The sequence below is a fragment of the Euphorbia lathyris genome, chromosome 2 (genome assembly GCF_963576675.1).
Source record: "Euphorbia lathyris chromosome 2, ddEupLath1.1, whole genome shotgun sequence".
Taxonomy (NCBI): domain Eukaryota; kingdom Viridiplantae; phylum Streptophyta; class Magnoliopsida; order Malpighiales; family Euphorbiaceae; genus Euphorbia; species Euphorbia lathyris.
The window spans coordinates 76,718,736-76,862,914 of record NC_088911.1 but is presented as its reverse complement, the minus strand read 5'-3'; the positions used below and the strand labels follow the sequence as shown (position 1 = coordinate 76,862,914).

Below are 144,179 nucleotides of genomic sequence, written 5' to 3'. Positions count from 1 at the left end.
AATACACAAGAGATGGATAAAGCGAGTGTTAGTTCAATGCTAGGAGTGAGGGAAGTGGAAGATATTGGGTTCTATTTAGGTGCCCATATTGCAGTGGGTAAAAGAAAATGAAAACATTTGGGTTCTTAATGGAACATATTTGGAATAAAATAAACAATTGGAAGGCAAAATTCCTTTTCCGGGCGGGGAAAGAGGTACTTATCAAATCTGTTTTACAATCCATACCAACTTATAGTATGAGTACCTTTCTATTACCGGATCAATTTTGTGATGAGGTGCACAAAATGCTTAACCACTTTTGGTGGAATTCTTCGGGTAGTTTTGCGTCCAATATTCATTGGCTTAGATAGGAAAATTTATGTGTGTCTAAGGGATAAAGAGGTATAGGATTCAAGAATATCAGAGACTTCAGTTTGGCTATGCTAGTAAAGCAAGGTTAGAGGATTAAGAATCCCAATTCATTGGTGTCAAAAATTCCGCAAGCAAGGTATGTCCTTCATCTCTTCATTCCTCAATGCTAACATAGGTCACAATCCATCTTATCTCTAGCGAAGTTTAATGGCTAGCAAGGATCTTCTAAAAAAAGGGCTTCATCATAAAATAGGTAATAAGGGTAAATACAATGATTTGTGGCGATCCCTAGCTGCTTGATGGGTCTTGGCCATATATGATAAGTACTCCTCTCAATTTGACCCCGATATGCATAGTGAGGGATTTGTGATCGGATGCGGGGGAGTGGCAGTGTCAGTTGATACAGACTACATTTGCTGAGTGTGATTAGAAGTTGATTTTCTCAATTCAGTGTCGAAGGCTAGTGGTGAGGATGGCTGGTGATGTCCTCTATACTGAATTCTGTATTACAACTGCTGCTGGTGATCTAAGATGGCAAACAGTAAAAAAGGGACAGGAGTCCGACGAACCCTCTCCGATGCTTAAGTTAGAATGACACTGAGGAGTACGAGAGCAACTTGAAAGCAATGATTAAGAGACAATATGGAATAAGAATAATGTGTACCTGATGCCCTTACTTCAAGGCTATTTATAGGTAATTAATGACTTATATAAAATTTGTATACTTTACACGTGACAACTTTCTATTGGATTCAGACTCCAAGCTTCATAAAGCTCCACATTTGGCGGGAGCTAGGAGCGTGCCTTTGGGACCCGAAATGCTATTGGTCCACATGTTCGCTTAGACAGCTCCTAAAGAAGATTCTTCATAATTGGTCCTTTGCCTCTCCATCAGTTATAGACTCTTAAATTAGGCCCAACCGCCAGCTTCAAGCTGAAGGCATTTACTTTGAGCATTGGGCCCATTTAGTTAATACCATATCAACTGGTATTGGTATTTTGACAAGTCAGGTTCATATACAGTTAGAAGTGGGTATAAGACATCTATAACAACCAACAATATAGTTAATACAACAACCATGGTGAATTGGAATAGAGTCTGGAATCCACCGATCAATCCTAAGGTTAAAAACTATAGGCGACGCCTGTTAACAGCTTGCCTGACTATAATGTCTAATCTGTCATATAGGCATAGAAGTCTTGCTAACATCTGTCCAATTTGTGATCATGTTGGTGAAGATGAAAGTCATGCATTTCTTGAGTGTTTAACAGTTAAGTCTGCTTGGGGATATGTTTGATGATAATCGAATGGAGGCAATTGGAGATGTCAAAGTCGGTTGGGTAATATGTTGTCATCATTTTCTCTAATTAAGTTTCAGAGATAGCAATGCTCATCTGGACGATATTGAGAAATCGAAACGCGGCTGTAAATAAGTGTGTTGCTTCCTATGAGTTTAGGTCAAAACTCTAGAGCATTTATTATATCGAGATAGACGTGCATGGCCATAAATACACGGGCTACTTGAACTACACTCTGAAAATGTTTGTCATGGTACAATGAGATAGAGTTCGAGACAACGAGTCACTCTAGTATACTTTGGATTATATTCACTACGCAAGGATTCAAATGGAAAGATAGCTTTGTCCATGTTCGACCTTATGTTACTGCTCAGGAAAATGATTTTTCAAAATTCAAATGGGGGATTTTTGGGATAGGCCGAAATTTAAATTTATCAAAAGCCTTAAGATTTGCCTTGAAATGGATAAAAGGTAGTGTAAGCATCCCACATTAGAAAATTGTCACTTGTAGTGCAATTTATAAAGTGGGTTCTCATACTTTTGGGTGCCCCCCAAAGGGTACCCCCTTTTGTGAAACGGTGGGGACCTACATACTGCTTGACCATCACACGCGCTCGCCCACTACCGCCGCCGTCTATTCGACCAACCGATCAATCCGAGCCAGCTTGGAGTGTGGACACTATATTTTTTTAAAATTTTTTAAGAAAATTTCTCAACATCTATTTTATTAGCTGGTTTGGCCCACCAGACTTAGTCTCAACTATATACCATTATCCTGATATTGCTCCCATTTTCGCTCCACTTGACCAATATCTGAAACTGTTATTTTTCAGCTATAAGTCATTTTTCATACACTGCATTTTTCCATAAGCTGCCATTTTTCAGGTCAAGATGAAAGTCATGCATTTCTTGAGTGTTTAACAGTTAAGTCTGCTTGGGGATATGTTTTGGTGATAATCAAATGGAGGTAATTGGAGATGTCAAAGTCTGGTTGGGTAATATGTTGCCATCAGTTTCGCCAATTAAGTTTCAGAGATAACAATGCTCATTTAGACGATATGGAGAAATCGAAACGCGAGAGTATGAGAAAAGAAACGGCTACAACCAGCCCAAATAGTCACAGCTGCCGGGCGGGAGTTTGTGGATTGGAAGTCCGTACAAAAGTCTCACTCGAAACCTCCTTGTGTCTTCGATCTCATTTCTGATAAGTGGCAGAAACCTCATTCGGGTTCCTTGTACTGCAATGTGGATGCAGGAACATCTAAAGAATAAGACTATAGTTCGATTAGGTTTTTTCTTCGAGATTCAAATGGGCGATGTTTATATGCTCATCATTCTTCTATTCCAGGATGTACTGAACTAATTATGGCAGAGACAATAACGATTCAGGAAGCACTATCATGGATTAAATTGCCAGGTAGAAGTAATGCGATAGTTCAATCGAATTGTCTTTTGGTTGTTCAAGCCATTATAAATCGTCTCATTATTTATCATATTTGGCCGATGTGGTTCAGGAGTGTGTCAATTTCATCAAAGAGTTAGATAACATGCCAATCTTTTATGTCAAACATTCAACGAATTATGCCTCCCATTACTTAGATAGGACGGTAGTTTTTATGTCTGTTAGTGAAATGTGAGAATGTGCACCTCTTTTTTTTATTGATATATTGGTTTCAAATTTAATTTAACCAAGTTTTATAAAAAAAAAAAAGTAATTATACTAATAAAGGAATATTGATGAATCAAACTATCCGATTGTTTAAAAGAATTCATTTAAAAACACCTAAAATTTGAAGTAATGTTTTATCTTTATCATGAAATTAGTATTGAAAGCATTTGAAAATAATAGGAGTTAAATTACTGTTATTATGATTTTTATATGACTAATAGAAACATACATAGAAAATAGATAAAATTATCCGTTTGAATATGTTTCGTTATTTTTCCCATTGTAAGCAGAGATAGTATTAATTTTATATTATTAGGTAAAAGTATAGATGTGGGTGATGTTTTATGTTGACAAGTAAGTAATATAAAATGGAATTAAATTCTAGAAGACGGCTGCTAATAAATGAGTTCATGCCTTATGCATGTAAAATGGTCAAAAATCCTTGTTCTTGAAGACATCATATTAAGGTCAGGTGTAAAACTTGTTTTCAAAACTAAACTCCTCGTAGAAGCCTCCAGACCTCTTACAATTCAACCTTTTTTCCCTTATAAAAAAAAGCCACAATATTCTCATTCCCCATCTCAAAGATGGGTACTTTGGTTGGTCATGTTGCACCAGGCTTTGCTTTCTTCTTACTTGGTTTTTGGCATCTGTTTAACCACACCAAACTCCATTCTCAGCTACCCAGTTCTTACACTTCATCCCCATGGTTTCCTACCTCAAAATTAAGATACATAGAGCTCATCCTTATCATGATAGGAAGCTCCATTTCAGTATCCATGGAGCTATTTATAGGTCCACGAGGACACCAACCCTTTGACTCAGATGGAAGTATCCCACCAAACCATCTTCACAACTTTGAACATTCATCAATTTCAATGACTTTCTTCCTATATGCAGCTTTTGCAATCGTACTTGATCAAATTAGACCAAAACCCCATAATCAACTTACTCAATTACTAGGAGCAATAGCCTTTGCTCAACAACTCTTTCTCTTCCATCTTCATTCAGCTGATCACATGGGTGTTGAAGGCCAATATCACTTGCTTCTTCAAATAGCCATTCTTGTTTCTTTATCTACTACTATTTTGGGAATTGGGTACCCAAAAAGTTTCATTATCAGCTTTGTTAGGTCATCAAGTATTATGTTCCAAGGTATTTGGCTTATAACTATGGGATATTTTCTTTGGACACCATCTTTAGTACCTAAAGGTTGCTTTATTCACTTAGAAGAAGGGCATCAGGTGGTTAGATGTTCAGGGGAAGAGGATTTGCACAGGGCTAAATCATTAGTTAATATTCAGTTCAGTTGGTTTTTGATTGGTTTCACCATTTTTCTTATGAGCTTCTATTTGGTTATTACCAAATTATATGGCCATGACTATTTTCCTTTGACTAAATTGGATGATCAGGATCAACCAGATGATGTTGAATCACAAAAGTTTGAAAACTCCAGCAGCTTTATCCATATAGGAAAAAGCTTTTCCCCAATGGATATTGAGAGGTAAACTAAAGGAATTAAGGACAAGATCACTCAAAAATTTCCAAGTGTGTATAGATTAATAAATTAAGTTGGTGGAATCCTATTTTTTATTTTTTTTTTGGTTTAATTAAGCATTCAATAATGTTTGCTCAATGAACAATTATGGGATGACAGGAAATTTTTTTTGTGAATTATTAGAGAAAAAGTATCACGGAAGTATTATTTGGATGTGAATTGATGGGTTTTAGCCTATATATATATATAGGGAAGTTTTTTTTTTTCTTTTTCATTTCATCATTTCATTTGTATAATTAAAGTTTTTAGTGTGGATTTATTTTATTTATATGTAGAAAAAATATGTTTGTCAAAGCATATTAAATAGTGTGAAGAAATCTTTGTGACGCCATCCCCCCTTATAACTTCTCAATTTATTTATACTAGTCGAAAACCCGTGCGATGCACGGGATATGAAACTTTTATATAATTTAGATTAATAAATAAATTGACATATTTACTTTTAAATAATTTTATATCATGCTATGAAAAAAATTTATATTATGTATATTTGAAATTAATATATATTTTTTAATGATAATTCAAATTAAATTAATTTTAAAAATAATTGACTACTTTTTTTATAGAATTTTAACTAAAGATGAATGATTTATTTATTTTTACAAAATTCAATGATTTGTACTTTTTAGGAATTTTAATACATTTTCATATTCCAAATATTCTGTGAAACAATAATAATAAAATAGCAGATTAATTAAGAAATATATTAGAATATAATAAAAACCAAAAATTTAATTCAACTATAATTAAAATTAAATATTATATTTACGATACAAAAGAATTACAATATAGGTTAAACAAAAATTGAATTAAACTACAATTAAAATTAAATATTATATCTACGATACAAAAGAATTACAATCTATGTTAAAATGGAAGCAACATCAATATATTATTCTATAAACTATTACAATCAATACTTTTCTAATGTTGCATATGAAGAAGCTTTATCAATTCAATATGTTACATATAAAAAAATAAAATTCGTAAGAATTAGTCACAAATTCATCTTGATGATAATTATTTTGGTTGATGGAATTTTATGATACAATAACCCAATATATCTAATTGAATCAGTTTAAGATGATGATTTCTCCTATTTTCATCTCGTAATATCTCATCAAGACATTCGATCAATTTGTTCTTCATTCTTTCACTATATAGAATATCAGCCATACTCGCAGATATCACTTATTTGACTTCATTAATATTTTCTAATAATTATATATTCTTGAATTTTGTAAGTAAGACGAGAGTGAAAATATTTTTTGCCCATTAATTAAACATTTTATTTTTTCTTAATGAAGTATTAAGTCCATAAATTAATTTTAGTTAAATAGAATTAAATCGCAATTGTAACCACTCAGTACAAAAAAAAATATTTTATAATTAATATGTGAAATTAATTATATTAATTAGAATCATTATGCTCAACATTTGAGAATTTAAAGAGATTCAAATAATAATATTTTCTTAATTAATATTTTTCAATAATTTGTTCTGTGATCATATTTCATTTTCATCTGTTAAAAACTCTTGAAATACTAACAATTTTGTACGAACCATAATATAATAATTATAAATTATATAAGCCAATGTTGCAAAAGCAATTATCTCACTATCCATAATTAATGTACATTTTTAGGATTTTGAGCATCGAAATTTATTTTTATTTACCTTGATTTTGAATTCGTATCTAGCATAATCCATTCAAGAATAAACATCTTATCAAGTGTATTAGACGCTTACAATCTCCTTGTCTAGAAAATTGGGAAAAAATAACTTCTTGATGATAATAATAATAATATAACATAATTTATATTGAAATAAACTTCATTGTAAGTATAATATTCCAATATCTCTTTAATATTTTATTTAATATGTCTCAAACTTCAATGAACAACTATCGTATGAAACTTTATATCTATTTGTACCAAAATGCATAAAAATAAAAAATACAATCCATATCAATTAGCTAAACTCAAACTAAAAAATGAGTGGATTTCAACATGTTCTGAATTAGAAAAATTAATCTAACTTCAATTAAAACTAAAAATTGAGTTCATAAAAAGCCGACAATCTAAATTTTAGTTAGAGTTAACAATCAAAACGATAACACCTAGGAAAATATACTAAAAAAGAATGCAAATATACAAAATCTTTATTTTAGTCATTTTGAAAAATAAATAAATAAAAAAGAAAACATGGATAAGGTAGCGAGAGGTATGGAATCTGGATAACGACAGAAATGGAATTTCATCTCTGAAAGATGACACTATAAACAATTGTTTAATAAAAATAAAACAGCAGCACAATTGAGAAAGCCAAAAATTGAGTTCATGTAAAGCCAAAAATCTAAATTTTAGTTAAGAGTTAGCAATCGAAACGATAACACCTAGCAACATATACTAAAAAAGAATACAAATTTACAAAATCTTTATTTTAGTGATTTTTTTAAAAAAAAAAGACAAATAAAAAAGAAAACATGGATAAGGTAGCGAGAGGTAATGGAACCTGGGTAACGACAGAAATGGAATTTTATCTTTGAAAAATGAAACTATAATAACTATTGTTTAATAAAAAGAAAACAACAACACAATTGAGAACAAAAATAACTACAACATATGAAAAAATCGAATAATTACCTTGAGAAACATAAGAATTTCTTATAATTTTTGACACTTTTGTGTTTTCCTGTTTTAGTTGTTCATGCATTTTCTATTTCTGTCAGATTTCTTCAATTGAAGCTATCGGTTTGGAAAAAAAAGACAAATAAAAAAGAAAACATGGATAAGATAGCGAGAGGTATAGAACCTGGGTAACAACAGAAATGAATCTGAAAGATGAAACTATAACAACTATTGTTTAATAAAAATAAAACAACAATATAATTGATAACAAAATAACTACAACATATGAAAAAAAATCGAATATTTACCTTCAGAAATATAATACTATCTCTCGTGACCAATGAATATAATGGTGAAATACTATCTATCATGCTTTATATAGAAGTTTATTTGTGACTTTTGGATTTCCTTTGCTTTGTGTTTTTTTATCTTCCTGTAACTCTTGCTTTCTTTTATTATTTTAATTAATAGGCTAGTAATTATTTAATATATTATAAATATAAATTTGTTATTTTTAATTAATTAAATATTTATTTTTAATTAATTAAATATTTTTAATCTGATTTTTTACTACGTTGACAACTCATCAAAAAGACCTCTAAAACACTTCTTCTCATTTTTCTCTGCTTCCGTAATTATATATAGTATAGATTCCATTATAACCAATATGGTAGTGATTATGAGGAATTATTCATTACAATTTGAAAACGCAATTATCTGTATATATAGGTTAGATTACTGTTGTTGGCACAAACAGAGAAAATGTAAATTTATCCAACACAGTAACATGGGATGAATCGTGGATAAAGTCGTTCTCTTTAAGACATTCATGGCACTTCCTCTGAATTGTGCAAGCAGTTTGAAATACCCATCGCCTCCAGGATAAAATAGCACAGTAAGAGTACGATTCTGAATTACACAGCTCAGAATCGGTTAATTCACACATAGAGGTGGCAATTTCTGACACGAAAACACGATTACAGAGCCAACCCCACTAACATGACATGATTGACACGAAAATCATTTTTCTAGCATTTGTAACATATAAAACCATATGGAACATAAATATAAGATAACACGATTTTGACACGAAACACGATAATTGCCAGGTCTATTCACACACTCATAAACAATTGCTCAGTTCTAGAAAAAACATTTGCAGAATATGGAAGCAGCTTATGGAAAAATGCAGTGTATGAAAAATGATTTACAGCTAAAAAACAGCAGTTTGAGATACTGGTCAAGTGGAGCAAAAATAGGAGCAATATCACGATAATGGTATATAGTCGAGAATAAGTCTGGTGGACCATACTAGCTAATAAAATAGATGTTGAGAAAGTTTCTCAATTTTTTATAAAAAAAATATAGTGTCCACACACCAAGCCCGCTCAGATCGATCGGTCGAATAGACAGCGATAACGACGGGCGGCAGACGCTTGTGATGGTCAAGCAACATGTAACCCCTGAGTCTCATAAAATGGTGGAGGGGTGGGAGCTAGAGCTCAGGCCTGCTTGCAATTATGAGTCTCATAAGTTGGAACCACCAATAACTGGGTAACTCCTGGACAGTTAATGTCCTCAAGGACTTGGTACGTCCCCACAAGCCGTTGCTACTTTTCCTCATGCAAAACAATGGTTAAAAAAGATAAAGTGGAAGACGTTTGTAAAAAAGCTGGAATTCACAGGTTGTTTTGTGGTGGATAGCAGGGGTCACAGGGGAGGGCTGGCCTTATTATGGTGAGACGAATATCTCATTGGATATTTCTCAGTCATCTCAAAATTTTATTGATTCAAAGATTTCTCTACAACATCTTCCCATAAAGGTTGACATGCTTCTATGGTTACCCGTAATGGAGTCGGTGATGAGAATTTTGGGACCTCCTTCGCTCTTTATATATATTGGAGGAACATGTGTGGTGTTGTGTTGGAGATTTCAACGATATGTTTGCACTGCAGAAAAGCATTGAGGTAATCGCCACCCTAATTAGTTAAAATAGGGGTTCAAAATGGCTATAGAAGACTGCAGTTTCACCAGTATAGCAATGGGTGGTCACCTTTTTACATGGGAAGTGGGTAGATGGATAACAAGGTGGAATGAGGGAAGTCTAGACCGAGTCCTAATTAATTCAAGCTGGAAAGAAATGTTCTCGAATTCAAAACTACGTAATCTGATCACAGTTAGTTATGACCATACAACAGTATTTTTTGAACTTAAAGCATAGATCTGAGCTCCGTTGGTAAAAAATGTTTCAGATTTGAGAATAGTTGGGTCTAAGATGCAAGCTATAATTCAATTGTCAGTAATATCTGGGATAGTAATTGATCCGCCCCAATATCTGTAAAGATCAGTAGTTGTGCCGAGGTTTTGCAAAAATGGAGTTCAACTTTAGAGGGTAACTTCCGTAGAGCTCTGACGGATTTACATAGTAGATTGAACACTTTCCGAGGGAAGATTGATTGACACAGTCAGGAGTAGTTCAAAAAAGCATAAGCAGATTACGTAATGACTCTTCAACAACGTGATGATTTTTGGAAACAACCTTAAAGTTGTTTTTGTTATAGGATGTAGACTCTAATTCGAAATATTTTCATATGCAAGGAAATGAAACAACTCTTTTTTAGAGCTTCGCAATAACAATGGTGAGTTATGTAGTTAGGGTAATGGTCTAGGGTCGATTTTAACACATTATTTTAAGACATTTTCTCTAGCTCCAATAGCCATGCTTCTGATATTCCGCCTCTCATACAATTATGGGTAGCAATTGTTGAAACACCTTTCCACATGATTTTGATTTGACAAAATTATTTAAGTTAATCCCATGATTAAGATAATTAAATTTAAGTGCTTTGATTTAATTGTACTAATGTGTTTGTTCAAGGTTGAGTATATTAATAAATAAGAACAGATATAAAAAGTAAGACAGAATGAAGTCAACATGAGTCACAAAAGCTAAGTAGAACACAACTCAGCATCATAGAAGAAAAGTCTTCTTAAGAACAAACGCTTGAAGACGAAGCTGACCGAAGAAGCTGAGTAGAACATAACTCAGCCTCGTCAAAGATAAAGATCGAAGGCAACGTCAATTAAGTCAAGCTGAGTGTTCATCAGGACAACACCAATGATCCGTTAACTAGAAGACAAAGCCCGACAAAGGTATGCACCAATTCAGAAGCCTCGGAATTACGCCAAGAGACCTTTTCGAGACGCATGGATCAACTGGTGCTTTACAAGAAGACAAACCTGGCACTAAAAGACGAAACCTGACGCTAGAAGATGAAACTGGCAAGCCTGGCGACTGCTAATTTCAGGCGACGGGATTGGCCTGCAAATCTGAATGCTGACCAATGAATGACGCAAGAAGACCATTTGAATTCAACGGATATATCCGAATTCAAATGATTGCAGCTTCAGATTTTACTATAAAAGGACAAGTTCATCACTTGGATCCTTTGCCGAAAAACAAGCAAGCACAGACAGAAAAAGCAAATTTTCACAAGAGTGAAAATCCAAAATAGAAGCTGTCTAAATAGAAAAAGCAAAGTTCTTACACCCAAATCCAATCTCTGTGTAAAATTCTAGAGTGAATTTGTATTCATCTAAAGTGTTCTTCATCTAGAAAGAACAAATTTGTATCAATTGTAAAGGTTGAGAGAGTGAAGCTGAGTACTCGGTTTTAGTACTCAGCGGTAGAGAAAATCTGAGTGTTCGGTTATAGCGCTCAGTAGGATTGAGTAGACGAATAAAGGACGGTACTCTTGCATACTCAATTGCTTTCTAAACGGTTTATGCTCTACCTTTAAAGAGCTCAGTAGTGGATTGAAAAAGCCCGAAAGGATTCTAGGGACTGGACGTAGGCGGTGAGGCCGAACCAGGATAAGACTACTGAGTAATCTCTAACCCTTCTCTTGATATATATATATATATATATATGTATGTGTTGCTTGCTTAAATTACTCAGCATATAATTTGTATAAGCTGACGCTGAGTAATCAAAGTGCTGAGTTGGAAGTTGACCTTAAGCGTCATTTCCCAACTCATAAGTGAAACAGTTCTAGTCAGCCTCTGGCTAAAGCTGTCTTACATCACGCTCAGTCTTGCTGACCAAAACTGAGTGAAGATATCTAAAGAATCAAATTAAGTCAGCATAATAAAGCGAAAAAGTTACATTAGTTCCTAACCCCCCCCCCCCTTGGAACTAATCCTATTACATTACACGGGACCAACAAGTGGTATCAGAGCTCAGTAGCTCACTACTCAAAGATAAAACTATCTTGAGCTGATCCCTATAAATGGCTGAGAACAGCACTCGTTTCCTTCTAGGAAATCAAACAACACAGATACTCCCTGAAGGATTATCTATTATTCGGCCTCCCTTGTTCTTCGGGTCAAATTATACATTTTGGAAGAACATGATGAAAAATTTTATTCAAGCAACAAACATGAGTGCATGGCTTGCAATAGTCCAAGGCCCATTTGTTCCTTACAAAATGGTAAACAACGAGAAAGTTGTTAAAAGTGAAACTGAGTGGTCAGAAGATGACCTTAAGAAATTACAAAATAATGCTTCGGCTATCAATATGCTTCACTGTGCTTTAGATGCTGCAGAGTACAACAAAATTTCAGGTTGTGAGTCATCACAAGAAATCTGGAAGAAGCTAGAGGTGACCTATGAAGGCACAAGCAAGGTCAAGGAGTCCAAGGTGAACCAACACATGAGACTATACGAGCTGTTCGAGATGAATAAAAATGAAGACATCTCTGAGATGAACTCAAGGTTCACCAACATCATAAATGAGCTTAAAAGACTCAGCAAGAACTTCACAGAAGAATAACAAGTGAAGAAAATCTTAAGAAGTCTCCCCAAGAGCTGGCAAGCTAAAAAGACAGTTGTGGAAGAAGCTCAGGACCTGACCACATACAAATATGATGAGCTCATAGGATCTCTGCTGACCCACGAGATCTCCATGAAGAATTTTGAAGCTAAGGAAAAGTCAGAGGACAAGAAGCAAAAATCTCTTATCATGAAAGCTGACTCAACAGAAGCTGACTCATCAGATGATGAGGAGATGTCCATGTTCACAAGAAAGATGAAGAAGTTGCTTAGAAAGAATGACAAGAACAGCAAAAGGCCATTCAGAAGGAGCGATAAATACAAAGCTGAGTCCAGCGACAGCAGACACAAGAAGGACAACTCGAAGCCTGTCACTTGCTTTGAATGCCATCAAACTGGGCACATTAAATCAAGCTATCCCACACTGAAGAAAGAAAAGAAAGGTAGCAGAAAAGCTATGGTGGCAACATGGAGCGATAGTGATAAGTTTACCTCATCAGAAGCTGATGTCACTGAGTCAGCAAACATATGTTTCATGGTTGACGAATCTGCCGACCACTGCCGATCTGAGCAAGCTGACCTCTCAGATGGATCTGACCAAGAGGAACACTCCAATGAGGTAACATCTCTTCTTATACTCAAAAATGAAATGGTTAATGCCCTGAGTGATCTCTATACACTGACCAAAAAGTGTAATAAGAAAATAAGAGCACTCAACAGGCGATGTGATGAGATTGAAGAGGTCAAACTGAGTGACCTCCGACATCTGCTTCAAGACAACACCAGGCAAGATGAAAATCTAAAAATCATGCATCGGTTTGTCTCGGAAGTCCAATCAGACTCTAAGAAGCTTAGAAAGGACATCACATCTATACATAACCAGCTGAGTACATCGGCTAAGAAAAGGTTCTATCCAAAAGCTGAGTATCAAGGTACTGGTCAGCATAGACAGTACACTCAGCAGAACAGTCAGTGTGACTGTTGTGGAAAAAGAGGACACACTATAAATGTGTGTTGGTATGCTCAGCACCATCGTGCTGACCAAAAGAGGAAATACCCTCAAAGGGTAATCTTTTGTGACTATTGTGGTAAAGATGGCCACACCATAAATGTATGCCGTCACAAAATAAAATATGATGCTTCACCTGTTTATGCTAACCAACGAGGACCCAAAAAGAATTGGGTACCTAAAGATGAATAGTTTAAATTGCAGGTGAGCCTGAGGTGCGTGGAGAAGTCAAAGCTATGGTACATTGACAGCGCATGCTCGAGGCATATGACTGGTGATGAAACTCAGTTCATCACACTTGTGCATAAACGTGGTGGAAATGTAAGCTTTGGAGACAATAAAAAGGGTAAGATAGTAGGATCAGGTACTATCGGAGGAAACCCTATTATTGAGTCAGTCTCCTTAGTCAGGGGTCTCAAATATAACCTATTGAGCGTGGCTCAGCTGTGTGACAGCGGTAGAAAGGTTGTATTTGATGCCACTGAGTGTCGGATACTCGAGGGAAAAACAAATGAATTGATTTTAACTGCCCCTCGTGTTGACAACGTTTTCATGTTGAGTTTAGAAAAGAAGTTTTCGAAAAATATATGCTTATTGTCAAAGGAAGATAATTCCTGGCTATGGCATAGGAGACTTGGTCATGTAAGCATGGACCTCCTTGCCAAATTAGCAAGAAAGCAATTAGTTGAGGGATTGTCCAAACTTAGATTTGAGAAAGATCAATTATGCAATGCTTGTCAGCAATGTAAACAAACCAAAAAGTCTTTTCAAAGTAAAAATATCGTCTCAACCAAGCGTCCATTGGAATTACTACACTTGGATCTTTTCGGACCAGTCCAGCCACTCAGCTTGGGTGGTAAGAGATTTTCCTTGTTCATTGTAGATGATTTCTCTCGGTATACTTGGGTCATCTTGTTGAGTAGCAAGGATGAAGCCTTTGAGATGTTTTCAACACTGATTAGAAAACTTGAAAATGACAAAGATTTAAAATTAGCTCACATCCGTAGTGATAATGGCGGAGAATTCAAAAACCAACAGTTTGATGAATTCTGTGAAGTCAGCGGCATTGACCATAATTTTTCTGCTCCTAGAACTCCTCAACAAAATGGGGTAGTTGAGAGGAAGAACAGAACCTTAGTCGAAATAGCTAGGACAATGCCGAGTGAGAATAGGTTTCCAAAGTATTTCTGGAGTGAAGCTGTCAACACAACGTGCTATATACTCAATAGGGCTTTAGTTAGACCTATACTTAAGAAAACCCCCTATGAAATTTGGAAAGGAAGAAAACCCAACATTGGATATTTTCGTGCCTTTGGTTGTAAATGTTTTATACTCAACACAAAAGACAATCTTGCCAAGTTTGACTCTAAAGCTGATGAAGCGATCTTTCTAGGGTACTCAACTAACAATAAAGCATATAGGGTGTTCAATAAATGAACTCGGGTTGTAGAAGAGTATGTACATGTTGAGTTCGATGAAACTGACCCTACAGGAAAATCAACTCAGTCTGCCGAAGATGACCCATGCTCAACTTCCGCTGACCAAAATGGAGCCGCTGAGTCATTACCACACGGGCTGACCAAAGGTAAAAATGAACCTGAAATTACCTTTGCTGACCAATCTAAAACTGCAGAGATTGTTGAAACACCTGCTCCTGAAAACTCAACACTGCCCAAAGAGATCAAAATTCCAAGAGGACATTCAGAGAAGTCCATTCTTGATGCTGCTGAGAACAACCTGATGACAAGAAACCAGCTCAGGAGATATCTCAGTAATGTTGTGTTCGTCTCAGTCCATGAACCAAAGAATTTCACCGAAGCTGAGCATGATGAATTCTGGATCAATGCGATGCAAGAAGTGCGTGATCAATTTAAGAGAAATGAGGTATGGGATTTAGTGCCAAAACCTAGGAATCAAAAGACCATAGGTACTAAATGGGTCTTTCGAAATAAGCTAGATGAACAAGGTAATGTAGTCAGGAACAAAGCCAGACTGGTAGCTTAGGGCTACAGTCAGCAAGAAGGCATTGACTATGGTGAGACCTTTGCACCCGTAGCTAGGTTAGTGGCTATAAGAATATTGTGTGCATATGCTAGCTTCATAAACTTTAAACTATTCCAAATGGATGTCAATAGTGAATTTCTTAATGGAGTTATAAACGAAGAGGTATATGTTAGTCAGCCTCCAGGGTTTGAAGATCCAAAATTTCCAAACCATGTTTATAAACTCAAGAAGGCCATGTACGGCCTGAAACAAGCACCACGTGCTTGGTACGAAAGGTTGACCAGTTTCCTGTTGACCAGGAACTATGTCAGAGGTAAAGCCGACACAACCTTATTCATTAAGAAAAAGGGTAAAGATACCCTGTTGGCACAAATTTACGTAGATGATATTATCTTTGGTGCTGCTAATGAATCTATGTTCAAGGAATTTAGTAAGCAGATGCAAACTAAGTTCGAGATGTCAATGATGGGCGAACTCAACTTCTTCCTTGGACTTCAAATTAAGCAAGGGAAGAATGGCATCTTCATTAGTCAGACCAAGTATGCCAAAGAAATATTAAAGAAATTTGATATGGAAGAATGTAAGCCCATATCTACCCCAATGGGTACTGACACTGTGCTTTGTGCTGATGAGAAAGGTAAGTCAGTAGACAGCAAGTTATATTGAGGTATGATTGGCTCTCTACTTTATCTAACCGCTATTAGGCCAGACATTCAGTACTCAGTATGTTATTGTGCGAGATATCAAGCTGACCCCAGAGAATCTCACTATATAGCTGTCAAAAGAATTTCTAGATATTTGCAGAGCTCAGTTAATGCAGGTTTATAGTATCCAAACACAAATGACTTCACGCTCATTGGATACACTGACGCTGACTATGGACGAGACAAGCTGGAGCGTAAAAGCATCTCAGGAGGATGTCACTTCCTTGGAAGCTGCCTAGTGTCTTGGTTCAGTAAGAAGCAATCGTCAGTAGCCCTGTCAACAACTGAAGCTGAGTACATTGCTGCTGGAAGCTGTGTGGAACAAGTCATATATATGGATTAAGCAACAGCTGGAGGATTATGGAGTACAAACAGAAACAATCGAAGTCAAATGCAACAACAAGAGTGCCATTGACTTATCCAAAAATCCAATCCAACACAGCAGGATGAAGCATGTCAGCATTAGGCATCGCTTCATCAGAGACCATGTACTCAAGGGTGAGATCAAGCTGACCTATGTTCCAATAGATGAACTGCTTGCGGATATCTTTACGAAGCCTTTGGCTTGTGAGCAATTTAACATACTAAGGGAAGCTATCAGTATGTCTAATCCTCTTTCTGTGCTTGTTGAGTGATTATTACATGCTGAGTGATTAGTGCTTAATAAGTAACTATTGTATGATGAGCTAATATAAATAACATAAAATCACCTTATGCTGAGTAGACATACATACTGAGTGATTACTATGAGCTGAGTTACTAAGCATGATAAAATCCCTTCTACGTAAAACTGTGCACTCAGAACTTCAAAATGTTTAGTATTCTAGATGCTGAGTAAAGCCACTTGCACAATAAATGCTAGCACGCGCATTAAGTAGCCACCTAGGATGACATAAGCGTAATAAATAGAAAACACATGCGCCGAATGTGTCATAAATGCCAGAGATAACGGTCGATTGATCAACCCGAGGTGAAACCGCCATTCCGACCTATCAGATTAACTCGAAATGACTATAAATAGTGGACGATTTCCCATTAACTACTCTTTACACTTGAAATCTTTGGCATTCAATTTCTCTCTCTCTCAAAATCCCAAAACTTCTGCACTTCTCTAATTCTTAAGAAAATCATGTCTAGCGATTCCCAGAATCATTTCGGTCAAGATTACGACGATAATCGCTCAGATCTGAACCCTCTGTCTCCTGCTGAGCAGGACTATGAAGAGACTTCCACTGAGTCTCAAGAACAAGGTCAGCATGACTAATCTAAGGTCAGCACTCCCAGCAAAAACCCCAAAGCTAACCAAGCAACTCCGTCAAGAAAGAAGGAGAAAAAGAACAAGCAACCCCAAGAAAGGGTTTTCCTTCCAGTCTATAAAAGCGTAAAGAATTTTAAAGTCTTCCATTCCCGTTGGTTCTCCAAAGGATTCGTAGAAGCTGAGAAACCTTTCTGCGAATGGATCTCTAAAAACGGCTGGACCGAACTCTTCAAACTCCCCGGTACCACTTACCCGCAGTTGGTAAGAGAATTCTACACGAACCTCAGAGTCGCCGAAGATGATGTTGGCCACTTAGTCAATAAGGTCAAAAACAAGGACATCACCATCACACCATCCTATCTCGCTAAACTGTTAAAGCTGATGGCCAAAGGTTCAGAACTCAGATGCACTAATGACTACACGCGTATCACGTACCCCGTTGAGTTCTGTAAACCAAAGAGCCACAAAGGCGAAATAGCCAGCACCTGCATGGGTCAGCCTCAGAAGATGGCACACTATATCCTGACCAACTTTCTGTTCCCTAAGATCAACGCCTCCTCCTCAGCTTCTAACTTTGAGCAGTGCTTCATCTGGCACATGCTGAAATATAAGCCGCTCAACATGCCTGTATTTCTCATCGGTGCTTTCCAACACAGTACCGGGACACTCAGGATGGGGTCTCTTATCACAAAGATGCTGCAGGATCACAAGGTTAGTATGGTAGAGGAAATTGAGATTTCAGGTACAGAAATCACCGCAGCAGTGCTATTCAGACTAGCCTACAACCAACCCATTAAACCCAAGAAATGAAAGGGGACTACGGTTGAAGAAGATCCCACTGATGAAAATGAAGAAGGGGATAATATGGTTGAAGGGGATGATATGGTTGAAGCAGCACAAGATGCACTGACCAAGAAAGGGAAGAAAGTGATGGGTGACAAAGAACCCGCTGACCGCACTAGGCAGGATAAAAAGAGGAAAGCTGACCAATCCTCCTCCAAAGATATTAACACAGCTCCGAAGAAGCTTCGGGTAATCTCTAGTGCGAAGAAGGCTGCTGCTAAGCAAGCTCAAGGGGAACCTAAGTCAGCAGAGAAACAAAAAAGGCAAGTTGAGCCTGAGGAAGAAAGTGAGGAGACACCTGATCAGCCCCTGAATTGGAAGAAAACCTCTGGGTTGAAGCCGGTTGAAGCTGACCCACTCGACTTCGTGATTACTAAGGAATCACACTTCGTGCCGAGTCAAGAAATTGATCTAGAGAAAATTCCCTCTGGTCAGGAGGAAGAACTGGGTGATACTGAGGGACAGCCTCAAGCTGACAAGATGGGTCCTGCTGAGCAAAGTAAACCAGTTAATTCTGAGCAAGCTGAGCACCTCGCTGAGTCACTAGTGAAGGACAAGGTTATGGAAAGCCTTGATACTGACCTTAACTCCTCCTCTGAGTCCCTTAAGTCTATTCCTGCTGATCCTACTCCACCAACTAAAACTCCTAAGGACAGTACGGACAAGCGTTTCAAATGCATAGCTCAAAAGCCCAACCTCATCGATTTGTTGGATGACTCCCCACTCAGAGATCCAATCACGGACATGACCGGACTACAGTTCCAGTTCTTCACCAACGTCGTTGAACCTACTCCAGACAAAATCAAGGAAAAACAAGCCTCTATTTCTCGAGCTGAGGAACAAGCCGACCCTAACGTTCCTAAGGGTCAAACTTCTGCCGACACTTCTGCTCAACCTTCCACTGAGCAAGTGCTCGAAGTCCGTGTTGCTCAAGACAACGAGCTAGCAAAGGAAACTCCTGCTCAAGACAGTTCTGAGTTGCCTCAAACTCCCAAATCTACTCAACTTCAGACTGACACTGAGTAGGTCAATAACTCTGCTGATCCACCTCTTCCTACTCCTACAAAGCAGAATGCAAATCAGTCAGCCCCTGCTGCTGACCTGGATAAAAGTGCAGCTGCTGACCAAGCTGGCACCTCCACTTCCCAGCACCAAACACCTCCTCCATCCGGTGCTGACAAGATTCCGGCCCTTGAGCAACACACTGATGAATCCTACGCTTACTTGAATGCTTCTGAGTCTAGAAGAAAAATTATTGACTCAGCTCAAGCTCTCCTTCAGGATATTCAGTAATCTCATACCGATGCTGCTGGGCCTGTTCCCGCTGAGCCAACTCAAATCTCCTCTGTCACTCAACTTCTGACTGAAATCAAGGGACTCAAAGATTTGATGAGTGTCATGACATCTTTTGTATCTCAACTGCCCAAGCAAGAGTCAATAGTGAAGCTGGCTGAACTCCAGCTGACGATGGTGAACCACATGAACTCCATCCAGGGTCAACTCAATACCTTATCAGATGTGAACTCAACATATGCAACCTCTGCTAAGGTCAATCAACTCTTCTCCCAGCTGACCTCTGAGCTGACTGGAGCTCGTGAACTTATCTTCTCCTCCTCTCAGTGCTCCATCGAACAGATTGGTGAAGCCATTCGCCTACTCAACCTAAGTAAAGAGGAAATGGACACTGACCAAGTGAAGACCAACGAGATTCTGCAATGCACTCAATCTATACTTGCACAAGTCCGGCATACAAATGCTCAACATCAAGCATACGACACTGCCCTGCTCAGGATGTATCATCAATCCTATGCCCGGATGACAGAATCGATAACTTGGATCGGGAAATCTCAAGAGTATCTCCTAAGTATGCTAGGTGCCAACATTAAGATCCCCGCTTCCAGTATGGCCGATGGCATGCAGGTCTTCCAAGGTCTAAGAGAGAGTACGAGTCAACTGCAACTGTACTCATCCAAACTGACTCGTGCTGTTCAACAGGGAATCTTCTATGCTCCTTCTCCTCCATCTCATGATGCTGGCAAAATGGGGGAGAAAGAAAGAACTCAGCAGAAAAAGGGGGAGATATCTAAGCCAGCTGCCGGAACTCAATAGAAGCCTGGTTCAACTTCTACTGACCTGAGCACCCACACTCAACAATAACGAACTGCCCAAACCAAACCCAAGTCAAATCAAGTTCAAGCCAATATTAGGAAATAGTGCTAGCATATAGTGCTTATAACTTATATTTTATGGCATGTTCTTGTTAAAGCTGAGTAATATGATTTATAAGCATCTTTTATCCACACTGACTTTATATATGCGATGCTTACTTGTTGTGCTTATATGCTAATCTGTCATACTTAACTATTCATTGAACAACAAATTAAAACTTGTGAACATAAGGAATATACAAGTAAAATATACTCAGCACACAACTCTGATACCTATATGTGACACTGAGTAATAACTAAATGTTCCAAGCATTGACCTACTTCTGAAAGCTGACCTAGGCTCATCTGAATTAGATCTTGGAAGGTCTAGAATTGAACTAAGTCAGTAAAGGCATGTCTTAATTTTACTCGATTAGATCTTAGAAGGTTTAGAGTTAAATTAAGTCAATAGATGCAACCCTTACGGGGGAGTAACTTCAGAAGTATAAAAGGTAAAACAATCATGGGGAACTTCAATACTGAGTTCCATAATTAAATATTTTTGCCAACATCAAAATGGGGGAGTTTGCTGAAACACCTTTCCACGTGATTTTGATTTGACAAAATTATTTAAGTTAATCCCATAATTAAGATAATTAAATTTAAGTGCTTTGATTTAATTGTACTAATGTGTTTGTTCAATGTTGAGTATATTAATAAATAAGAACAGATATAAAAAGTAAGACAGAATGAAGTCAGCATGAGTCACAGAAGCTAAGTAGAACACAACTCAGCATCATAGAAGAAAAGTCTTCTTAAGAACAAACGCTTGAAGACGAAGCTGACCGAAGAAGCTGAGTAGAACATAACTCAGCCTCGTCAAAGATAAAGATCGAAGGCACCGTCAATTAAGTCAAGATGAGTGTTCGTCAGGACAGCACCAATGATCCGTTAACTAGAAGACAAAGCCCGACAAAGGTCTGCACTAATTCAGAAGCCTCAGAATTACACCAAGAGACCTTTTCGAGACGCATGGATCAACTGGCGCTTGGCAAGAAGACAAACCTGGCGCTAGAAGATGAAACCTGACGCTAGAAGACGAAACTGGCAAGCCTAGCGACTGCTAATTTCAGACGACAGGATTGGCCTGCAAATCTGAATGCTGACCAATGAATGACGCAAGAAGACCGTTTGAATTCAATGGATATGTCCGAATTCAAATGATTGCAGCTTCAGATTTTACTATAAAAGGACAAGTTCATCACTTGGATCCTTTGCCGAAAAACAAGCAAGCACAGACAGAAAAAGCAAATCTTCACAAGAGTGAAAAATCCAAAATAGAAGCTGTCTAAATAGAAAAAGCAAAGTTCTTACACCCAAATCCAATCTTTGTGTAAAAGTCTAGAGTGAATTTGTATTCATCTAAAGTGTTCTTCATCTAGAAAGAACAAATTTGTATCAATTGTAAAGGTTGAGAGAGTGAAGCTGAGTACTCGGTTTTAGTACTCAGCGGTAGAGAAAATCTGAGTGTTCGGTTATAGCGCTTAGTAGGATTGAGTAGACGAATAGAGGACGGTACACTTGCATACTCAATTGCTTTATAAATGGTTTTTGCTCTACCTTTAAAGAGCTCAGTAGTGGATTGAAAAATCCCGGAAGGATTCTGGGGACTGGATGTAAGCGGTGAGGCCGAACCAGGATAAGATTGTTGAGTAATCTCTAACCCTTCTCTTGATATATATATATATATATATACGTATGTGTTGCTTGCTTAAATTACTCAGCCTATAATTTGTATAAGTCGACGCTGAGTAATCAGAGTGCTGAGTTGGAAGCTGACCTTAAGCGTCATTTCCCAACTCATAAGTGAAACAGTTCTAGTCAGCCTCTGACTAAAGCTGTCTTACATCACGCTCAGTCTTGCTGACCAAAACTGAGTGAAGATATTTAAAGAATCAAATTAAGTCAGCATAATAAAGCGAAAAAGTTACATTAGTTCCTAACCCCCCCTTGGAACTAATCCTATTACATTACACGGGACCAACAACAATTGATAATGCTTGCCTAGTTCAGCCATTCGATGTTGATGAGGTAAATATCACATGTTTCTTGATGCACCCTGATAAGAACTTGAGTCCAGATGGTCTAAACCTGACCTTTTTCAACATGTCTAGAGCTTGATTGGTCCGGACGTGGTCTGTAAGTGTTTATCAATCTTTCATAGTTCTCAGATGCCCCCTCACTTGAACGACACATTGCTAGTGTTAATTCTAAAACAGGCAAAAGTGGAGCATTTAGTGGATATTCGTCTTATTTCACTATGCAATGTGCTCTTCAAAATCATCTCTAAAATGTTGGCCAACCACTTTAAAAAGGTACTCCCCTCTATTATTTTAGAAAGTCAGAGTGTCGTTCTCTCAAGTTGTCTAATCACGGACAACATCATCATTGCATACAAAGTAATCCATAAATTGAGAGGAATGCATCAAGGGAATTGAGTGTAACATCTCAATTTTGTGCATTTCATTTCATATAGACATATGCATTACACGACATTATTCAGGACATTAGAAAATAATATTGCATTTTACATGTCATTATGTCATTGGATACATGAAAATTTATGTAGATACTAATATTAGGATAAGTGAAAGTATATGAAATAGATATTTAAGTTTGTCTTAAAAATATAGGGACCAAATTGAATAATCTCAAAAGTATAAGGACTAAAATGTAATTTTCCAAATTCATAATTTAATAATATTATACATAATTTCAAATCTAATAATAATAATAATAATAATAGGAATGATAATAAGACAGTGGTAGTGGTAATAAGAGTATAAACTCATGGGTAAATAAGGAATTGTATTCAAACCCATAAGATAATCTTGTGGAAGGATTAGGTGAGTCATTCATCTCAAATTCTCCAGAAAATTTAGAGAGAGAAACACTTTTAAGAGAGATAAAGTGAAGAAAAAGAGAAGAATAAGAAGATGAAGTGGTAGAAGAAGAGAAAGGTGCTCGTAATATTGAAGATATTCCGGAGGAGGGTACAAGCCGTCATCGAGAAAATTAGCGGCTTAGAAGTGAGTATAGACATGATGTGAAGTTAATTCTTAATTGTGTTTGTGATTTGAGAATTGTGGTGTTTGATTGGATAAATATTGATGTGAATTGTTGTAATTAACTTGAATAGATATGAATTGATACTTGTTGAACATTATTTGTGATAGTTAGATTTAAATGAGTATGTGTATAAGTTAAATGTGATACGTGTTGAACATTATTTGTGATAGTTGGATTTAAACGAATATGTGTATATGTTAAATGTGATACGTGTTGAATATTATTTGTGATAGTTGGATTGGAATGAGGAGTATGTGTATATGTTAAATTTGATTTCATTGATATAAAACATATGTACATGATTGCATGAAACATAAATGGATGGCATTGTGACATACCAGTTCAGTCACTGTTATGACTATTTGAATTTATATGGACTACATGAACCTATACGGTCAATATATGGACTACATGGACCTATACGGTCAATATTTGGACTACTTGGACCTATACGGTCAATATTTGGACTACTTGGACCTAAAGGGTCAATACGTGGACTACTTGATTACATGGACCGAAACAAGATTATGTTATACCTGTTACCTGTTATTTGATCCCGGGTAGTGACTGGCTGGTGGTGTCACAACATTAATAAAATGGTTCATTCATTTGCATTTGTATGACTTGGGTGTGAGACTTGTTTACGTGATTGTGTGTGATTGGTATTCATTGATTGTTTATATTCACTGAGTTGCGACTCATATAAATTGCTAAATTTTCCAGCTAGTTGAAGTGAAGGTTAGACTGGGACTTTAGATGCTTAAAGAACTGTAGATTCCATGGATGAAAGGTCGGTCTGCTGGGTTCCGTCTCACACTCTCTCCTCTCATTATAAGCATGTAGAATAAGTAAACTTTTGGACTATATAAGTTTGTAGACTGTATGTATAAAGATGTATATATGTATATATTAACGTATATATGTTTGATATACCCACGAGTATAAGTTGATAATATATGCTTTTATCTAATGAATAGCTTTAGTTTAAAAAAAAAATTATACGTCTAGGGTGTTACATTGAGGGTAAGATGCCCTTAAACTAGAAATGAGTAGAGCACACGATCGAGTTGAGTGGAATATTATGCGGTGGTTGTTGGGATTTGACAAGAAATGGATTTCTTAGCTATTAATGTGTATGGTAGTAGTAAGCTATAAAATTACACATGGTGTCAGGGAACTTGGACCAATTATTCCATCTCGGGGTCTGCGACAAGGCAATGCTCTCTCACCTTTTCTATTTCTGATATGTGTCAAGGGAATATCTTCTCTTCTTCGAGCTAAGGAACAAACGAGGCTTATACATGATGTCAAATAGCTCGATTAGCCCTTAACATCTCACATTTATTTTTGTGTGTGCAAATGATAGCTATTTGTTTTTCAGGGCCAATGCATCAGAATCTAATGTGATCCATCAATGTCTCTAGTCAATGTATTAATATGCAGAAACCATCAATACTGTTTAGCAAGAATACTAAAGTAACAGATAGGTGGCTAGTTAGCTTAACTTTGGGGGTGGGTGAAGTTCATGACATATATTTCTACCTTGGAGCTCCGATATATGTGGGTAAAAATAAGATGTAAACCTTTGGTTTTCTGAAAGATCGATGTGGAAATGCATAAACAATTGGAAGGAAAAGTTTTTATCCCATGCCGGTAAGGAGATTCTCATTAAATCAATCCTCCAGTCGATGCCCACCTACATTATGAGTGTGTTTCTTATGCCAAAGCAGTTTCTATAATAAAGTGGAAAAGACGTTGAATCGATTTTGGTGGGAAAATACGAGTGCATCAGGTTTGGGGATTCATTGGATGAGCTATGGACGATTGTGTATTCCTAAGTCTCAAGGAGGATTAAGATTCTGGCAAATTCAAGAAATTGATATGGCATTACTCACAAAATAGGGATGGAGAGTCATTCAGGATCCAAGTTCTCTTATTGCATAGGTGCTCCAGACAAGGTATTTTCCTTCTAATAACTTCTTAAGTGCATAAATTAGTCATAATCCCTCATTTGTTTGACGGAGCATTGTCGTGGGAAGGGAGTTGTTGATTAAAGGTCTCCATCGGAAGATAGGAAATGACATTGATACAGAGATTTGGGGAGAGCTTTGGTTACCCGATGCTTGAAATACGGAGGTGGAAAGTGAAGCTATTTTGACTTTGCCTACGGGTAAGGTTAATGATCTGCTATATGTGGATGGGTTTTAGAATAGAGATTTGATTGCTTCTACTTTTAGTCAATGGGATCAAAGGTTGATGTTATCTATTCCTCACGGAGAGATGCAAAATAATGATTGATGGTTATGGGGTTGTGATAAAACTGGACTATAGTCGGTTTGTAGTGGTTACAAAGCTTAACTCTCGACAATTTCCAATCCTCCAGGTACCAACTAAGTTAATTGAACTCGTATTTGGTCTCTTATACTGCTCCAAAGGTTGAACATTTTCTATGGTGACTATTACCAATTTATAACAAAAACACAACATCCTTAAGAATTTTTTCCCAATTTATCCTCTTCAAAGTGTAGATGAGAGTCATGCTTTCTTAAACTGTCATTCTGCTATTCAAGTATGGGCTGCATTCTTTAGAGATGATCAGATGGCCAGTGTCTCTAATTTTTTTGATTTGGTTCGGCAATGTTATACTCACCTTTGAGGTCTCATTGTTGGCTGAAGTTTCATTCATAGTCTGGTCAATGTGGAAACACCGAACCTGCTCATATATTACACTTCGCTTGGTAGGAGTTTTTAGATGGCAGTTCGCTCAAGCATTATGTTCTAGACTAAAACCTATAGCTAGTGCGGCTGAAATCGTAGCACGTACTCTAGCTTAAAATGTTGATGTCGGAGTCTTCAGTGAAAAGGGGTATCACTCTGTTGGATTTCTGCTACGTAATCAAGAGGGACAATGTGATTTTTCTTAATATGCTTCGCTAAAAGGCTTCTACAAACCGATTCTTGCAGAAGCTATTATTGTTCATGAGGTCCTTTCATGGATCAAGTCATCGGGATATTAGAATGTAGCTGCTTGTTTAGACTGACTATCAGTGGTCCAAGCCATTGTTCGACCAACCCAAGTGCTATCCTATCTTTCTGATGTTATTTCTGAATGTGCAAAGCTATTAAGAGAATTAGATACTATTTCTATCTCATAAGTTAAAAACATTCATCGAACTCTGCGGCTCATTATAAGAGCGGTTAGTTCTTTGTCTGTTCACGAGGAGTGGGTTTGTCCATCCACGTTTCTTATCGATATTCTTTCTTCCAATTTAAGTTAATACAGTTGTTTCTTTCAAAAAAATATATATGCAGATTTGTTTTTTGTTTTTATATATATATCCAAATACAATTCAATCTTAGGCCCATTTAATTGTTATTTTAAACTTAACTTAAGGCCCAACTGTCCGTGAACTCTTTTTTAGCCTAAATCTATATCTATACTTACTATATATAATAGTGGAGATAATTTACAAGAAGTTTTTTAGAGGCATTTTGGCTTAGTTGGCATCATAGGAGTAAAAAGAATAGATAAGTTTACATGATCTCTGTCATCATAAATACTATATTATCTCTGTCATCTATCTATACTATATATAATAGTGGAAGCAAAGAGAATTTACAATAAGTATTTTAGAAGAATTTTGGCTTAGTTGGCACCGTAGGAGTAAAAAGAATAGATAAGTTTACATTATCTCTGTCATCATAAATACTATATTAATATTATAAATACTACATTATCTCTCTCATCATAAATACTATATTAATATCATCATTACTAGGAGTAAAGAGAGTAGATGAGTTTACATTATCTTTATAAACATCATCATTAATCATTAATTGAACTGTAACAATCATTCTCTCTAACCTTTAATCTCCCTATACATGTTTCTCCACCCTTTATATTCCACTTTCCATTCTCATTTTCATTCATAAAAAAAAATTGCCTATTGTCTTCCTTTTGGCAAGTTCTTTTATTTCTTTTGGATTTCACGAGTAAATTGATGTGTTATTCCTTATTTTTGGTAAGATTTGTTTTTCTCATGCTGGCTTATTTCATTGTAACTAAGAATTTGTGCAATTTTTTTTTCTAATCTTTTATTTTATTTAAAGATCTCTGACTTTGAAAAGATATTTCATCATTCAAATAGCTATGAATGGGATACTGAAAGAGGAAGAAAGGATTAAGAGGTAACAGTGAGTGGATTTCAAAAGTGAGAGTCGAATAGGTGAAACAAGTGTTTTCAATGAAAATTTATGAGAAGATAAGTGTTAGCTAGTTATTTACAATCAAAATCAAAATCTTGCTGAAATTGAATTACAATGATATATATTCATACAAATAATCGGTCATAAAGGTAATTATTCATTCATTGGTTTCATTCTCCAAAAGATTACAACTTTTTATTGAATTGAATTGTACTCATTTTATAGTAGCAAATTGAATAAAATATTTTCCTTACATATCTAATTTAGATTCATTTTTCCCATGAAATATACGACAAGTTTCATTATCTCAAGACATTAATTTTTCATTCAGTTGCTTCTTATTTCCAATTCGATCAATACACAGAGAGTTGCTATGAATATAAATTGAAGGTTGGTATTTACTTTTTTTTCTTTAAATTTTTTTCTTTATATTTTGTTTTTTCCTTTCTATTTAGTGGTGTTGCCTTTGGTTAAGTTCTTTTTATTCGAAGGATTGACAATTATAATGTCAAGCTTCATGATATCATATTGCTCATCTTTCTAGGATCGATTATCAGCTACCTTTTGATGGAAATCGATTATCAGCTAGGAATTATGGAGTTTGTGGTTCAAACCTTAAACTTCTTGTTTTTTTTTTTTGCCTGAGGATTTTTTTTGTTTTTTTCAAAATTTTCTTATATTCTTGCTTCAAACTTTATTTTTATTATTTATTTATTTTTTCTTCTATAATTGTTTAATAAGAATTGTTATGAAAGTGCAATCCATCAATTTTAAAGTTTTTGATAGTGTGTTTGCAGATATATTTACACTATTACATTGTTTCATCATTAATAAGTTTAACTAAATATGTTTTGAAAGGAGAGAAGATAAAGTGTGGATTGACATACAAATGACGTGTATAATCAGATAAAAAGACAAACAATCAAACAAACAAAGAAAAATAATGGCTATATTGGAGGTTCAGAAAAGCATACAAATCCAAAGGATTTGACAAAATGAAATTACTAGATTACATACATAACAGTTACTTTGCAAAAACTGTTTTAAATTTGAACTCTGAGAATGATTTGAAATGGCAAATGAGAAATACCATTGCAAGTGCTTCGCTTACTTTGCAAACAATTCTTGACGATAGAGTAAGATGAGAAATCAATAGAAATCATATGAGTGCTTCACTTAACTGCTATGTAATTTTATGAGTTTATTTTCAAATTTGAATTACCATTTTCACTAAATTGACATCTTGATACTCATAACACAAAGTTATAGAAAAAAGCTTTTTTGATGATTTAACTGACAATTTTTTTTGACTTTATAGTTACTAAAATTGAATTAATAAAATGAAATTTTATTGCAAAAAATAATAAAATAAAATTGTTTACTACTTTATTAATAGCAAAAAAAGATGTTATAACTACCGAAATCAAATGAAATATATATTGACAATATTGCTACTCTTTGTTAGTATATTATTAATGAACTTGCGATTTTTTTATTCATTTTATATTGGACAATTTTTTTAACTAAAAATGAAATACGATGGATGAGCTTCATCGAAAATAGAATGTAATTACATTTTTTTTGTTCACATACTATAAAATTGAATAAGTTTCTGAATTTAATTACAAAATATTGATATTAAGCTCAAATATATATAGTAATATCAATTGTTGAATCAAGGTTAGATATATCATATATTTGAATGTAAGATTATTTTGAAAGGATTTTAATTTTTAATATTTTTTTTATGTAATTAACCTTTTAACTTCTATCATAAATAACTAAAATTTCAAAATATTAATTAATACATATTTTCAAATTCAAAAATATGTTTAGAGTATTTAATAAGATATTATGTAGTAGGCCTTTAAACCTTTGGAGTGCTCTTCGTGAGGTGCAATTTGGAAGCAAGGGAGTTATGTTTCATTCAGCTAAGGATCACCATGTTTTGTCGCAACTCTCTTTACTTGGTCGCCCTCCTCCCGCACCCTCCTGCGTGGAAGTTATTTGGCGTCCGCCTCTGTCGGGTTGGATCAAAGTAAATTCAGATGGATCTGTGGCTGATAATTTAGCAGGGGCAGGTGGAATTTTCAGAAACTGCAGAGGCTTTCCGCATGGTGCTTTTGCGATGCCGTTTAGCATTTGTCTTCCTTTTGAGGCGGAATTATAGGGTGTTATGCACTCCATTCGCATGGCTTGGGATAAAGGCTGGAAGAAGCTTTGGATTGAATCAGATTCAAGCTATATAGTTAATTTGTTAACATCAAGATCCAAGACTGTTCCTTGGCGTTTCCGACAAGAGTGGATGCTTTGCCTTTCTCTTGTGTCTCAAATGACCTTTTTTGTTTCGCATATTTTTAGAGAAGGAAACAGGGTGGCAGATTCCTTAGCTAACCATGGTCGAACTGCTTCTTCGTTGATTTCATGGAATTCCTCACCTTCCTTCTGCTCTCATCTTGTGCCCGATGATTTGGCGGGACTGCCCCAGTTTCGATTCCGCTAGTTTGTTTGTATTTTATTTCACCTTTTTATTTGTCCTTTATTTTTATTTTGTACGGATCTTCTCTTCTCTTTTAATAATATTTTGGGCTCGGCTCCATTTGATTCGAAGTGTGCTAACCTTGTTAGGATGCTTTGATTCTTTTGGTCGACCTCCAAGCTTTCAATTAAAAAAAATGTAGTAGGCCTTTAACTACTTAGTTATTAATATATTGCGAGCTCGTCAGTTATTGGGTCATGGGTGCTCACCCTGCCCAAGTTCTGTCTCGTCCCAATTTCTATAAAAAAACTACTTAGTTATTAATTTGGAGTCATTTTATTCTAATTCTCCTTCATAAAAAAAACGCAGCTCTAAAACGTTTCAATCTCAAAAATTGTAGCAACAGATACATAGCTCTTCTTTTTGACATATTTTCCCGTTCTTCACAAAGGCCAAATTTTTGAGATTAATCTTGAAATTTGAATGATTGATGAACTTTTTTTTTCGGCTTCCCAATTAGTACGTTTCTTCCCCTAGAAATACCATATAATATTTTGAGGTTAATCCTGAAATCTTAAACAGAAACTATTCATATTTTTTTTTAAAATGCTTTGTTGTATTTTATAGGGATAAAGTGTAAAAATACCCCTAACGTTTACAGCCAGGAGCAATTTTATTGATAACATTTAAAATGGAGCAATTTTACCCACAAGATTGGCAGCCAAGGACAATTTTACTTCTAACATTGATAAGTTGGGTTAGTTTGAGAAATAATTCACTAAATTGTCTTATCGGCCATGAATATTGTCATCTATACTTCCTACGTACGTCATTTTTTTTATCGGTAATTAGTAACAAATCACAAACATATGATTAGACGTGAAAAAATTTAAAAAATATACTGTATTTTGTACGAGTCGGACAAAAAAAAATCAAATATTTCACCGAATTTAAAAATATTAATCTCCAATTCTATTATTAAATCTCAAAAAATATTACATTTTTTTAGAAGCAATGATTATGCAATTGATGTAGAATAAGGAACAAAATAACTGTGTTTTATAATGATGTCTGAAATTGACCAAACTTACCAATATTAGGGGTAAAATTGCTCTTGCCTGCTTACATTAGGGATAAAATTGCACCATTTTAGATGTTAGGTGGTAAAATTGCTCCCGATTGTAAATGTTAGAGGTATTTTTACACCTTATCATTATTTTATATAATGATTTTTTTAATAAAAGAATACATTTATTGAATTAAATCGGTAAGTAGAACATTATTTAGAAACGAGGGTGGGACAAACCACTCTCGACAACCAGACGCAGAACTCGCCGCTCTTGCAATACAATAAGTTGCACAGTTCGCTGATCACTTAACAAAAGAGATTGAACATCTATCTATCTCTCTAATCAAATTGACACAATCTAATACAATATCAGCTAAGTATGATAAGATGAATGATGGTTTCTGAATTGCTTGGCCAACTGATAAACAATCAGAATGAACATTAATATTACAAATACTCGAACCTTTGATCCACGAAAGAGCCTCCTTCACCGCCATTGCTTCATCCAAGATCGGTTCAACAGAACCATCACTGATAATCTGTCCCGCATAGACAAAAGCTCCTAAGTGATCATGAATCAAGAAACCAGTCGAGTAAAAACCATCAAAAGGAAACAAACCAACATCTACATTGCAAGCAAACTGACCCTCAATCGGAAGTTGCCATCTTGACGGACTAGTCCCATGGAATTTATGTGGACAGTTGAATTTTATTTGGACCCCACACCATTCCCTTGCTGCTTCCTTAGCCATTTCGATAATGGTCGACGGTTGTAAAATTTTCTTCTCCCAAACTACACAATTTCTATGAGACCAAATACGCCAAATAAGAACTGCAAGATCTGCCTTTTCTACCTCAGACCGCGCCTTAAGCTGAGATTCAAGCCAATTTAAGAAATTACCCACAGTAAGCATTCTTTCATCCCTAAAATAATGGAACCACACCTTTCGGACATGAATGCATTCAAGGAACACATGATTTTCATCCTCTCCGACATTAGAACAGATTGGACAAATATTCAATAATGTACTATGTCATCTACTCAGATTTGCTAGAGTTGGCAAACAACATGCAAATAATCTCCACATACAATTCTTGATTTTTGGGGCAACTTTCAATTTCCAAACACAACTCCACACATCCAGAACCATAGAATTAGGATTTAAATCCAACGCCTCCCGAAGAACTTTATAGCCACTTTTTACAGAATAATCTCTAGTCTTATAAAAAAACCAATACCATCCATCTTCTATATTCAAATTTCTACGAGGAATAGAAAGAATACTTACTTGGTCATTCGGGTAAAAAAATTCTACGACAATCCGTCGATTTCATTGACCATCCTCTTCAAGCAGGTCCCTAACAGTACTAGTTGGTAGAACAGCGAGTGTCGCTGGAGAGGGGCATGGGTTTTCTCTTACAAGCAGCCAAGGACTACACCATATCTGCGTATTTTCCCTATTACCAACCTTACGACGAACCCCTTTAACTAAAACTTCCCGACCCGCAAGAATACTCCTCCACGCATAAGAGGGATTGTGACCAGATTCAACATTAAAAAAGATGAAGAAGGGAAGTAACGGGCTTTTAGTACCTTTGATACAAGAGAGTTTGGATACTAAAGGATTCTCCATCCCTGTTTCGCCAAAAGGGCAATATTGAACTCATGAATGCTATGAAATCCCATACCATCACAGGCTTTAGGTCTACAAAGCTTACACTGCCACTGAATGCTATTGCTTATCGAGCTTGACGACTTCCACCAAAACCGGTTCAACATTTTATTAATTTCCTCACAAAACTGTCCTGGTATAAGAAAAACACTTAATATGAAGGTAGGAATTGATAGAGGAATAGCTTTAATTAGAATTTCTTTTCCCGGATGGGACAATAAACTCTCTTTCCACTTATTAATCCTCTTCCAGATTTTTTCCTTGATATAGCTGAATGTTTGCATTTTGTTCCTTCCTACCGCAATTGGCGCACGAAGGTAACAACCCATTTCATCATCCTCTCTGACACCCAGAATTGAACTGACAGCTATTTTTTCAGCCAGATTAGTATTTTTGCTAAACAGAATTGACGACTTCTGAAGATTAATACTCTGACCAGAAGCAAGTTCATAGTCGCACAAACAATCACGAATTACATGTGCCTCAGTTGTGCTTGCTCTGAAGAATGGATAGACGTCATTAACGAAAAATAAGTGGGAGATAGATGGCACTGAACATGATACCTGACAGCCATGAATGAGCCACGTCCTTTCCTTAGTTTGCAAAAGTGAGGAGAGACCTTCAGCACAAATTAAAAAGAGGAAAGGAGATAACGGGTCCCCCTGTCGGAGTCCACGAGAAGGAATAATAGGCCCACTGAAGTGATACACATTAGAATCCATGTAATCCACTAATGATTGAACCCCATCTGAATTAATACATGATGTAAGAAACTCCATTCTACACGGTCATATGCCTTACTCATATCTAACTTCAAAGCAGCAATACCATTCTTACCTTGTCGTTTATTCTTCAATTTGTGGATGACTTCATAGGCTATAATAATGTTATCTGAGATCAGTCTACCGGTTAGGAAAGCAATTTGAGATTCAGAGATGACCATGGGTAGAACAAGCTTGAAACGATTAGCCAACGTCTTTGAAATGATTTTAAACAAGACATTGCATAAAGCAATATGTCTTAAATCCGTAACTAATTCCACATTTTGATTTTTCGGGATAAGTACAATAAGAGTATCGTTCGAGTTTGGAGGTAATTTAGCTTGATCCAGAAAAAAGAGACACACTTTTACCACATCATCACCAATTATACTCCAAAAATACTGATAGAATGCCGGATTTAGTCCATCCGGTCCTGGACTCTTTTCAGACCTCATTGAGAAACAAGCAGATTTAACTTCCTCAGCACAAAATGGATGTGATAGTCGCGCATTTACATCATGACTGACACGAGATAAAATATGAGGAACATCTCGTGATGCATCAGAGTTCCGACTAGTGAAAATTGATTGAAAATAATCCCCCAATAATTCCTCGAGTCCAGTACCCCTTCCATACAGCTCGCCATTACTGTTTTCGAGGTCCGTGAAAGAGTTATTCCATTTCCTAGCTGATGCCATAGTATGGAAGTATTTAGTATTTGCATCCCCCTCTTGTAACCAGAACAACTTTTCCCTTTGACGCCAGAAATCTTCCTGCTGTTTTAATACTTTTATATATTCTTCAGAAGATCTAGAGAAGAGACTAAGACTATAATGATCATGACGTCTACGAAGCCTATCGAGCTGTAATCGTAACACAACTAACTGCAGCCTAAAATTGCCTTCCAAGTCGTTACTCCAAACCCTCAACGCATTTGAGCAAATTTTGATTTTGTCTGAAACTATAGCTGTAACATCCCTAAAATCCTAATATATGAGTCTTCCCACATTCATATATGTTTTCATGATTGAATACATGCATTTTAGATTCATCTCATTGTCATTAGAAGTTTCGTATTCATAATACGATTACCGTGCGATTAGGAGGCGATTAGTGTGTCGTTAAGATGTAACGATTGGTTAATTGAGTTTGGACTTAAATGAATGAATGCACATGTCCTTAATTGATTAAATTAGACTTATGGAGGGCTGAAAATGAAGTTTAGTAAGTAGCACCTCACAAAGCATGATGTCACTCAATAGTAAGACAAAGTATGCCTCTTCACTTTTAAAAAGATGTACACAACTCATTCTTTATCTATTCCAGCCACAATTTCGACCAAAGCTTCAGAAAAACCTTCCTTGTTCATACCCTAACACCCTCCAAACAAAACTCTTCCAATTTCTTCCATTTTCAAGCCAAACAAGTCAAGTTAGGAAGCATACTAGGTGATAGACACAAGTTGAAGGTTAGTATGCTGTTTTAGCTTGTTTTCTATGAGTTGGAGATTCTGAAATACCTAGGTATGATTATAGGATTTGTTGTGGATGAGTTGTGATTGATTTTTTTGAGTTTTGGTGTTGTTTGAATTGGTTTTAGGCTGTCCAAATGAAAGATATGTATCAAGTGCCCTAAACAGAAATCTAGGGTACTGCTTTCAGTCATTTTGGAGCATGTTTTTCATATTGATATTGTTAGAATTTGAAGATACATAAAGAAGAAAATATGTTCCTATATGTGTTATGAAACCCTCTGTAAAATATGGGACTTTAATTCCATATATAGAGGAAGAAAACCTAGATGGATCATGACTACCTCGAAATTGCATGTCATGTGAGGCAGCCATGTTGATGTAGCATTTTGAGGACCTTAGAGTCATAATTTGGGAAAGTTTATCTATAAAAAAATTTTCCTAACTACTTGAAGTATATGTCTGTAAAAGGATTTGACAATCCATTGTGTTTAGTGTGAGCTAGGTTGAGTGAATTATGGTAGATGCAAATCTGGATAGTCTGTTTCTTGGCTGGAAACAAGACAGAATCATTTTGCATGCCATATATTGTGTAGAAGTGATCTTAATATGAATTTTGGATATGTTATACCCATATATGTCTAGTTTCAGTAGGTTCAAGAAACATGGCATTTGGATTTATATAGAGAGAGTTATGGCAGAATGTGTGCAAGTATGTCATGTGATGATCTAAGACAAAAGGATTAGATTGCATGAACTTTGTGGAGTTAGTGTCTTGTAAATCATATAGCATTCATTAGTTTATATTTTCATTAAGTTTATGTTAATGCTAATTGTATAAATGTTATGTGATATTAGGAGGGCAAGGTGCAATTGAACACACACCTGATCGTGTAGAATAGATCGAACCAAGTGTGACGGTAAGCATATTGCTTATATATGTGTATGAATGTATTGTGCCTTGTGACTTGTTGAGTGTGAGATGTGGTTGAATCTGATATGAATGATGTGGATAATGGTTGAGTGTTTGTGATACGTTATGATTGATAAGAAAGTGATACGATTGAGCATGTTGCAGTGTTATGAGTAAATACGGCATGTTGAGCCTTGTGCACATACTGGAACTGAATAATGGTTGGATTATAAATGAATATGAGCTTGCTTAGATGGATATGTTAAATGGTCCAAGTTGAGAGTGCTATCCGAATATTTTGAGCTGGAAGCACATGTGTTGAGATATATGAGTACGTGAGTTGAGTGTAACTCCTCCGTAGCACAGATGATTGTATTTCGAATTTAGTGAGACGGAATAAAGACTGGGCCCAAGGACCATTATATATATATTGCCTAAGTATAGCAAGGCCTTTCTAAAATAAGTATTACTATAGTAAGTGAAACAAGTGAATAAAGTCTAACTTGGTACTGATGATATAATTTCATATGTGTTCTTTACATTACTTTTGTATAAACATATATGCTTAATATGTTTATTGAGTAGGCAGCTCACCCCTTGCCAACAGATTTTACAGGTTAGGTGGAGTTCTTCTTGCTTAAGGTCGCATCGGTAGTTTCAGTCCATTCTCATCTAGGCATTTTGGAGTCTTGTGATGTACTTTTGTTTTGTAAATCCTCTATGTAGGATAATGACTTAAACGTGTATTGTAACTGCTTTCTCTTATGTATAATATGTAAAGTTTATATGAGATTGAAGTTTATATGATTGAGAATTGAAAGCATGTCTATAACTGATATTGTGTGAGATATCATGTGATCCAAGTGAGGGGGTTACATTTAGTGGTATCAGAGCAGGTCTACTTTCCTAGGGATTAGGTTGTGTATGACTTGTTTTGGATTCCTAGGTTAAGACCACATAATCATATTTTCTTATTCTAAAGCATGTTGACATGGTCATGTTTTATGTAGGGTTATGGAGTCTGATGGTGAGAATGGACAATCCGGTAATGTGTCTAGTCATGGTTCAGTTGGTCATGTTCATGAGTCTGGGGGCTCAGAACATATAGGAGCTTCAGGACATGCAGGTTATCCGCATGGTTACAACCAGTTTGAAGAAATGATGGGAATCTATTTGGCTCAAGGTCAGCCTCAGCCACTTGTTCAAGCTCGTCGAGATGCGCCAGTCTTTGATAAATTTTTTGAAAGGCTTAAAAAGATGGGTGCAACAGAGTTTGAGGGTAGTACAGATCCTGATATAGCTGATAAATGGTGGGCCAAGATTGAAGATATACTCGATAACACAGAATGTCGACTAGACATAATGGTCAAATATGTTTCTAATCTTTTCACTGGAGAAGCTTTAGAATGGTGGAGATCTATAAAAAGGACAAGAATTAGAATTGAAATAACATGGGATATTTTCAAGAAGTTGTTCACGAATAAATACATGCCAATGATATATAAAAATAGGAAACAAACAGAGTTTTTGACCCTTATGCAGGAGGATATGTCTGTGGCTGAATACGAGCTTAAGTTTAACACTTTAGCCAAATATGCACCTACAAATGTGGCTACAGAAGAAGCAAAATGTCATAGGTTTGAACATGGTCTACACCCAGATGTTAGAATGGGGATTCATGCACATGAAACGAGCTTTAGATTGTTAGTAGAATCTGCACTCAGAGCTGAGGAAATTATGAAAGATAGAGAACAACTTTTTGTAACCAAAAGGGCTAGATTTGATACAGAGGGTCAGTTTAGCAGGCCATCAAAGAGAGGTGGATTCTCAATTTCTTTTAGAGGCTATTCTCAACAATTTAGAGGTAGTAGTAGTATCCATCATGGTGGGACTAGATCACGGGGCGGATTTGGAGATGTTTTGAGTAGTGCTCCATCTGTTGGTAGTAACAGATTTTCAGGTGGTCGGTTTAATAGTGGGTATAGAAGAGGAGCGAGGACAACATCTTTTCTAGCTTGTCAGACATGTGGACGGGTACACAGAGGTGAGTGTTGGGGGCCTTCCCTGGTTTGTGGCAGATGTGGCCGATCTCACACAGGAGAGTGTTATGGTTCATTTAAGAAGGGTATATGTTTTGAGTGTGGAGAAACAGGTCATTATCGTATTGATTGTCCCTTATTAGTTGATAGAGGATAGAGAGTTCAACCTCAGTCTAATATAGGAGGTGGTGCAGCTAGAGTGGATAGAGGTAGAGGCAGAGGTCGGGGAGGAGGTAGAGGGGGTAGAGATGATGCTCTATGGGTGGACAGACACAAAATTTACCAAGAAATAGAGCCTTCAATATGACGAGGGGTGAAGCTCAAAAAGCACCAGAGGTTATATCCGGTACAATTTCTATCCTTGATACCTTAGCTTTTGTTTTGATTGACCCTAGATCCACTCATTCATACATAACACCTGAGTTTATATTGAAAATAAATGGGAAGGTAGAACCATTAGGATATGATGTGGGAGTTATCCTACCAGTTGGGAATAATGTTATTGTAAATCAGGTTCTGAGAGATTGTCCTATAAAAGTGAGGGGAAGTGAGTTCCCTATAGATTTAGTAGTTATGGGGTTTAGAGAATTTGATATTATTTTGGGGATGGATTGGCTGTGTAAATATGAAGCTAAAGTTGATTGTTGTTCAAAGGAAGTTGTGTTACATTTTAATTCAGAATCAACTGTGTTATTTGTTGGGGAGAGAAAGGTTGTGCCATCTTGTTTAATATCTGCAATTCAAGCTATCAGATGGATTAGAAATGGGGGTGAGGCATATTTAGCTCATGTTGTGGACATTAGGGAGGATGGAGGCAAATTGGAGAATATTCCAGTGGTGAGAGAATTTGCAGATGTATTCGTAGATGAACTACTAGGATTACCACCTCATAGGGAGATTGATTTTCCTATTGAGACCATGCCAGGAGTATCTCCTATATCAATTGCTCCATGTAGAATGGCTCCAATGGAATTACAAGAATTGAAGAAACAAATAGAAGAACTACTTGAGAAGGGGTTTATACGACCTAGTACTTCACCGTGGGGAGCACCTCTATTATTTGTGAAGAAGAAAGATGGTAGTATGCGACTGTGTATCGATTACAGACAATTAAACAGAATGACAGTGAAAAATAAGTATCCATTGACTCGGATTGATGATTTGCTAGATCAGCTTAGAGGAGCTCGTCATTTTTCAAAGATTGATCTAAGATCGGGCTATTGGCAGTTGAGAGTTGCAGAAGCTGACATACCTAAAACTGCTTTTCGCACAAGGTATGGTCATTTTGAGTTTCTTGTGATGCCGTTCGGCTTGACTAATGCTCTTGCAGCTTTCATGGCGTTAATGAACAAGACTTTTCAGCCATATCTAGATAAGTTTGTTATGGTGTTCATTGATGATATCCTAGTTTACTCAAGAACTGTGGGTGAGCATGAACAACATTTGAGAATTGTTTTGAAAATTTTAAGAGATAATCAGATGTATGCAAAGCTGAGCAAATGTGAATTTTGGATGGATGAAGTTGTATTCCTTGGTCATGTGGTGTTAGGTGAAGGGGTTCAACCCGACCCTTCCAAAATTAAAGCTATTGATGAATGGGAATCGCCAAAGAACGTTACAAAGCTTAGGAGTTTTCTTGGGTTAGCTGGTTATTACAGGAGATTTGTAGAAGGGTTTTCTCTGATTGCAGGTCCATTAACTAAATTGCTAAGAAAAGGAGTTGTATTCCAATGGAATGATAAATGTCACCAAAGCTTTGAGGAACTAAAGAAGAGATTGACTTCTACACTAGTGTTAGTGTTACCTTCTGAAGGTGGTGGCTTTGTTGTTTATACAGATGCCTCGGGACAAGGTTTGGGATGTGTTCTAATGCAAAATGGGAAAGTCATTGCATATGCTTATAGGCAACTAAGACCTCATGAGATGAATTACCCCACACACGACTTAGAGTTGGCAGCAGTCATCCATGCATTGAAGGTATGGAGACATTACCTATATGGGGAGTCATTTCAGATTCTCACTGATCACAAGAGTTTGAAGTACATCTTTACACAAAAGGAGTTGAACCTAAGACAAAGGAGATGGATTGAGTTATTAAAAGATTATGATTGTACAATAAATTACCATCCAGGAAAAGCTAATGTGGTTGCAGATGATTTGAGTAGAAAGAGTGTTGATATTGTGGCTAGTATGAAGAGTTATAGTTTAAATTCACTAGTGGAGATGCGAGCCATGGATGTGCAGTTAGAAGTAAATAAAGTAACAGGTTTGATGGCTACACTACGGGTAAAACCAGATTTGAAAGAAAGGATCCAAGAAGCACAATGGCCTGATCCTTATTTACAGAAAATGCGAGATCGTGTACAACAAGGTAAAAGACCTGATATTTCTGTGGAAGATGATGGAACTATGATGATAGGTAGTCGATTATGTGTTCCAGATGTAGCAGAGTTAAGATCAAAAATTCTACAGGAAGCACATAATTCTCCTTATGTTATGCACCCAGGAATGACAAAGATGTACAAAAATTTGAGACCTTTTTACTGGTGGCCTACAATGAAGAAAGATGTATCTGATTTTGTTTCCAAATGTTTGACATGTCAACAGGTTAAAGCCGAACATCAAGCTCCTGTGGGAAAACTAAAACCTTTAACCATACCAGAGTGGAAATGGGAGAGGATCACTATGGACTTTGTGATGGGATTACCAAGAACAAGGCATAGACACGATAGTATATGGGTGATAGTGGATAGACTCACAAAATCTGCTCACTTTCTACCGATTCAACAGACAGACTCGATGGATAAATTGGCTAGACTTTATGTGGAACAAATTGTGAGATTGCATGGAGTACCTATATCTATTGTTTCAGATCGTGATCCTAGATTTACATCTAGATTTTGGGGCAGTTTACAACACTCCTTGGGAACAACATTGCATTTTAGTACAACTTTTCATCCACAGACAGATGGACAATCAGAAAGAACTATTCAGACCTTAGAGGATATGATGAGAGCTTGTGTTCTTAATTTCCAAGGTGAGTGGGATATAGATTTACCTCTTATGGAGTTTGCTTATAATAATGGTTATCATTCGAGTATAGGCATGGCACCTTATGAGGCATTATATGGAAGACCTTATAGAAGCCCTATATGTTGGGATGTTGGAGGAATGAGGCAACTAGAAGGACCTGAGTTAGTCCAGGAAACTGTTGAGAAGATCAATGTCATAAAGAAGTATTTAAAAGCTGCACAGGAACGTCAGAAAGCTTATGTGGATCAGCACCGAAGGGAGATGGAATATAAAGTTGGAGATAAAGTGTTTTTAAAAATATCCCCATAGAAAGGAATAGTTCGTTTTGGTAAAAGAGGGAAGTTGAATCCAAGATACATCGGGCCTTATGAGATCATTGAGAAAGTTGGACCATTGGCTTATAGGTTAGTGTTGTCCTCTGATGTGACTCTAGCAAGTATACTAGATACAAGTAATAAAGTGATAAGTCAAGTATCGTATCCACAGGGATTGATATCAAAATGATATGAGAAAATCGTTGCTGAACAGAGTGTGTGCGTAAAGGTATCTTCTTAGTAGGATTGATTGTTTGAGTGTGAGAGTTAAAACAACAGTGTGCTAAAGTTATGAAAGATATGACAAATAGAAGATAGTTTAAAGGATAGAACAGGCTAGGCACTACCGAACAGGTTGTGTTAAGTCTTACAACATTCCAACGAATTAGTGATGATGCCAATGAAGCCAAAGTATCAGCTTTAATGCCCGCTTAAGTCAACTTTCGTGTGTTCTTAAGTTCCTGAGATTTATTAGAACCTTTAGCGTCCTAAAGATACGTTCTTTCTCGCATTAAGATCGAAGCTGCATTTTTATTTAAGAAAACCTTCGACACAACCATCTAACAGGTCTGCTTCGAGGTTGCGAGATTAATAGAGATATCAGTGAAGATGCAAGCAATGTCCTAACATTCATCTAACACATGCATAAATGCCGAAGCACAGAAGTTAAACCCTCATCAATCACAACATTGGCAAAATACTACACATTCATTGAAAACGATATAAGACTTACATTACTGGCCCGGACTGGCCTTGCCCATTCAAAATGGATTACTCACTCATATCGAGCAGTGAGTAATCAGTTGTTCTTGATACATTCAGAGACTCCATTGGAGCTCTATTCTAAAGCTTTTACTAAAATAACTTATCTATTCTATGAAAACTAAAACTATCTGAACTCCATATCTTTCCTTCGCTACGCCTACTTAAAGGAGAAAGACAGGGACAGAATTGGTACATGAAAAGTACCCTTACAGAAATTAAGTCAACTAATACTAAACAAAAATAAATTGAAATGATTAGGAATCCTTTTTGACCCTTGAACACTCAAGGGTCGATACTTCATGTCATCTTGCTTCTTTGAGTAATGCCACCTTAACACTTTTCCACCTGCTGCTCCGCCTCTGCCTCTGCCACCTCTGATCTGTCGATGTCCGTCATTGAGTATCCGGCGTTTAACCGCTGGATCAAATAAAGGCTCCACTCCTTCTTGGCGGTGGCGAAACAAGCTGTTTCCAGTGAGTTTGGCATTTATCAATGCTTACCTATAAAAAGACATTAATCAGTCCTTTATCTTGCAATATAATGTAAAAACACCCAAATTCTCATATAAATATTATGTTAAACTAAGTCAATTTCATGCCTAACAGTTAGCTCTACCTCCAGAATTGTCTTTAATACATGATGTATTTCACGTGTCAGTATTAAGAAGATATAGATCAGACCCAAGTCATATGATTCCTGAACCTGAGATTGCAATAGTGAACACATACTTGACTATTCGTGAGCAACCTTTAGAGATTTTGGGACGAGAAATGAAACGACTCAGAAACCGTGAAATTTCGATGGTTAAAGTGAGATGGAGTCATAATCAAACACTTGATGAGGCAACTTGGGAGGTAGAAGAAAATATGAGGACACAATATCCTTACCTATTTGAAGCTTCTGGTAAGTGAATTTTGGGGACGAAATTCTTTAAGGGGGGAAGAACTGTAACATCCCTAAAACCCTAATATATGAGTCTTCCCACATTTATATATGTTTTCATGATTGAATACATGCATTTTAGATTCATCTCATTGTCATTAGAAGTTTTGTATTCATAATACGATTACCGTGCGATTAGGAGGCGATTAGTGTGTCGTTAAGATGTAACGATTGGTTAATTGAGTTTGGACTTAAATGAATGAATGCACATGTCCTTAATTGATTAAATTAGACTTATGGAGGGCTGAAAATGAAGTTTAGTAAGTAGCACCTCACAAAGCATGATGTCACTCAATAGTAAGACAAAGTATGCCTCTTCACTTTTAAAAAGATGTACACAACTCATTCTTTATCTATTCCAGCCACAATTTCGACCAAAGCTTCAGCAAAACCTTCCTTGTTCATACCCTAACACCCTCCAAACAAAACTCTTCCAATTTCTTCCATTTTCAAGCCAAACAAGTCAAGTTAGGAAGCATACTAGGTGATAGACACAAGTTGAAGGTTAGTATGCTGTTTTAGCTTGTTTTCTATGAGTTGGAGATTCTGAAATACCTAGGTATGATTATAGGATTTGTTGTGGATGAGTTGTGATTGATTTTGTTGAGTTTTGGTGTTGTTTGAATTGGTTTTAGGCTGTCCAAATGAAAGATATGTATCAAGTGCCCTAAACAGAAATCTAGGGTACTGCTTTCAGTCATTTTGGAGCATGTTTTTCATATTGATATTGTTAGAATTTGAAGATACATAAAGAAGAAAATATGTTCCTATATGTGTTATGAAACCCTCTGTAAAATATGGGACTTTAATTCCATATATAGAGGAAGAAAACCTAGATGGATCATGACTGCCTCGAAATTGCATGTCATGTGAGGCAGCCATGTTGATGTAGCATTTTGAGGACCTTAGAGTCATAATTTGGGAAAGTTTATCTATAAAAAAATGTTCCTATGTAAAAGGATTTGACAATCCATTGTGTTTAGTGTGAGCTAGGTTGAGTGAATTATGGTAGATGCAAATCTGGATAGTCTGTTTCTTGGCTGGAAACAAGACAGAATCATTTTGCATGCCATATATTGTGTAGAAGTGATCTTAATATGAATTTTGGATATGTTATACCCATATATGTCTAGTTTCAGTAGGTTCAAGAAACATGGCATTTGGATTTATATAGAGAGAGTTATGGCAGAATGTGTGCAAGTAGGTCATGTGATGATCTAAGATAAAAGGATTAGATTGCATGAACTTTGTGGAGTTAGTGTCTTGTAAATCATATAGCATTCATTAGTTTATATTTTCATTAAGTTTATGTTAATGCTAATTGTATAAATGTTATGTGACATTAGGAAGGCAAGGTGCAATTGGACGCACACCCGATCGTGTAGAATAGATCGAACCAAGTGTGACGGTAAACATATTGCTTATATATATGTGTATGAATGTATTGTGCCTTGTGACTTGTTGAGTGTGAGATGTGGTTGAATCTGATGTGAATGATGTGGATAATGGTTGAGTGTTTGTGATACGTTATGATTGATAAGAAAGTGATACCATTGAGTATGTTGTAGTGTTATGAGTAAATACGGCATGTTGAGCCTTGTGCACATACTGGAACTGAATAATGGTTGGATTATAAATGAATATGAGCTTGCTTAGATGGATATGTGAAATGGTCCAAGTTGAGAGTGCTATCCGAATATTGTGAGCCGGAAGCACATGTGTTGAGATATATGAGTACGTGAGTTGAGTGTAACTCCTCCGTAGCACAGATGATTGTATTCCGAATTTAGTGAGCCGGAATACAGATTGGGCCCAAGGACCATTTTATATATATTGTCTAAGTATAGCAAGGCCTTTCTAAAATAAGTATTACTATAGTAAGTGAAACTAGTGAATAAAGTCTAACTTGGTACTGATGATATAATTTCATATGTGTTCCTTACATTACTTTTGTATATACATATATGCGTAATATGCTTATTGAGTAGGCAGCTCACCCCTTGCCAACAGATTTTACAGGTTAGGTGGAGTTCTTCTTGCTTAAGGTCGCACCGGCAGTGTCAGTCTATTCTCATCTAGGCATTTTGGAGTCTTGTGATGTACTTTTGTTTTGTAAATCCTCTATGTAGGATAATGACTTAAACGTGTATTGTAAATGCTTTCTCTTATGTATAATATGTAAAGTTTATATGAGATTGAAGTTTATATGATTGAGAATTGAAAGCATGTCTATAACTGATATTGTGTGAGATATCATGTGATCCAAGTGAGGGGGTTACAATAGCCGTAATAGTTTGATTCCATGCTTGCTGAACAACTGAACTACATGCCTGCTCTCGGAGCCAACTATTCTCCAATCTAAAATGTTTGACAAACTGAATCGGGACCCATAGCTGTAAAGTTAATAGAAGTATCGTGTGATCCGAACAAGTGGTATTAAGGTTCTGAACCTTGGAGTTAACAAAATGACTTCTGCTTTGTTTAGAATATATATTTGACTTCTGCTTTGTTTGTTTTATTTTATGTAATGATATATTCAAAAATTTATAAATGCTTTCTTTAGAATATATATTTGAATTTTGTTGATTAATAATTTTTCTAATAACATCTGCATAACTTAAAGTATAATTTTTTTTATGGACGCTTTTTTTTATATCAAAAGAGCTCTTATTACTTATAAATTATTAGAATCGACCTAACAAACTTCAAGGAAATCAACATTAAATGAATAAAAGAAAAATATCAATAAAGACTTAATTAAGGAAACATCTTTACCTTAGAAAAACATCTTTGCTCAAAGAACAATTAATTATTATATTTTTTGGTTAACAATTAATTATTGTATTAAACAATGATTTGATTACCATAACTAAGTCGAAAGGGGAGAAGATGAAATTTTATTATTATTTTTTTGTTTCACTTTATTATTTTAAATGAATCACTAATAAAATGATATTGTTTCAAATTAATGAACTAGTTTTTTTTATTATTATTTTCTAACCTAATTGCCCTCTTGTAATTTGTATCATGTATTTTGTTTAGTAATATTATGAATTTTTTTTATTATTGATTAAATTCATACTTAGTCGGAATCTTAATTCTGTTACTCGATGTTATTTCATATATGGTTTACATTATTATAAATAACAGGAAAAATAATAATTGGGTTTGGAAACCACCATGTCACTTTAGTTTTTGTTTGGGAATTGAACAATAAATGAATATTAATTAGAGTTAATATTTTACTCCTATTAACCTCCAAGTTGTTTTTTTTTTGAAAAGAAAAGAACCTCCAAGTTGTTTTTAATTTCATAAAATTTTTAACCTTTCTTCTTTTCATGGCTTCCCTCTTTCCTTTTATTAAACTTTTTTTTAACTCTCACCTTATTTTTTTTTGAAAGTTAACCGTCACTTTATTAGTTTGTATGTTTAAAACCTATTTAATTACTTAAATTAAAATGTTAAATATTTATTTAATTTAAATGTATTTAATCATTATTATTTTTATTCTATTAAATTAATCAATTAAATTAAAAATCACTTTATTTATATATTAACAAGTTAAACATTATGATGTTCGCTATGGTTACTTTGTTTTTTACAAAGTACCGTTACTTTGTGTGGTTTTCACCATTAGATTAATTTTATGCTCTATCATCCAATGGTAAAAACCACACCAAGTAACGGTACTTTATAAAAAAACAAAGTAACCATAACGGGCACCATTATCCATTAATAATTTTATAACTACCAATACTTATAATATTCAGCATTAATTATATACTTAGTTTATCAACACTTGTTGCTTGAAAAAAAAAATTCGACACTTAATTAGATTATATATTCGGTCTATTTCTAGGTTTTACGTTTGATAACAAACAACAGACGCATGAAGAGTTTAGAGCGGTGCTGGAATGGCTGTATTTTAATTCAAAAGCTTAACTTATGAGTTCATAAGTAAAAATAAATGGAAAGCTCAGAATCCGACGAGCCGGAGAAGAAGAGGCCTCACCTGACTTCACCGCTTTCTCTCTCTATGGCTCGCAATTCCTCCACTTCTCCCCCTTCCAACAAATCTGTATTCTCTCTTCTTCCTTTCCTTTATATATGTATAAATAGTTAATTTATATATTTAGGTTTAGCTAGGATAATTTCAAGAAGTTCAATTTAAGTTCCTGTTTTTGTGGATTTAATTGCATTGCAGAAATGATATGTCCTAAATGTAGGGATGGCAACTGTTACTGTAACTGCCGGTACCCGACCCTAATGGGATTACCTTACCCTGTATAATAAAGGGTATGGGATGGGCAGGGGATCAATAAAATTACCGGTGATGGATATGGGAATACCCTATGCTACTTGTACCCGCCATATATTTACATATTTATTTTTAGTTTATTTTAATTTTTTGATAATTGGACTTGATTTAGAATTTAGAATTTGGAATGTTTGTTAAATTGTCAGATGAATTATTTATGGATGGTTTATTAAATTTAATTTTTTTGTTAAATTTGTAATATTTTTTGTTTTATCTATTAGTTTTTAACAGTTAAGGGTATCCGTGGTTTAAATGAGACGGGAACGAGATTCATAAAGTATCACGTCATAGTTGTTTGAAGGCGCGTGAACCTTGATTGCAGAAAGCAAGACCCTGTTTAAAAGGCTCTCATCTTGTGCGCCTCGACTGAATCAAGGAGCACCTCTTTGTTTTCACTATTTTTTTTTTGTGTGTTTTGTGTAAAACAAAGTTCGACTAATCTCAACCACTAATCTAATATAATCTAAATAAGATTAATCTTAACCCTTGATAAATAAGAATATTAAGAGACCTAACTAAATATAGAAAGAGCAGTCACATAAAGAAGAGTCTGCTCCATTCCACTCAAACAGAAACTGCATTGACAATGAATAGTTATTAGTTTAGTAGCATTAGTTAGGTACAAGTTAAGACGTTAAGTATATATTAATGTCGCTACGAAGTATGAACTTAACTTTGTGTTTTGACATTTATGATTTAGTATTATGTTTTTATGTGGTTTTGTTTTGTTTGTGTGGCCATAAGTGTGTTTTGTTTGGTTTGTGCTTTAACTAGTAAAGAGTATATATATATATGTATTTTCTGCGTCTCGTGTTCCTCAGGCGCGCTCCTTGCGTTGCACCTTGAGCCTAGGCTCCAGGACCCCTTAGTGCCTTAGCGCGCCTTGCGCCTTTAACAACCATGGTACGCTTAATGAAAAAATTAAGGCTTTGGGATTGACACTACTTGCAGGTACTCTACCCGTTGCCATCCCTAGCTAAATCTACATAGACGTTTTCAAACTTTGTGAAACCTGGTAGCTTTATTACCCTGGAACTAAGACCCTTAATCTAGTGTGTTATTTCAGCTGGTCTAATTTGTGCTGGATCATATGTGCAATAGTCAAGATTTGGCTCCATAAACTTTGTACATTGAGCATAGAAGGTGTAAATTGAGCTGTTAGTTATAAATGCTAAGTCGTGTTTTTGCCCCCTTTTTCAGTTATCAGAAACTATGGAATAGTAGATTAATACTGCGGTTTATCATGTAATTTGCGAGTTTTACAATTATGGATTGGAAATGCAGTCTTTTCTTTTTGTCAGTACTTTGGTTTGTCCATTAATGTGAAGCCATGCTGACATGCACTCTCTATCTAAACTCTTTACATGTCTTTTGTTACATAAATGAATATATAGAATAATCTTTAGCTCTCTTGTTTCTGGTTCTGGTTCTTGTTCTTTCATTTTCCTCTTCTAGGTTGATGTGGCAGTGCTCCAGCTCCATAATCAAAAGCTTTTTCAGCAATTAGACATTCAGAAGCATGAGTTGCATGATCTTGAAACCAAGATTCAAGAATCCAAAGAGAGACAAATTGCATATGACAACATGCTGATAACAATAAATCAACTGTGGAATCAGGTCAAATTTGATTTTTTTTCCAGATTTTGTCCACTTATAATGATACTTTTTGTGCTCTTATTTGAAGCTTTATTATTGTGTCATCCAGTTGGTTGATGATTTGGTCCTCCTTGGAGTTCGTGCTGGAGGAGGTGACAAGGCTTTGCCAATTTTGAACCATTCAGACTATTCTAGAGGTATTAGTTTATAGTTTCCTGTACTAAATTGCTAGATGCTCTTCAATGGTTGTCTAGAAACTGAAGTTGACTGATCATTAACCTTGTTTTATGTGCATAAAATGTATATTAAATTAACTTCAAACACTTCTTAGGTTCAATTCCATCATGTCCTGCCGGGGATATATTTCTCTGTAGACTACTAGGTACAGATTCCATTGAATGCTGTGGAAATAATGAAACTGTTAGATATGTTGAAGAAGCTCTCGCTTCTCGCCATTCATCAACCATGAAGCTGATGAAAATTTTGGAAGATGCTATTGATGCTCAGAGGTTGCAAACTGAAAGCATAGCACAGGCATTGCTTGGAAAGTTATCTGCAGAAGGTAAGAAGAAATAATGACATGATGTGCAATTGTTAAATTGATCATTCTAATATTTATTTCCTATCATTAGGTTAGTCATTTTCTTCTTTAATCTCGATAGTAGTACATTTTATCACAAATATTTTTTCATTATTGATTATGGTTTATGTTATCAGATAGCATTTTTCACTTGTCAAGGATTGATGATATGATGAAAGAGGAGGTTAAGCACCTGCAGGAGGCAATTAATGTTCTCCACTTGAAGCATAAGGAGTATACTGACGAGATTCAGACTTATATGAGCTGTCAATCAGTGGATCAGTCTGAGATTAGATGCCTCGCGGGTATGTTACACTTTTTAAAAGTTTTTTGTACAGTACATAAAACATCTTTATTAGAATATTAGTGCGTGCATACAATTGGTAGCAAATAAAGGTATGAGGATTGTGCTGACATTTACTTTTGTCAGTACATTTACTATTTTCAGGTGTTGCATGCTGCTGAACTTTGTCTGGTTTTTGCTCATCCTTATAGGTGAGCTAGAAGAGAGCATGGCTGAACTTGAAGAAAGCAGAAGAAAGCTGGTCAATCTGAAAATGCAAAAGGATGCAGCTGCTGGGTTGCACACTATAGCTCCAAGTGCAATAAATGGAAGCTTGTCACCTGAAAAGCCTGCAGAGAGGTCTAAGGGTTTGCGACAATTAAAAGATGCAATTGAGGAAGCAAAGGTAATTGTTAATGTGCAATTTATTTTTCTGCGTCCTGCATAAGAACTCGTTTTTTCTACATGTGCACATCTTAAGATTGTGTTGTTTGTAAGCAGCTGATTTATTATTGAACCAATCTTGCAGATACTAGTGGCTGATCGTCTTTCCGAGCTTCAAGATGCACAAGATGAAAATCACATCTTATCAAAGGAATTAGAAGATCTTCAAGTATGTTAATTTGAACTATTGATATCCATGTCTTTTGGAATGTAAACATAATAATTACATAATTTGAGTGTTCAGTTAGTGAGGACTGTACTTTCTACAGGATGAATTGAAGGATGACAAGTATATACTATCATCTCGTCTCTACAGTTTGGTAAATGATCAGCTCCAACATTGGAAAGCTGAAGCAGAGCGATACAAAGCTATGAAAGATTCTTTGCAGGTTATTTTCTATTTGCTGTACTTTTGGCCAGTGTTAGGGATGTGGATTCTATTATTTTTTCATGCATTTGTTCAGGCTGACAGACCTCTTGTGGTGAGAAGGGAGAAGGAAGTGAATGCAAAAGTCGAGTCAACAGATGCTGCAAGAAATAGCATTGACAGTACTGAATCTAGAATTGAGGAACTTGAACATAAGCTGCAAAAATGTATTATTGAGAAAAATGATCTTGCGCTTAAAATGGAAGAGGCTATAGAGGATTTGGGTAAGATTATTTGATAAATTTGTTCTTACTGTCTCTAAAGATCTGCTATTGTGGAACTTTGCTTTACGTGTATGTAACTTGAAAACCAGGGAGAAAAGATATTAAAACAGAGTTCCGTGTAATGGCTACTGCCTTGTCAAAGGAAATGGGCATGATGGAAGCACAAATGAATCGGTGGAAGGAGACTGCTTGTGAAGCACTTTCTCTGCGTCAACAATCAGAATCACTTAGAGTCTCTTTATCTGAAAAGGTTGCTAGCTTTTTTGATGGACAAATGAATGAGAGCTCTGATGCAATATAAGTTTCAATAAGCTTTGAATTTTGCACTCTAGTTATGGATTCCAGTCCATTAGGGGAACTTGTACTAGCCCAAAATTCTCCAGTTGTTAGTGGAGTGGTTTTGACTTGTTCGCGAAATACTTGTCCCATTTATTAAGTATCCATATGGACTTCTAAAACCATCTCACAACTTAGGTGTACCTTCACTTGCAATGTTTACCCAGTTTTTTTTATGTGTGAAAAATGCTTAGACTTTAATACTGTTGAAACTTGTTTTCTTCTCTTGAAAATTCTCACGAGAAGCAAATAACATGTGAATACAGAGAACTTCAAACAAATAGAATGAGCTCATTGCTATTTCGTCAGAACTAAAAATCTAATCTCAGATAACTTTTTTCTAGGATTCTTGCATTATAGCCTGCCTTTATTCAAGTCATATTCTAAGTAAAAAATGATTTTGGAGTAAATAAAATCCAGAGCTATTTTTATCACATGAAAATGTGAAATTGCAAAATAAGAATTTGCAAGGTCTTGCATTGCAATGTGTTGATGTCAAAGTTGATATTGCAAAACTTTTGAAGTATGGCTAGAAACTAATACTATGCAATACATGATTGGTTTTTCAAGTATTGGATCAGTGCTGCTGGTTCATTCTTCTTTACTTTGTAACTGGTATGTTACTTGTTTATTTATTTTTGTTTAAGAATCTTGTCTCCTGGAACTGACTAGCTTGATTTTGTTATTGATGCAGACAAATGAACAAAAATGCTTATCAAAAAAATGCGATGAACAGATTTTAGAAATGAAATCTCTGAAGGTTCTGGTAAGTTCGTTCAAGATGTGGCGCAGCTTTTAAATTGCTTATGTTTATGGTGTGGATTTCTCGTAAACTGCTGACCTGGGAAATTCTTATTGAGATTGTTATTTTTTAGTTTACATCTTAGCATAAACATTCTGAGAATCTGTTTATTTACCTATGTTGTTTTGCTGTACTCCATTTTCAAAATCGTTGTGTGAATGTTGCTCAGGTTAATAGTGCCTAGATTTTCTTCTGCTTTTCCTCATCGATGTTTGGTAAAATGTATCATACTCATGATCCTGTCTCCATGGTTTACAAGTTTATGTAAAAGATTATGGTTGGAATTCCATTTTAGTAGAATTGAATTGTGTAATAACAGAGTTCGTTGACTCATTTTAACTTGATACACCTGTATAGACACTTATGCATTAAGACATGCAAATTACTTGGTGGCAATAAACTCGTAATATTTAAACCATTCAAATACTCATATGGTCCTTTTGCTGTGATTCTAATGGCTAGCAGTAACTGAAGATGATGAGCATATTGCAGATTGAGAAGTTGCAGAAGGAAAAACTAGAACTACAAATAATCTTGGACATGTATGGACAGGAAGGTTATGATAGAAGGTACATTGTATTTTAGAGTTCCATATCTTGCATGCTGTCTGGTATGCATTGCCTGCAATTCATTGTAAAAGCTAATGCCTTTAAGTATTGTACGGTTAAATCTTAAGATTTTATATAAATTGGGTTTCAATGTCATTTAGTAAAAAGTCTAAAACCTGTTAATCTAAAAATATTTGTTGTCTTCTTCCTTATCTGTTCATCGCATGATAAGTTGGTCTATTTGAGATGTAGAATGATTGGGATGTCATGTCAGATAATTGATCCTTAGTGTCAGATATTAATATGAAGTGGATCTTTAACTATCAGCTCGAGCTTTTGGTTCAAACGGTTCCATGACATGGTATGAGAGCCGGTGTGACCAAGTGGTCCAGGGTTCGATTCCTGGCAGACCGCCCCATTTGTTGATTTAATTGCAGGACATGGTAATATGGGCCTGTGTTGTGCACGCTTCAAGCCCAGTGGGCATTCGCGTGTGGGGGTGTGTCAGATATTAATATGAAGTGGATCTTTAACTATCAGCTCGAGCTTTTGGTTCAAACGGTTCCATGACACTTAGGAATTCAATCATATTGTTTATGCTAGGAGATCCATGAGAATAGCAGTATAATGCGCATGTCAGAGGGAGAGAGACTTCAAAAGTGAACTTCTTGGCGCAATAAAACTTTGGTTTGGGATTTCATGTAATAAGGGTAGGCAAGGCATTAAGGCTTGAAAGATAGGCTGGACATTAATAAGCCAAAAGAGCATGACCCCTCCGTGATGAATGTAAAAAGCCGTCTTCTCAACCTCATTAGGTATCAAAATTTCGGTGTATATGCATTGGGAGCCCTATAATCTATACAAATCCTCCTTGTACTCTCAATCTTAGTCTTTTTTACTAACAACACTGGTGATGGGACTAGCAAGCAACAATAAAACGGTTTGCATTTACGAAAAACCCATTAGAATAAAGGGAAGAGTCCTCTGGTTCAGCCAGCCTCAACTAGGAATCAGATTTGGGTTCTTTATCTTATTTTGATTCTCCTTCACCGTGGTCAAGTTTGACACGTCCAAACCGTTGTTCCCCCAATCAGCCAACCTTGATGTAGCCATATCATGTACCGGACCTTTGAATTGGTCAATTCCTTTTGTTTTTCTTGAATTAGATGTTCCCTTTCTCTGTCATTCCTATCCCTTGCATGATCTTCCTGATACGTGGCAATGAAAACCTCAAATTGTTGCTGGATTGTTGAAGTTTCAGCCATAACTTAAGTTTTTTTTTTTAATGAAAGATTGGGACGCGATTAAGAGGTTAGACATCCCAACTAGGTTGACACCCCTAACGCACTTAACCAACCCTGAATATTATTAATAATAATAAAAAAAGAAAATTACAAAAGGGGGAGAAAATTAAAGGAAACGAATATGAGCAACATTACAAAGGTCATCGAAAACATGAAATTGGCAAAAATAAGGCGCAGAGTGCCACCAGTGGAGCGCTGACGCAGATTTGCCAAAACAGGCAAGACGATCCGCAGCTTGATTACCTTCCTTGAAGATATGAGTGATTTTGCAGTTCATAGACGAACAACGTGATAAGCAGCTTAACCATTCTTGCTTAACCCTCCATGGAACCGCAGTAGATTTTTCACTGAGCAACTTAACCGCATATGCCGAGTCAGATTCAATCCACAAATTGTGCCAGCCTCTTTCCCAGGCAGCTTCAATAGCAAAGACGATCGCCATCAGCTCAGCCGTATGAGCATAAGAATCGGCAACGGGAAAGGCGAAACAGCCCATTACAAAACCTCTTCCATTTCTGAAAATCCCCCAGCGCCAGCGATGCCAGGAGCACCCTCAGCAGCCCCGTCGGTGTTAACCTTAATCCAGCCTGTCGGGGGCAGACACCAGCGCACCGTAACGAAGTCCGGTTCCGGAGGTGGCCTGACCCGAGACGTTGAAGAGGAGGTCCATTTAGGCTCATGGAAGAGGAAGAAGAGACGGTTCAGAAGAACTTGGATTGAAGGGAGTTCGTTTTCAAACACAGCCAGGTTCCTGATATGCCAAATATACCAAACCGTAGTAACTGTCGCCAAGTTCCACAAGCGGCGTTTCTTCGATCGGAAGCCAACCGCTCGAATAACGCTAAATAAAGGTTCAAAAGTAGTCACAAAGCAGAGAGTAACCGCAAAGTTATTAAAGACCATCGCCCAAAGACGTCTCGCAATCCAACACGTAACAAAAAGATGATCCAAAGTCTCGATATTGCAATTACACAAGGCACATCTCGAAGCAAGAGAGAAGCCGCGAACCTGAAGATTAACCTGAACCGAAATTTTCCCATGAATTACCAGCCAGCAGGCAAACGAACGTCGGGGAGGGACAAATGCATTCCGGATAAAGCGATTCCAGGGAACCGCCGGCGAAACAGAGCGGAGCGAGCTGTACAGGGATTTTGTCGGAAGTTCTCCCGACATGGAATGTTTCCAAATGCAGGTGTCGGTTCCATCCCGATTACCTTGAACCCGAAGAATACGAGTCTGGATTTGTTCGGGAAGCCGATCCAAGTTATTCCACGAGTTATCCAACCTATAATTTCGCACCGGCTCAAAAAGTGTGCGCTGATTTTTAGGCGGAATGCCGAGCTGATCAGCGACAGACGGGGATATCCACGAGTCGGTCCAGAAATTTAGCCGGGAGTTGTCTCCGAACCACCACACAATGTCCTCTCTAACTTGTTCATATACCCTCCTCATGGAAGACCACAGCCATAACTTAAGTAAAAACGTCAAATACAGCAAAAAATTAACCCTTCCTGTAACTATATCCTAGGCTCATAAAGCTGGATGTTTCAACATCAAATACAGCAAAAAATTAAACCTTCCCGTAACTATATCCTAGGTTCATAAAGCTGGATGTATCATTTTTGTCAAATGTGGCAAATTTCACTTGAAAAGATCCATAGAAAATCCGAAATGGTTAAGGTTGGTAAATATGTCAACTTGATTTACTGCTTTGGAATGCTTTTGGAATCAAAATCAATTAAAGAACAAATAGAGCTAGAAAAGAAATGAAAGTAAAAAGCTCATTGTTTTTAACCTTTCCAATTCAATTATTGGAGTCTATTATGCAAGTGGTCTTAAAATTGTTTTTTATGCTACTGTCCCTGCCGTTACTTCTCTCAAGCACAATTTTAAATGTTGAAATGATGTGCTTTAACTTTTTTTTTTTTTTTTTTGTAGAAGAGTCAAAAGTTCATTCACTGATTGATCATATTAATATTTCTCATGCTTTATTTAAAATATTAAAAATAGTCCATTGTTATTATTTTATTAGAGTCAAAAGTTGATTACTGATTGATTTGACTCGTATTTCCATTTAAGAAGTTAACTTTACAGGTGACTCAACTTGACTCGAATTATTGTATTATTCCTGGTCTATTAAAGTTTGAGCTCAAATTGAATGTCTCATTCTTATTCATGTCAAATAACCTAGACCAGATACTGCAGCAGTGTGGACTAGAATAAAACTACATGAGTAAATGTGATTGTAGCGTGCAGCTTCATTACGCTTCTCCAGTTTGAGTCCGTTTATAACTAATTTGAAAAAATCCCCTGTGGCAAAATAGTTCTAGTTTGTACATGATTTCTACAGGTCACTTTTGTTAGTGCATATTTGGTGTTGCAGTTATTTTTAAAATTGCTACTTGCATCTGAAGTCAACATTTTGAGTTTTTGTTCTATTTTCTTTTCCTGGTGGGTTGGTCTGACCCGTGGACATTGTCATGTAACCAATTGAATTAAAAGTTTAAGCTGATAGATAAGGCCAATTCATATTAATATATGATCCACCCCACGTATAAATGCCAACTAGGCTTTAAGGGTGTACAATACAGACCCATCTTACCATGTGTTCAATTTAAATCAACAAATGGGGATGCTAGGATTCGAACCCTTGATCACCTGGTCTAAGAGGCTCTCATACCATGCAAAGGCGGCTCCAACATTTTAGAAGCCCTAGGTTCCTAGTTTTTATGCTCTAAATTTTGTTATAAATTTAAATTTAATTAATTTTGACCGAAACCAAGAAAATTCAATAAAGATCAAACTTTTGGAACAATTTGCAGAGAAAGTTGTAGTTAGCAGCTGCTATATTATTGTTAGATTAGGGTAAAGTACAAAAAAAAGACGGTGTCTGTTGTTTGACCTTTTTGCAAATGCAGTCCCATGGTTTAAAAACTCAGTTTGAACTCAAACATTCCATAAAAAATTGTTATTGTGACTATTTACATAAAACGAGTAGGAGAAATTAAGAAGTCTGACTTTGCAAATTAGGGTATTTTTTGACTGTAAAATTGACTCTCGGAGGACTGTATTTGCAAATCGGGTAAACCGCACAAGTTTTTCTTTTGTACTTTACCCATATTGTTAAGAGATTTATTGTTAAGAGACAGTTATTAAAGGCGCAAGGCGCGCTAAGGCTCCAAGGGGTCCTGGAGCCTAGGCTAAAGGCGCAAGCCGAGGCGCGCGCCTTAGAAACACGAGGCGCATAAAAAAAAAAAAAATATATACTCCTTTACTAGTTAAGCAAAAACCAAAAAAACACACTTATGACCACACAAACAAAACAAAACCACATAAAAACATTATATTAGAGCATAAATGTCAAAAGCACCAAATTAAGTTCATACTTCATAGAGACACTAATATATACTTGACGTCTTAACCTAAAGTACCTAACTATATAACTAATGCTACTAAACTAATAACCATTTATGCAAACTCTTTTTCATTAGCGTTTCCTAGCTAATTTTTCTTAGAAATAACGTTTCCAAGTCTCCGTTTCCATGCAACATAGATAACCTTTCATTGTCAATCAAAAAGAACACACACAACAAAAACTAATAATCATCATGACATCTTCTCCTAATCTTTCTCTATTTTTTATATATTTAATTATGACCGAGACTCTTGATATTCTTATTTAAATTAAGGGTTGAGATTATTCTTATTTAAGTTAGATTAGTGGTTGAGATAAATAAAAAAAAAAAACCCTGAGTAAAAACTGCGAGGCGCACAAGGTGAGAGCCTTTTGAATAGAGCCTTGTTTTCTGGGTTCAAGGCTCAAGACCCTAAGCCTTTAGTGAGGCGCTCCTTTAACCACTATGTTAAGAGAGAACTTTTGAAATAAATTTTGGAAGCTCTCTATTGTCTATTGCTGTTGAGAGGTGGTGATTGAAAAAAAACCCATATATGCTATTGTTGTCAATTTTCGATTGCATTTTAGTTGCCTATATTCTTGTTTTCTATATAGATTTGCTATTAAATTCAGATAGGGGATAATAATTATTTACAAACATAATTTTAACAATTATGATCTCAAATATTGTAATTAAAATATATTTTGGATTGGAAGCCCCCTTAACCGGAGGCCCTAGGTAGCTGCCTAGGCCGGCTCTCCCTGGAGCCGGCTCTGATACCATGTTTGCAACCAATTGAACTAAAAGTTTAAGCTGATAGTTAAGGCCCAATTCACCCTATCTTGACTTTCCAATCTTTGGAAGATGAAAATGGAACTGCAGTTAGATGTTTCACACTATTGGTTGTAATCTGCAATTTCGTTCTTTGAACATGTGTCCTCACATGCTCGTTTCATTTCTGCATAGCAAATATCTTTTAGTCTATTATCATAATTATCTATGGACCTTTCTGCAGAGATGTGCTGGAATTAAGGGAATCGGAACGCAGGGCTCACTCGCAAGCTGAAGTCCTTAGGTGTGCTTTAGATGAACATAGTCTAGAGTTGAGAGTCAAAGCTGCTTACGAGGCTGAGGGTGCTTGCCAACTAAGGCTTTCAGCAGCTGAAGCTGAGATAAATGAATTAAGGGCCAGACTTGATGCTTCTGAACGGTGGGTTCTATTATATCATTTCTTTCAAAGTGCTATATGCACATTTTCAAGGGGTTTTTTTCCGTCTTTTTTCCTTTTTAATGATCAAAAGTTAATTTTACTGCCAAATTCCAATAAAATATGAGGAAAAAAATCTTGTTTTATATCTCTATATTAGGGGTGTCAAAATGGGTGGTGGTATCATAATCATGTTATATGATCTATATATCCCACATGATTATATGACATAAATGCACAAAAATAATGGGTTGTCTCTGCAAATCCTGTTATCTTGTCAGATATTGACAGCCCTACTTTATATCTTATTTAATTAAGTTTCTTGTATCTTGTCTTTATATCTTAAATTCTTATTTAGCTTAGTTTATTTATCTTATATTCTATAATATTAGTTGTCTATGAAGGGTATGGTGATTGGCTTGCTCTTTTGTTTCGATGAAACTTCAGTTATACAACTATATGACAACTATACAATTCTATAACACTCCCCCTCAAGCTGGAGCATAGATATTGATCATGCTCAGCTTGGTACAAATAAAAGTGATTCCGGTTCCTGGTAAGGCTTTGGTGAACACATCTGCTAGTTGGTCGTCCGGTCTTACGTGTAGAGTTGTGATTGTACCATCTTCTAACTTTTTTCCGAGTAAAATGACAGTCAACTTCTATGTGTTTAGTCCTTTCTTTGAATGCAACATTATTGGCTATGTAAATAGCTGCTTCATTATCACACCACAACTTTATTGGTTTCATTTGAGTAAACTCAATCTCACCAAGTAGATGACGTAGCCATACAAACTCACGTGTTGTCTGTGCCATAGCCTTGTATTCGGATTCTGCACTCGATCTAGAAACTACATTTTGCTTCTTACTCTTCCAAGGTACAAGATGACCTCCAACAAACACACAATATCTTCTGGTAAAATGCTTATTTGTAAGATCTCCAACATAATCTGCATTTGTGAAGCCTTCTTCTACAGCATGATGACCATGGTTTTTTGATATAACATACCATGTCCTGGAGCACCCTTTAGTAAATAATCATCTTCAGGTTTTAACTTCGTATTTGGTATCATAGGTGCATCACATGTCTTTGCCTCGATCAAACCACCATCCGTTAATAAGTCTAGACAATATTTCCTCTAACTTAGACTTTGCTACAACGGAAAGTTCCATTCCCAAGAAGTACTTCAATGGTCATAGGTCGTTTGTTTGAAAACAAGCACCAAGGAATGCTTTCAACTCTGTAGTTCTTGCTACATCATTCCCAGTGTTCACTATGTCGTCAACATACACTACTAAAAGAATACATTCAGAACCTGATGGTGATCATATGCACTTCTAAGAAGGCCAAATTCAATTACTGCACCACTGAATCTTCCAAACCAAGCACGGAGAGATCGTTTCGGGCCATACAATGATTTCTTCAATTTGCATACCTTCCCAAACTCCCGGAGCAACAAACCCAAGTGGTTGCTCCATATAAACCTCCTCACGTAAATCACCATTTTAAAAAGGCATTTTTAACATCGAGTTGCTGAAGTGCCCAATTGTAAGTACTTACTAAGTAGCAGCCAAGGAAATGAATAGACGGACCGAAGAGAGTTTGGCAACTGGAGAAAACGTCTCGAAATAGTCAATGCCATATATCTGAGCATAACACTTTGCAACCAAGCGAGCTTTCAAGCGGGCAACAGAACCATCATGGTTCATTTTCAGAGTAACACCCACTTACAACCAATAGCTCATTCTTCAGGCGGAAGAACCACAAGATCCCAAGTGCGATTATGTTCAAGTGCTGCCATTTCTTCCATCATTGCCTCTTGCCAACCTGGAGGAGTCAATGCTCAGTAAGACATGAAAGAACAACAACCGAGTCTAAAGAGGCTACAAAAGACTTGGAGGAGAGTGACAAGGCATTATAAAATCAAAGGAAGAAACGGGATTAGTGAAAGTGCGGGTACCTCTACGGAGAGCTATAGGAAGATCAAGGTAAGGATCTTGAGCTGGTGAAGTATCTGGAGGTGAAAATTAACGGTGGCGTGTGAGTGGCATGCACTGCTTGGATGGTGGCCGAACTTTGTGGAGAGTTCAATCGGCGATTTCTCTTTCTGGTTGGGGGGTGGTGAGACACAAAGATGTCTCTAAAACAATACCCAATGGAACCCTATAATTTTTTGATAGTCTGAAAAACACAATTCAACCAAAAATTACAGACACCCAAAAAAGTGTGGGCTGTGATACCATGTAATGAACAAATAGAGATGAATAAACTCTATATTCGTATGTTTTCTTAATGCTTAGGAAACCCTATTGCATCCGATTTATATACAATAGCATGCTATACAAGGAAACTATATTTATGCTGATTAACCTATGATTTAGCTACACTTGAGGAAAAATAACTACATGAAAACTATACAATTCTGTAATGATTATCATCAATGACATTACATGCGTGCATGCATTTTTTGTTTCTTGGTATTAGTTTTGAAGTTACTTTTGTAACGTAGCTGACCTTTCTGACTCATGATGATGATTATGGTGTTACCGAGTTTTATTGATTCAGGAATTACTACTTCAATGCATTGCATTGAACCAGAAAGAAACTGTGAGTTCTATGCAGTTTTATCCGAAATGGTCACTCCATGGATGGTATATTCTGAGTGATTCTTTGTGTAGTTCTTTATTTAGTGACTTCATACAGAAGTATAGCACACCAGCTATGTTGTGTGGATGTAGGTTCCTGACAAAATGGATAATACGTGCTGTTCTTTATGCAACTGAAGATTATGCATATTATTTTTACTAGTTAATTTTTTAAGTTAAGACTACAAACTTGAGTATGTTCTGCTGTTACTTCATGTGCAGAGATGTTTGGGAGATTACAGAAGCTATTAAAAGTAAAGACAAGGAGGCTGAGTCATATATCTCTGAAATTGAGGTTTGTTGTTTGTCCTATTTGTTTTTGACAACTTATACCACTTTTGTCATGTGCTGCTGTTTTTATCCTTCTTATTCTTCCCTGAGTATCTTCTAATGCTAAATTGTTTTGCTCTTCCAGACCATTGGGCAAGCATATGAAGATATGCAAACACAAAACCAACATCTATTACAACAAGTGGCAGATAGGGATGACTACAATATCAAGGTACATCTTGATTATGTATCATGGATGGATGGATTATAATTTGTTACATTTAGTTAGTTGATAGAAGCTTTGCGTTATTTATACATTATTTACAAGATGTTAAAATGCAGCTAGTGTCTGAGAGTGTGAAGACAAAGCAGGCGCAGAGTTCTCTACTCTCAGAGAAGCAAGCCCTATCCAAGCAACTTCAACAAGTTAACACATCAGTAGAATATTTAAAAACAAGAGTATCTCAATATGAGGAGCAGGTAACTATTTCAAAAGCTTTCGATGTGCTCTTTGTTATTCTCATAGTTGTTAAAGGTATGATTTCGTTTTTTCTTATTCTTGTACTTAGAGGTATGCAATAGGTATTTTCATTTTTGTTCTTGTAGTTTTGACCAAAATTTTAAAACTGTAATATGATAAAATAAAAATTTTGGTCAAAACTATTTTTCGGGGCGAAGAAGTAAAAATAGATAGTTACAAGGATAATAAATGAAATTAGTCTAGGGATGAAAAAGGTAAAAGGAAATAAGTATAAGAACAAAAATGGAAATTAAAAAGGAAAATGAAGACTAAAGTAGAATTTTATGAGGATACTAGAGTTGCCATGTAGTAAAAGATGGGAAAGGGAATGGGAAACCTTAGAGGTAGTTGGGTAATGAGATTAGAAGAGTTTGAGATAAACCCAAAATTAAAAAGGGGTAAAGTCAATTGATTGTATTAGTTAACAAACACCAACAAAAGCAATGAAATCTCCTATTTCCCTTACCCTTTGACTCCCAAAAGAAACGCCCCCTAAGTTTGTTTCTAATTGTTAGTGTTTTTAAATCATGCATAAGTGGATCTTAGATACAAATTTTTGTCTTTATTTCTTAGTTTCCGACATCCTTATCTTGGGGTCTCTCAGGCTGTTGCCATGCCAACTCACTCCACAATTTCCTTGTGCTTTATATAAGAACCTATTCGCTATTAATTGATGGTTGAATCTTGCAGATGAAAGCTTGCATGGAAGAGGCAATTAGATCAACTGAAGAAGACAGGCATTTTTCTGTCAACCTTGACACTGCACGGTGGGAATTGATGGATGCAGACAAGGAGTTGAAGTGGCTTAAGTATGCAGTTGCTTCTTCTGAGAAAGAACATGAGCAAATACAAAAGAAGATGGATGAAATTCTATCTGAATTACAGAATGAAAGGTAGGTTCCGTTCTTTCTGATGGTTGCATTTGAAACTCTGATTAAATTTTCACGCTTGTTTTTTTTCTTTTTTATTGGTTGTGTGTGTGACCGTAAGTCTCGTACTTGGCATCTGATTCTGAGAATTTTGTGTTTTTCTTTTTTTTATGTGATTTACAATATCTATTGCTTGAGCTGAAACATTTCTTCCCAACTATTTGATGGTCACTGAATCATTATACCGGAAAACTTTTAATCACTTGCTTCTCGTGATTTGCTGAATACTGACGGGCTATTTCCTGTTCTTATTTTTAACTTGTGGTAGCCTATGAACCCAACTTACTAGCATGTCGCATTCTTATATTTCTTAACCATTTACTATTTGTAGCTGAACCCTTTATTACTCATTAATAGAGCTAATTGTAGGATGGTCCTACCTCTCGAAGGCATTTAGGATGATCAATTTAATTTCCTAGAAAATTTAGTAGTAGAACCTTACTCATATGAGAGTGAATATAGATGAATTTGGTACTATAACTTCCCATATCGTATTTTCAGTTTTCTAGTCCGATGCTTTTGAACCATTTCTCATTTTTCTTTTCCGGAAATAGACTTTTATTAATTTGAACTTTATGCCACAACTAGTTTTTTTCTCATGACCCATGATGTCAGATATTGCATGTCTGTTTTTTTATTAAGAGGTAGAGGGCAAGGAAAGGAAGCCGAGGACATCCCAACTAGGTTGGCACCCCAGACGACCACCCCCGAACCCAAATCAATAAAAAGAAGAAAAAAATACAATCAATGTCAAAGAGTGAATAGGCATATCTAAGCAAACCGATACAAGTCTCGGCCGTTACAATTGTCCCAAATAAAACTAGATCAAAATTGAGGGGGTGAGTCCCACCAGTGAGGCTCCGCAAAATTGGCAAGCGCATCTGCAACCTGATTTCCTTTTCGAAAACAATGTGACACAACGAAATGCATTTCACGAAGCAATGCGCGACACTCTAGAAGCTCCTGATGCTGCTCCCAGGGGCCAATAAGTCAGCATGTCGAAGGAGAGATACCATATAGGTAGAGTCACTTTCAAGCTAAAGACGGTGCCAGCCCTTATTGTATGCCATGCGAATTGCATAGAGCGCAGCAGAGAGTTTCGCGATGTGCACCAGAGAGCAAGTAGACGGAAAAGCAAAAGAACCCACTGAGTGCCCAGCAGAATCCCGAAACCCACCTCCTCAGCCGGCATTGATAGTGGTAACCGAGGCATCCGAATTAATTTTAATCCATCCAGACGGAGTAGCAGACCAGCGGACCGGTAGAATCCTAGGCACCCGGGACCGAGGAGGCAACAACTGTAGCGTGTGAAGCAGATCAATTTCAATAGTGGGGTTCCAAACAGAGCCGAATGACAGAAGATCAGTCCGACGAATTTGAAGTCAAAGAAGTCTTAGCGCGGAATGAATATTCGGGGACAAATCCGAAAAAATGGAGTCGTTGCGGGTCTTCCAAATTACCCAAAGCACATGTAGGACTGCACTGCACCAAAGAGCCGAAATCTGGGAGCTAAACCTTTGAACCGCAGCCCAGCGAAGTAGCTCCGCAATAGATGATGTGATAATTCGCCGGCCAAACAGGGAGGACAGACTCTGCCAAAGCGCCTTAGCAAACCGACAATCCACAAACAGATGATGCATAGACTCGCAATTCTCAAGGCATAAACAACAACGGGAGACAATAGACATACCTCGAAGCCGCAGAGCATCGTGGGTGGGGAGATAACCAAGCAGAGTGCGCCAACAAAAGAGAGTGTGCAGGCGGAATGTATTTTCGCCAAAGGAACCGATAAACCGCTAATGAAGACGGTTCATTCCCTAGCCATGCATAGAAAAGCTTGACCGTGAAGCCCCCCTTATTTGTCGGGCGCCAGATACAAATGTCAGAGGGGTCACGACCTCTCCGGATGGCAGTTATCGCACACAAGACCTCCTGAGGAAAATCGGGTAGATCCATCCAGACTCCATCCACCAGAAAATCCTTCAAAGGAGCAATGAGACGTTGTTGATCAGAAGGAGAAAGCCCAACCCTATCAGCAACCGTCGGAATAGTCCACTCAGATGTCCAAAATTGGAGCCGAGTATCCTCTCCAATCCACCACAAACAATGTTTCTTGAGAATAGAATAGCCAGCATGAACCGATCCCTAAAAGGAAGAATTGAGCACACGACCTCGAGGCAGCCCGCAAGCCACAAGGAACCGCGAATGTAACAAAGATAACCAAGCAACGTCAGAAGAGAGCAGACCCCAAGCCAGTTCACCCAAAAGAGCAGTGTTAAATCTCCCAAGCTGTTTACCACCTAAGCCGCCATCTCTGACCGACTTAATGCATATGTGCCAAGGAACCGTTACCAATTTTCACTCAAATATATCCCCACTCCAAATAAAGTTTCGAATGTGCTTGGTTAGACGTTTCAGAAAATCAGCGCGGATTCTCGATTTCGTGCACCTAGGCAGCCTTTTTTTAAACATTGATGTTATTGTTGTCATGAGCCTGGTCATACCAAGTGCCTAAGTTAGAAACTCCTAAACAAGCCATACGGAAATGGATTTTGTGCAAGAAGAAGGGGATGATCCGTATCATCTTGACTTGGTTCTGATTTCTCTATTTTTTTTAAGAATACCGAGTTGGGGTCTTCTTTTGCCCGTATCGAATAGAACATGTTGAGCCAAATCTTTTTCATGTAAAACTTGTTCACAAGAGGTTCTTCGCTCTTTTTGTTGGGACCTGTCCCAATCAAAGCTTCTAACTAGCTTGGTACGGTTGCTTTAGCTTGAGTTTCCGATCTCGCATTCGATGATCAGGAAAATAACAAGAAAAATGAGATGGGAGATTTTAGTAGGACAATGTGCCCTCGTATGCGGTTGCGGCACATAAAGAAAAAAGAGCATTCTTGACTCGTGTTCCCTCCCAATCAATTGAGAACTATCTAATGCTTTCCTTGCTTACTATTGCTTTTTTTTTTGGACGAGTCTGGCAGAGTTAATGCGACCGTAAATAGCCTAAAAGAGGAGCCTTGGGTCTCGCGAGAAATAACTAAAAATGAGAGACCAACTTACACAGAATACCTAATAGAAAAAGAAAGAGAGAGAATGTCGTATCGTAGTGGAATTTTAGATCGCTGGTAAAAAAAGTCAAGCGAGAGATTACCAAGCCTTCTTGCTTTAATTGTGCAGCCACCAGAGCTAGACAGAAGGCTTCAGTCTTATACACACGCGATGCGAGGAAAGTAATAAAAGAAGAAAGAACTTATAGCCTTTCTTTTATCACTTAGGAGCCATGAACATCCATTGTTGTTTTCTCGTGCTCATATGGCCTCTACTGTTGCTACATCCTCAAACATTAGCTTCACGACGTTCTTTGTCCATCAATGGCATTGTCGAGTTAGGTAACTGCTTTACATGCCTTTTCTAGTGCCACGGATGTAATTCTAAACTATTATGTTCTCACTTTGGTACTTTTCCTTCCCATATTACCGTAGCTGATGGAACACATTCTCATGTTATTGGTTCTGGCACTGGCACTGTTAACCCAACACCTTTACTATCTCTTTCACCTGTCCTTAATGTCCCTGGTTTTTCTTTCAATTTGATTTCTGTGAGGAATCTTACTCGTTCTCTTAGTCGTTGCATCTCATTTTCCCATTGTTTGTTTCAGGATCTTGTAACGAAGCAGATTATTCGGAGTGGACGGGAATCTGTAGGTCTCTACATATTGGATACTACCCTTAGAAGACCTATTGTCTGCTTTAGTATATCCACCCCTTTTGATAAGCATTGTCGGTTAGGGCATCCATGTTTACCTCTTTTGAAGAAGTTGTCCTTAGTTTCATAATTTGTTTAGTTTAGGTTTCGAGTTTTGTCGGTTTGCAAAACATCAATGCTTTTCTTCCACTCCGCGAGTCAATAAAAGGTCTAATTTTCCTTCTGAATTAGTTCATTCCAATGTCTAAATTTGGTTACAAATGCTTTGTGACATTTGTGGCTTATTATTCTTGAACTTCTTGGTTATTTTTAATGAAAAAATGTTGTGAATCATTTACTCACTTTTTGCTTGCTTTTTGTGTTGAGATTAAAACCCAATTTAATGTTTCAATTCATACAGAGACAATGCTAAAGAATACTTTTTTGGACCTTTTCAAACTTTTAAGCTCCAGAATATTATCCTTCACCATCTACCTGTGTTGATACACCATCGCAAAATGGTGTGACTAACGAAAGAATCGTCATCTCTTTGAAACAGCTAGAGCTCTTTTATCCCAGACTCGTGTTTCTAAACATTTTTGGGCTGATGCTATCTTAACCGCCTATTTTTTTTGTTCAATCACACGCCTTCCTCCATCTTATAAGGTGAGACTCCTTATAGTACTCTCTTTTCGAACAAACCATGAGTTCCTATGTCATGAATTTTTGGGGGTATTTGCTTTGTTCGAGATGTAAGACCACAAGTCACCAAACTTGATCCTAAAGCACTCAAATGTATATTCCTTGGTTACTCTCGTCTTCAGAAAGTGTATCATTGTTTCTCCCTACCTCTTAATAAGTATATTGTGTCTTATGATGTCACATTTCTGGAGCGTTGCCCCTTTTATCCCTTCCCTTATGATACATCCACTTCCGATACGGATGTTGATAGTGTTTTGGTCTATTAAGTCCACAATATTCCTCAGTCTCGGCTTCCAGAACCATCTTAGCCTCCTATCGTTCAGGTATATTCAAGACGACGGAGTCGTCTTGCTTCTAATCCAGCACCGATCCCTCTGTGTCCAGACAAGGTAGTGATAACCTTCCTATTGCTTTTCGAAAAGGTAAATGATCTTGCACATATTCTATTTTTGCTTTTGTTTCTTATGACAACTTGTCCTCTTCTTCACATGCTTTTATTGCTCTACTCGATTTTACTACTGTTGCTAAATGTCTCAGAGGCCTTATCACATCAACGCCGAAGCATTGCAATGGTAGACGAAATGAATGCTTTGGATGCTAATGGTACTTCAGATTTGGTAAATTGGCCTGATGGAAAGAAAGATGCAGATGTGTGTTTGTTGCCAAGGTCAATTCTGATGGTTCAGTTGCTTGTTTAAAGTCTCGACTTGTTGCGGAAGGCTATGCTCAAACTTACGGAGTTGATTACTCTGACTTTCTCTCCGGTGGCTAAGATGACCTTTATTCATCTTTTTACCTCTATGGCGGCTTGCTCCAAGTGGCCCTTGCATCACTTGGATATAAACAATGCTTTCTTACATGGCGATCTTAAAGAAGAAGTTTTACATGGAGCAACCACCTTAGTTTGTTGTTCAGGTGGAGTATGGCAAAGTTTGTCGTCTCCACAAATCTCTGTATGGGTTAAAACAAAGTCTTCGAGCATAGTTTGAGAAATTTCGCCAAGCAGTTGAGATGTTTGGGATGAAGTGCAAGTGTGATCACTCTGTTTTCTATGAACACTTTGCATTAGGTATCATTCTTCTTGCCGTCTATGTAGATATTGTTATTAGAGAAAGTGACATCTCAAGAAACTCATCTCTGATATCCTTTTTTCATCATCAGTTTCATACTAAGGATCTGGGTGGTCTAAAAACTTTTTGGGAACTAAGGTGTCAAGGAGCAAGAAAGGAATCTTCATGTTTCAAAGAAAATATGTTCTTGATTTGTTGTGAGAAACTGGAAAATCTAGAGCTAAGTCATGCAGTGCGCCTTTGATTCCAAATTTGCATCGTACATTGAAAGGAGAGCCATTTGAAGATCCCAGAAGATATAGGCTTTCAGTGGGAAAGCTGAATTATCTTATGTTATTAGCCAGTTTATTTCTTCTCTCACCATTGATCACTTGACTACTGTTGGAACAAATCCTATGTTACTTAAAAGGACTCTAGTATGAGGATTACTTTACAAGAATCATGGTCATACCCCAGATCGCATGTTTCTCCGATGCAGATTGGGCAGGAGACAAAGGATGATAGAAGATCCACTGTTGTTGAAGGGAATATAGTTTCTTGGTAGCAAGAAGCAACATATTGTCTTCGCTTCGTCATCTTTTGCTTGGATTCAAGATCACTACTCCAACAAAGTTATGGTGATAATCAAGCAGCTTTTCATATTGCTTCCAACATTGTGTTCCATGAACGTACCAAGCATATTGAAGTAGATTGCCATTTCGTTTGTGAGAAGCTAGAAGAGATCATTTCTACGGCCTATATCAGAACTGATGAGCAGCTTGGAGACATCCTCACGAAGGCCTTAAATGGGGTTCAGATGAACTATATTTATAACCAGTTGAGCATGACAAATATCTATGCTCCAGTTTGAGCGGGAGTATTACGTGAATATTAGTTGTAATTAATGAATAGCGTGTCCAAGACTGTTGAAGGGCTGCTACAACATGCTTAGGCTGCTTGTAGTGTAAAGATGCCTCCTTCATATTCGGGTTGCTACAACATGCTTAGGCTGCTTATAGGGTAAAGATGTCTCCTTGACATTAGGGGTAACATCTGTATGTGTGCACATGTAATACACAAAATGTAGAAGTACCAATACAAAGAATAACAATTGAAGTATTGTACATAATATGTACCTATGTTAATATATACAATATATATGTATAATACATAGTTGTCAAATCGTGACTCGTGAATCGAATTGAATCATAAGATTCGGTTCAAATTCATAATATTATAAAGAATAGAATATTTACCATGTCGAACTCAAAATATTATCAAATATTAGTCTAGAAATGCAATTTTAGTGTCAAAAAAGAAATCATATCAACCAAGTACTTCAAATTCAAATCCAATGCAAATGCAGTCCTAATAAAACTAATTATGTTTAGTAACTTAGTAGAGATGAAGAGTTTGAATTTCTGACTTTTCTTTTACCTTGTTGTCAACTTGATAATGATGGAATGGAGCTGGTTTGAGTTGATAACATGATTAATAACAATCGGGCTAGAGAGAGGAGAGTGAGTTTAGAAGTTAGTGGTGTTTAAGTTTTTGATGAACGGATAATGATGGAAATTGGAATGGAGCTAGTTTGAGTTAATAACTTGATAAATAACAATCAGGCTAGAGGAGAGTGAGTTTAGTAGTTAGTGTTGTTTAAGTTTTTGATGAACGGTGACGAAGATCCAGCTCGAAATAGAGCTAAATCGAACCGGGAATCGTACGAGTCTGTTATAATTTAGATTCGCCTATAGATTCGGCTCGAAATAAAGCTGAATTGAATCGAATCGTAAGAGTCTGTTCTAATGACAGTGGTATAATATATAAATACAGTTTTTGTTTTATAATCGGTCGCTATAACAATCAAGTCTTATTTCCAATTACTTGGGGCTGGTTGTATTGATTTTCTTTTCCAATTCGTTCCTTGAGCATATAATTCTTTGGAAAATCCGGCAATCACATTTCATTTAAGTGTCATCCATGTCTATCTCAGCCCTCCTTTTCAATTCTTGATCATAGTTACTTCTATTCTTTGCCTTTACACTAGGAATCATCCTTGGGACAGCGCTAAACATGTTCAAATCATCAAAAACCATCTTAAGTATCTCCTGTTTTATCCTTGATAACTTTTCTTGGATATATTATTACTCCCTCCATTCCCTTATATAAGTCATTCTAGCAAATTAGTTTTTCCCAAAATACAAGTCATTCTAGTTTTTCAAGAATTTTTAGTTTAGTTTTTTGGTCTAAGCATTAAATTTTGTCTTCGTCCATGTGTTTTTGAACGTTCTAAGGCTTATTCCTTAACCATGATATGAGAGAGATTTTTTTTTTTACTTAACCAATGTAAATAAATTCATTAATTTGACTCTATATTAATTGTATTTCTTAATTTGTGTGAAATACCCTAGAATGACTTATATTAGGGAATGAAGTGAGTATTTATTATGTCTATCCTTATTAGTCCAGTCATACATTGATCCTGCTTGGCAAATAGTTGTTAGCTGATTACCTTTTTTGTTAGTTGATTTGACTAGCTGCTTGTGTAAATTTGTTTGGTAAAACTTAACTAATTGCTAATAGTTGTTTTCATAAAATGACAAATAAGGGCATGGTAAAACCTTTATTTGGGGTTAAAGGGTAGTAACTAGGGGTAAAAAAAATATAATTGAAAAAGCTCATAAAACCAGTTTTTTCAAAATTAGCTTTTTGGACCCAATAAGTTCTTTCAAACATCTCTTCACCAAATACCACTATTAGAGGTTTGACTAGTCAAAGCATCTAAAGTGACTCAAACTTCTAATTTTACCCCAAGAAGCTCTTTACCATACAGGGCCATTTTAATGTGCTCACGTGCTGCTACACATTTTATTGACATTTCTATCTTCTTATGATCAATCACTCGCTTCCCTAGAGCATAGCGAGTCTAATGCTGCTGTGATGAGGGCATCTCCTTGAACACACCAAGCCAAGCAAGCATGAGGGAGTGCTCATACGGCGTGTCACCTTAGCCACATGCCGTGTGAGCAAGCTAGTGAAGGGAGGAACTCACAAACGCAGAACCACACGTCGTGTGGGTGGTTTGCTGGAGCTCATGGAACTTTCAGCATAATTCACACGGCATGTCATATCAGCCACACGCTGTGTGAGACACGAATGACAACCTGGGGAGATTGGCCGAAGGCTTGCGTAACTCTTCCGAAGAAATAGCCACACGGCGTGTGAGATAGGTCACACTTAGCGGCCAAGGAAGACAGCCTGTCACAGTTCTGCCACAATCTTGCTCCAACGTATTTATTGTGCTGCAATTTAGACTTATTTGCTGTTTTGCCCTTGTAGTTTAAGCTTGTAACCCTAGAAAGGGCTTTTTCGTCTTTTGCTAGCTAGTTTTTGGAGGTATTTAAGCTCCAATCTTTGTATAGATTAACAACTTTTATCAATCAAACACAAATTTCCTCTTGGAAGGAAGGTTTTCTAACCTATTTGGGATTAACTCCTAGTTTAGCTAGTGAAGAAAGTATTCTTTGTTGGTTTAAGATGAAAACCATCATTATCATCACGAACCGATATGATGCTGAGGAGTTTAGGATGATTAATTAGAATTCAACAAATAAGCTAGGAGTTTAGGTTGGGAACAATAATAGGTTTAGAGATGACAGTTGCAATAAAATTCTCAATTGATTAAAAAAGAATGATAAGTTGATTTCTAGAGTTATATTTATCCTATTAAAATCGTTGACCCAATTGAATCCATAGGAAACTAGTAAAAACTATTCTTACTTAGTAAAGTACATAAAATAGGTATTCAACTTGAAAAAAGGAAAAATGATCAGAATTCATAAAGGAAATCTTTTCTGCTGGCTTGTAACATATTCCTACTATATTTTCCAACTTCATCTGGTCTTTCGAATATCTAGCTTTCTTATGTGTCCGTTTTGTCAAAGCCACATTCTCTCCTACACATTACTTCTCGGAACTAGTGCTTTTCCAGTCAAAGAACTAACTTCTTAACTTCTAGACTCTTGTTTTCTTAAACCAACTTCTTTTTTAGGTTGCTTGTCGTCCATGAAAATGCTAGAAGTCTTGTGCATTTACTATTAGAAATTACATTCTAATCATTTGCAATGTGTATCCATCATGAAGGACGTACTATATTCTATAATCATTTGCAATGTAAAGAATTGAAGTATTCTAAATTAGTAAGATTAGCATATTAATATATCTAGGTTTTGGATGAACTTCTGTTAATCCAGGACCGAGAGGAAGAAACTTGATGAAGAGCTTATGGAGTTAAATGATAAGATTGCTGAGATGACTTCTGAAAGTGGTGAGGCTACAATACAACGAATCCAGAATGAAATAAAAGAGTGCAAAAGTATGCTCAAATGCAGCGTGTGTTCTGACCGGCCAAAGGAGGCAAGTTCACCAGTTGGCTGGCTTGTAATTTGTTTAATTTATAAATAAATAGGTAAGATCTGATATATTTTGGGCTCTACTGTACTTGGCAGGTTGTAATTGTGAAATGCTATCATCTGTTCTGCAATCCATGTATCCAGAGGAATTTAGAGATTCGCCACCGAAAATGCCCTGGATGTGGTACTGCATTCGGCCAGAGTGATGTTCGGTTTGTTAAGATATGAACGAACTTCCTCTTGTTGAAATTTTAGCTTGGACCTAGTTGTGTTTTCTCGAAGCATCAACCTTTGATATCTGAACTTGCTTCCATTGTAAATGTAGAAAGCTAGGCAAAAAGAACAAGTAAAAAGAAAGTTATGGTCGAAATCTGTAAATGTCCATTAGTTTGCTTTGATTATATCTATGGTATGTTGCCATGGTTTCCGAACATGAACATGTTGAATTTCATGCTATTGATGCTAATTAATAGGCAAAATAGGTCTTGAGGCTCTTGAATATTCATTCTTTTATGTATAAGGTACTTGATCAATTGTTTTATCACATGAGAGTTTCTGATATGTATGAGGTCATTTATCAATTGTTTTACCACATTGAGCTCTTGAATTTTCACTGTGTATGCATAAGGCTCCTGATCGTTATTTTCAGCATTATTTGGTTCATCAGCGGTAACTGCTGTGTGAATGGTATATTGGAGAAATTATACTGTATTTGAATGTATGTCCAAAGTTTAGAAATTAAGGTTTATGGTTTATTTTTTAGGGTTTAAGGGCTTATGTTTTGGAATGTAGGGTTTATATTTGAAAGTATGATTATACTCGAAATTATCTCATTCAATAAACATGAATATAGAAGTAAGCAATGAATTGCAATTTGTAAATTTAGAAAATAAAATTGGAAAAATTATGGTTTCGCTATAAGATAGGTTGGTTTTGGTTTCATTATAAAATATCGGAACTTGTGAATATTGATTTTGTTTTTTTTTAGATGTTTATTGTAGAATAAGAAGACATAAATATAATGTTTGGATTTTATGATATTACGAAGGAAGTTATTGATTGGAGTTAGAATAAGAGTTAACAAATCCCATTAAATAGATATTATGTTTTTTTAAAGGAAAGTAAAAGTTTTATTCGTAGAAAAAATAGTGCATTTCGATACAACTAATTAAGAGAATTACATACGGCATGTTGATTCGAGATAATAGGGGTGTCTGTATTCGTGCCAGGAATGTGGGATTAGCAGACTCGATTGATCCTACTCTAGCGGAGGCAATGACAATAAGAGAGGCCCTCAGTTGGATTAAGGCTCTAAATCTATCTCAGGTGATAGTCCAATCTGATTGCCTAGAAGTGGTACAAGCTTTACAAGCCAAGGTTTTTGATCTTTCATACTTATCCGATGTTATTCAAGATTGTTACTCTATTCTTCAAGATCTTAACTTAGTTTCGATCTCATTCATTAAGCGATCAGCGAATCTTGTAGCTCATTCATTAGCAAAACCTATCAGTTCTAGGTCTGATTGGGGTGAGTGGGCATGTACACTATCTTTTCTTATCGATGTCTTATACTCTGATCTAATTTAATAATATTTTTTATTCTTTCAAAAAAAATTAAGAAAATTACAATTCAGAAGTATATCAAATAAGTTTCCATTTGCATTTTTTATTTCATATATCATGAATAATAAACAATTGCTTGAACTAATACAACAAGGGAAATGTGTTCCACACAAAATCGACTTCAAAGTCTTTTTTTCATGAGTGATTTTATGATTTTCCAGTTAATTAGATGTTATAAAAGAAAACATGACAACACTCCTATAGAGAAATAGAACGCTCATATAAAGTGGAATGACATCTATATATGGAGATATAAACATAATTCCAAATAAAGACTAAATCTAACATAGAAGTAGACCGATCAAAAGTTCTATTCAATAAAGAAAAACAAAACAAAACAAAGAGTCTTATTTATCAGCTAAAAGTTAGAAGAAAACAAAAAATATGAACGGAGATACATATTATATTGTTAATTTAATAAAATAATATTGAAAAATGATTAAATAAAATAATATTAAAAGATGATGATTTTTATAAGATATAATTAGATTTGCAATTTATAAAAATGAATTTGTTTGTCAATATTTTCAGAATGAAATTTTGTATTTTGTAGTATTATTTAATTGTATTTATTTATACATAATAGTAACATTAGCGGCTGCAATATACGTAAGTTATAAACATGTGCTATTTAAACATAAGAAACACCTATAAAAAGATTTTTGCAATTTTTTATTTACTAGAAAATTTTACCTTATATTTACGTGTCTTCAATTTATTAGCCATGACACACCACATCTGAATCTGATATGGTGTGCATACCTAAATTATAAAGATGTGTCACCTAAACACAAAAAAAAACACTCATAAAAAAACTCAATTATAATTTTTTGTTACTTTAAGATTTGGTGGGATTTACTTATCATACAACTTTATATATCCACTCAAGTGATACACAGATAATAATTTTTTTATCCAATTAAATAATTAATTAAATACTTATTAATAATTTCACAAAATTATATATCTAATAAAATATTTAATTCAATACTTATTATTATTTTCCTAAACTTTAATAACTGTACAAAATAATATCAATTAAAAAATTTCGATCAATTGAGTTTTATTAATCGAAAAAGCACGATTGAAATAATTATTACAACTTGAAAATAGTACATTATAGCATAACATACGATTAAATAGCATAACATTATACAACAATCAATCATTAAGAGCGGTGACTCCAAAACGTTGCCATATATGCTCGAACGGATCACGTTTGAGATTGAAATGGCTCGATCTACTCAGATTTGTAAATCCTTTGCAGAATCAGGAAAAGGACCTTGTTGAAGGTCGACAATACCTTGTAGTTCATACACTTCTTGATACGGTATTGACTCATTTGGGCTTTTACCAGAAAGCCCTATCATGGCCCAAAGACCTCAGATGGGTCTAAGCCCGTTCATGCCTGTTACGATGGTTAGTCTTGACCGAAGCTTGACCAAGGTCAAGGCTTCGGGCACCTTAAGTAATCGAAGGCTGTCTTCGGAGAAGTGTTTGGCAACACGTGGACCAAACACACGCTAGATTCCAAACACACGCTCCTCGTTTTCAAAAATACAATGGCACAGAAAGATAAGGTCCAAAGACCTATAATGAGCTTCCACGTATCCAAATGCATTCTATTTTATCGATAAATAGCAGAGGTATTCCAGGATCCCAGGTATCTTAATTCTACTTCTCATAACTCCATTTCTCTAATTACGTTAGCTTGATATTATCAACAGTATCACTGACTTTAGCATCAGAGAGGGTTCGCCGGAAGTCCGACCCTTTTTTTAATGTATATTGTGGTTTCAGGTGAACAAAAGATCAATCAATGATCATTCATCAAGAAATACGATAATATTTTGGTGCGGTGATCGTGGAACTTACTTCATAGAAGCATGGTTCAACTTCACAATTCAGTTGTTACCCCTACAAATCAGTCAATGGAGCAATCTGCCCAATCAATTGGTTGCTGACATTCCTGGTACTTCAACTGCTCCACATCGTGGTTTGACGGATTCGTGAAACATTCCAATTGCACCTCTATTGGTTTCACCATCATTAAATCAGAAAATTGATGCCTGTTTCGTGGAACTTACTTCATAGAAGCATGGTTCAACTTCACAATTCAGTTGTTACCCCTGCAAATCAGTCAATGGAGCAATCTGCCCAATCAATTGGTTGCTGACATTGCTTGTACTTCAACTGCTCCACATCGTGGTTTGATGGATTCGTGAAACATTCCAATTGCACCTCTATTGGTTTCACCATCATTAAATCGGAAAATTGATGCCTGTTTAGGATCTCTCGACCCTGAACATTGCTCTTTTATGGATGGTTTAACGAAACAGTTAATATACAATATGGGGTATGTTTAAGAATCAATGAACACCCTTCGTGCGGAGCATGCCACACAAATGGAGGTAATGCGTCAAGAGCTGAAGGAAGCTAGAGGTGCTGCCATTTATAATAGGAGAAAACACTTTGTTGCTTATTCTACGGGACATCACGTAGCCCAAACATGTCCCAAGAAGAGAGAATTATTAGAGGAGTCCCAGCCTGAAGTTAGGAGGGGGAGATCGAGAGAAAAGCTTAGGAGTCCCACTCATTACAGGCGTAATCTTTCACCCTCACCTAAAAGATATGCTCCAAAGGAAGAGGGATCCAGATCCTCGAAGCCGCGGAGAGGCGCTCGTCATGATTCCACCAAGTCATTGATTCGCCGCTATAAAACTCACAAGGACATAATAGTTATTGCTGATTCACCCGAACGAATTAGCAGAAGACAGTCGAAGATGAAGCAGGGTGAATCTTTATTAGAAGTGAGCTTCGCCATGTCATGAAGGATGAGGGTCTGGAGTAAAAAATGTCGGAGATAAACTGACGTGGATACACCTTTAAGTGATGAGATCACGAGTCAGCCAATGCCAAGAGGATTTAAGTACCCACTGCTAAAAAAAACTATAGCGGCATGGCAGATCCAACCTTGCATGTAAAGAATCTTTTCAAAGCACTATAAACCACCACGACAAATGATGCTTTAATATGTCGATTGTTCTCAACCACATTAAGAGATTCAACTGCCTATTGGTATGATCAATTGCTGCCAGGATCAATTCGGTCTTTCAAACAGATGTCAAAAGAGTTTGCCGATCACTTCCTCACTTCGATTCCTGAAAGCAAAACAATGCAGAACCTCAACTACCTGGTCCAAGAGCCAAGTGAGATATTTGTATGGAATCATTCCATTCACCATTATAAGAGAATTTTTAATGGTTGTGACACCAATTTGTTGGATCAAAAAATAAAGTTTAAAAAATAGAGAGCAAAAGTATAATTGCTGGAATAAATTTCTTTTAGTCTACTACTTAGATTGATAGATATTTATATATTACAAACATGACTATTTGTAAACAGCATAACTCTCACGAAATACAGATGACTCTTCAAGAAATAATACAATATTTAACAAATAGAGATGAATCTTGAATAAAACAAAATAATTCTTGACAATACAATGAGACTCAATTAATTATAAGTTATTATTTGAAAAACTTGAGGTAGTAAGGGTAAGTTTAGTAAGTGGTGAAGGAAAAGATAAAAGGGCACAAAGATAGTTACCAAATGGTTTACATATGATATAGCAACTCCAATACTATTATATTTATATTTGTATGAGTAATGGCCCGCACGAGTAGCAGCAGCAGCTCAGCCACCGTTTGACGATCATCAATCAATCTATCTCTTCTTCATTCATTCTCTCCTTCCTTCCTTATCAGTCAACGAAATGTTACACTCTCTTGTACAATCCGTATACACATCACCCTTTCACTCCACAACTCACTCCAAATCCAATTCCAAATCCAAGACTATGAGTTTTCTATTTCCCAAATCCCTCTTTCCTACTTTTGATATTGACCACTCATCAAAATCTCTCAGAAACTCTCTTTACCTAACTCAAAGATCAACCAGAAGGATCTCAACAACTAATGCTTCTTTGCTTGAAGCTCCTGTTCTCTGGGCTGGGAGGCTTTGCGTCTTCTACGCACTCTTGAAAGCTGGTTTAGCTGGTTCAAAGGCTAACCCACTTGTCTCCGGTAACTTCCATGTTTTAATTGCTTCCATTTTTTGTGCCATGGATTTCATTTACCAAACTATTTTTATTTAGATTTGGCTGCTTCCGGCGGTGTTGCTGCTGAATCTGGTGATTTGGGTTTCTCTAAGTGGCTTGATGTGATCCAAGGGAAGCCAGGTTTGTGGCTTTTTTTTTCCAATCATTCTAATTGGAATTTTAATTGACGACTTTTCATGAATAATGGTTGGAATTTTAATGTTCGTTATAGTTGAATATGATTGTGCTTAATTGTGGCTGCTGCAATGATGGTCAAAAGTTCTCTGTTAAAGAAAATATGAGTGATCATAATTCCATAAGCCATAATCTGTGCTACTTTTAAAGATTGCAAGAGTATCAATTATCAATCCAATGAGAAATCTGCTTTTACCTCTACTTCATCAAAGATAGTGAAGTTGAATAGAAGCAAGCAGTCTTTATTAATTGTTTCAGAAAAATGTTAAACAGTTGATCCAAATATTTTAGTTTTTATCCGCCATAAATAATAATAAGAATTTAAATTCCTCTCATAAATATTTGGATAAACTTTGAAAATTACAAATAGCTTAACCTCTGGTTCCCAGTTAGTGTTCCAGTCCTTTGGACTGAAGAGTATGTTTTACTTTTACATAATCATGGGCTCAGTGAATTGGCATCTACAATGAGAGAGCTAGATCATAGAATAGAGACAAAAGGAATAGCTAATTTTCATGGAATTTAAAATTTGAAGCTAGCAGGCCAGTGTTATCTTATTAAACCAAATAGATGATAAGAGATGTTAATTATGACCCTTGTTTTCAAACCAAATAGATGATGAGAGATGTTTGGTGGTCTACTGAATATTTAAACCCAGATAAACCATATATGCAAGTATTTATTTCTATTATTTCACATCAATATATTAGCTAGATTATGATTCTAATCGTTCATGTCTTCTAGGAATTGAAGATCAATTAGTGGCATTATTTTGTAGTTTTGGTAATTTTCTTTTCTCTTTGGGAGCAATGAGGGCAAGGACTGCCATGCTCTAAAGTACAGTAATCCTAAAGATGTATCAGTGTGGCATAATGGGATTTCTCATCCCATTAGTAAATTTTAATTGCAAATGATCAATGTGAAGTGTAACTTTTGTTTTTGGCTTAAACTAATTGGGTAAAAACCCTTTATTATATGTGCCTAAAATGTTGCTACATGTGTGCTGCACTAGTTTAGATGTGTTGCACTACTTTAGTTGTCAAGAATTGAAAAATGGGATTCCTGTGCCGGACAATATAAGTGAATTCATCTTCTCATACACTGTTCAAAGGTACACAAATTTGATTGTGACATTCCGAGAAGCTGCTTAGGAAGCAATTATAGCTTCTTAATAATTGAGGGATGGAAGTGGAAGTTATATATTTCCTTTCTACTAAGCTTCAATGATATATTTTTCCTTTAGCAGAAAAGGAAGCAGCTGACAAGAGGAAATTGGTGAGCAAATGGCATCCTACAACAAAGGGAACACTGAGAAGGAACTATAGGGTGGTTTCGAAATCTGAAGGACGACAGCTCCTCAAGGCAATTGCATCGTTGCTATCTGAGGACGATCACTTCAGGGATGCGACTTCTCACAAGGTAATAGTAATACAATCTGAATCTGGAATTGAGTTGAAGAGACAGAAGATGAGATTTGGTTTGGGATTTTGTAGGGGTGCCAAATAAGGAGGGAGAGTGCACATGGTGAAAGTGTGTGCTGCAACAACGTAAGGGCTCTATTTGATGAACTGCCAACCCCACACCTTGTTGTGGAGATCACACCATTTCCTGCTGGCCCTCTTACGCAGAAAGACTATGCCAAGGCTGAGAAGTTAGAGAGGGTGCTTAGATCAGGACCTTCCATCTGAATCAATCAATTCCTTTTGTATGTATAACTTCTAATTTTGTAAATACAACCAACCAACCAAGCTGATTCAAGATAGATACATATCTTTTCATTTTGCTTCCGCGTACAAGAAAGAGTATGGGCTTGTAAAATGGGGATGCAGGACCCGAAATCCCCCAAAAAGAAATTGCTGTATGGGGATAATTTGATCTCCTGAGAGTTGGAGTCGGGATATCTATTCCCAACCCAGGGGGATCTCCATCCCCAGTTGTCCCCCAACAGGGGATTTCTCAGTTTTTATTCTTTTAATGTCTACAAAGGGAAGTTTGTGCCAAATTGAGAAGGCTCGTTCATTATTGTGTAATAAGTAGGAAACGACGAGGTATATAAACTCAAAGATATGGGCAACAAACAACTTTTCGAATCATGGAACATCCAACATTTTGAAGAAGTACAATCACTAGTGTTTGCTATCGTGGATTTTGTCAATCACTTGTAGAGGGAAAAGAAACACTAATCAGAAATTTCCAAAATACCAGAAAATAAACCAGTTGTTGAACACGCAACATGTCCAAAATAACATCAAAAGACTAGAAGTTTTGAATTGCGATTCCAACTTGTCATATTTACCCAGAGATTTTTCAACTTCCTGAATTTATTTTTGGGATCAAATTTGCAAAATAATGGCCGGAAGAGAAATAGGAGTGGTAGCCACTTGAGCGAATTTTCTATCTCTTTCAACTCAAAAATGAAATTAAAATTTGCACTATCTCGTTACTAATATTGAAAGCTTCATTTTGATACCAAAAAAAAAAAATGTAAAAAATGATGAACAAATAAAGCAGAACGAGTTCGATTAATTTTTTAAAGGATGGACAAAAATTAATACGAGTTTAAAACAATCAATTTAAACTAATAGGAGTGGTACAGATGGCTGAGTTCAAGAAAAACTGGATAGGGGCTTCGCTAGTGCTAACTGGTTGCAAATATTTTCTCACTACAAACCGTGGAACATGGTGTCTAAGCACTCGGACCACCCTCCTATCGTATTGGATCTGGTGGAGTGAGTTGTTAAAAAGGGCAGGAGGAGGTTTAGATACGAAACGGCATGGACGAAAGAGCAAGGTTTCGACGACATGGTGAAGATAAATTGGGTAGCAAGCAGGCGACTATCCTTGATGTCTTGTGCTGATGCCATGGAGTAGTGGGGTAAAGGATTCCAAACTCTGTTTACGGGAAAGATTACAGAATTACGAAATATGCTTACTTTTTTACGGGATAAGGAGGACAAACACTCACTAGCAAAATACTTTAATGCTAAGGGACAACTAATGTGATACTGGAAGCAAATAGCAAAATTTTTTTTTTTTTTTACTCAAAGACGGGGATCTAAAAAAAAAAAAATTCCACTCTTGTATCAAGGCTCGAAGGATGCAGAATGTGATTTCTTGTCTCATTGAAGACCATGTTGACTTAGGCATTCATGCGGGTAAATTACAGACGTGATGTACAACCTTTATCCTAAATTACACTTTGGTGTATAATCAAAATTTTGTCACACTTAATCGTACGAGCTTCAGATGACCTCCTACTAAAGTGTACAACCGGTTTTTGTGACCGGTCAACGCTGTTCAACGTTGCCACGTCATCAATTTGACTATTCTAAAAGTCAAAAATTGACATATCTATTATGAATTACTAAAATGTCTCCATCCCCTTCCTCTCTCCCTCATCCCTCTCTCATTCCCTGTAACCATTGTCATCACCTCACACTCTTTTCCTTTCTCTCCCTCACTCCTCACTCCTCTCTCTCTACCATTTCTCTCTCACTCCTCTCTCTACCATTAATGAGCAATAACAATAGGGGCTTACAAAATTTTATATAGGAACTGCTAAAACCCAATTCCAGATAAAGACAGACCAAAACACATAATTAATCACATAAAATAACAGAAGCGGAAGATAGATCCGGAGAAAACGCTTAATTAGATTTTGTGGGTGTCAGAGGTAAGTGGTTAATTAAATATATTGTTTGGGTGCTATATTTGATTTGGTGTAATAATTGCTTATTGATTGATTTATATGCTTGACATGTATACTTGATATATTTATGATGACTACGGTGACGTGAATGAATCGAATTTTGATATTGATGGTTGTGAGGACATGAATGGTTGTTAGATCGAGACTTATTAGGGATAGAATGGAAATCGATTATTATACAGTTGATAAACTTTGGATAATATGAAAGATTGGAAAATTATAAGAATAAGAGCTTATCTAGGATAGTAGATTCAATGGTTGCGACTGAAATGAGAAAAATGAATATTGTGATCACGTGAAATATAAACACCGGGTATTTGTTATGACAGGGTGTTAAGGTACCGAGTATTTGTTACGACAGGGTATCTCATGATATGATTTTATTGGCCATGCAACCATTGAGTATTACTAGACTATGATAAGCAGGGCCCTTAAATAAAAAGGACTATTAAATTTAAAATTGATAAACATGTTGCTTGATAACCTATAATTTAAATGCACGAAATTATTGTATGCGTATGTGGCTGCTCTGTGCATTTAATTAACTATCTTATTGAGTCGGCAGCTCACCCCTTTGCCACCACCACTTTTCAAATTGTAACACCCTGGTCCAATACCATGTAGATATTGTCCGCTCTGGCCCAATTCCAACACATTGGGCCTCACGGCTTTAAAACGCGTCTGCATGTATTGGATTCACATCTTACTAATAAGCCCCAATCACTCCCTCTCCATTTACGACGTGGGATTCAGTTCATTCCTGCCCCCATCGCCATCCCTTAGGGCCGCTCCTTGCTCAGGCCTTCTTACCCCGGCGCCACCCACTCCGGACCGAGTCGTTACAAGTAGCCCAAGGAAAAAACAGACAATAAGATCTGGACGGAGTTGTTCGAGAAGCTTCTCCAGAGGATTTTGGAACAAGGACATAGCGAAGTTAAATTTGTCGAAAACACCCCAGCCTAATTGTTTAAAACGAAGCATTGTACAACAATTCAATTTCAGATTGATGGAAATATGAAAAAGAAACAAAGAAAAAGAAAGGATAATACGTACCTACAACACTAACTTTCTCTCAAGGATGAAATCGAGATGCTCACAGCCTTCTGGTAAACCGGCCTGGGCAGTCGGAAATTGAAGCAATTGAATATCAATTTCGGTTTGAAATTGGGATTTCTTGATTTGTCGGGAAACAAAAGGCTGATTGTGAGGAGTTGTAACAATGGTGGTTTTGAGGTTGCTTGAAGCAAAAAGCTTAGCAATGTCTATCATAGGCATCATGTGGCCATGAGCCATGAATGGGAACAAGAGAACATGAAGCTGAAGAGCTGATTGAGTAGCCATGATTGAATCTGAAATCTGAATAGAAAGAAAGTTGGAGCAACTGCAGATTTATAAAGGGTAATTATTTCGTATGCACCAAGAATAAGAAGAAGACAAAGTTTATCTGGGAATGGGAATGTAAAATTACAACTTTGTCTCCACGCATGCACTTGATCCGAAGAAGGAATCATCTGCTGGTCTTAGATTAGATGACAATCATGAATGTGTGACAACGACCAAAGCGTGAGCCACGAATAACTCTTTTACTCTTGATTTTCTCCGTGATTTCAAAGAATTAACTTGCAATTTTATTTTATTTTTATCTGAATTCAGGAACTCGACGGTTTTTGAGATTGAAACCCACCAATTAATTATGTGTTTTGGTTTATTGTTATTGCTCATTAATGGTAGAGAGAGGAGTGAGAGAGAAATGGTAGAGAGAGAGGAGTTGAAGGAGAGAGGAGTGAGGGAGAGCAAGGAAAAGAGTGAAAGGTGAGCTGATGACAATGGTTACAGGGAAGGAGAGAGGAGTGAGGGAGAGAAAGGAAAAGAGTGAGAGAGGAAGGGGATGAGGACATTTTAATAATTTCATAATAAGTATGTCAATTTTTTACTTTTAGAATAGTCAAATTGATGACGTGGCAACATTGACCAGTGTTGACCGGTCATAAAAACCGGCTGTACATTTTAGTGGGAGGTCACCTGAAACTCGTACGGTTTAATGTGACAAAATTTTGGTTGTACACCAAAGTGTGATTTAGGGTAAAGGTTGTACACCACGTATGTAATTTACCCGCATTCATGCATGTGACTACTTTCAACAACTCTTTTCCCCTTCTTTATTTACTCATTCTCAAACTGTTGATGTATTGTCTTATAGCCCTTTTTTTTGTTATGAAGAGTTTAAAGCTACTGTATTTTTGATGAATCTCGATAAATCCTCAGGCTCTAATTGCATAAACTCGAGGTTTCATCAACATTTTTGTGACAATATTAGATCAGATATTTTTCATGCTTATTCGGGTTGGCTTGAGAGAGGTGAATTTTTAGCCAACTTGAATGATACAGTTATTGTACTAATTCCGAAATGTGATTTGCCTATCTCGATGAAAGATTTTAGACCTATTTCTCTTTGCAATGTGATATACAAGATTATTGCCAAGGTCTTGGCCAACAAGCTTAAATCTATTCTTCCTGATATTGTGCACGAGAACCAATCTGCTTTTGTTCCAGGCCGATCAATTATTGATAATGTTCAGATTGCTTTTGAATATATATATTTCATGCATCGTAATAACAAGAGGCAGAAGGAGAAGTTGCTCTTAAAATCGACATCAGCAAGGCCTATGACCGAGTTTATTAAGGTTTTTTAGAAGTTGTGTTGTATCGTATGGGGTTTCATGTTAAATGGATTAATTGGGTAATGATTTATGTTACGTCTGTTTCTTATTCAATTTCAGTTAATAACGATATCGTGGGCCCTCTTAACCCTAAAAAGGGATAGTAACAGAGAGATCTTTTGTCCCCATATTTGTTCATTCTATGCATTGAAGTACTCTTAAAACTGATTTTGAAAGCTGAATCTGATAATCTGATTAGAGGCTATAAGGTATGCTGTGGTGCTCCTTTTAATACTCACTTTTTTTTACAGCTGATAGTTTTCTCTTCTTCGAGGTTTCATAAGAAGAGGGCAGTTAGTTGTGGATATTCTTATCGAGCACGAGTTGGTATCGGATCAAGCTATTAATTTGAGCAAGTTTGGAAATTTTCATTACTAAAAATGTTAAAGAAGATATCCGGGTGGCTATTCAAACTATCCTGAAGGTTACCTCTCCACTCGACATAGGGCGCTACCTGGGCCTCCCTTCTCTGATTGCACTATGCCATTTTCCCTTTCACATGACACAAGATAAATGACATACATTTGTTTTCGTGTCGTCTGATTATTTTTCGTGACATTATTTTAAAATTCTATCAACTGAAAGCGTAAATGTAAACCATCGTTATTCACATGTGGCCTTCCAATGACACAATTCTATCATCCAAAGAAAACGCGCATTTTCGTTAAAATTTACTTACTCATCAGATGACACTTGTAATAAATGACTGTCATTGTATGTGGAAAACAAAAAAAAAAAAAGCGGCAAATGAAATTTCACTTATGCGGCCAACTAAAACATATACCAAATTTATGCACTCAATCGTTTGACTGAAATTTCATAGCTCATATATAAACCCCTCTCTCTCTCTCTCATCCCAAACACTATTTTAGGTTTCTCCCTCTTCATCCCTCTCGTCACTTTCTATCTCCATGGTTGCTTTCTACATGCAATCACTGGGACTGAGATCGAAGCACGGTACTGGTAAGCCATATTTTTTCGTTCCTGGATGTATTAGAGTTTCATTGTTCCTTACTCTATCTTTTCCTCATCCGATTTACTCTTGTTTATGTGGATTTCAGCAGCTGGAATAAGAATCTATTAATTTTCAGACCCTTTTGTTGAAAAGGTTAGATCTTTCGCTTAGATACAATGATTTTATTATATTCATTGTTAGATTCACTAATGAAAAGCTTGGGTCTTTATCTTTTTTAACCTAGGGTAATATAGTGCGTGATGCTAAAAATGTTATGAACTCATCTGGTTCCTTTTTATTTGAACATAATATTTGCAAGGATAGTAAGAATGCTTAAGTATATGGGAAGACTAACTGAAGAGATTGTCAATCAGTTCATGCCTTCAGCATATGGGAAGATTTCTTTCACTTATTGAGTATATATATTGTTATGTTGGTTTGTACTGATTGGTTGCATGTATGATGTTGTTGTGTGTGATGCTGAGACAAGTTTATGATATATCTTCCACTTGGCTTGTTATCTGATTGAAAGCGTTCAGAATGGTGATAGGTTTTCAATGCTATCAGCACAAGTTTTTCACTTGTGGTGATAACATCACAAACTTCATCACCGTGCTCACTTTTCAATGAGTACAATCCAAGTGGCAAGTACATCGTAAAGGGTTATGTATGTGTATTGCTATTAACTGATTGGTTGAATACCTTAACCATACATGAATGTGAGTTATATTGCTATTTGGTATGAACTGATTGGTTGGATAAAACTGTTTAGGAAGCTAGAACTGACTGAGTATGTGTATGTGTATGAAACATGTTTATGTTTGATGTTCTGTTTAGGAAGTTAGAACTAATTGAGTATGTGTATGAATGTTCATTGAGCATGTACCTGATAAGGCATACTCTTAAGCTTTGAATGTTCATTGTGATTGGCCATACTCTTATATCTACGAGTTATACTACTAGAACTGACTAAGTATGTGTATGTGTATGAAGCATGTTTATGTTTGATGTTCTGTTTAGGAAGCTAGAACTTATTGAATATGTGTTTGAATGTTCATTGGGTATGTAGCTGATTAAGCATACTCTTAAGCTTTGAATGTTCATTGTGATTGGCCATACTTTTATACCTACGAGTTATACTGTTGGAACTGATTGACTATATGGGTATGGAGCATGATCTTATTTATGATGTTCTTTTTCACTTGGCTAGTTATCGTAAACAAAAGCATTCAGCATGGTGATAGGTTTATGATGCATTCAACACAAAGAGAGTCCCTTGTGGTGACAACATCATAGACTTCATTACCATGTTCATTGATTAACAAGTACAATCCAAGTGGCAAGAACATTATAAAAGGGTCATTGAGCATGTATGAAGCATGTAGTAAAGGGTCAATTTAGGCTACTTGCATGTTCTGATATGGCTTGCAAACGATAATATGTCTTTTTATGTGACTTGAATATACATATACATATGAACTGAATAGCAAACTCTACGTTATATTACAAAAAAGGGGGTGAGTGTTGCCATTCGGTTATCCTTGAAATTCCAAATCTCCTTTACTATGTGATAGTAAAGGAGATTTGGAATTTTAAAGATAACCACATTTGGAGCTCATATCCATATTGCATGCTCCTCAGTCCATCTCTAGGTGAGCCCCTCATAATCTGCCCTGTTGTTGAGGTATTGCTCAACAACTTCTTCTTGCCCAGGAAATGGCTCCTCAGTGAGGGGATGTATTAGTAGATCATATATATGCCACGACAGCTACAAAATGCATAGACTAATTAGATTACAAACATGATTAAGTGTTTATCAAATGAACTAGATAAATTGTGGCAGATCTATACCATGGCAGTAGGATAAGGAGGGTGAGAAAGGAGACGAGGAAGAGAAATCATCCCCTCAAGAGCCACGTTAAGATGATAGATCTTAGTCCTGAAGTGAAACTGAGAATAAGATGATACATTGATTAGTGTATGTGTATGCAATGTCACATAGGTTCATATATCTTAATGAGATAAGTTAATATTACTATTGGAGGTCTGTCAAACTCCAAAGGGTAGCTGATTCAGATTTAAAATATACCCCTTTCATATAGGGTGTATTGGGGGCCTTTTATTCTGACCGCCCATTTTAAGAAGTTATCATCCAAAGGACATGTTATCATCAAAGATAAGAAGAATCATTACAAATATAAAGATGAAATCAGGAAGAGTTAAAGAAGAAAATATGGATTGACAATGTAATACCTTCAATGGCCAGAAGCCACCCTGGGTTCTCCAAGTACAATCGACATAGGTCTGAAATTACCTTTTCCTGAAGACTTGCATGGGTATCAATTATATAATGTAAGTTTTCTGGGTTGAATGTATGGATTGACAGTGTATGCAACTGAATGATTGAAAAGCTTATTATTTATACTGATATGATAGTGGCTAAGGGAAAGGTCGTGAAAGGGGAAAAGTCCTTAGTGCGTTTAGGGTTTTGTGTAATGATGTTAGTGTATTAATGACCTGCTTTTGTTTTTGCAGATATAAATACTTTGGGATTATAGGCCTAATAATGACTTCAAGATATAGAGACACATCAAGATCGATTTGTTTCAGAAATTGGATATGTATTGCTTATTTTTTGAGTTTTAATTCAAAAAATTATGTGTACAAATATAAACAGATTATGAGCATTAGTCTCCAATAAAATTAAAACCATTGATATACAGAATTTCATGTTCATTTAAGTATGTTTCATTATTCAAGTAAAAACCAGAAATTCATTCGAAGAAGAAGGCAAAAAATGACATTTTATTTTAAAAAAATGTCATCTAAATAACAAAAAAAGACATTAAAATAAACGAATATGTCATCTGAAAATAAATCCATTGACATGATTGATTAAGACCTATGCCATCTGAAACAAGCTATACAAAATTTCATGTTCATTTGAGTATATTTCATTATTCAGGTAAAAATCAGAAATTCATTCGAAGAAGAAGGCAAAAAGTGACATTTTATTTTAAAAAAAATGTCATCTAAATAACAATATAGGACATTCAAATAAATGAATCTGTCATCTGAAAATAAATCCATTGACATGATTGATTAAGACCTATGCCATCTGAAACAAGCTAGAACGACAAAAATTATTACACAAACTGTCATCGCAAATTCAATATGCCAATTTTCCATATATATAATTGACGTTTTTAATTATTAGGATGTCATGCGATTAAATTAAAGGTGACGGTAATAATAAATAAGCTGTCATCATAACACGAGTAATACGGCATCACACAAATATGCTAATGTCATGTGACGTGCCTTCATATGACAGAACATAACCGTTGTCTGAAGGTGCATCAGATGGCAGCGAGCCCCGTGACAGATTTATATCTTGCGGGACGACGGTTTTTAATCGTCGTCTGAGAGGCTATTTGGCATAGTGTTGGTAGATCGAAATGTAGCATTTTCACCTTCCTAATCGACGGACTTCGTAAGTGGTTTGGGAGCTGGGGATTTTGATTTCTCTCTAATGCAGGGAAAGAGGTACTACTCAAGTTAGTGACTCAAGCGCTCCCAACTTTATGTATGATCATGTTTCTGTTACCTAAATCGATTTGTGATAAGCTACAGAAAATGATAAACTCCTTTTGGTGGGGTTCAAAGGAAGGAGGAAAAAAGAACATGCATTGGTTTGATTGGTCTAACTTGTGCCATAGAAAAGACCAATGCGGCATTGCCTTTCAAGATTTGCATTTATTCAATCAATCTTTGTTAGGTAAGCAAGGATGGAAGCTAATTCATTCCCCTCTCACTCTGGTTAGTAGAATGTTCAAAGTCATATATTATGCTACTAAGACTTTCATATCCTTTAAATAAGGAAATAACCCTAGTTATGTTTGGAGGAGTGCATGAGGTTCGCTTAATCTTCTTAATCTTCGAGTACTTTAGAGGGTGGGGAATCACACTACTATTTGAGTGTGGAAGGATCCTTAGGTCCAAATCTAGATAATTTTATAATAAATTCATATTGTGTTCTGAGACTTGAAAATATGATAGTATCAGAGTATTCATCCCAAGGTCAAGAGTATGGGGGACAGAAAAGGTTTACGGGTGCCTTAGTGAATAAGAAGCTATGAAATTTTATGTCATTATTCCCTATGTTCATGCAACGAAGGATATGCTGATTTGGAGTCACACAAAAAAAATGCAATTTTCAGCTCAAAGTCGGGATATCATGCTCTTGATAGGGCGTTACATTAAAGGGAACCAATTGACAGCAAGACATGTGCATGTCCCCTGGACTACATTTTATGTGGAATGACTGATGAGGAGAATCGACACCTGTTCGTGACATATTCCCTTGCAAGAGGCTGCTAGCAAATGACTAGTATAGACAAACCAATAGGTAACTTCACTGACACTGCAAACTGGTTTCTCTCCTATTATTATTCAGTTAGGTAGAAGGCCATAGTTCAAACTGTATGTGTACTGTTCACAATATGGAAGCAATAGAATAACCTTTTCTGGAATGGAGAAAATATTGGTGTAAGCCAATGCATCATGAGCACTCGATCCCTCCTCAAGGAATGGAGATCATATCGTCAACCTCAACCTCGACTTGGAGCATCATCAATGGCTGCTAGACCTTGATGGAAGAAACCGAGAAGTGGCTTCCTCAAATGTAATATAGATGACCTACTGAGAATCTATCTGGAATTGGGGTTGTGGTCTGGGATGAGTTTGGAGATTTCAAGTGTTGTAGCAGCAACGTTATTCAAGGGATCCTCGAACCAAAGTTCGTTTAGGCTCTTGCTTTGAGCTAGTCTTCTATGGATGTGCTCTAAGAACGTTACAAGATCTGAGTTTGAAACCGACACAAAGATCATCTCAAATGGAGCGAATGCCATCAATTTAGACTTATCCGACTTTGGGACTATAATACAAGACTGCATAAATAATAAGCTTTTTCAGTTTCTTATATCCCTTGTTTAATGAATGGTGCCGCTCATTTAGTTGCTCAGCAAGCTCATTCCATTGCTAACGAATATGTGTCTCATTGAACAACGATTTGGCTTGCTGATGTGATAGCTAAGGATAATAATCATGATTGATCAATAAATCTCCGTTTGCCTAAAAAAGTAAACCGAGTTCAATTAATTTAAAGGACAGACAAGTATTAATAGGAGTTTAAAACAATCTACTTAAATTAGAGTGAAAATACATATTAAAAACAATTAACCTTTTAAAACTATTTCTTTAAAAGGCAATGTACATGTCGAGTAAATTACATCTATGATACCTGAACTTTAACCTAGTTAACACTTTGATATCTACTTAAATCAGTTCAAAGAGGTGGCTGCGTTTCTAGGGATGGCTATGTTTGAGGAGGTGTCTGAGTTTGAGGGGGTAGATGTGTTTCAAGGGATGACCGTGTGTTGAGGAGGTGGTTGTGTAATTTGCCATTAATATAATCACGAACTATCTCAACAAAATATACTTCATAAGACTTATATGCCTTGTTACATTGTCTGTAACTATCTCCTCATATCCCGGAAAATCCACAAATCTTGAACCACATTTAACATGTATTCACATATTCTAAAGCTAAATCAATTCTCATGTAATGTAGACAACAATAGGTAATCAATGTTAGTTATCTCAATAACCTTTGTTATACCACCAACATATATCATGTCATCCTCACCCATCTCTCACTGTCCTCCACGATGAATTACTAATTTCACAAATTCATTCATTCTTGCAACCTATACACGACATTTAATGAAACACAACAAACAATAGTAATTCAATACACAACAAACACTATAATTTCATGAACATCAAACAATATAAACCACATAGGACAACAAACAAGAGTAATTTTATAGACATCAAATCAAACCCAACAAAAGTTACCCTTTCCATCAATAAATCAAATCCAATAAAAGTAATTAAAACACCATTCCCTTAAATTTAACTCTTTCCAAACCCAACAAAAATTGCTCTTTGAGAGATAAATGACTTAGGTCTTGTTCTTTTTGACTTAATTTCCGTATAAGTAAGACCTTGTTTGATAAAACACTTAATTACTTAAATTAAAATGTTAAACACTTATTTAATTTAAGTGCGTTTGATGACGGTTGTTTGTCCACCACTTAAATCAGTTAATTAAGTTAAAAATCACTTATTTTGATAAGTAAAAATATTTAATTTAATATTTTAAGTTAAACATTATCGACTAATATTTTTATAAGAGTTACATCATTCAGTTTTATCAAACAACATCTAAGTTAAGTTAAATTAAGTTAAGTTCAGTTCAGTAACATTCAGTTAAATTGAGTTAAGTTATGTTTGAAAATCCACAAAACAATAATTTTTATTTTGGTACTTTTCTCTTATTTTTGTTCCTATGATAACCCAACATTTATACTTATCCCTCTTGTAAAATACCAACACGGGTGAGATTTTTTTTTCTTAAGCAATTTAAGTTGAAGCCCTAATTCTGAAATCTCGTCGTCCTCGCCATTACACAATACCATTTTCAATCCGGTACACCGTCCTCCTCTGTGCCTCGCTCTCTATTTTATCTACCGTCGTTTTAATGCTTTGGTTTGCCATTCAAATAATCGTTTCTTGAAAGTGAAATTTCCTAATTTTTCTTCTACAGGCTTCTCACTCGCTCCATCATCCTTCTCAATCTGATACTGCCTCTCTTCTTATCGTTCTCGTCCACGCCTCCGTCTACCATAGATGACCAACTTCAACAGTTCCAATCATCGTTGTTAAGCGAATTTGAATTGATACTGCCACGACCAATCTCCTCATCTGCAACAACCTGCGATAGTTGAAGTCTTCATTCTTCAAGAGTCATCTAGCTGCTACTGTGCTACTTTTGCTGCTGTTAAAATTGATCAAATCATTGGTCTTCAGGTAGATTAGCAGTTTTCGGTTATACACTTTGATTTACAATTTTCATATGATATTCTCTTGGGTTTGGTTTCTGTTTTTTTGAATCGAGTTATTATGTCAAGTAAAAAGGAAGTATCATTATTCACTGAATTTGACAAAGTGGACGTTTCAACATTTTTGACATGTTCAATGCTAGACTAAGTAGCCTCAAGTGAAAACAGATTTCAGAATTACATAGCCACTGTAAGCCTTGGGAGGGAGGTTAATGGAAGTAATGGAATCTAAAATATACAGTAAAACCTCTATAAATTAATACTCGATAAATTAATAAACTCTTTAAAATAATAATTTCTTCTGGTCCCGACTTGGGCCAGTTCAAAAAAATGATCAATTTTAATAAATTAATAAGATAATAATTTTCTGGAACAACCCTCTATAATATTATTACCTCTATAAATTAATAATTTCTCAAATACATATGCGAAATATATATAGATATACATACCTGGAATAATTTAGCAAAATATGAATCTATAGTATTTTGTTTTTTCTTGAAATTTAAATCTAGTTGAATTTCATCTCTAATTACTCTCAGTGCATTTAAAAGTTCCGGTGTATCCTTATCAAATTGTAACAAAAAATTGTAAAGAGTGTATGATGCTATAATTGCTCCTTCTTGTGACTGGTTTCAAAAGTACCGAATCATCCTTAGCTTCATCCTCAATTGAATTTTGCATAACGTTCTACATAATTTCCTCTAAATTTTGGACTTGTGAGCATTCATTGTTTTCACCTGGATAATCCAATATTTGATTAACATTCATTTGATTGGGGTAACCAAGTTGACCAATCATTCGCTCAAGTCCATAAATGTCTTCTTCAGTGATTGCTTCCTCTAAATTTGTTGTGACAGATTCATCCCTTGTACGAATTTTGCAATGTTTGAAACAATTAGTAATTTAAAATTTATTTAAAAAAAAAAAATTAAAATCACTCTATAAATTAATAATTATTAATTTATCGATTAATTAATATCTCTATAAATTAATAAAATTTCATAGTCCCAACATTATTAATTTATAGAGGTTTTACTGTATTAGATTAACCTTCTTTGGGATTTTTTTTTTTTATTTTTTTTTTGCAGAGTAAATGAAGGTTAACAATGGTTAACATTTTACTCTCATTAAACTTTAACCTCCAAATTGACTTAACCGCAATAATGAAAACCTTTTAATGTTTAACTCTCATTTGCATTCAATAAACTCTCAAACAAGTTTAACTTTAAACCTTCATTTCCATCACTTCCAGTTCCCTTCCATTACCTCTTTTAACTCTCACCTCCATTAACATCCCAACTCCCAATCAAACGCTAAGTGTTCTACAACTAACAACAGTACTCTAAAAGAAAGAGAGAGGCATAACCAAACCATAGCTTTCGTTTGTCCAATGCCATGGACAGATATCTCTATAAGGAAATTTATTATTGAGCCTCTTTTGGATGTGAGACATTCTCATAATTCTTGAAAGCAGGGATTTGCCAAAAATAAATTAAATAGATACACTATATCTATTGTTAGAATGCGGATATGGGGACTGGGTATCACTGGTCTAGATTCAGTTGGACAGGTAGGTTAGATCAAGTGAGCTTGTTCTAGATGAATTACATCCATACATGTTTTTTATTAAGAATAATCAAAGTTCAAACACGATAGTTAAGTACATTATGTTATGTCTTCAGCATGCATATTCACTCCTTGTACTATTTCCCTATATCTTTGAGCTATTGTGTTTCTCATTTGGCTGCTGTATATTCGGTGTTTAAGCTCTATGTTTAACACTTTTAATTACTTCTATAATGTGATATATAATTTTGAAGATTGTAAGAATTGGTCTTTAACCAATCTATAAACATGTGTATTTTTTTATTTATTTATCTCATTCTGTCTCCAAATAAGGATAACCAGCTTGATGAAATTTCAGTATTTGATTATCAAAATGGACCGAAAATTAATATGATAAAATGAAATAAAAAAAAGCAACAAAAAAATTCAAAGAAATTTTAATAATGTAAAATAGATTTTTTTTTTTTTTTTTTTTCACTCAGCCCCTTTGCCCATGTATGTCTCTCTGCTTGCCTTAACGAAAGTGGCAGCAGCTTGCCTCAATCTGCTTAATCTTGCATTCATAGTTGTGAAAGGCGAAAGGCGGGCCGAGGCGAGAAGGGCAGAATATCGGCGACAAAAAAAATTAGAAAAACACAAAAAATAAAATCATAACTCAAATTGACTAGTTTTAACTTCTAAGTTGTAAAACACAAAATAAAACTTCAAATCCTAATAGCATATCGTCAAACAAACATCATCATCAATCCTAATAACACCTAATTCCAAAATAAAACCTAATTCCTAATGACATATCAAACAAACATCATCATCATCAATCCAAATCCTCATCATTTGAGCTCCCTGCCTTGACCTCCTGCACATACTTTCAACAAGGATCCGTTCTTTTTGTAGCTCTCAATGTATTAGAATTACCAATACTCATGATGAAAAGCCTGCAAAATTTGGGCAGCAAAACACTTAGAACTAATAACTAATAATAAACTTAACAAAACTAATAATAAACTTGCACAACACAACAAACAACTACTAATAAGCTTGTAAAACTTTCATAAAAATTTGAGCAGCATAACATTTAGAACAAGTCATACAAATTTGTGTTGCTTTGTTTGGAACAAAGTTGATGGGAAAAGAATGGTTAAGAAATGTGAATGGATAGAGGACCTAGAAGGTTAGGAGAAGCCATTGTTATTTTCTCCTATTGCTTTAATAATCAAAGGAACTTATGAGTGTTTCAGAAATGATATTTGAATTTGAGGTTAAAAGAAGGTAATAAAACTCTGAATATAATGTTTTAGTACTTTCTCCTTGTTCTAGAGGGATGTAATATGTGGGCCAGGTAAAATATTGAATCAAATTTTGTATTTCCTCGTATTTCGCTCACAAATAGGAGAGGTATTTGTTTTCCCAATTTCTACTCCTTTTTTCCCATTTGCATTTTCTCTAGCTTCTCGCAGCCTCTGTATTTTGTTATGGATCATTTTCGGGGTTACTGATTCAACTCCAAGGGGAGCAGTATGCTTAACATACATATTGCAGTTTCTTCTTTAAATGTGTGATGCATTCCTCTATTTCTCCTTGCCTTTATTTCAAGTGTTAATTTTTCACTCTGTTATACCTGCATTGATTTTGGTATTTGTATGTATTCCCCCAAGAGGCCAAGAGTTTATGTTTTGCCTTGTTATTATAACTTCTGCGAGTTTATATGGATTTTTTTTTTTTTTTTTTTTTTTTGTGGCAGTGAGTTTCTGAATTAAACCCTAAATTAAATCTAAAATTTGGTAGTTAGCTTGTGTTTAGGGTGTCTGGATAAGATGAGTGCTGAGGTGGACCAGGCATCTGCAGTTGAACCCCACAAGATTAAGATGTCTGCAAAAAATATTCCATCTGGTGCATCAACTTCTGGTCCAAAGGCCTCAATCTTTGCTGCAAAATCTGGATTTGTTATCCCAAAGAACAAACTTTCAGGTTCATTGATTCCCATCGTCAGAGCTGGTAAAAAGCCAGGAGGAAATGGTGCATCCAATGATGAAAGCACCAACCAGGTAATGAGGAAATCAAAGTGGGGACCAGATCCAACCCAAGATGCTGCAGTTAGAAGGGGAAGAGCCTTGGCTTATCAGGTAGATTTACTTGTTAGGAATACTAATATATCATCTTAATTTTGTACTATTTCCATCTCAAACTTACAATATTCATAGGTAAATTTCTTGGGTTTAATGAAGTATTTCAACTTTAAAATTGGGATTAATGCATTTATAGCCCCACTTTGTGGGAGGAACATATTGCTTAGATAGAAGCAATTGAAAATTTCCATTTCCCTGTGGGTGATAAGATGTTAGTGTCTTCCGTGTGAATGGCTCACATGGAAGCTTCCCGTTCCAGGTGCCTTTAAGTGATATACCAATTTTGGGCAGACTCGAATCGATCAAATCACGCAGCAGCTGATGTCAGGAATTCTAGAACCTGAAGAAACTCAAAGCTCTCAAGTAGTAGAACAGCCTGCTAATTCAAACATATCTGCTCCAGAAATTAACTTCAAGGTAAAGCACGTTGATTTATTCATTCCCCCTGTTTATGAAGAATACTCATGTTTGTGAGAACTTATGATATAATTTGTTGGTGAAGGTCTCAGAAATGTTGAAGCTGGAAAGGCGGGAGATTATAGGTATGCTTGAAAGTTGAAACTTTTTCTTAGTCGGATATTCCTCTGGGATAATACACCAGCAGTGTTCAAGCTTGAACTGGCTATCTGTATCTGTATGCATAGTTATTAAAAATGCGTTTGAGGCGCAAAAGGTGCCGGGTGACAAGCCTATTGCCTGTGAAGGCCAAAGGCTGGTGCTGTTCAGAAGGCGCTCGCTTGAGTGCGCGTTTGTGAGCTCGGCATGTTACATGAGTTGTGCCTGGGCGATTTTTTTTTTTTTAAAATTATTAAAACTTAGGGCAGAGGGCGAGCCTTGGCGCAACGGTAAACGTTGTTGTCGTGTGACCAAGAGGTCACAGGTTCGAGTCTTAGGAGCGGCCTCTTGTCAAATAAATTGGCAGGGGAAGGCTTGCCCCCATTACACCCTTGTGGTGGGACCCCTCCCCGGACCCTCGCTTAGCGGGGACGCGTAGTGCGACCGGGTCACCCTTTTTATTAAAGCTTAGGGCATATTTTAAGGGTTTCAGACTTTATACAAATAAGCAAAATGGAGGAGCTAATTAAGCTGTAAAGGAGAAGGGGAGAGGTTTCAGCTAGCAAAGTGGTGCATATGACTTGATAGAGCCATTATGGATTTGAGCAAAGGAAGAGAGGAGGAGGTTAACAAAAATAGTTGAGATATGTATTGGAGAGATGGTGCAAAAGAAGATAATATAATGTATGAGGAGAAAGAGGTGGTGGTTCAAGGGAAGAAGGAACTGAACCTTTTTGTTTTTATTAAGTATAATAGTAAGGCTGGGTAAAGAATCTAAGGCCACCAACTCCATTGTTAATAACATCTTCTAATGTTGTATCTTTTTAATGAAAATAAAATCAAATTTAGGATAAAATTAAGTTTAATAGTTAACTTAAGGATTTGATTCAACTCTATAATTTAGGGACGGGTCAAATTTGCCTCCAAAATTTTTAGGAATGGGGAAGATCAATTTTATTATTTTGTACAAAATGGCCCAATGTTGCTTCTATGATAGAAATCCTAGTTCAATTTTACTTCCACCATATGGATCCCAGTGCAATTTTATCCTTTTCAAAGTAAACACTGACAAGAAGAATTACCGATGGACTTATGTCTTCATTCTTTAGTGCGCCTTGCGTCGCTCATTTGTGCGCCTAGGCTCCTGGGATCCCCTTGCGCCTTGGTGCACATTGCACCTTTAATAACTATGTCTATATGAACCTTGTAAATTTTTGCAAGTGTCTAAACAGACTAACTATTGCTCAATTAGTGCATTTGGCTGGTTTATCTTACTGAATCGACTGTCTACAAAATTCTTAAGTGAAAATGTTTTCTTGGACGTATAGAAAAGACAAAGCAGGGTCAAGAGGAAGTAGACATATGAAAAAGGATTTTTTTCGTGCCCTTCATTTAGCTTGTAATTACATGTGCATGTTTTTTGTTCTCTCTTGTTGGTCAAACCAGACACTTTGTCAATATTATGCATTTTAATTTCTAAATAACCATTTGAAATGGAGCAAAATAAATATATGAATATTATTGCGTGAAAAGTTGAATCAAAGTTCCAGCGGTGCTTGTTTGTATTTATACTCTTGCAATATCTGGTTTTCTTTTTAATTTCCAGGTGAAATACTGAAACTGAATCCAAGCTTCAAGGCGCCACCAGATTATGAACCTTTATTGAAAGAGGCAACAGTTTCTATTCCTGTAGGTTGAGTTGCGCTGGCTTGGTTTCTATGTAACCTTTTCCTTAGTTGCTCTCATTGTAGAAAATTGATTTTGCTTTACGTTGAATACAAAATGTTTTTGGCAAGTTTGTGTATAATAAAAAGGAGGGCGAGCCTTGGCGCAACGGTAAAACGTTGTTGTCGTGTGACCAGAGGTCACGGGTTCGAGTCTTAGGAGCGGCCTCTTGCCAATTAAATTGGCAAGGGAAGGCTTGCCCCCAATACACCCTTGTGGTGGGACCCCTCCCCGGACCCTCGCTCAGCGGGGACACGTAATGCGACCGGGCCGCCCTTTTTTTTTTTTTTTGTGTATAATAAAAAGGAAAGATTGTTTTTCTTATAACCATCATGAAATGAAGATCAATATGAGAAATTTGGGTGGAAATTGTCAACCATGAGTTGTCAGAGTTTTCTGTTATCATTTGTTATTTTTTATTGATTACCAAGAACGTTAGATGTCTGTTTCTTTTGGTTTCTAGCATAATAATTCTTAGGATTTCAATGGTATAGTATAGGCAACTTCCAAGGAGAGCAAATAACTTAAATTTGGAATTGGTGTGCTTGAAACATGAATTAGGATGGAGTGGATGGCTTATGGAATTCACTATTTATGCATTAAGATTTCTCTATAAATGCTGCTGGATGCAAGTAGCTGTTCCGATTTTTCACATTCTGCTTATTACACTCTGATCTACATTCATGTTTTGGTTGTAAAGCTAATCTTTTTTACCTTTTGCACATAAAATTGATATTGACATTTTACAGTCATTTATATGTTGGCTGAGCAGGTCAAAGACCATCCTGGGTACAATTTTGTTGGTCTGATATTTGGGCCTGGCAGCGAGACTCAGAAGCGATTGGAAAAGGTTAGTTTGGCCAATAACCTGTAATTAAACAAGGGATATATTTTCTTTTCCCAGCTTTTTAGTGATTGATTTTATTTCTATTCTATGGGTCAGGAAACTAAAGCCAAAATTCAAGTATTTGGTACCAAAGCGAATACTGGAGAGAAGGTGAGTCACCTCCTTGTTGGGCAGTACTATACTAATCTACATACGATCTTTTTTGTTGGTTCTGCAACTTTTAATCGAGGCCTTGTTTAGTTAGAAATATTTTCTTTTGTCAGTTTTCTTTTCTTTTCCTGATTTTCCACTTTTCTTTTTTCCAAATGGAAAATTAATAATTTGAAAAACATGTTTTTTTTTTTTTTTATCTTAGTTTCCATTTACAAAATCTTGATTGAATTTTAATTTTTTGAATCACCATTAGATTGTAAAAATTTTTAAGTATAAATTTACATATACTTATATAAAAAAAAAAAGGGCGGTCCGGTCGCACTACGCGTCCCGCTGAGCGAGGGTCCGGGGAGGGGTCCCACCACAAGGGTGTACTGGGGGCAAGCCTTCCCCTGCCAATTTATTTGGCAAGAGGCCGCTCCTAAGACTCGAACCCGTGACCTCTTGGTCACACGACAACAACGTTTACCGTTGCGCCAAGGCTCGCCCTCTAAATTTACATATACTTATAATCAATTGAAAATTTGAAATAATGATTTAATTAAGTACAGTTGTATTGTAAATTTTTTTAAATTTAGATATGCATACAGTTTTATGAAAAATGTTAAAATATAGTTTATTTGAATTCAAAATATGAAATTATTGGCCACTTAATATTATGAAATGAGCTAGGAATACATATATGTTTGTTTGTGGAAGTAATTAGATATAAACAAAATAAAAAATGTCTGATTGATTCAATATATGTATCTGAGTGCGAAGGGGAAATTAAATTTAAAACTTGCATAATAATAATTTTTTTTTTTTTTTTTTTGTAAAATCATCATAATCAAATAAACATATAACAGTAATTATTTAGTCCTGTTATTATGCTTTTCTGCATATTATATATCAATAATATCATACATGATACATGATTCAAAAGAATTTATAATATGGAATGAAATTTTAATTAAAATCCTCTGCCACTTTATAAATATAGATATCCTTGAGGTTATTTTAAAATGTTTAACTAAAGAAAACTATAGTGATGTTACTGGGAGTTGAACACTTGAACTCGTCATCACTTGTTGGATTGGAAAACATGATAAACTCCTGTTTTCCAATACCTTCGATTTATATGTAAAGGTAGGGAACAACTTAGAGATTCTTTCAAGCATTAGAGTAAAACAAAAACAAAAACGAAAATTTCTTTTCCACTTTTCTATTTAGAGAAATTTTGTAACTAAACAATTAGTCACCTTTTCCAATTCAAATGTAGGTTAGAATAATTTTCTAGAAAACAGGCTTTGTTTCCACAACTATATCTGCAATTCCTTGACATGTAGATACTGGTCAAGTGAGTTATTTTAATCTTTTCTCAGGTTCAAATTTCTGCATCTAATGTGGGTGAAACCCAAGCTGCTTACAAGGAGTTGAATATCCATGTATCAGCTGACACATTTGAAAAAGTTGATGGAGCAGTTGCCCTCATTGAATTGCTAATTACCTCTGTATCGGTGCGTTTTAATATTGTGAAGATCAATGAAAGCTATATATTATTTGATTATCTGGAATTTACAGCCGAGCTCCATGTATTTTCAGTTATTTCTTTGTGTTGTCTGCTATCACTAGTCAGTATTATGACCATTGTAATTCTGAATAGGATGATGACTCATTACAGTTAGCTGTTCTATGTAGGAAAATTTAGCCGCTGGCAATAACCAAAACGCACTTAATCAAGATCACCTATCTGGTGAACAGGGAGGGGAGCAATCAGTGGTTGGACCAGCACAACCTCCTCTACAAGGTCAGTTTCAGTTTCAATTTCAAGGTCCAGGTTTCCCTGGAAACTATGTTCAAGCTTCAGGGCGTCTTTCTCCTGCCTTCAATCTAGTACAGAATTCAGCACCAATTCATAATAATTCTCTGCCTGTACACTCATCACCTTTGGATCCTTCATTTTATCGGTGTCAACCAAATTCAGCTTCTGGGTTTAATTCACTACTTCCTAGTACATCATTTCTTAACGCCAGGCCACAAATGCTAACACAAGTTCCATCTTATCCATATCCGCCAAGAAATTTTCACATGCCAGTTCCCCATCCTTCATCCGGTCGTATTCACATTTTGACTACGCATCCAAACATTGCCAGCCAGCCCCCACTATCACTGCCAGTTGCTGGGCCATTAATGTCATCATTGCCCCTGCCTGGGTCAGGTGTTCCACCAGGAGTGCCATCTGAAAGGCAGATGACCCCCATTGGAAGCTCTTCTGGATGGTCTGCATCTGTTCCCAGTGTTTCAGCATCCTTGGGTCAAGGTAACATGGGCCAGATGATTCCTCCAATGACCTCTCTGCAGGGGCCTCGGCCTACGACTCCACAGCCAGGTTTTATGCTATCCACACCACCCTCAAATATGCCAACATCTAATGCAGTTTCTTCTATATCATTTTCATCTGGTTCGTCAACTATGAGTTTTGCTTCTGTTCCAGCCCCTCAAGTGGGTTTTTCCTCTACACCTCAACCAAATAATTCTCCTCATATGGTCATGGCTGTGACACCTGAATCTCATGCACCAATAAACGTTTTATCTGGAACCATGCCAAATTCTTCAGTTATGACAACTGCATCACAACCGACTCTTCAGTCAGGAATCAGAGGATCTTTTCTGGGAAATACAGCAAATCCTACTCTCTTAAGACCACCAACCGTTAATGCTTCCAAGCTGCTGCATTCAGGTGTAGGAGACTTTACTTTTAAGCCTCATCCTCTGCAGAACCCAGCTTCAAATCCAAGGCCAATTAATCAGTCTGTGAATCAGGAGAATGCACTTCTGAGATCACTGATGCAAACACCATCATCTCAAGCACAAATTTTCAGGTTAGGTGTTCCTAATTTAATACCTTCGCCTGGTATACATGTATTCCCCAGGTCACAGGTCAATCTGATGGCACAAAATCAGGCTCATAGATCTGGTGCCTCCTTTGCTGGTACATCAGTTCCTTCTAGAGCCCTAGCATTTTCGAATGCAAGTCCAGTTATACCACCGCCAATTAGGAACTTCAACGCTGCCCCTCAACGGCCTGATTTGGCAGGTCCAGGGAATCATCCTCTGCACAATTATCCAGCTCCCATAAATCCATCAGGCAATATGTTTGCACCTAATCAACAATCCAGTAGGAACCCTTTTTCTGCATCTAATCCTGGAGGTGGTCAAATTTATGATCCATTCTCACCGACATCCGTTGCTGTCATGCCTCAACAGCAGTTAAATGGGTCAAAAACAGGTGACTGATCCGGTATATGATGGCCTCAGTTGGAGTGGAAGAAGTCTTCAGTGTATATGGGACCGACCTTTTAGAGTATGAATCTTAGATGAGGGTTTTCTACAACAATTTTCACGTCTCTTTGAAATGTATATCTTGACGAGATAATAGAGTTTAGTTTTGTTGACAGCTAATTCTAGTTGTCTAAATTCGCAAATGATTTGGAGTGGTTAAAATTAGCATTTGACAATTTCGTTGCTAGATTTTTCTCTCCATTTTCTCCAGTTGAAAATCAGAGGTAGCTCTCTTTTCTTACCATATATTTCACCACTATTTTATTATTGTCAAATATGGCAACAAGTCATCATATAAATTGGGAAAAGAAAAAAAATCAAAAGTTTGGATATTTAACTATTACCTAATTGGCTTAATACATTATTTGTCTCCTTAATTTGTCCAAAAAACTTGATTGGTCTCTTGAACTTTCAAAGTGTTCCGATAGCTTCCTGAACTTCATAAAATGTCCAGTTGGTTTCTTGAACTTGAGTAAAATGTAATCAATTAATTATTTGACTGTAGAAAAGTAAGTTGTATAATTTTTCACATGCAAGCTTACTTTTTTTTACAATCGAGATTAATTAATTACATTTTACGCAAGCTCAGGGTTAAGTGAATATTTTATGCAAATTCAAAGACTATCAGGATATTTTGAAAGTTCCGGATGTCAATCAATTTTTTTTTCTTTTTGTTGGGCAAGTACATTATGTATTAAGAGCATCCACAATTGGTATATTGAACCACTCAATATACCTCATTATATCATACTCTCCCATCGAAGAGTATGATACAAAAATGAAACTATCAACCGGTTGATCTGCATCAACCATGATAGCTCAACTTTTGCTGCCAATTGACAGCAAAATTTGAGCACTACATTTATTTATTTTTAATTTTTTTTAAACTTATTAAATACCATTACTTGGAGAGGGTTCTCCAGCCCTCTCCAACAGTAATGTCCTTTTTTTTAATTTTTTTTTTAAAAATTATTATACTTTATTGTTTTTAAACTTTTTTTAAAAATATATAAAATATTATTTTAATTACTACCCTAATTAATTACGAAGAAGAACCTCCTATCACGGTAATTTATATAAAAAATTATTGTTAATTTATAAAAAATATTATTGTTAATTTATATAAAAAATTATTTTGTTAGAAAATATATATCATTTTATGAGAAAATTAATTATTTAGTTTAGTAGTATGAAAAAAAAATGTGATTTAATAGTGGGTCCATGTGATTGAGTGATTCTAATGTTTAACCATTGGAAAAAGATAGTATGCTAGAATAAAAGTTTATTAAGTGGGGCTCACAAAAATGATATGACATATCTATTGAGTGGTTGTATGGTTTAACCATTGGAGATGCTTTAAGCCTACCTAATTTGATACTAAAATTTCCCTAGAGCACAATGATAAATGCTACACCATATTTATTAGGAAGAGAGATGAATGGGGTCACCGAGGGAACTCATCCCGTTGTCCCATAACTTTTTCTTAATAATATGCATTTATAACATTTGATTGTCATAAATATTCCATTAATATATTCTTTAAAAAATAATTTGTACTAGAGAAAGATTTTTTTTTATTCATATTATTTATTATTTTATGGGTTCAATATAATTTTTTTCTATTTTACCTCAATAAATGATTTTAGCATTAATTATTCTTTTTCTTATTTTAAGTTTTTAATGTACGAACAGTGTTGCAATTTAATGAATATTATGAAAAATAAAAATTATTAATAAAGAGAAAATGAAAGGTACTTTAATTTATTTTCTATACATTTAATAAATAGTAATAGAATTATGGGATTTCTGGTTATCGTTCTCCACCTATGTCGGGATCGCTCATTGAGAACACTTCGACGATCAAGTTTGTATAGAGAAGATATGCCAAAAATAATAAATAGTTAATGAGAGAGAGAAAGAGAGATTCAGCTCATTTACCATTGATGAAGTCCCCCTATTTATAGAGATTGGGTAATTGGTCTCATGACTAAATCTCTTGGACACTTGGTTAAGTGGGTCTGTTCATCACTAGGCCTTCCTTTTGTATTGGTTGGAATCAGTGGGTTTAGGCTATGAGCCCATATTCCTTATCAATTAGTCTTCCCCTCCTTTTATGGCATCAAAACCATTAGATTTGAGGTTCAAATAAGGATAGCAAGGTGTGACAGATGGTGTGGGTGGTATGGACACGTCCTTCATTGCGTTGCTTGTAGGTCAAACTACGTGATTGCCATGTGACGTTCTAAATGTCACCTTTTGCTGATTCTTTATAATGAAGCGTGCTTGGCTTTAGAGCACGTGTCACTAAAAAGTACTCCCTCTGTTACATAATATTTATCTTTTAAGATTAAGACACAACAATTAAGAAATGTAATTAATGTTAACTAAAATACTTTGTTACCCTTGTATTAATTGCATCCATTAATTAATTTTTATCTATTCCTGAAATAAAAAGGCAACTTAAATAGGGGTATATTTAGTAAAACATCAATTAATGTGCATTGATTGAATCAAAACATTAAACATTATGGAACAAAAAAATTTCTCTAGAAAGACAAATATTATGGAACAGAGGGAGTAATAAATGATGGACTTGTCAGAGTGACACGTGGGCTGAATTGGCCATGAATTGTAATAATGTGTGTGACTCTTCGTCTTCCCGCCCCTTTGCTATATAAAAGGGGAGAAATTTGTCTTCTAACACGTTTTGCCTAATCTTGAAAACTCTGGAGAGCAAAAAAAGAAAGTGTTTTGTTAAGGAAGATTTAGACTGTTGTTCATGGTGAAGGTGTTGATCAGGTGTGTTTCGGTCGTTCACTGCTTCAAGTCGGTTACTTTCGAGGAGAGTGAGGTCAGTTCCTTCTTGAACCATGGTATTTAACAAATTTTTGGTTTCTTTATTTGTGGATCTGCTTTTTAGTGGTTTGGGGTAGTAGATCGCTGAGCATGTCTGGTGAAACAAGCCGGGAGAAAGTGGGATTATTGGGGTTCTGCACTCAAAGATCCAACTCTAGTGGAAACTGGTCGAATGAGACAGAGGAAGCATAATACATTTGTGACTAAGGATAGCTAAGAGGGTGAAGGGAAAAAGATGGAAGACGATTATAGGGAAACTGTCATGAGGAAACCCCCGATAGTGAAGAGGAAACCCATTTTGTCTCGTCCCTCGGTTGATGCACGACCTGAGAAGGTGTTGGAGAAAGATGGTGGACTTCTATTCGATGTGCCAGGAAGCATGCTTTAGGGCGACTGGTTTAGTCTTTTGAAAGTTCTTTAAATTGTCCAAAGGGGACAAGTAGCATCATGTGACATTATTGCATCCGAAATTCAATGTCATCGGAAGCTTGTTGGACAAACTGCATGCATGGAGGCATCGGTTCTATAAGGTTTCCGTTGCTGGCAGAGAGTTCCCGCATTTGGTGAATTGGAACTATCTGGCGACGGACCCTGGGACTTGGTTGGTGGAGAGGCCAATAACGGTGAAAGAGTTGGGGCTGGTTGCATTTCTAAAAGGGATCCTCCTAGAACTGAAAAAAGATGTAATAGTTCTTATTAAGAATTTCATGATTGCTGGGTGGCTGATTCGGAGCCAATGAAAGATGGCCCATCTGAATGGGTGGACAAGGAAGAGTTCAAAGAAGTGGATGATATTGAGCAACTTTAATGCTGGAGACTTGGCGGAGCTGGAATTCAGTGCGATGAACATAACCTATCATGGTGAGCTACCCGAAAGTATGCTTTTTATTTACGCCATGTTATTTTCAGTGATGCCTTGTGAGATATTGACTTTGAATCTTTCTTCTTTTTTACAACAGAGATGAGTTCAAAAGGTTGCTCATTGGATCTTGATGACATCGAGTTTTGATTTGAGTTGCTGCCACCTGGTCAAGCCTATAATGACGTGCACACTGGTCTTCTAGTTTTTTTATCCTTTTGACAAAAAGAATCAAACGACTTAGTACATCTTTAGAGTGTTTATTCGACTGGGGAGGTTGGAGGGTCGGTTGACCAAGAGGTTGGGCAATAATGGGAGGATAAGTTTGCCATTGGTGATAATGTTAAAAAATATGTCGAAGAAGTGGTTCCTAGTACGGGGATGACTAAATGGTCCACGGAGCAAAAATTTAAGGCAGTGCAGATTGACTTGGTATGCAAAGAGGAAGAAGTCATGGGGGAAAACGATGTTGATGCGTATGGGTGCGTTGATGGGGAAAAGGTTGAGGAGACTGAATGTGAGCAGAATAAGCAGCAACAAGTCGAGGAGGTGAAGAACATTGGGGACGATGCATATACTAGAAAGTAGGTTACTGCAGTGCTGCTAAACCATCTGAGTGCTCTACGCCTCAGAAAGCTTCTTTTTTTGGCTGATATGGAGTGTAAGCTTCACTTATTTCTCTAGTTTGTTGCGAAAATAGGACATGATGAGGACATGACTAACTCCTTACTTGCACATCAGTTGTCAACACTGGAAATCGTTCCCGATGAGCAAAAGCGGCATAAGGAGATGTATATCGGAGGCTACTTGAGATGGGTTACGACATCATACAGGGTGGTTATCTTGAGAATAGTTTGACTTGGGTGATTTTTGGCAGGGTCTGATGGATAGCAATGAGGTGTACTTGATGTACCATCAAGAGGAGGAAGAGCTGGCAAGACATCAGGAATCTTTGGCGAAGAAAGAGACATAGGTAAAGGAGCTACGCCAGTCGGGTGAGAAGTTAACCTCCAAGCTTGACCTCTTACGAACATTGAAAGGTATGCTACATGTAGATTTGGGGGGCCAGACCCAAAAGGTAGAAGAGTTGGAGATGAGGGTGAAGGATTGATAGGGGTCAAAAACCCCTATCTTTGGGTACGCGTTTAGGACGGTTTTTAGCGTTATTTAGTTAATAAGCGAGCAATTCTCGCATTTAAATGCTTTTGTGTGAGTTAGTTAGAAATTGGAAATGTTTTATTTACTTTTCGTTGTTTAGGCTCGTTTTATGATCAATTTAGGCAAATACGGCCAAAATGGCATGCATATTATAATTCCGTTATCTTTTGAAGCTAATTGATCCATCAAAAGTCGCACCAAACGAAGCGTTTGCTCAAATAAGCGATTGGCGGGTCAATTTAGCCTTTGGACTAATGCTATCTAGAGTTTTTGTGCATGCGCAGGGACAAGTTTGGGTGAAAAACACACTTTTTGACATTCGGCGACCGCGCAGAGGCGTGCCGAGCAAGACTGCTCGACGAACTGGCCTATTTAGGCCAGCTCGCCGAGCTGGCCCTCAGGGGCCTGCTCGGGCGAGTAGGACATGCCTGCTCGCCGAGCAGCTCGCCCTGCTCGGCGAGCAGACCTGCGGGAATTGGTCAAAAAGACCAATTCCGCCCCCACGACTCCACGACCGGTCCCACGACTTCCCACCTGCATAAGGACACGAAATAGGTCAAGAAGAGGGCCCATACCTCGTCTATAAATAGGATTTTTCCAATGTAAATTAGATATCTCTCATTAATTGTAAATTACTTTAGCTTTCCCCTTGAAATTCCTCTCCATCTCCTCCATCTTCTTCAACCTCCATTGAAGCTCCTTCAAAGCTGTTCTCCGAGGAATATTCAAGGTCCGTCCTTAAGACCTAGGAAGCCGACTGCAGAGTAGACAGGTTCCTTGAAAGGGATTTTCGTATCTCCTTTTACCTTTCCTTGTTTGTACTCTTTGATACAGTCTATGAATCCTAGGCTAATTGTATCCTGTGACATTGTTCTTCATCTTTAATAATATTTTAGCTCTTGTTTTGTTCTATGCTTATTTGTTTAATCTTTGTCTTACGCTTTATTCAATTGGTTTAACTCATTCAAAAGCCCCAAAATCGAGTAGGCACATATTGTGAGCTGAATCTGATCTAGTCAGAGCCTAGGAGATTGACGACCTCTTAGTTGATTAAGCCCAAATTGTTGAGCCTTAGACCTAGTTTCGACCTTACAAGGGAATCACGCACTAGGAACTTCAGGAGGGTAAGTAGGGTTAATCGCCTTGAATACAAGTGACTTAGATTGGGTTTTTAATCAATAGACCTAATAACCTAACTTCATTATTATCGTTCATACCATGTTCCTTCGGGTAATTGCATTAGTGAAAGATCACCTAGGAGTAGTATAACTTAATTAGGAGTAGTTTAACTTAATTAGGCGTAGAATAACTTAGTTAGAATTAGCATAATTTAGCTAGAAGTAGCATAATTCAACCTAGGAGTAGATTAACTTAAACAAACAAACTCAAAACCCACAAAGCCTAGATAACACCTGAGACCAAGTAGCTCAATACCTGTGGTAAATAAGTCCTGTGGATTCGATACATGGACTTTCCAGATTTATTACTTGATAACGATGGGGTACACTTATCCCCTAGTGAGTCTCCTTTACGGGAGGCGCATCAAGGATCTGCAAGCAGCCTTGGTCAATAGAGAAGATGATTTGCAGGGGTGCATGTGGTCAGTTAACCAGTCCATTAAGGTTAATTCGGTTAGTTAACTATTTGATTGGTTTTTTAAAAACACTAACCATATATTAGTTCACTAAAGTTTAGCTAACCACTAATCGGTTAACCAATTTGCTAGGGATTTGCCTCAAGTTATTTTGCTTTGCTGTAGATTGTAAAACGGTGTCCCCAGGAGGTCCAAATTTTTGTAAAGAAACCCTCAATTAGTAAATGAGAATGCCATTTTATTTAAACATGATTTTCTTGTACTTGTGCATGACTTGTTTCTGCTTTGCTCTTTTTGCTTGAGTTGCCTATGATTTGACTTCCTTTTTTACTGCGCAAAATCTGTGCCCAAATCTAGGATAATGACTAGCCTTCTAACATCTTTCCGCCATTAAGGGATTTGGTGTATCTCCACTGATATGATTCGGGGCTTGCAACTTTGTTGTCTTTGAGTATAAAAAGAGAATGGTTCTCCGATGGAGATATTCGAGCTGTTAGTAACAGTTTCATCCTTTTTACTTAAGGAAGCTGGTTGAAAAGATGTCTTTTCACTACAAGAAATTCATCATTTCATGACGTATAATATTTGTCACTAAAAGATGCTTTTTTTGTCATAATAAAGAATAGATGACTAAATTTTATCGTCTGAATGATTGTCACAGTATGAGCGTGTTATTTTGTATATACGACAATTTTTAGTTTTGTCACCAAACATTTAGTATGACGGAAAAATGAAAATGTCATAATATTTGTGAGTTTTTATGACGTTCATTTCGTCATCATTAATGAATATTCCTCGTCACTGAATATTCTATTTTGTCACCATTTGTTAAACTTTTAAATGATAAATTCATACTTTTGTCATGAAAACATAAGTTATGGTGACAAATGTCAAAATAACTAGAAAATTATATAATTTTAATGATATTATAATTGTCATAAGAAACTCAACCATTTTTTTGCATCCAATTTTTTAGTGACGGTCATTCATATATCGTCATAAAAATATCACAATACATGACAAAATTTAAATAGTATCATAACAGATAATAATAAATGACAAAAATCTTATTTGTTACCGTTTGTTCGAATTAAATTATTACAAATATAAAGTGTCATAATAAATATTTCTTACAATGACGATATATTCGTCACCAATTAGCCTCATTTCGTCAAGAAAACGTTTTTCCTCCAAATTTAATCTACTAAATTTTTCCTCAAAACAATAGGTTACAATATTTTACTTATCGTCATAAAATATATCTAATAGTGACGAATTGATAGAACAATGGAGACATTCGTAAAAATTGTCATGAGAAAATTAAAAATAATGACGAAAGGTAAAATTTGTCATGTTTAAGTGATTATTAGTGACGAAATTACGTTCGTAGAAAAAACAATCATCATAAAATCTCATATTTCTTGTAGTAGTGGTGTAAGTGAGTCATCAAAATTTGCTTCAATCCGAAGGGAGATTTTGAAGATGCCTCATCCCTATGTCTACTGACTCCCAGATACTCTAGAGAAAATAATGTAGAGGCTTTAGGTGGTAAACAGAATTATAGGACTATGTTGTCTGGCGGTCCCAGGAACTATGTGGTTAGGGTTCCTTGGAGTCCCGTTTCTGTTGTGGGATGCGAACCAATTCTTGGAAGGGAGGGAGGTGATAGTCGTTTGTCCATAAATGTGAGGCAGTTGTGAGCGGCCGTAGAACCTGACTATCCTACTCTCCCTCTCACGAGAGGAGATTTCGGCAAATTGGATTCCGTTTTTACATATCACTATCACTTACCATTTTTAAGGACGACGCTTAGCGTGTCCCTTCCGGTATATGCATTTTTTTTACTAGTTCTCTAACCCTTTTATCATGTTTTGAGGTTAGATTAATTATTTCAGAGTCGCCACCCCGAATTTTAATGTTCGGGAACATGCCAAAAGTTTAGATGGCACATGGGCTCACAACATGCCACCTCTTCAGAGTTAGGTTCATGACTTAAATGTTTTAAGGGTCTGATTAATAAACATGTAAACTTGTCTTTATTAAAATACCATAATATTTCTAATCCACATTCAGTGTAATATCGTTTTAGCGTTCGAAAGCGATAAATAAATACTGGAAATATGAAATTATTACATCAATTTACAAATGACATAATTAGCCTTAATACAACAAATCTAGCCCTAGAAAATAAATCTATTAAACATGCAAGAAAATAAACGTTAGCTGCGGGACATTGGGATCCATCTTTCGGATTTAATTACGACACCAGACTCTATAAAAAAAGGACTCATTTAATCCTAAAATCTAGCAAACAATATGCAATTAATCTGAAGCCTAATTCATTCATCTAACCAGTTTTAATATAAGTGATGAAAATACCCTTATACCCTGGGATTGATTTTAGCCTCATTAAAAATAATAAAATAGTAAATTTACAGAAATGAAACGGACAGAAAACATGAGTCTGTTTGTCTGTCCCTGTTACTGATTTGGGATGGTCCCCGATCGGTAACATGGGTCCTCGATCGAAGACCAAGTCTTCAATCGGTGGATGCCTTTCGAGCAGACCCCTATTTTACATGTCAGAACCCAAAAATAAGAAAAGGAAGGTGTGGAAATGAAATAAACAAATTGCAAACAGTAAGGATGAGCTTTTAAAACCCTTCAGAAGTTACATCTGAAACATTTTTCCAGTTTTTGGAGTGAGGTAGGCCGATGAACACGTGATTGTGAGTTGAGTAGCAACTCGGACCCATGCAACAAGAGATTAGGGGGACAAGAGGCCTGGTGATTGGGGCCACCGCCGTCTAAATACTGGGTTGCACCTTCATAGGAAGACGTAGAACAGGGTGGACCACCACCTAAGTTGCTTCAGTTACTAGTGCCGGTGCCCTGGTAGATAGCGCTGGTTGGGTTAAAGTGGAAGGTAATTGCTATGTAGAGACTTGAGTCCTTAGGAATTCCACGTTTTTACCGATTATCCTCCTAGAGGGCTTGTTGCTCATCAATAATCTTCATATGCGCCACTGTTTGGATGGAATGGGTAGTCTGGAAACTCCTCATCATGTTGATAAGCTGCCAGGAGGGCTCGATGGATTCTTCATCGAATTCATTCTCCATTAGCAAGAGACCCAAATTTTAGTACTTTATTGTTAGGCTTTGTTGAACTTCGGTAGCGGGGGAGCTTGTGCTGACAATCAATGAGTTCGCCATCTCTTTGATTGACATCGGGATTACTTGTGAGTCGATCATCAATATGCTCGAAAAAGTAGATTTGGGAGGGATGAATTATGAGAATAAGGAATGATTCGTATACTACTCCACGCTCACAGCTCCAAATAATAGACTTATGAGTCTGGTTATTGTTCTCCTACCGTTCTCCACCTATGCCGGGATTTGTCATTGAGAACACTTCAACGGTCTAGTCAATTAGAGAAGATAAGCCGAGAATAAATATTTAATGAGTGCAAAAAATATCTTTTACCATTAACGAAGTTTCCCTATTTATAAATAATGTGTAATGGATCTCATGACTAAAATGCCATTGGGAACTTGGCCAAGTGGGCATGTCCTTCATTGGACCTTCTATTTGTACTCGGCAGAGAAGGGTTTCATATTCCTTATCAAAGAGAGAGATAGATGGGATTTTGATTGTTTTACTTGATTTATCATAAATAAATAATAAATAAAACCAAAGCTAATAAGGATTTGACAAAATACACAAAAAAAAAAAAAAAAACATTACTTTCAATTTTCATCTCTTTTAAAGAAACCTTAAAAAAGCAAAAATAAATTTTCCCTCCTCTCTCGCCCATCATAAAAAAAGTAAAGATTTTATAAATTCTTGAACTGAATAAAAAAATTAGATTGAATTATAGACCTTTTCTTTAGAAATGAATCAAATTATACTATCGACTTAGAATAAATTTAATTTTAGAAAATTTTCAAATTTCAATTATTAGTGAGAATTGATAACATCGAGATATTATCCACGGGATCAAAAAGGATATTTATCAAAACGGCAACGTATTGGAAACGTCAGGGAAGCAATGGCGTATCAAGCAAGTCATCTCGGTGGCGGATCTCCTAGATTCCGCCACACGTTATCTGTAGTCAAACCAATGTGAGACCCGCCATCACACCTCGATCCGCCCGCCGAACGGCAGAGCCGATTCCCAATAAAGGCAATTAATGAAACGTTAATGAGCTAACGGCCACACTTAAGGGAGATCCGTAACCGCCATTAATGGGGCATTAATGGAGACTTTTGGGTTACCGGAAGTTATGATCATATGACTATAAATAGCTTGCGTCCCAAGCTATTGAGGTACACACACATTCACTCTCTCAAACGCTATTTTGTCAATACAGTTTATTCTATATTCCATTACTGACTTTGGTATCGGAGCTTCCCCCCGTCGAACCCGACGACGCCCCCCCCCGCAGGGAAGGAATCCGATCAGAAGTTCTTCACCAGTTATCAAGAATATATGTTGGAAATTCTTGAGCCAAACTGAATATCCGAATAAAAAGATCTAGAACCAAATTAAATCATTGGTTTTTCCTTTAAACTGAATTATACCGTTAACTTTATTAGGTACAATTTTGAAGATTTTTAAATACCCAAATTAGATCAAACTTATCTCACCTCTAATAATAATAATAAAAAAAGTAGCATCCAATTTTAAAGCACATAATGTGGGTGTTGAAAGGGAGTATTATTTTTTGCACCTACTATTTTTTTTTTTTAGAGAAGTGCAAATTTATCCTAATGTATGAAACAATGCAATTTTATCCCTAACGTTTAATGTTTCCAAGCAAAATCAAGTGTGCTCATACTTAAGAGAAAATTTAAATAGGCCGGTTTACCATTATTTAATTGTCACACTGAACTTTTCAAATATTAATTATGTCTAAAATATTTATTTTATTATTAACAAAGGAAAAAAAAACTGCTAAAATATTTCCTTGTAATTTTTCCTATTTTACCCATATTAATAATTTTACTATCAATTACTTTTTTTGTCATTTTAAGTTTTTAAGGTAGGAAGAATGGTGTAGTTAAAAGTGATAGAGTATTATAGTCCATTTTCTATAAATTTAATTCAAATCAATTATTTTCTTAATATATATGATTTGGTCAAATATAACATACAGTATGAATCAAATGGAGTAATATTTAAATCTGCAAGATACAAGTTAATTACAAAAAAATGTCAAAAATGTTTACTATGTTTTAAAACAGTTGTAAACAGCCTGTCAAAGTGCACGAAATTTCTTTTGTTTATAAATTTTCTTTTAGAAATATTAAGGATAAAATTACATAATTTCACACATTAAGAATAAATATGCACTTGTTGAAAACATAAATTTGCACAAATTTGGACATCTAAAAGAATATTTCGTTTTACGGTTGATAAAAATAACTTCCATCTCCCTCATTTTTTTTTTCTTTTTTCCTCTTCTCCTCTCTGTGTCAAAGTCTCTTATTTTATTGATCTACTATAAGGAGGAGGACGAAGGAAGTTTGTCTTCTTCCTCCTTCAACCGGGTTAGATTTCTGCATTTTTTTCTTATTTTTTTTTCATTGTTCATATATTTTAGCGGATCTTCTTTATCTATTTGAATTGTATATGTTCTCTATTATTCTGTCGTTTATACCTTTCTCGGATTTAGCAAGAGCGGAAACGGTTTATCTTATCCGTGGATCAATAAATCTGCGTGGTTGCAACAACAAAAAGGACTCAGATCCGAATGTTCGAAACGGCCTAAAAGATGAAATTTGGATTGCAGATGCTTTTCTACAGATTTGGATTTATGAAAAATATATGTTACATTGTTGTTTGATGTTTTTTATACCTTTTATGGTTTTCTTTACTCTTTGTAGTCATTTTCATCCATTGGTGGATCTTGTATTGATTTTAGCTTTTACTTATTTGAACTTTTATTTTTTATATTTTAGTTGTTGTACTTCTTTTTTTTTTTCATCTAATGAAATACTAAGCACATTTCTAAAAAAAAAAAAAAAAAAAAAGCATTAAAAGGAAAATTAAAAAAAGAAAAAAAGAAAAGAATTCGAAGTTGGTTACGTGGAAGTTGCAATCCAAACAGTTGCAACACTATGGAAAGGGTGAATGAATAATTAAGGTGGTTGAAGCAGACAGGCAGGTCACATGGGACAGAAGAGAACATTAATTGCTAATATTAAAGACCCAGACCCAGACCCTACCTTACCTTACAAAACATACAATAGAATATGAAGAGACAATTATATATATATGCTCATCCAATAAGAGTAATAGTAATAGAAATAGTAATTAATGTTTTGTTTTGTTTTAGTATATTGTAAGAGAAGATGTTAAAAGCCAAATCAGTAATCCACCGCCACCAACCCATCTTCCCTTTCCACCATCACTCTTTTCCTCTGCACTGCTACTGCTATTCCCTTAAAACATGCAAACATTACATATAATATGCTTAAATCAACTTTTAATTGAATAATCAAATGAAGAGAGATTATAATAAAATATATTATTGGATCTTAACTAGCCTTTTAGGTCAAAGGTCATATTAATTAATTAAAACATGCTACCCTTCAAGCACATGGTACATTCAAGACATTCAAATATAAACATACCAGGTGTAGGTGTTGGTGTAGATGATTGAGTGAGATTAGCAAATCCGGCAAAAACCTTGGCATCTGGTGAGGTGGGAGGCAAGTGTAGAAGATCTGCATCCATATATGTATATGAGCAGAAATTGAAGAAGATAGAAAAGATAGAAAAGGAAAAGGTAGCTACCGATGCATTGAGTAATATTAGCAGGGGCTTTGCAAGCAGATGGAAGAGTAGCAGCAAGGGTAGCATTTACTTTGAAACCAAGATTAGGATCATCTCTATCTTTTATTAGAATACATATGCATTTCATGCTCTTTTCTAATACTTGTTTTAGCCCACTGCAGCAATCCATCGTTGGTGCTTTTGCTTTTCCTGCTGTTCCCACGTATGGAATACAGGTTGCAAGACCCAATAGTTTGTCTGCGCATTCTGCTCTGTCTTGCTCAAAATTTGCACTTCCATAACCCACTACCATTATTAACACTATCATTCCCACACTTATTGATCCCATTTCACCCACCCTTTCCCAACCAAGATGCCCGACGATACTCTTTTATATATATCCTTAACTTCTATACTGTCTGTTACCTCTATTAAATACATTTCATTATCGTATCAGTTGAATTTTGACATTTCATGTGCCATTTAAAATTGGATTCAAACCCTTACATTCAAATTAAGGATAAAGTAGTTTACAACAACAACAAATGGACAATAAATGCATTACGCCTATGGTAGGAGGAGCATTCATTTATACACTTGCCTAAACGGTGCCTTCATTACCCTCATTCTATACCATACATATATATCCCATTGCATCATGTGCTCGTATATTAAATAAACAGTTGAATATATTATAATAAGGGTGTTGTTAAACCCAGCTCCAAATTCCCAACCCTAGCCTCGTGAAAGGACCAAAATGCCCTTTCATAGGTTATGAGGTGAAAAAGCTATTTTTTTTTTGCCTTTCCGTCACGCGGGCGTGTGGCTATCACGCCTTGTGGGGCGTGATAGCCACACGCCCGACCATACGGTGAGGCGTGATAGCCACACGCCCGCGTGAAGGAAAGGGAAAAAAAAATAGGCCATTAAACCCGTAAATAGACCGTTAAACCCGTAACTATAGAATTGTACTTAAAACCTAAAAATATCATACAATTTTAACTAAAATCAGTAACAATAATATAAGTTCATGAATAAATATTATTAATTACAACACATAAAACTAATATAATCTAGTCCAAGCCGCTCTCCTTTCAGCGTATCGATTGTCCAAGTGACGAACACTCGGATCACGAAATATACGCCATTGGGTGGCAATGGGAGGCACTGGAAATCCAGGTCTTAAATAAAGATGTATGTAGTGTTGATAACTCCCCAAATGACAAATCACAATCTCTCGTTCTGGTGGTTTCCATCGTCCGAACGCATCGGCAGTATAGTGCAACATCCTAACTGTGATGTAGTAAAAAGGAATATTACTGCATTCAAAACAGATGCAGCAGCATATAAGTCATCCGGACTCGCCATCCAGTGGGACTCACTACACCCCGCTCCTGCCCATTTAATACGCGTGAGGGCAGCATCGAATCCGTTCCCGAACACTGGCGCATACAGATCACGGTTTGCCCGCATCTCATTCTCTATGAGCACTCTCATCAGCTTCCACTCCTCCTGGTTATAGGTGATGGCATCGGCTAAAACACGAAATCCACAGTTACCATCTGCTACAACATCATGGTATCCAGTAATAAATGGTACGATGAGACCTTGAACCCGATGTAAATGGTGGTAACCGGTGATATCAGCATCAAATCCGGCTGAAAATATTAATATATGAAATTCATCAAAAAAATATATATTTACTTTAACTTCAACATATATATTACTAAAATAAAATATACCCGACATCTCGTTGTTATGCACAGATGAGGATGAGGATCGGGCTCGACTACGACTACTCCTCGAACCTGAGGACTGTGCTCGACCTCGTGGTGCCTGACTGTACTCCCATGCACTCGGATTTCGTTTCGTTGATGAATTCCCCTTTGGTTCACCCCTAACAGTGTCTTTGACCTCAGGTTCTTTGAAGCCACTTTGTTCCGGGTTTATCTGATCATGAATCATCATCGATATGCTATGCACCATTGAAGGATCTAATTTTTCAACCTTTTCCATAAGAGAGTGAAAAAACCGGTGATCCTCAGACCTGTCAGCATATACGGGAGCAGTAACTGGTATGTCACTCAAACCTTCAAACGTAAGAGATCTCCAAAAAGGATGGATTCGGTCAACACGGACTGATGTGTCCGTGTCAATATACGTTTTAAGCTCACATGCACACGGAATGCCATGAGTCATGGGCAACACGCATCCGCATTCACTTACCACATCCATACTCAATCCGCGCATACGCTTGAGCTCATCATTCAGTACATGCAAGCAGTAATGTGAAACATGTAAGTCGAGATACTGGAAAGGTTCTTTACAGTGAGCCACCGCAGATCTTCTTCTCGAGTCCTCGAGTGAGTATCTGATTATATACAGTAAAGGATTACAAAACTAATGTATTACAATTTAAAAGATTAAATTAAATAACAGAATAAATGTCTTACTTGATCGCCTCGATCTGAGCCTCAATGTCCTTGTGCACTGTATCGAGTGCACCAGTAGATGAATTCAACCACTGTTTCAACTGTGCATGTGAACTCTCCACTCGACAGGTTGTGGTGTTTCCTAAGTGCAACACCTTGTTCGTCCATACTCGATAAAACTTCTCTTTATGTACTAGCCATGTGGTCTCCACGTACTCTATCACACGAGGCCAGTTGGCAGTAGTATTCTTCATGGCTACCACTGCCGCCTCATATTCGGCTACTATCGGGGCTTCAATTATACGTTTCCATTTGGCATTCTTAAAAATTTCACCAAAACTCTTCATTCCACACAACTTGCCTACTCTATCCTCCACAACTTTATTAATATGGCATGTGCACAATAACTGCTGACTATGAGGAAATACCTCACGAACCGGTCTCATCAGTGCTAACTCCCGATCCGTAGCAATGGCTGTCGGATGCACATCAGGTTGGAGCAAAAGCTTCAATTTTTGTAACACCCACATATATCTTCCCTCAGTTTCATCCTTCATGATTGCATAGGCGATCAAGAAGTTTTTGTTTGAAGGCGTCATTCCAATGATCTCAAAGAATGACATCTTATACTTGTTTGTTTTATATGTTGAGTCCATACCAACAAACAAGTAATAAGATCGGAACAGTGTGATCGATGTAGGATGTGCCATAAGAGCATCTCCAATAAAGGGTGCCCAAAAGAGTGCCAGCTGATGTGGCATCAGGTTTGGAAACTTTTAAAGGGTGCCCACTATTGGAGTGATTGTGGGTGCCAAGGAAAGTTACCAATTTTTGGCAACCTTGTTTAATTATTTTTTAATATACTCCCCTAGAAATAATAAATATGGAACATTTTATTTATAATAAAATAATAATTTATAGGATTATAGTGGCAACTTTTCAAGCAACCTCTATTGGAGCATTTTTTAAATTAAAGTTGCCAAAAATGATGTGGATGAAAGAGACAATAAAATACTATATTTTAGTAAGTTTTGGCACTCTTTTAGGCACCTCTATTGGAGATGCTCTAAATAACTGAGTCACAACATTGCTGCTCGACACTGCTTACGTCCAATGTACGTATTCCTTATCTATGCAAGCTGATAAAACTGACTGATTACATCCCGACCCTCAAGGCTCTCAGTCCTGATTTTCTCCCTGTAGTTATAGATATGTCTTTGTGTCGGGCAATCCTCCGGATGTTTTTCTTTGATTGCAGCAAAAATAGCACAAGACTTAGCTTGAGATGAACTCATTTCACGAACAAGTTTTTTGGAACCCGGGCTTAGTCCGCTCATCTGTCTGTAGCCCTGACGATATACAGCTAACTGATGACAGTGTTGTGCTCTATCTCCAACAATCCCATTCACCACCCAACCGCCTAATTCAGCGATTTCCAGAACCTTTATCTGGAATTTGCAACCATAGTACTTTATTTTTGTATCCCTCCGTACTATTTCCTCCATATCCATATCTCTTTTCCTTCTATAATTCTTAATACCACGAGCACATTTAACCAATATCCATTTTGACTTGCCCCTTGTCTTGTGCGACGCTGTGGTTAACTCGAAGCCGATCCCAATTGCCGTATGTTTTGCCCAGTTAACAGCTTCATGATATGTTTGAAACGTTTGTTTGGGAAAAAACTCCGCACTGTAATCAATGCCGTTTCCGCCAAAATCTTCAAACGAAACCTCCTACAAATGATAAATAACGAACATTACATTCCAACACGTGATATTTCTACAGCGTTTCGGTGTCTAAACCCGAAAAAACAGCAACAAATATGCCCGGGCGTGTGAGCATCACGCCCCAATGAGCATCACGCCCCACTATGAGGTGGGGCGTATGAGCATCATGCCTCACCACATAGTGGGGCGTATGCACATCACGTCCCACCTCATGGTGGGGCGTGTGAGCATCACGCCCCACCATATGGTGGGGCGTAATATTCAAACGCCCCACCACATGGTGAGGCGTGATGCTCACACGCTCGAGAGCCGAACCATCAATTTTTTTTTAAAAAAAAATTACAGAATTCAATGGAAGTTTAATTGGAAAAGTACCTCGACGTCAGGGACAGAGTCACTCTCGTCTCTTTCCGGTGATAACGGATTGCTCTCCATGAAACGTGTTGTCTTTGATTTCGGATCAAAATGTATTTGGGAGAGTTTGGGAGGGTTTGAAATTTTCAATTTTTGGTTAAAGGGCGGTTACGTCTTTTTTCGGGGCTGGAAGTGTGAAATTGGGGCTGGGTATAGTAATCCACTATAATAATTATTAACGACAAACAATTAATACCTTTATTTGAACGATAAACTTATTTGACACAATTGTGTTTGTCTAGTCATCACTCTTTGCAATTACTCTCAAATTTCTCAATATTCACTCTTATACATCACTAACTTAGACATCATAATTGGGTCGCTTATCAACGACCTCCTTCTGACCTTCGTTCTGTCTTATCTTAGACATGAGAGAGATCTTACTAGTTATCAGAGTATTGGATCACAAGATCTCTGATTAGTATATATTGATGATGATAACCAGTGCCGTAAATAAGGGTGCACAATGAGCCCCTCTGTACATAGCTCCAAAATTATAAGAGCTCCAAAATTTAAGATGTTGTCAGTTAAATATAGATATTAGGTTAAATTGAAAAATAAGAATATAAGATAATAAGATCAATTTTTCATTTTTTATTACATTAAGTACATATGTGATTTAAATATTTAATAATTTTGACGCCTTTTCAATTTATTCTTTTCTTTTTATATTTTTTAATACAAAATTATATTTAATAAACTATGATAAACATTTAGCACAAAGCTACTGAATGTCGGAAGCTTCTATTGATCAGGCCCGGGTGATCAAACATGTCCTGGATGATTTCTGTGGAGCCTCGGGACAAAAAGTCAACATCGCTAAGTCTTGTATTTTATTTTCTAGAAACGTTTTGGGTCGAATACCTAGCACTATAAGTGCGGAACTGAATGTGGCCAGTACCTCTAACCTAGGGAAGTATTTGAGTGTTCAGCTTGCATATGAATGTGTTTCCAAAGAATCTTTTCAGCACGTCATCGATAGGGTGCAGACTCGACTGAATGGATGGACGTCGCATTGTCTTTCCCTGGCTAGGCACACGACTTTGATCAGAGCCGTAACGGCTTCAATCCTGTCATACACAATGAAAACCGCTCTTTTCCCGATTGGTGTATTTCGTAAATTAGATAGCTTGAGCAAACATTTTCTTTGGGGTGGCTCGGACTTAAAGCAAAAAATTCATCTTGTCAATTGGGAGCAGGTCAGTCAACCGAGAAATAGAGGTGGCTTGGGTGTTCAGCCGTCGCGTGAAGTTAATGTTGCGCTGCTGGCAAAACTCAACTGGAGAGTTTTGACAGAATACACAACTTTATAGGTTCAAGCTATGGTTGCGAGATATGCTAGGGGTTATTCGGGTATGGATCGATTTTGGTTAGGGTCGAACCCAAGTCATGTGTGGCGCGGTATTGTCAGGGGAGCGGTGCTAATTGGAATGGTCTTGAACGACTGATTTCCAATGGGAAGCATAACAAATTCTGGACGGGAGAGGTGCCTCTTGCGGATGAGTGTAGCACGGTGTTATCCATTGATGAATTGGGTTGAACTGTCAAATCTTATTGGAGGGCCGAAGAGGGTTGGGACTAGGACGCAATTGGTAATAGATTCAGTAATTCCGATGTTCTTAATCTCACCTCGATGGTTATATTCCCTGATAATCCTGAACAAGACTCCTGGAGATGGAAATTATCTGCATCGGGGATGTTTACTGTCAATACATCATTTCAGTTAGTTCAGCCTGGTGATGCTCATACGACTCGGGTTTATGGAAAAGCATTTGGCCTCTCCGGGTCCCTGAAAGGATTCGGTATTTATGTTGGCTGGTGATGAAGGATGGATTATTATCAAATATGATAGAGTTAGAAGGCGGCTGGGCTCTAAATGTGGATATCTTTATTGTGGTGAACATGAAACTTCTATTCATATATTCCAGGACTGTAATTTAGAAAAAATGGTGTGGCAACAATGGGTTCATGTAACGCATGACGATTTCTTTCCCCCATGCAATATGGCAGAATGGCTGGTTAGAGTCCTTCGGAGGCGGACGTCAGAATATAGTGAGGCCTAGCCGGAGACTTTTGTAACGGTCATCTGGTGGTTATGGCAATGGCGTTGTATGAGAATTTTTGACACATCATTCACTACCTCGCGAAATCAGTACATTTTTTTTAAAAGATTAGATATAGGGCTTTAAAATCGCTTTTGAATCGGATCAGCACCTTAGCAACGGGGATCGGACCGAAGCTCTGATAGGCTGGAGTAAACCGAATTCGGGCTGGGTAAAATGTAATTGTGGCGGGGCTAGCAAAGGGAACCCGAGTTTAGCCTCTGCGGGTGGCGTAATCCATGACGAGCATGGCATCTGGCAAGGAGGTTTTGCGGTGAATCTAGGGATTTGCACTGCAGTATTGGTAGAAATTTGGAGCCTTTTCTTCGGCCTAGAGGTTGCTTGGAAGAGAGGGTTCAGGAAAGTTAGTTTTGAGTTAGATTCATTGGTGGTGGTACGTTTAGTGACTGAGTCTATGGATAGTCGGCACAAGGCATATAGGCATATTGGCTTATTCAGAAATGCAAAAAGCTCATATCTTGAGATTGGGAGATACGAATTGAGCATGTGTATCATGAGGAAAACCGAGCAGCTGAATGGATGACAAACTATGCAGGACGCGTTTCTTTGGGTTTTCACGAGTGTGTGGAACCTCTTGCAGGCATCCAGGAAATAATTTTTTCTAATTTATGTAGCTTGGTCGTTTCTAGAATGACCCGAGTTTAGTTTTGGCTACTGTAGTGTTTCTTTTTTTTTGCCTTCCGGATTCTAACCCGTCCCTCTTATAATAATAAAAAAACCTATCCATGACCTATTAAAATACGTGTAATTTGAAAAGAAACCGAATAAAAATATAAACTTTTGTATGAGTTTAGTTAGTATCAATTATTTATGAATTTGGGTCACCCCCTATTCATAATAACTCACCAGCAAGAGGTGCAACTACCTCAGTACTGCTCTACTTGAATAGGATAGATATAGATGAGCCCTAATACAATGACTTTTAGGTACTTCCTTTTATTTTCTTAAAGACGGTCCATATTATATTATATTATATTATACACCGGGGCGGAACCAGGAGTTGGGGTAGGCTCGAGCTAATTGAGAAAAAAAAATTAGTAATGATGTCCGATAATATTTTGAAGATAATTATATTGATTCTATGTAGTATTATTTTAATGTTTAAAGGTAAAAGAGATGGTTAATGATGCTTACTTCTATTTGAGAGGTTTATGTTCAACTCCCTCCAACCTCATTTTCTTTTAAAAAGTTTTTATTTATTTTAATTTTATTTTTCAATAATTATAAAAACATGTTACCATTATTAATTAATTTAAATGGACTCTTTATTTTTATTTTGATAACACTTTTGAATTCATTTTTAATATGCCTTTGCCATTAAAAAAAAGTAAACATATCTAATATTCATTTTTATTAAGTCTTTACTAAACATGTTTAATTTTCTATTAGTTCAATGTTAGTTTCTAAAAAATGATAATATTTTTACAGTTTTAACACGTTGGATGCTAAAAAAAATTTGCCCAACTCTAACGGTATGGACTTTGAAATTTTACCGTCAATCGCACGGTTAAAATTAGCCCCTTCAAATCTTAATTCCTGATTCCGCCACTATATATATATATATATATAGTTAAAGTTAGTGGCGGAACATGATTTTATATTCGGAGGGGCTAATTTAAGCATAGGGTACTAAATTGATGATTTAATTAAACTTTAACTAGATATTTGATAAATTGGACGTTTGACTTTTTGATTGAGCATTGGATAAATTGGTCTGATCAAGGGCGGTTTTGAGAAATATTAAAGATGTACTGGTTATGGTCCAAAAAGTTCTTAAATCCAAACTTTTTTTAAAAATTCACCTGTTATTATTCGCCCCTACAAATAAATCAATATAAATTAAAATCAAAGAGACTGTCAATTGTCGCAACTATACTGGTGGAGCCGCGGCCAGGGGGGCAGAGCTCCCGAATCCTAGACTGGCTCTGCGCAGGGTAGTGATAGAACATTGTCATATAGAAGTGTTGTGCACAAGTTCAAAGTTTTTATTAAAAAAATGTTAGATTTTGTTTTATAGATTGGAGATAATTTAGATGAAATAATTGAATTTAAAACAGAAGAAATGAAAAAGGAAAATGGCAGGGGCATGAGTTGAATTGAACATAAAATAATTGAAAAGTAACAGAATTGGAGTGAATTTAGCAGCATAGCATATGAAACAATGGAATCTTAAGAGTCATGAAAATGATGAGTTATTATTACCCGTGAATGTGAATAAAAAGAAGAAGAATCCGTGATTAATTTCTGGTACCTTACCATGTGGACACCAACTTCACCACACATTCCAACTACAACTCCACTTTCCAACTTTTCTTTTTTCATATAACATACCTTTCATGCAACCTATACAAATAATTCATATTTACTCATAATTGGAAGATGATCCATTTCAAAAATATTTAACAAAAAAATTAGATTAATTATAAAAAGATATATTATAATTTATTTTATGATATTTTAACTTGTTTTTTTTGTAGGAATAAATTATAAAAAAAAGATATATTATAATTTATTTTATGATATTTTAACTTGTTTTTTTGTAGGAATAAATTATAAAAAAATAAATTATAATTTATTTTATGATACTTTAACTTGTTTTTTTTTTTTGTAGGAATAATATATATACATGGAGTTAATTGCATAGATGGTTACTAAATTAGTTTCAAAAATTTCAAACATATATAGACTTTAACTAAGTTTAAAATTAGTTTCAAAAATTTCACTTAACTTCATTTTATTTTAATAAATTTATTTAACTTTTATTTTGATTTTAATAAAGTCATTCCGGTAATTTTAAAAAAAATATATCTAGATAGTAGCATGACAACCATGTTGAAAGATGATTAAATTTTACATATGATATGACAATAGAAAATTTGTATTTTTTTTAGAAGGGAAAAATTGTATTTATTATTTACTTAATTTAACTACTTCAAAATATTACGTGGCAGTTTATTAATTTTTCAAATTTTCTTGTAGTTGTCAAGTGGTTGTCATACTATACATAGCAAAGAAAAACTCGAACACATTTTTGTAGTTTTCAACGTAGTTATCAAGTAGTTGTCTTAATTGATTGACTTCATTGACAAAATAATAAAAAATAAAAAAAATTCAACCTCGTTATTGCATACATGGCTTCTTGAACTTTAAGTGCAATGCTGCTTGACTCAACTTTTCATAGTCGGAGCCTCTCCGAGCTTAGCCTTTGCCTTATTTTTCTTCTTTTGGCCGGGGACACAGGTCCAATTTGTCATCCCCTTTATCATACTGATATGTCCATAATTCACAGACGTCATCTAAGTATTTCAAGTTCCGTGGGTTTGTATTTAATGATGCTAACAAAAAAGGTAATGAGCTAACAACTATTTATCAAATAGGGCTTTTGTATTGAAGGCATCAAGTGAGTAGAAAATAGAAAAAAGAAATTGAAGAGAGAGTAGGCTATGAGAAATAATTAGAAGTGATGTTGTGAGATTGTGTAATAATTAAAATTGTGAGTGCTTGTGTTATATGTTATTGATAATAAAATTTTCTTTATTAAATTAAGTCCTCCATATTTAACAAGTGCTATCAAATGGGGCGTTAGGGATCGAGAGTCGACTGCTTCAAAAGTTCGCGATTCAGGATCGTGGTGGTTCGAGGGATTGCTAGTGCACAGTCTAGTACTGTGGAAATTATCTGTCTAGGACTCAACATACTTGGTTGATTAAAGGAGATAACGAAGTGGTTATGGATGACATGTCTATCTCGACAAACACTCTAAAAAATCTTAATAATAATAATTATAGCACTTGGAGTACACATATGCAGTTTTAACTAGTCGGACAAGATTTATGGGAGATTGTTGAAGGTAGTGACATAACATCTTCGACGTAACAAATTGACCTTAAAAAGTGGAAGGTCAAGTATGGTAAAGCAATATATGCTTTATGAATTTCAGTGGAGGACGACTTGTTGTAGCGTATCAAGGATGCTAAAACCTTGAAGGAAGCATGAGACACTCTTGCTGAATTTTTGTAAGAAAAAAGATTCCAAGCTCCAATAACTCAAGAATGAGTTACTGTCAGTCTTGCAAAAAACGACATGATGATGGGTCAATACTTTACTAAAGTTAAAACTTTATGTAAAGAAATTTCAAAATTGGACCTGGAAAATAAAGTTACTAAAACGAGAATGAGAAGAATTATAGTCTATGGGTTGCGTTCCGAATTTAACACACTTGTCACATCAATCCGTGGATGGGCTAAAGAGCCAAGTTTAAATGAATTAGAAAATACATTGGCTAACCAAGTGGCTCTAGATAAACAAATGTTTAAAGTCTCGGTTAAGGATCAAGATAAACTCTTTTTCTTAATAAAAAAAGAAATGATCCAAAACCCGCGAGATTGAGAAAGGGTGGAAGATCCAAAGAAGGATACAAAAAGCAATAAGGATGTAGTTGGTAATAAGGGGGAGCTCACTATAATCATAACCAAGTGGATGAGCGCACAATGACACAAGAACAATCAATGCTATAACTGCAGTAAAAGAGGTCACTATGCTCGAGAATGTTGATGCAAGAAGGTAGAAGGAAACATTACGAGATCCACATACTCTCAAGATGAACGAGAGAACAATTGGGACATCGAGACTTCGATCGTGTGCCATTATAGAACCAATGACATGTGATATGGTCATACCCTCCAAAGCATATACACATGAAGAGCTAGCACTTACCGCTGTAAGTAATAAGTTTACTAATTACAATGATGCTTAGATAATACACTCTAGATGCTCAACCATATGATTGGAGACAAGGAAAAATTATCGAGCATAACATAGTATAAAAGGGAGCGAGTTGTTGTCACTACAAACAACTCAAAACTACCAATCACGCATGTTGGCAAGTAAATGGTCATACCTCGATACAACTATAAATAAATGCAATTAAAGAATGTATTTCATATACCTAGGATGACAAAGAACTTGATATGAATGTCACAACTGACGTCCTCGGGAAATTATGTTGTATTTGGTCTAAACGATGTAAAGGTCTATCGAAGTTTAAAGCCGATAAGCACACCACTTATGGAGGGGAAAACTTGAGTTTGTCTATGTAAAATCAGCACAAACAACCTACATCGACAAGGCTAGGAAGAATGAGATAGTCAATTTGTATCATGCACGACTGAGACATGTGAGCTATCATAAGATGAAGGTGATGATGCATAAGTCAATGCTTAAAGGACTTCCATAACTTGATGTTCGAGAAGACATTGTATGTGATGGATGCTAGTTTGAGAAAGCACATCAATTGTCATATAAAGATTTTTAGTATCGAGCAAATGAGTCGCTCAAGTTGGTGCATTATGATGTATTTGATTGTATGAGTGTACTTTATGAAAACCTTTATTGATGACTTCTCAAGGTACGTATAAGTGTACTTTATGAAAAATAAGTCAAAGGCATGTAGCAAGTTCTAAGAGTTTTAAGAGATGGTTGAGAAAGAACTTGATTGGAAGATCCAATTCCTTCGTACTGACAATGGAGGGCAATATACTTCACGCGAGTTTTCAAGATACTTATATGATTGCAAGATTCAGCGACAATTGACTGATGCACCTCGAGCTAACGCTCAAAGAATCACTAAGGGATAAATGTACCTTATTTTTATCAAGTAATAAATTTGGAAAGTCAAGGTATCGAATCCTTGGGATTTATACTGCAAGTACCAAACTACTCAATTCCAAATTGATATTTAAGTGTAGAAAGTGGATTTAGTTATTTTCTAAGCTAATTACTACTCTTAATTCCTAATTCTAAGTTTGATCTAGTTTAAATGTAAATTCCTACTAATGCATATGAGGATGATACGATAATAAGAATATTCAAACAACAATCAAACATAATTATAAACTAAATTACTACTGCATAAATGTAATAAGATTAAACCGGCTTATCTGTTCTTAGTACATGATTCCCTAAATGGACCGTAGCTAACTTTAATGGTTCAGAATCTCGGGTCTGTTTACTACGGTGTTGTCAATACCTAAAATTTTCGGTATAGAATACCATTAAGACTCACAATATGAACTCGAGACAATATTCAGATTTATGAAAGATTCAATCAAATACCCAAATGTAATTAATAACTAGAACATAAACAAATGAATGAAAATAGAAATGAAACTCAGGTTAAAGATGGTAAAATTGTCACACATTACAACCAATTATAAATCGGGAAAGATCTTACAAGTTGAACAAGAGTAAAGGAAAATAAGATCGCCTTTGAAACTTGTTGACTCAAGCAATCGTCGCTCTGAATCGGAGGTGGAACCTTGATCGCCTGTGTATCAATGGAAGATGGAAGATTTTTGTAGATGAAGATGGAGAATGACAGAAGTTCAGACTTATACTCTCAAATGGAAGGAAATTTTTACAAATAAATTACTGGATATTGGCTTCAATTGAATCTTTTTAAAAATGGGAAAGAAAAATTATCTGAGTAAAATTAAATAATGAATGAAAATTGGTTGTCTAATTAATTACTGGAGTGCTCTTGATTGCCTTGGGAATGAATATCCAAGGTCTTTAAATACAAAAAAAAAAAAACCTAACAATCGGCCACAAAATATTCTATAGGTTTTTTACATATTCAAATTGGGCGAGACTGGGTCATCCTGAATTTGTTCAAAACTCATATGGTTCTGAATCCCTGAAAATCGGTCAAATAATCTCGTAAAATCTTATTAAATAATTACCCAAACCATTTAATTAACTTTCCAAAAGATCCTTTATCCATACCAAGTCAAATTAATTTATTTTTGGTAAGTTAGTTCCATGATTTTGGGTATGAATTAAGCTCCAAATCAAATATGAAAATCAGTTTTATTAAAAGTGACAAAATACTTGACAAAAATCAGAAATATTAACAAAATTTTAAAAATATAATTAAAAACTTAAATTTGATAAAATGAAAGCTAAATTAACGTAAAACAACTAAAAAGATAATAAAAACGCAAAATAATTCCTAAAACCGTAATAAGAGATAAGGATAAAATATCCCTACGCGAAAAGTAGATAACAAAAACATTTGGCATTTTACCTAAAAAGCACTTAAGATATATTTTAGCTGTCATTGTAGAGAATACTAGACGATCCAACTTACCGAATTTGATCCGGCCCAACACGCGATCTCGCTTTCTCCTATTTTGATGGCGAATGTTGATGGAGAAACGGAGCAAAGCAAAGCAAAGTATGAAGCGTTCAGAGATGTCAACAGCACAAACCATCACTGCCAGCCAAAGGCCCGTCAATAAGCCGCAAAAACCCTTCTTCAGGCCAGCCATAGATGACTCTAAACCTTCACTTCAAGATCCAGTACTATGCTCTCTCTCTCTCTCTCTCTCTCTCAGTTATACAATTAATTATGGCTCATGATCTTTTAACATCTTCAATGTTCCTATTTTGTTTTTTTTTTCCCGATTTTTTCCTTTCCAGATTTTGAGATCGGATCCTATGGAGACTGAGGAAGCAGTACTGCGATTGCCTCATTTCCCAGTTATCAGATTGAACCACCCATCTCAGTGAGTTTCATCGTCTTCAACTTTTACATTGTGATTTTGAACTTATCTTTTGCTTCACTTGGAATGAAGCTATGTGGCATTTTGGGGACTAAAAAGATTATGAATCAAGAATTGATGGCTTTGATTGCTAGAGTAGTCTAAATCTAAAGTGATTAGAAGCAATTTAATTAATAATAGTCTTGAAGTCAGACAAATTGCATTGAAATCTAGTCTTTACCTTTCTAGAAACGAATTTCATTTTTCCTTTTCTTTTTGGTTTTTTGATGGCCGAGATTCTACTTTTCAATACAATGTTGAACTGATACAGTGGTTTTGAATGTGAGCAACTAACTAGCCCTATGTATTTGTATATCTGCTCGATCGGTGTTTATCGGTTACATTATTTCAATATATGAAAATTTCTCTTATTTTGAGTTATCAGAAGAACAAACTTTTTCTCTGTTGAGACAGTTTCCGAGTTATTATAATTCCTTGAATGGTGGATGCTCTCTATTTCAATCGTGTTGATTACAAGCATAAAAGAAACTTGATTAGATGCTTCACATTCACATTTGGAATAAATGTTAGGACATTAAGCTGAGCCTTAACAAGCTGCATGCATTTCCTATAAAATGCTGAATATCTCTTCACAATTGCAGCTGAAAATTTTGATCTTCATTGATGACCATGGCTCAAACAACTTTATAAGACACTTCTTGGTAGAATGAACTTGCAAGATCAAGTTCAACCTTAAACCTTTCTTATAGGACTATTTTTATCAATTCAAAATTAAGCTCTCTCGTTTGCCTCCATCAAACCAAGTGAAAAGTTTTGGTAGCTAATATTTAATCAGGAAGTTAATATTAGAAACATATATATAAAAATGGGTATCTAGTTCAAATTAATAGTTTTCTAGATAGAGACAGTATGCTATATCGATTTTGATTTTTCTTGAAATGACTTGTGATTAGTGCTTCTATATTTTTGTCCTCTCTTATAATTATCCAAAATTAAGTTTTCACCTGTTTGATTTTTGTAATATATTGTGTGCATGTGCTCAAGTCAAGTCTATGGACACTCTCTTAATTACATAATTTTGAGTTGATAAGGTTTTTGAAGTTAAAAAGTCGAACTCCAGCTAGTTGGGTTTAATCTTTTGCGAATTGAAAAGCATGAATTATCTGTAACCACTAAATAATACAGTTGCAAAGCTATGGAAATGATAGCTAATACATTTAAAATAGCACATGTAATTTTGAGGAGCCACACTTGGAATTGATGTATGCGTTGTAATGCCCCAAGTTGAATAAGTCGAGTGATGTATACCATCTGTTCTTTGCTGTGTTAGTTATTCACAATATTCCTTAAGATTAGCCATATTGTCTGTTCATCTTCTCCTTTTCCTAGTATCATATAATATAATATGGGTGATACCTTCGGAAATAAAATAAACAAATGAATATTTAGCATTAGTAAGAAAGAACTTTCGCTTTTGACTTGGGCCTCATCTTTGCTCATGCTGTGGCCCAATAACCTTTTATGGGATAAGGGGGCCGTTGGGAAATACAAATTTGACATTAACAAGATCAATTTTAGTCCCATAGCATCAAAATTTCGAAAAGACTGGTTCGATTGTTATTTAAGTGTCTTATCAGATATTCTAAGCATCATTTATATCTAAGATATTTAATGTTACTAATATAGTTACAAAACCTGTCAAACCGATAATAACTAAGCATGTGACATATATAAGCTAATCACAATTTTTTTTTTTAATGTCTAAAATGCTATACTATGTCACTAATATAGTTATAAATAACGAATAAAAAATGTACGAGATTACAGTTTATCGACAAATTTATTTAGAAAGTCTAATATGACAGTTAAATAAATATCAAACCAATTAGATAGAGTTAAAACTGATTTTGTTTGAAAACTCTAAATTTGTATAATTTTGCATGCTAAGATCAAATCTTAACTTCCCCAAAAATATTAGGATTTTATCCCATCTTCTATCACTCTTTTTAGAGTTTACTTCGACCCTATATGACTTGGTCTTCGTCTTGGTCTTGTAATGTACCCTTGTGGTAAAACCTAATGCATCTTCTTAAACCTCATTGTAAGTTCTGAACTAAAATGTATTGCATGTATATTTTATCATATTAAAGTTCACTAACTTAACTAATTTGTGTTATAAAACCTAAGGAGTTTATATATAAAAAAATTAATAGAAAAAAATTGACATATTTAAGATCATATTAAAAATTTAGGATTCTATAAGTTTCAAATTACTATAGAAGTAGTATTTTTTTTTTCTTTTTATGGAGGCAATGATGCCATGCCTGAATTTGTAGGGAGAGAATGATGCAATTATATGATGTCACATCTCTAAAAAAAACATATTTAGGCTCCGTTTGTTTTTCGAAATATATATTCCTCATTTTTTAGTGTTTCTTTGATTAGGAAAATAAGGCAACAAAATTTTTTAGATAGTCAAAAGAACAATTACCCTTTTTTTAATTTAAACTTAATTTATGTTTTTGGAATCCTATTTTATTCATTCTTACATTTTTTTTAAACAGTAGCCATTCATCTTTTTTTTTTCATTCTTCGATGTTGTAATCAAATATCAGAATATTTTCAAACATAAACTTTTCTCTTATTTAATATTTTTCGACAAATAAATGGGGACAAAGCATGAGTATTTGCAGTATCCATGTCTATATAAAACGAGAAAGTAATCTGGTCTTAAAAATTATAAATATAAATATTATTACATTAATATAATAAAAAGTATAAAGATTACAATAATAATAAAGTGTAAAATGAACTGATGAATTTCTTTGTGAATAAAGGTTGGAAATTGGCCTTGAAAGTTGGTATGAATCATGAATTTAGTCTAATTCAATTTTTGGTATCAACTCATGTCAGAGATTAATATAAGATAGATTAATATAAGATATACGATTGAGTTTTAACTATCAGTTCGAGCTTTTAGTTCAAACTGTTCCATGACATGGTATCAGAGCCTCGAGGACCAAATGGTCGAGGGTTCGAGTTCTGACAACCTCATTAATTTGTGGTATTAAAAACATATGGCAGGTTGGGTCTATGTTGTACACGCTGCAAGTCCAAGGGGCATTTGCACGTGGGGATATGTCAGCGATCAATATAAGATATATGATTGAGCCTTAATTATCAGTTCGACCTTTTAGTTCAAACGGTTTCATGACAACTCGGTATTTAAAGTTGGCGGGTAGATTCAAATTAACCAATGATCAAATCAACCACTGAAAGTATAATATATTTTCGATACTCGGATTTTATTATGTTTATATTTTTGATATTCGAAATCTATTTCTATACTTATAAAAGTATTATATTTTGCGCAACCGCATAATGTTTTGGCGTCGGTGCATTTCAAGTGCATAATACCAATTCACTTATACTATTTTGAGGGGTTTAGTGAGAGTTTTTTTATCTCTAGTTCGAGGGATTTTTAGAAATTTCATTTGTTAGTGCGGTTTTTAGGACTGGGCGCGGATCTTGGAGAAACTGGATTGGACCGAATATTCGAGTAAAAAGATCCAGAATTGAACCGAACTATTGACTTTTTTCAAAGAACTTGACTGAACTGGACTGTTGACTTTTTACTAAAGAACTGGACCGAATTTATCCAGAACTGGACCGATAACCGAATTGGATTGGACTGGAGCGAACTGGATTGAAAAAACTGAAGATTTACCATATTAAATTTATATTTTATATGAAGTTTTATTTTTTCCTATTTAATGAAGTGTTGTATTTCCTATTTTTATTTAAGGTATGTTGTATTTCCTATTCTTATTTAAGGTATGTTAGAATTGTTAGGGTGATTTAAGGTAGGTTTATATTTCGTATTCTTATTTAAGGTATGTTAGAATTATTAGGGCGATGATTTATTAGGCCAAACCAATTGTACTTTCATTGTCCTGTTTGGTACTAATTGATTATGCAATTGGTTAATAAAATCTTTTTATTCTTCTATATTCTTCTCTCTATTCTCATTCTTTTTTCTTCCTATTCTAGAAAATCTCCAAGATCTTTTTTGTTTTGGTTTGTAAAAAAAAATAGATTCTCTATTTTTATACCACATTTTCTATTTTAACACCAAGAAAGGAAGTGATTTCTAGAAATAGAAATGAATTTTTCGAAATTCATTTGGAATAAGAGTCGATTCTTTATTATAATTTTTTTCCCGAACTACAATTAGGACTCTAATAGAATCTGTAATGAAAAAAAGTTAAGAATGAGAGAAATGAGGGTGTTTCTTCCTATTCTAAAATTCTAGTTCATGAGAATCTTAATTCACCATAATCCTAGTTCTGACATCATCTCCTCAATTTCCTTTCTAAAGTGAAATCTAATTGTTTGCAATTTCAATTTTAGTTATTGTTTCTCGTACTATTTCTTTTGGTTGTTAGTTAAATCCTAAAATTTGTGTACATATGACAATCAAAATAGATCAATTAATTTGGTAGCGTTGTTTTTAGTCAAATTTTGATTTATGTTATTGAATTTTAACTCGTTAGAATCTGGTCAAGTTTTTTTTCTGCTATTGTACTTTAATTTGTTGTTATTTAGCTTAAGTTGTGCATTTCTTAAGATTTGCCTGTGTTAAGATATTAAAATTGTTAATATTAAAACTAAGTTACCCCTTTGTTCTTTAGCAACTCGGTTCACCAATTACTTTATTTTGGTTGAAATTAATATTTGGTATTATAAACACATGTTATTTATTTTTATTAAGAATTTTATATATTTATTATCTTGTAAATTATGTTTTTAATTTATTTTTGGTAAAAGTATAGGTATTGTATTATTTAACTCGTCAAATAATTGTACTGGATTGGACCAGAACCAAATCCACGAATCTCCGAATTGGATCGGACTGAATTTTTCAATCCAATCCTGGAGATTCATTTTTAGGAATCTCCGAAATTCAATCCAATCCTGGAGATTCTTGAATCCCCAAACTGGATCGAACTGTGCCCTTCTATTTATTTTTTCCATATTTTATCACTTAATATAATTACTTCATTAGAAAAAAGGGAAAATTACAAAACTAGATCAAATGGGAGGCACATTTACATATTTAACCCATTTACTCAACCTACTACATATCTAGACCGATATAACCTTCCCACTTCCCACCACAATGCGAACGGCTGCTCCCCCCATCTCATTGGTTACGCAAAAAGTTGGCTCCACCATTAATGATTTCAAGACTTTTGATCTTCCTTTCTTCCTTTAAATTGCACGAAATCTGCACCATTTCGCCAAATCACAATGAATTTCTCTTTTTTCTCTCTTCATCTCTTGATTCTGCAACTTCCTAATCCTAGAAAACGAAGCCATGGTTCTTCATCTTCCCGTTCGTTACTTGGTTTCTTTCTTCTTGTTACCATCAAAGAAATGGTTATTCTACGTTATTTCCTTCGTTTTTCCCAGTTTATCATATTGTTATTGTCGCTTTTAACGGTGAAAGGCACGAAAGATGTAAGTATCTGTTGTTTTTTCTGCGTTTTTTCATGAATACACTTCGTGAATTGATGATTTCGCGAAGATTTGCGAAGAGAAAGAGCCTGAAACGTGACGATCTACTTCGTGAATCGATGATTTCGCGAAGATCTGCGAAGAGAAAGAGCCTGAAACGTGTGGATCTACTTCGCGAATCGATTAGTTCGCGAAGTCTGCGAGTAGAAAAGTTCATGATTTGACTCGCAGACTTCACGAAAGCATCGATATGCGACGTAGATCGTCACGTTTCAGACCTCGCATACCTCACGAAAACATCGATTAGCGAAGTAAAATCACCTCTTTCCCTGCACATTTACATTCGCATGCTTCGCTAATCCTCATTTCGCGGAGCCAAAATCGTCCTTTTCCCTGCCTAACACGATTAATTTTTTCTGAAGGTGGTTGATTACATAACATCCCTTTCTAGAAGGCGGCGTCCTCGGACGCAGGGGAGATAACTTTCCTTCATGTACAGTGAGAAATTCCCCTCAAGATTGGCACATTCACTCCTAAAATGGTTGGTTAGGAGAGATTGTGCCAATAATCCGGTACCAATTTTGAAGCGGATGAGTAATCTTGGTGTGCACCATGGGACACATCCATCCCAAAAGGTGTGGACTTCCATTTCTCATCCCAAAAGGTCTGGACTTCCATTTCCCATCCCAAAAGGTCTAGTTTGCAGACCTTTTGGGATGAGAAATGGGAGTCCAGACCTTTTGGGATGGATGTGTCTCACGGTGCACACCAAGATTACTAATTCGCTTCAAAATTGGTACCGGATTATTGGCACAATCTCTACTAACCAACCATTTTAGGAGTGAATGTGCTTTGTTAGGAGTTTATTGTGGCAATCTTGTTGTAAATTTTGATGTTGTTGTGATTTTAATGTTGTTATTATGGCAATCTTGTTGTAAATTTTGATAATGTTATGATTTTAATGTTAGAATCCGTTGTTGTTTGCCATTTTTTGTTATATACCACTTCGCGAATTAGCTTCAAAACACATCCAGGCTTCACATATGCGAACTAAATTCATCAAGTAAACCAAACTTTAGCTTCGCATATTGCGCGTAAATTCATCAAGTAAACCAAACATTAGATTCGTAGGCTTCACATATAAATCCAAACATTAGCTTCGCAGGCTTCGTATAATATGGAATCTGCCAAGTCAGATGGGAGGGGGCGAGACGCGCGTAAATATTGAGGGTATTATGGGAAAGTCACACAAAATCAGTCTAGATATGTAGTAGGTTGAGTAAATGGGTTAAATATATAAATGGACCTCCCATTTGATCCATTTTTGTAATTAACCCTAGAAAAAAATATGCTAGAGTTAAAATTCTAAATTCAATTAATTCTTATCTAAAATTGTGTATATTTATAAATAAAATATATCTGAAATTTCTTTTTTTCATATGTTATTACTTAATATTATTATTTAAAATTTGGAAAAAATTTATTTAAAAAATATAAAAGGATAAACTTCGTACAATATTCATGATTATAAAGGGTTATGTGTCAGTGCATAATATCGATTCACTAATATTATTTTGAGGGGTTTAGTGAGGTTTTTGCCTCTGTTTCGAGAAGTTTCTATCAGAATTAATTATTCGTGGTTTATACTCCTATTTTGAGGGATTTTTAGAGTCTTCCTTTGTTAATGTGGTTTCGACACTTTTTAAGTATAAAAATAAATTTCATGTATCAAAATATAAACATGATAAAGTTCGGGTTTTAAAAAAAAAATATTAGACTTTTAAGGCTGATTTGATTATGGGTTAATTTGACTCTTTATACTGACTTTAAAGATTAAGTTGATTGAGCATAATTGACCATTCATTTGATCCTTTATTCAGTAGTGTTGGAAAAGATTGAAAAGTTTCTTTTAAAGAAAAATAAGCTTCGTTAAATGGAATCAATATAAAAAGAATGTAAAATAAAATCTGGAGAGATAATACTTCACTCCACAAGTTTTGACAATGAATGAGAAAACCTAGCTAAAGCATGAGTCACCTCATTTGTAGTGCGACCTATCAATTTGATATAAATGTCATTGATACTAGAAATAAGACTTTTATAATCTTCTATAATTGAACCATAACTAAAACGAAAGTATACTTGATGAATGTACTCCACCATTGACAGCTCATCTGACTTCACATCCACACCACTCAAACCTTTGATTTTGATCCAACTGAGAGCCTATCGAATATCAAAAGTTTCACTTTTCCTAACCGAAAAGTTCCCTCAATACATTTAGAAAACGCACCATAGAAGCGATTGACGTTGTCCCTAAGCACAACGACTAACCATCCTGACCAAGAAATAACTGAAGCATGTGTGTTTACTTTGACCTTACAAATGGGAGGTTTAAACCAAACAACACTCATAGGATATCCACTAACCAAGCATTTTAGAGATTATTTTGCAATAACTACGCATCTTGCCAATCTTTAAGCCCAACACAAGTCAAACGAAAGACAACAGTAATATCAGCACTCGGATCCTTCCGCAACACCTTATTCCTACAACACCAAATACCCCCACACAATTGAAGTCTATAAACAATAATGCTCTTCAGTTAACACATTAAACACAATCTCCAACCAGGCAACAAATGACTCCATTGTAAATTTTGACATTATCCTCGGCGAAGAGCAGTATGGTGTCACAAAAGGATTTTGAAAGTATCCTCAATGAAGAGCAGTTCGATGTCATAAAAGGACATTTATAAAAAAAATATGAATGTTAAATTCTAACCCTCTTTCGCATAAACAACACAACTGATCAATATTAATACATTGACGATTAAATATCGGCAGTCATAGGGATCACATCATTACAAATTCTCCAAATTAAATTACGCACTTTTGGTGGAATTTTGAGACATCAAAACTGCTTCCAACAACTTCGACACAAATCCAAATCTCCATTAAAAAAATCACCTTATAACCACTTTTGATAGAATAATTGTCATGATGTTCATATCTCCAAAACCAGTCATTGTAATTATAATTTATAGAGAGATGAATACTGAGAATATTGTTAACATCTTCCTAGTTAAAAATATTGTTAATAATCTCGGAATCTCATTTCCTCCTGCCTACTTCAAACAAAGAGGAGACCTTCTTATTAGCAATGCACAAATGAATATTAGTAAAAGGTATCATTAGGATTATTAAATAGTCAAGCTTCCCTGTCAATTCTAATGTTGTTTCCATCATCCATCCGACGTCGACATCCCCGAATTTGCAATGATCAAGGTTGTCAAATGCTACTCCAGACGAAACTGAGATTCACATCTTTACTAACATGAAGGAAGTCACAATCTTTAAAATAACGGGATTTGAAGATACGAGAAACTAAAGAATTAGGCTCAATGAGGAATCTCCATACTTGCTTCCCTAGCATGGCCAAATTAAAGTTCATCTTTTTGAAACTCAAACCCCCAACTTCTTTTCTTAACACACATAATTTGTCTCAAGATATCTCATATCTCTGCCTCCATTACACCACCAAAACCCATTACACATAAGTTGTTGTGTAGTTTTTTTTTAAAGGAATAAGTATCAAATTTGACTCTACGTTTTTAAGAAATGCAAGTTTAGCCTTAAGATATGAAATTGTGCAAATTTAACTCTAACGTTTTCAAACAAGATCAATTTTAGCTTTACGTTACTGAAAATTTAAAAAGCAGTTTAACTGTTATTTAACTGTCGCATCAGACATTCCAAACAAGTTTATCGATAAAGTGAAACAGTTTCGTACATTTTTTGTTGGTTTTGTAACTATATTAGTAACACGTTAAACATTTTAGACACATGCACAAAAAACAATTATGATTAAGCGACAGACTTAGTTGTTAATATCTTAAGAAGTTTTTTGTAACTTTTTAGTGACACATTAAATATTTTAGACGTAATTTATGTTTAGAAAGTTCGATTTAGCAGTTAAAATAATAGTAAATCTATTAATTTAAATATTAAGAAAATATATAACTTTTAGGAAAAAAAAGTCTCCACTAATTTCATAGTTTCAATCCCTAATTTCAAATATTCTTAAGAACAAATAGTCATATCGCTATCGAGAATAAATAAATCGTTAAAGTAATAAAATTTGTTTGCATCAATTTCACGTCTAAACTTATATGTCTAAACTTATATTTGACATGTGAATTGTCTTATTTTTTTACACCACTACTAAAACAATGTTTGATTGTTGATGGAATATTCAGACGGAAAGGATTCCGTCATAAATTCGACATAATTCTGTAAAAATACATTCCGTCGGTATTAATGGATTTGCTAGCGGCATTTCCAAGCCATCAAAATATTGGCTGGAAAATTTTCTCCATTGTTTCCACATTACTGTTTGACGGAAATATATTACTTCAGACTTATTGAAGGAATTGTTGAGGAATACTATTCTACCAACACATTCCGACAGTGTAAATCATAGGGTTTATTTTAGAGCAAAATAAAGTACAGGTATAATCTATAAAAACATAAAATTACATTTTTTTTAATTAACCATTTCTTTTAGGGATAAGTACAAAAAAAATGCATGTGGTATACGCGTTTTGCGAACTCGAACATGTATTTTTTTTTTGCAAACAGAGGTACGTGTTACACGACGTTAGCAAACAGAGGCAAAATTGACTAACGGTGTTAAAATTCAAAGAGAAAAGAGTTAATTTGGCCCTTATATTTATTTATTTTATAAATTAACCCCCTTAATTATCTAATTATCACAAATAAACCCCAAAATCAAAAATAAAAATAAAAAATACCTTCTTCTTCTTCTTCTTCTTCTTCCTCTCTCTCTCTCTTCTCTTCTCCTTCCTCTCTTTCTTCTATTTTTTTAAGTTCCGAAATCTGGAAATTCCAGATTTCTGGGAAATTCCAGATTTCTGGAAATTTCCAGAAATCTGGAATTTCCAGGAAGGAAATCTGGAAATTCCAGTTTCCTGGAAATTTCCAGGAATCTGAAAATTTCCAGATTTTCAATTTTGGAAATCTGGAATTTTTAGATTTCCGATTTCGGAAATCTGGAATCGAAAATAAAAAAAAAGAAAAATAGAAGAAGAATAAGAAGAAGAAGAATCATTGAAGAAGGAGAGAGAAAGAAGAGAGAGAGAAAAATATTTTATTCTCTTTATTAATGGAAGAAGAAGAAATTAATGGAAGAAGAAGAAGAAAAGAAGAAGAAATTAATGGAAGAAGAAGAAGAACCATGGAAGAAGGAGAGGGAAGGAAGAGAGAGAGAAAAAATTATTTTATTCTCCTTATTAATGGAAGAATAAGAAATTAATGGAAGAAGAAGAAGAAAAGAAGAAGAAATTAATGGAAGAAGAAGAAGAAGAAGAATCATGGAAGAATGAGAAAGAAAATTATTTTATTCTCCTTATTAATGAAATGAGAAGAAAAAAAGAAGAAGAAATTAATGGAAGAAGAAGAACCATGGAAGAAGGAGAGAGAAGGAAGAGAGAGAAAAAATTATTTTATTCTCCTTATTAATGGAAGAAGAAGAAATTAATGGAAGAAGAAGAAGAAGGTATTTTTTTATTTTTATTTTTGATTTTGGGGTTTATTTGTGATAATTAGATAATTAGGGGGTTAATTTATAAAATAAATAAATATAAGGACCAAATTAACTCTTTTCTCTTTGAATTTTAACACCGTTAGTTAATTTTGTCTCTGTTTGCTAACGGCGTGTAACACGTACCTCTGTTTGCAAAAAAAAATACCACAGGTTCGAGTTCGCAAAACCCGTATACCACAGGTATTTTTTTTTTTTTTTTTTGTACTTATCCATTTCTTTTATTACATAATATATGTTACATATCTTGTTGAAGTATTGAATAATATCCAACCCCAATTGTAAATGCCAAAGAAACTGAATTGCGAAGAGGATATTCTGAATCTTAATAATTAAGGTGTTTGTATAAAAAAAATAAAGTTATCTTGATGCATATTGGTATGCACTGTTCATTAGAGAAAATTTTTTCTTAAAAATACTTTTTATTAAACTTTTTGTTTTAGAAAAAAAAAAATATGTTTTCTTGGTGCATTGTGTTTCATTCTTGACGCACTTCTTGAGAGGAAACTAAAGAAACATCTTGAGAGAAACTAGGGGATACTTCCTAGAGTGAACCTCTAGGGAAACTTACTTTCTAGAATGAACTTTAGAAGAGATCTATTTTCCTAGAATAAACTTTTGAGGAAACATATTTCGTAGAGTGACCCTTAGCAAAAATTCCATTCTTGGAGTGAATATCAGGGAAAACCTATTTTCCTATGGTGAGCCTCAGGGGAAATATTTTTCATAAAGTAAACCTCCGGGGCAATCTATTTCCTAGAGTGGACTTTAGAAGAGACCTATTCTCCTAGAGTACACTTCAGGGGAAACTTTTTTCTAGAATGGACCTTTGTTCTATGAGCCAATTTAAAAGGAAAAAAATTAGAAAATATCAGAGTCAATTTATCATGGAATCATGAAAACCAAATGATTGAGAAGTTACTCAAAACGTGATCTGAACCTAGAGAATGTGACTTAGTGGAAGGAAGCATGAAGTTACTATTAACATTTATAAAAGTAAGACATCGTTATGAAAAGTCCAACTCAACACACACTCAAACAGAACTCTAGTAAATTCTCTTTATATTTCAACATTTTAGATTTTTTAGTTATTTCACTAGTTTTAATTTTTTAAGTTCAAGTTCATTGGAATTTTTCAGTACAATTTTATTTTATTTTATTTATTCTCCAATTATTTTTATAAGGTCAATATCGTTTTGATAATCGAATTTTTTAAAATTTTACGGTCTATTTATTTCTCATAATCATTTGTTATTTAGAAGTCAGTGGTACAATTTTATTTCTCGTATTTTTTCAGAAAAAAGCCAAACATAAGAAAATGAATAAAATAATATCTGGAAATTGAACTGATTAAAATAAAACAAAAGAAAATGATGGGAGATTAGGTGGACAGTCTAGCTTAATTGATTTTTTAGAGTTTGTTGGTTGAAATAATTTCCATATATGTAGTTATCTAGGATAGGCATGATCCGAGCTAGCTCCATATATATATGTGGCAAGAATTCAACATTGAATATCCAAACTAACATTCAATTATTTTATATACACTCACCTACCCATTGCCCATTACCAAACTCCTATATTTTATTTTAAATTTTATACAACAATCAAAACACAAATACATTCAATCTTATGATATTACTAGGAAAAACAAAAAAGTTATGTCTTTCTTATGTGTATCGTCCCCAATGAAGGAAAGTTGAAACAAAATATTAGTATAATGATTGTTGTGATTATCATGATGATTTAGGATTAAACACCAAAATAATTTGTTGTGTTAAATTATAGGGTAAAGTTTAAATAAAACCCCTGTGGTTTCACTAATTTTCAGATAAAGGACTGTGGTTTACTTTTTGTCAAAACGATGATTGAGGTTTTTAATTTTAACAAAATAAGGACTTTTTCGATTGATACTATTAAAATCACCTTGGACGACTTCAAAAATGACATGTTTTAAGAATTACTAATATTTTAAGCAACTTTAATTCTTCAACTTTTTTATTTTGAGATTGTTTAGGTGATGTTTGGTAAAGAGAGAGAAAGTTAATGTTTAGAGAGAGAAAGTTCCAAAAAAGATGATTTTCGAAAATAAAAAATGCAGTTCCATAGAAAATATGACATTGAACAACTTTAATTCTTGAAAATTTTCATTTTCAGGTCGTTAAAGATGGTTTTAATAACATTAATCCAAGTT

At 35.6% G+C, this 144,179-nt stretch overlaps 6 protein-coding genes across 19 annotated transcripts; 5 read left to right on the top strand and 1 right to left on the bottom strand.

The window, feature by feature from the left end:
• Positions 1-3,804: 3,804 nt before the first annotated feature.
• On the top strand, positions 3,805-5,079 carry LOC136220579 (uncharacterized). Its single transcript, XM_066008394.1, has one exon. It carries the CDS (start codon positions 3,907-3,909, stop codon positions 4,825-4,827), a length of 921 nt encoding a protein of 306 aa, XP_065864466.1. The 5' UTR covers positions 3,805-3,906; the 3' UTR covers positions 4,828-5,079.
• Positions 5,080-46,943: 41,864 nt separating this feature from the next.
• Positions 46,944-73,363, top strand: LOC136218658 (E3 ubiquitin-protein ligase BRE1-like 2). Of its 6 annotated transcripts, none has more exons than XR_010683880.1 (19): positions 46,944-47,176; positions 48,872-49,033; positions 49,122-49,209; positions 49,344-49,574; positions 49,730-49,897; positions 50,088-50,281; positions 50,405-50,488; positions 50,589-50,708; positions 50,784-50,970; positions 51,060-51,220; positions 52,001-52,072; positions 52,601-52,677; positions 58,371-58,565; positions 61,431-61,503; positions 61,624-61,710; positions 61,821-61,958; positions 62,689-62,891; positions 66,586-67,735; positions 67,851-69,544. XR_010683880.1 is itself a non-coding variant. In XM_066005686.1 (19 exons), the coding sequence occupies exons 1-19, from the start codon at positions 47,066-47,068 to the stop codon at positions 73,000-73,002; spliced, it is 2,646 nt and encodes an 881-aa protein (XP_065861758.1). In that variant the 5' UTR covers positions 46,947-47,065; the 3' UTR covers positions 73,003-73,363. The 6 variants fall into 6 exon arrangements, 4 of the variants coding, with proteins under 4 accessions (XP_065861760.1, XP_065861759.1, XP_065861758.1 ...); XR_010683881.1 differs by having other exon boundaries at positions 66,586-68,382; positions 68,475-69,544; XM_066005686.1 differs by lacking the exons at positions 66,586-67,735; positions 67,851-69,544 and adding exons at positions 72,616-72,778; positions 72,871-73,363 and having other exon boundaries at positions 46,947-47,176.
• A 4,685-nt stretch (positions 73,364-78,048) lies between these two features.
• Positions 78,049-80,472, top strand: LOC136218657 (uncharacterized). Its single transcript, XM_066005685.1, has 4 exons — positions 78,049-78,482; positions 78,554-78,637; positions 79,938-80,110; positions 80,185-80,472. Exons 1-4 carry the CDS (start codon positions 78,173-78,175, stop codon positions 80,377-80,379), a joined length of 762 nt encoding a protein of 253 aa, XP_065861757.1. The 5' UTR covers positions 78,049-78,172; the 3' UTR covers positions 80,380-80,472.
• Positions 80,473-92,502: 12,030 nt separating this feature from the next.
• On the top strand, positions 92,503-103,580 carry LOC136218656 (uncharacterized). Of its 4 annotated transcripts, none has more exons than XM_066005681.1 (10): positions 92,503-92,627; positions 92,746-93,008; positions 96,410-96,732; positions 97,027-97,152; positions 97,238-97,277; positions 98,897-98,979; positions 99,788-99,865; positions 99,959-100,012; positions 101,380-101,514; positions 101,696-103,580. In XM_066005681.1, the coding sequence occupies exons 3-10, from the start codon at positions 96,424-96,426 to the stop codon at positions 103,292-103,294; spliced, it is 2,424 nt and encodes an 807-aa protein (XP_065861753.1). In that variant the 5' UTR covers positions 92,503-92,627; positions 92,746-93,008; positions 96,410-96,423; the 3' UTR covers positions 103,295-103,580. The 4 variants fall into 4 exon arrangements, with proteins under 4 accessions (XP_065861753.1, XP_065861754.1, XP_065861755.1 ...); XM_066005682.1 differs by having other exon boundaries at positions 96,399-96,732; XM_066005683.1 differs by having other exon boundaries at positions 96,395-96,732.
• Positions 103,581-115,987: 12,407 nt separating this feature from the next.
• LOC136218655 (non-specific lipid transfer protein GPI-anchored 6-like) lies at positions 115,988-117,110 on the bottom strand. Of its 3 annotated transcripts, none has more exons than XM_066005679.1 (3): positions 116,607-117,110; positions 116,444-116,536; positions 115,988-116,244 (listed from the first exon to the last, which is right to left on the bottom strand). In XM_066005679.1, the coding sequence occupies exons 1-3, from the start codon at positions 116,932-116,934 to the stop codon at positions 116,177-116,179; spliced, it is 489 nt and encodes a 162-aa protein (XP_065861751.1). In that variant the 5' UTR covers positions 116,935-117,110; the 3' UTR covers positions 115,988-116,176. The 3 variants fall into 3 exon arrangements, with proteins under 3 accessions (XP_065861751.1, XP_065861752.1, XP_065861750.1); XM_066005680.1 differs by having other exon boundaries at positions 115,988-116,241; XM_066005678.1 differs by having other exon boundaries at positions 115,988-116,251; positions 116,607-117,106.
• A 13,297-nt stretch (positions 117,111-130,407) lies between these two features.
• Positions 130,408-134,804, top strand: LOC136218654 (uncharacterized). Of its 4 annotated transcripts, none has more exons than XM_066005673.1 (3): positions 130,408-130,643; positions 130,764-130,849; positions 134,348-134,804. In XM_066005673.1, the coding sequence occupies exons 1-3, from the start codon at positions 130,485-130,487 to the stop codon at positions 134,436-134,438; spliced, it is 336 nt and encodes a 111-aa protein (XP_065861745.1). In that variant the 5' UTR covers positions 130,408-130,484; the 3' UTR covers positions 134,439-134,804. The 4 variants fall into 4 exon arrangements, with proteins under 4 accessions (XP_065861745.1, XP_065861748.1, XP_065861746.1 ...); XM_066005676.1 differs by lacking the exon at positions 134,348-134,804 and adding an exon at positions 133,931-134,309; XM_066005674.1 differs by having other exon boundaries at positions 130,410-130,643; positions 134,360-134,800.
• The last annotated feature ends 9,375 nt before the right edge of the window (positions 134,805-144,179 follow it).

What these genes read in the sequence shown, in the direction of transcription:
- LOC136220579 (XM_066008394.1), top strand. Translation starts at nt 3,907, where the DNA reads ATGGGTACTTTGGTTGGTCATGTTGCACCAGGCTTTGCTTTCTTCTTA.
- LOC136218654 (XM_066005673.1), top strand. Translation starts at nt 130,485, where the DNA reads ATGTTGATGGAGAAACGGAGCAAAGCAAAGCAAAGTATGAAGCGTTCA. An exon ending in AACCTTCACTTCAAGATCCA is followed by an intron (nt 130,644 to 130,763) that starts GTACTATGCTCT and finishes TTTCCTTTCCAG; the next exon opens with ATTTTGAGATCGGATCCTAT. An exon ending in AGATTGAACCACCCATCTCA is followed by an intron (nt 130,850 to 134,347) that starts GTGAGTTTCATC and finishes TTCATTTGTTAG; the next exon opens with TGCGGTTTTTAGGACTGGGC.
- LOC136218655 (XM_066005678.1), bottom strand. Translation starts at nt 116,934, where the DNA reads ATGGGATCAATAAGTGTGGGAATGATAGTGTTAATAATGGTAGTGGGT. An exon ending in TAATATTACTCAATGCATCG is followed by an intron (nt 116,537 to 116,606) that starts GTAGCTACCTTT and finishes ATATGGATGCAG; the next exon opens with ATCTTCTACACTTGCCTCCC. An exon ending in TACACCAACACCTACACCTG is followed by an intron (nt 116,252 to 116,443) that starts GTATGTTTATAT and finishes GCATGTTTTAAG; the next exon opens with GGAATAGCAGTAGCAGTGCA.
- LOC136218658 (XM_066005686.1), top strand. Translation starts at nt 47,066, where the DNA reads ATGGAAAGCTCAGAATCCGACGAGCCGGAGAAGAAGAGGCCTCACCTG. An exon ending in CTCCCCCTTCCAACAAATCT is followed by an intron (nt 47,177 to 48,871) that starts GTATTCTCTCTT and finishes TTCCTCTTCTAG; the next exon opens with GTTGATGTGGCAGTGCTCCA. An exon ending in TCTGAATTACAGAATGAAAG is followed by an intron (nt 62,892 to 72,615) that starts GTAGGTTCCGTT and finishes CTGTTAATCCAG; the next exon opens with GACCGAGAGGAAGAAACTTG.
- LOC136218656 (XM_066005681.1), top strand. Translation starts at nt 96,424, where the DNA reads ATGAGTGCTGAGGTGGACCAGGCATCTGCAGTTGAACCCCACAAGATT. An exon ending in GGAAAGGCGGGAGATTATAG is followed by an intron (nt 97,278 to 98,896) that starts GTATGCTTGAAA and finishes TTTAATTTCCAG; the next exon opens with GTGAAATACTGAAACTGAAT. An exon ending in TGCTAATTACCTCTGTATCG is followed by an intron (nt 101,515 to 101,695) that starts GTGCGTTTTAAT and finishes TGTTCTATGTAG; the next exon opens with GAAAATTTAGCCGCTGGCAA.
- LOC136218657 (XM_066005685.1), top strand. Translation starts at nt 78,173, where the DNA reads ATGTTACACTCTCTTGTACAATCCGTATACACATCACCCTTTCACTCC. An exon ending in TGTGATCCAAGGGAAGCCAG is followed by an intron (nt 78,638 to 79,937) that starts GTTTGTGGCTTT and finishes TTCCTTTAGCAG; the next exon opens with AAAAGGAAGCAGCTGACAAG. An exon ending in GGGATGCGACTTCTCACAAG is followed by an intron (nt 80,111 to 80,184) that starts GTAATAGTAATA and finishes GGGATTTTGTAG; the next exon opens with GGGTGCCAAATAAGGAGGGA.